This window comes from Pristiophorus japonicus, chromosome 1 (assembly GCF_044704955.1).
Source record: "Pristiophorus japonicus isolate sPriJap1 chromosome 1, sPriJap1.hap1, whole genome shotgun sequence".
In the NCBI taxonomy this organism is placed as follows: Eukaryota; Metazoa; Chordata; class Chondrichthyes; family Pristiophoridae; genus Pristiophorus; species Pristiophorus japonicus.
The window spans coordinates 21,783,589-21,927,767 of NC_091977.1; the positions used below are offsets into that span (position 1 = coordinate 21,783,589).

Genomic DNA, 144,179 nt, shown 5'->3' on the forward strand with positions numbered 1-144,179 from the left:
CCCAGCCAGCTCCTGCCGAGTAGCGTGGGATCATCGCCCGATACCACTCAGAGTGGTAGCTTGTGCACCGCTCCATCGTAGGAGAGTTTGACGGCAACATTGCCGATTACAGGAATCAGTTCTTTCGTGTAAGTTCTTAGTTTCGTGCGAACTGGAGTTAAGAATTGCCTTGAGGCCTTGTTGCACCACAACCTTTTGAAAGTCTTTTTGCCCATGATGAAACGTAGAACCATAGAAACATAGAAAATAGGTGCAGGAGTAGGACTTTCGGTCCTTCGAGCCTGCACCATCATTCACTAAGATCATGGCTGATCATTCCCTCAGTACCCCTTTCCTGCTTTCTCTCCATACCCCTTGATCCCTTTAGCCGTAAGGGCCATATCTAACACCCTCTTGAATATATCCAATAAACTGGCATCAACAACTCTCTGCGGTAGGGAACTCCACATGTTAACAGCTCTCTGAGTGAAGAAGTTTCTCCTCATCTCAGTCCTAAATGGCCTACCCCTTATCCTAAGACTGTGTCCCCTGGTTCTGAATTTTCCCAACATCGGGAACATTCTTCCTGCATCTAACCTGTCGAGTCCCGTCAGAATCTTATACGTTTCTATGAGATCCCCTCTCATCCTTCTAAACTCGAGTGTATAAAGGCAGAGTTGATCCAGTCTCTCCTCATATGCTAGTCCAGCCATCCCGGGAATCTGTCTGGTGAACCTTTGCTGCACTCCCTCATATTAGGAGACCAAAACTGAACACAATATTCCAGGTGAGGCATCACCAAGGCCCTGTGCAACTGCAGCAAGACCTCCCTGCTCCTATACTCAAATCCCCTAGCTGTGCAGGCCAACATACCATTTGCCTTCTTCACCGCCTGCTGTACCAGCTTGCCAACTTTCAATGACTGATGAACCATCAGACCCAGGTCTCGTTGCACCTCCCCTTTTCCTAATTTGCCGCCATTCAGATAATATTCTGTACTGTATCTGCCATGCATTTGCCCACTCACCTAACCTGTCCAAGTCATCCTGTAGCCTTTTAGCGTCCTCCTCACAGCTCACACCACCACGCAGTTTCATGTCATCTGCAAACTTGGAGATATTACACTCAATACCTTCATCTAAATCATTAATATATATTGTAAAGAGCTGGGGTCCCAGCATTGAGCCCTGTGGCACCACACTATTCACTACCTGCCATTCTGAAAAGGACATGTTTATCCCAACTCTCTGCTTCCTGTCTGCCAACCAGTTCTCTATCCACGTCAGTACATTATCCCCAATACCATGTGCTTTGATTTTGCACACCAATCTCTTGTGTGGGACCTTGTCAAAAGCCTTTTGAAAGTCCAAATATACCACATCCACTTGTCCACTCTACTAGTTACATACTTAAAAAATTCCAGAAGATTTGTCAAGCATGATTTCCCTTTCATGAATCCATGTTGACTTGACCGATCCTGTCACTGCTTTCCAAATGCGCTGCTATTTCATCTTTAATAATTGATTCCAACATTTTCCCCACTACTGATGTCAGGCTAACCGGTCTATAATTCCCCATTTTCTCTCTCCCTCCTTTTTTAAAAAGTGATGTTATATTAGCTACCCTCCAGTCCATAGGAACTGATCCAGAGTCGATAGACTGTTGGAAAATGATCAACAATGCATCCACTATTTCTATGGCCACTTGCTTAAGTACCCTGGGATGCAGACTACCAGGTCCCGGGGATTTATCGGCCTTCAATCCCATCAATTTCCCCAACACAATTTCCCGCCTAATAAGGATATCCTTCAGTTCCTCCTTCTCACTAGACCCTCGGTCCCCTAGTATTTCTGGAAGGTTATTTGTGTCTTCCTTTGTGAAAACAGAACCAACATATTTGTTCAATTGGTCTGCCATTTCGTTGTTCCCCATTATAAATTCACCTGAATCTGACTGCAAGGGACCTATGTTTGTCTTCACTAATCTTTTTCTCTTCACATATCTATAGAAGCTTTTGCAGTCAGTTTTTATGTTACCGGCAAGCTTCCTCTCATACTCTATTTCCCCCCTCCTAATTAAACCCTTTGTCCTCCTCTGCTGAATTCTAAATTTCTGCCAGTCCTCAGGTTTGCTGCTTTTTCTGGACAATTTATATGCCTGTTGCTTGGATTTAACACTATCCTTAATTTTCCTTGTTAGCCATGGTTGAGCCACCTTCCCCGTTTTATTTTTACTCCAGACAGGGATGTACAATTGTTAAAGTTCATCCATGTGATCTTTAAAAGTTTGCCATTGCCTATCCACCATCAACCCTTTAAGTATCACTCGCCAGTCTATTCTAGCTAATTCATGCATCATACCGTCGAAGTTACCTTTCTTTAAGTTCAGGACCCTAGTCTCTGAATTAACTGTATCACTCTTCATCTTAAGAAAGAATTGTACCATATTATGGTCACTCTTCCCCAAGGGGCTTCACACAACAAGATTGCTAATTAGTCCTTTCTCATTACACATCACCCAGTCTCGGATGGCCAGCTCTCTAGTTGGTTCCTCGACACATTGGTCTAGAAAACCATCCCGAATACACTCCAGGAAATCCTCCTCCACCGCATTGCTACCAGTTTGGTTAGCCCAATCAATATGTAGATTAAAGTCACCCATGATAACTGCTGTACCTTTATTGCATGCATCCCTAATTTCTTGTTTGATGCTGTCCCCAACCTCACTGCTACTATTTGGTGGTCTGTACACAACTTCCACTAGTGTTTTCTTCCCTTTGGTATTCCGCAGCTCCACCCATACAGATTCCACATCATCCAAGCTAATGTCCTTCCTTGCTATTGCATTAATTTCCTCTTTAACCAGCAATGCCACCCTAGCTCCTTTTCCTTTCTGTCTATCCTTCCTAAATGTTGAATACCCCTGGATGTTGAATTCCCAGCCTTGGTCACCCTGGAGCCATGTCTCCGTGATGCCAATGACATCATACCTGTTAACTGCTATCTGCGCAGTTAATTCATCCATCTTATTCCAAATATTCCTCGCATTGAGGCACAGAGCCTTCAGGCTTGTCTTTTTAACACACTTTGCCTCTTTAGAATTTTGCTGTAATGTGGCACATTTTGCTTTTTGCCTTAGGTTTCTCTGCCCTTTTACTTTTACTTTTCTTCTTTCTATCTTTTGCTTTTGCTCCCATTCTACTTCCCTCTCTCTCCCTGCATAGGTTCCCAGCCCCCTGTCATATTAGTTTAACCCCTCCCCAACAGCACTTGCAAACAGTCCCCCCAGAACATTGGTTCCGGTCCTGCCCAGATGCAGACCGTTCGGTTAGTACTGGTCCCACCTCCCCCAGAACCGGTTCCAATTTCCCAGGAATTTGAATCCCTCCCTTCTTCGCCATTCCTCAAGCCACGTATTCAGCTGAGCTATTCTGCGATTCCTACTCTGACAAGAACGTGGCACCGGTAGCAATCCTGAGATTATTACTTTTGAGGTCCTAGCTTTTAATTTAGCTTCTAGCTCCCTAAATTCGTCTTGTAGGACCTCATCCTGTTTTTTACCTATATCGTTCGTATCTCTATGCACCACCACAACTGGCTGTTCACCCTCCCTTTTCAAAATTTCTTGCACTCGCTCCGAGACATCCTTGACCCTTGCACCAGGGAGGCAACATACCATCCTGGAGTCTCGATTGCGGCCGCAGAATCGCCTAGCTATTCCCCTTACAATCGAATCACCTATCACTATAGCTCTCCCACTCTTTTTCCTGCCCTCCTGTACAGCAGAGCCACCCACGGTGCCATGAACTTGGCTGCTGCTGCTCTCCCCTGATGAGTTATCCCCCTCAACAGTACCCAAAGCGGTGTATCTGTTTTGCAGGGGAATGACCGCAGGGGACCCTTGTACTATCTTCCTTGCACTGCTCTTCCTGTTGGTCACCCATCCCCTATCTGGCTGTGTACCCTTTACCTGCGGTGAGGCCAACTTACTAAACGTGCTATTCAAGACATCCTCAGCATCGTGTATGCTCCAGAGTGCATCCACCCACAGCTCCAGTGCCGCAACATGGTCTGTCAGGTGCTGCAGGCGGATACACTTCCTGCACATTTAGTCGTCAGGGACATTGGAAGCTTCCCTGACTTCCGACATTGCACAGGAGGAGCATAACACGTGTCCGAGCTCTCCTGCCATGACTTAACTCTTAGATGAACTTAATTTGGCAACAACAATGATGGACTGGCTCACGCCCACGTCCAGCTCTATTGACACTGGGAGTGCATTTGGTTCAACATTCAGCATTATCGGGGGACAATTCGTGATGAATGTGTGCACCCCATGTACCTCTGCCTCCTCTATCTGAGGCTCTGGTTCGTCGTGATCCTTTGTGGATCTGTCCTCCTCTGCAATATGGTGGTTTACAAGTTAACAGGCTTTGCAGCTCGCCTGCACACTCATTGGAGATGCCCCATTGTTCCACAACCCTTGTAAACGTACTCTTTGAATTGGCATGAATGGAAACGATGATCACCCCCGCAGCACCAACAAGATGTTAATGGCCTTGCATTCATCACCCTTGATGGTGGACTCTGAGACATCTGTGGACGTGCAGCTGCAGGTATGTGTGACCTGCCCTGTACGTTACGATTCAAAAACAACATCGCTTTGTTCACAGTACTTGTAGCAGCACTTGTGTGCTGAGAGATTTGCTTAGTATTGTCACTGGTGGCAATGAACGCCTGGGTTATCGCTATGGCCTTACTCAAGGTTGGGGTCTCTACAGTCAAAGGTTTGCAAAGTATGGTTTTGTGGCGAATGCCAAGTACGAAAAAGTCTCTGAGCATGTGCTCCAAATGTCCTTTAAATTCGCAATGTCCTGCAAGGCATCTTAGCTCGGCGACATATCTCGCCACTTCCTGGCCTTCAGACCTTTTGTAGGTGTAGAACCGATACCTCGCCATCAGAACGCTTTCCTTCGGGTTCAAATGCTCTCGGACCAGTGTGCACAAATCATCGTACGATTTCTCCGTGGGTTTTGCTGGAGTGAGCAGATTCTTCATGAGGCCATACGTTGGTGCTCCACAGATGGTGAGGAGGATCGCTCTTCGTTTGGCAGCGCTCTCTTCCCCATCTAGCTCGTGGGCCACGAAGTATTGGTCGAGTCGCTCCACAAAAGTTTCCCAATCATCTCCCTCAGAGAATTTCTCCAGGATGCCCACTGTTCTCTGCATCTGTATATCGTCGCCAGTTGTTGTGTATGGAGAAAGAGTCAGACTGAACATTGTGAGCTCAAAGTAAAGTGTGACCTTAGTCTTTTATTGCAGGTCTCCAGAGTGCCTCTCCAACCTGTGAAGCCTTCTTAAATACCTGTGCTCCCGAGGGATTATGGGATCCCTTGGGACTCCAGGGGATGAGCCCTCTGGTGGCTGTACAGAGTAAATACAAGTTTACATATATAACAGTTTCCTTTCTGGTTGTTTATCTCTCCCATAGTTGTGAGCAGGGACTGCGCTGCACCAGGTTTGCACCATTTAACAAACCATTAGTATCGATCGGCTTGATTGGTTGGGTGCTACTCAGACTACTAATGCCCCAATATGGCAGGCAGGAAACGTGCGCACATTTCCGCCTGACCCCCGGTCTCCCCCACTCCCTTGACCCTGACCTCTCCCCCTCAGTCTCCCCCACTCCCTTGACCCCCGACCCCGGTCTCCCCCACTCCCCTGACCTGACCACCTGATCTCCCGCACTCCCCTGACCCCCGACCCCCGGCCTCGCCCACTCCTTTGACATCCGACCCCCTGTCTTCCCCACTCCTTTGACCCCCCAATCCCCGGTCTCCCTCACTCCCCTGACCCTGACCCCTGATCTCCCCCACTCCTTTGACACTGACCCCTGATCTCCCCCACTCCCCTGACCCATGGTCTCCACCACTCTCGTGATCCTGACCCCTGATCTCCCCCCTCCCCGGCCCTGATTTCTTCTCCACTCACCTGACTCCCACTCCCCTGGCCCTGACCCCCACCCCCTTGACCCCCAATCTCCTCCACTCTCCCCCACTTCCCTGACACCGACCCCTGATCTCCCCCACTTCCCTGAGGCCGACCCCTGATCTCCGCTACTCCCCTGACCCCTACTCCCCTTACTCCCGACCCCCAATCTCCCCCACTCCCCTGACCCTGACCTCCGATCTCCACCATCCCCTGACCCCTACTCCCCTTACTCCCGACCCCCGATCTCCCCCACTCCCCTGACCCCGACCTCCTGATCTCCCGCACTCCCCTGACCCCGACCTCCTGATCTCCCGCACTCCCCTGACCCCGACCCCCGATCTCCCACACTCCCCTGACCCCGACTCCTGATCTCTCCCACTCCCCTGACCCCGACCCCTGATCTCCCCCAGTCCCATGCCCCCGATCTCTCTCCCCTCGTCCCCCCTGTTTCTATGATTACATCCTATGATTCTAAGATAATTATGCTGGAGGATTTTTGAAAAGTTAGGATTCAGCATTTCACTGTCTGATTTTGTAGACTGATGTTCCGGGGTTGGAGATTATTTGATTTGTGGTGACATTGGACGTACCTGGCAGAATTCCCTGCCATAGTAGTTTCCCTCACCTCCGACGCAGAAGGGACATAATTTGCCGTCCTTCCTCTGGTTGCAAGCACACCAGTGTTGCATAATTCATGGTGCTTTTGTCAATAGCAAAGAGGAGCGAGTGAGTTAGTAAGGCTGGGTTGTTTAGGCCAATGACACTCAGACTCACAGCATAGATTTATTTCACCAATCGTCAGTGCGTCAGAGCGATTATGCCAGCTTTCTGCCCACTCCTTGGATTTTTTATGCGTCCATCAATCATTCCTTCTCCCAGTCAAACGGCAGAAAGCTGAACTTCACGTTATCTCGATAGACAAAGTAGGCGGTTGGGTGGAAAGTATTTATGTCAGACAGGCAAACACACTGGTTCACCCTTCGGTGTGTGAGTTATGGTACACAGTTAGTCTTTCGCACTTTCAGCTGATCAATCAGCTCATAAATAAAACCTGGAGACACAAACAGCTCCAAACCTAAATCCCTGGAACTAAATGAGTCAGCATCAGAAAAGCGGAAAAGAAAGAATGAAGTGTATTTATGGAGCACCTTTCACAACTTCAGGCTGTCCCAATGCGTTTTACAGCCAATGAATTAATTCTAAATGTAGTCATTGTTTCTAATGCAGGAAACGCAGCTGCCAATCTGTGCACAGCAAGATCCCACAAACAGCAAACTTGCGACACAGCTTAGCAAGGCCATAAAAAAGGCAAACCAAGCACTATGGTTTATTTCTAGAGGTATAGAATTGAAAAGTAGGGAAGTTATGCTAAACCTGTATCGAACCTTGGTTAGACCACACTTGGCGTACTGCGTACAATTCAGGTCACCATATTATACAAAGGATATAGAGAAACTGTACAGGATGCAGAGAAGATTTACAAGGATGATACCAGAAATGCGAGGGTTTACATATCAGGAAAGGATGAACAGGCTGGGTCTCTTTGCTCTTAGAAAATAAAAGGCTGAGGGAGTGACCTAATAGATGTCTTTAAAATGATGAAAGGCTTTGATAGAGTGGATACAGAGAGAATGTTCCCACTTGTGGGGAAGAGCATAACTAAAGGCCATCAATATAAGATCAAACCAAGAAATCCAATAGGGAATTCAGAAGAAAATTCTTTACCCAGAGAGTGGTGAGAATGTGGAACTTGCGACCACAGGGAATGGTTGAAGTGAATAGTATCGATGCATTTAAGGGGAGATTAGACAAGCTAATGAGGGAGAAGGGAATAGAGGGTTATGCGGCATGGACTGGTTAGGCTGAATGGCCTGTTTTTGTGACGTATGTAATCCTATGTAAAGCAAGGAGGTAATGAACAAATATTCTGTTTTTTTTTTAGTGATATTGGACCAGGGTTATATATATATATATTGGCCAGGACACTAGGGAAAACTCCTCTGCTCTTCTTCCAAATAGTGCCATGAGATCTTTTACATCCACTTGAGAGAGCAGACGGAGCATCGGTTTAACGTCTCATCCAAAAGACGGCACCTCCGACAGTGCAGCACTCCCTCAGTGAAGTGCCAGCCTAGATTATGTGCTCAAGTCGCTGGAGTGGGACTTGAGCCCACAACCTTTCGGCAAGAGTGCTACCAACAGAGGAACAACTAACACCTTTACATCATGTTGAACTGCCTCGAGGATTTCATTTGCACTCTGGGCTACTTTAATGAAGTCGTTAACCCATTTAAATTAAATACACAAAGAGGCAAATAAACCCATCAATATTTTGTAAATCTTTAGTGGACTAACAAGTGTCTTCAGATAAATTATATTATTTGCCAGGGAAGGATAGTGATCACACTCACCACAGGTGGGTGTGACACAGTCTCAGACTCTCACCACTTTTTAATCACAAAATGAATATGGATGAGGAAGGCCTTTTTTAGCTCATTCATCCAGATAAACCTCTACCCTAAAGTATGCTCCAAAGTGTTAATCACTTCTCACATGAAGAAAGTCTTTCCATCATCACTCCTCAATTTGCCTTTCACCACTTTGAAATTATGCCCTATTGTCATGCCGAGTTTTACACTCAGCTGGTGCTCTAGATTCTGGTATGCTAACTCGCACCAATTCCCGCTCGCCCATCACCCCTGTGCACGCCGACCTACGTTCGCTACCTATCCGACAACGTCTTGATTCGTAAAATTCTCATCCTCGTATTCAAATCCCACCATGGCCTCACCCCCTCCCTATCACTGTACCCTGCTCTGGCCCGACTACCCTGCGAGATCCCTGCACTCCTTCAATTCTGGCCTCTTTGGACTAGGTACTGGAAAGGCTGGAAATGCTTAGAGTGGATAAGTCGCCTGGTCCGGATGGCTTGCATCCCAGGTTTCTAAGGGAAGTGGTGGAGATAGAGGAAGGGCTTACCATAATTTTCTAACCGTCCCTGGATGCGGGGGAGATGCCAGAGGATTGTGACACCCCTTGTTCAAGAAAGGATGTAAGGACAATCCTAGTAACTACAGGCCAGTCAGTTTAACATCAGTGGTGGGTAATGTTTTAGAAACAAAAATCAGGGAAAAAATTAACAGACACTTGGAGAAGTTTAAGTTAATTAAGAAGAGCCAGCACAGATTTGTAAAAGGCAGATCGTGTTTGACTAATCCAATTGAATTTTTTGATGAAGTAACAGAGAAGGTCAATGAAGGGAATGCAATGGATGTTGTCTATATGGATTTTAAGAAAACGTTTGACAACGTATCACATAAAATGCTGGTTAACAAAATTAAGGCTCATGGAATAGGAGGGTCAGTGTCAACTTGGATAAGAAATTGGCTTCAGGACAAATAACAACGAGTCGTGGTGAATGACTGTTTTTCAGTCTAGAGAACGATGGACAGTGATGTTTCCCAAGGGTCGGTGCTAGGACCACTGCTTTTTTTGATATATATAAATGACTTGGATATTGGAATACGGAATAAAATTTCAAAATTTGCCGATGGTAACAAACTTGGAGGTGTGGCAAACAGTGAGGATGGTACCAATCAACTGCAACAGGAGATAGATAGGCCAACAGAATGGGCAGAAAAGTGGCATATGAAATTTAATTCAGAGAAGTATGAGGTGATGCCTTTTGGCAGAAGGGATAGAGAGAGGCAATCATCATGTCATCATCATAAGCAGTCCCTCAGAGTCGAGGATGACTTGCTTCCACACTAAAAATGAGTTTTCAGGTGACTGAAGAGTCCAATGTGGGACCTACAGTCTCTGTCACAAGTGGGGCAGACGGTGGTTGAAGGAACAGGTGAGTGGGGGGTCTGGGTTGTCGTGCGTTCTTTCCGCTGTCGATGCTTGGCTTCAGCTTGCTCTCGGCGAAGAGCCTCAAATGTTCCCGCATGCTTTTCTTCTACCTTGGGCGGTCTTGGGCCAGGGATTCCCAGGTGTCAGTGGAGATGTTACATTTTTTCAAGGAGGCGTTGAGAGTGTCCTTGAAGCGTTTCCTCTGCCCACCTGGGGCTCGCTTGCCGTGTTGGAGCTCTGAGTAGAGCGGCTTGTTTTGGGAGTCTCGTGTCAGGCATGCGGGCGATGTGGCCCGTCCATCGGAGCTGATCGAGCGTGGTCAATTCTTCGATGCTGGGGATATTGTCCTGAACGAAGACACTGATGTTGGTGCGCCTATCTTGCCAATGGATTTGCAGGATCTTGCGGAGGCAGCGTTGGTGGTATTTCTCCAGTGTTTTGAGGTGCCTGCTGTACATAGTCCATGTCTCTGAGCCATATAGAAGGGCAGGTATCACCGCTGCTCTGTAGACCATTAGCTTGGTGACAGGTTTGAGGTCCTGGTCCTCAAACACTCTCGTCCTTAGGCGACCGAAGGCTGCACTGGCACACTGAAGGCGGTGTTGGACCTTGTCGTTGATGTCTGCCCTCGTTGACAGTAGGCTCCCGAGGTCTGAAAAATGGTCCACGTTGTCCAAGGCCTTGTCATGGATTTTGATAATCGGGGGGCTGTGCTGTGTGGCGGGGGCAGGTTGGTAGAGGACCTTTGTCTTATGGATGTTTAGTGTAAGGACCATGCTCTCGTATGCCTCGGTGAAGGGGCTGACAATGGCTTGGCGTTCGACCTCCAAGTGTGCGCAGACGCAAGCGTCGTCAACATACTGTAGCTCGATGACGGAGGATGGGTCGACTTTGGATCCGGCCTGGAAGTGGCGGAGGTTGAACAGATTCCCGTTTGTCCTGTAATTTAGCTCCACTCCAGCGGAGAGCTTGCTGAGGGTGAGATGGAGCATTGCAGCAAGAAAGATTGAGAAGAGCATTTGTGCTATGACACAGCCTTGCTTGACCCCGGTCCTAACGTGGACTGGGTCTGTGGTGGATCCGTTGGTCAGGATCATGGCTTGCTTGTCATTGTAGAGCAGGCGGAGAATGGTGACAAAACTTTTGAGGGCAACCGAATCTGAGAAGGACTCTCCATAATCCCTCACGGTTGACAGTTCGAAGCCTTTTGTGAGGTCGAAGAAGGCCATGTACAGGGGTTGGTGCTGTTCCCTGCATTTCTCTTGCATCTGCTGCGCAGTGAAGATCATGTCCATTGTGCCCCTTTGTGTGCGGAATCCACATTGCGACTCTGAGAGGAGTTCTTCAGCCACAAGAAGAAGGCGATTCAGGAGGATTTTTGCGATGACTTTTCCGGTGGTCGACAGCAAGGAGATGCCTTTGTAGTTACCGCAGTCGGACATGTAACCTCGCTTGAAGATGGTCACGATTACAGCGTCTCTGAGATCTTAACACTAAAAAACAGATGGTGGGTGGGGAAAGCGCAAGAAATCCAACAGCTAGCCGACAACTATGAGGTCCTTACTGCTAGGGGGATCAAGGGGTATGGCGAGAAAGCAGGAATGGGGTACTGAAGTTGAATGTTCAGCCATGAACTCATTGAATGGCGGTGCAGGCTAGAAGGGCCGAATGGCCTACTCCTGCACCTATTTTCTATGTTTCTATGTTTCTCCCGGCATGATCTCCTTCTTCCAGATAAGAGAGATGAGGTCATGGATCCGCGCCAGTAGTGCTTCTCCACCATGCTTTAGTGCTTCAGCGGGGATTCCATCTGCTCCTGAGGCCTTATTCTTCAGTTGTCGGATGGCCTTTTCAACCTCGTGCCGGGCTGTGTTTGTGCTGAGATGGTGGCGGGTGGCATGCTGTGGGATGGAGTCGAGGACACTCACGTCGAAGACAGAGTCTCGGTTGAGGAGATCCTCGAAGTGCTCCTTCCAGTGGGCACTGACTGCCTCTCTGTCCTTGATGAGAACCTCTCCATTCTTGGCCAGTAGTGGGGTAGGGCCTTGGGTGCTTGGGCCGTAGGTCATGTTGATTGCGCTGAAGAATCCTCGCACATCGTAGTTGTCGGCTAGCTGTTGGATTTCTTGCGCTTTCCCCACCCACCATCTGTTTTTTAGTGTTAAGTCCTGACTCTAATGTACTGACTTACACGAGACACATACTGAAGTCAAGGTCACTCAGGACCTGCACCTTTAATTCCAGCTCTCAAGTGCTGCACTTGCCTGAGACCTCCCTTTGTATACCTCAGTGGGACAGGTATGGAGTGTCTCCTGCAAGTGCACCCCTGGTGGTAAGGTATGCTTATTGTTACAGGTCATATCCAGTTACAGTCATGTATAGCATGGTAAGATACAGTTATATACAGTAATGTGAGATACATGACATCACCCTCCCCCAAGGTCTTATTGCCTTTATGGATTCAGTCTCTCAGGTGGTCTGCGCTCTCGTGTGGAGCGTCTTAGTTGTGATTCAGTTGTTTGCCTTGGTGCCTGTTTTTCATTCGGTGTGATTGCTGGTATCTTGCCTGGGCTGTCTGTTTCATTCGGTGTGATTGCTGGTATATCGCCTGAGCTGTCTGTTGAGACTGCTCTTTCCTCAGGTTGTTCCCTCTGTCTGTCCACCAGGTGTGGTATGAGTTCCACATTGTAGTCTGCCTCTGGTTCTTCAGTGTTATCAGTGAATCTACTTTTTACTTGGTCTACATGCCTCCGGCAGGTTTGGCCAGTGTCCATTTGTACAACCAGTAGCCTATTTCCCTCTTTGTCTGTTACTGTCTCTGCAAGCCATTTGGGACCCCGGCCATAGTTTAGCACAAACACTTTGTCCCCTATCTCATTCCACCTCCACCTCGAATTTCGGTCATGGTACTCAGTTAGCTTCCGGCGCTTTGCCTCAACAATTTCATGCATATCTGGGAGGATTAACGAGAGCCTGGTCTTTAAGGTTCGTTTCATCAATAGTTGCGTGGTGGGAACCCCAGTCAACGAATGCAGACGAGATCTGTATGCCAGCAGCAGTCGCGACAGGCGGCTCTGCAGTGTGAAACCTTGGATTCTGAGCTTGTTTAATGATCTGCACTGCTCGCCCCGCTTTGCCATTGGAGGCCGGCTTGAAAGGTGCCGTCTTAACATGATTTATACCGTGGTCAACTATAAAATCATGAAATTCTGCGCTGGTGAAACACGGACCATTATCACTGACCAATATGTCAGGAATGCCGTGCGTTGCAAACATGGTTCTAAGGCTCTCCACAGTGGTGGAGGTGGTGCTCGAGTTTAAAATGGTGCACTCGATCCATTTTGAAAATGCATCAACGACTACGAGGAACATTTTGCCCATGAATGGGCCCGCATAATCTACATGCATCCGCGATCACGGTTTGGTAGGCCAGGGCCAGGGGCTTAGGAGGACTCTCTGGGGGCTTTACTGAGTTGGGCACAAATGGTGCACCGACGGAAAAGAGCTCCAGGTCCGCGTCAATGCTAGGCCACCAGACATGAGATCTGGATATGGCCTTCATAAGGACGATCCCCGGGTGCTCGCGATGGAGCTCCCGGACAAATGCCTCCCTGCCTCGTAAGGGCATAACTACTCGGCTGCCCCACATCAGGCAGTCTGCCTGTAGTGAGAGTTCATGCATGCGCCTATGGAAGGGTTTGACCTCCTCGGGGCAGGCATCACGAGCCACTGCCCAGTCACCGGTTAAACACATCTTTTAACTAGAGATAACGTGGGGTCGCTGGTTGTCCAGGCTCTGATTTGGCGAGCCGTCATGGGCGAACCTGTGGATTCAAAGGCATTGATTGCCATGACCATCTCACAGTCCTGTTCGTTAGACCCTTCTGTGGCTGCCAGGGGTAGCCTGCTAAGCGCATCGGCACAGTTGTCTGTGCCTGGTGTAGTCGTAAGCCGCCAGCATGAGTGCCCACCGCTGAATGCGCGCCTAGGCGTTGGCGTTGATTGCCTTGCACTCGGATAGTAGGAGCGTGAGGGGTTTGTGGTCGGTTTCTAATGCAAACTTGGCCCTGAAAAGGTATTGGTGCATCTTTTTGACACCGTACAGTCACACGAGCGCCTCCTTCTCAACCATACCGTACCCGCGCTCCGCCCGCGAAAGTGACCTGGAGGCATAAGCAACGGGCTGCAATTTACCCGCATCATTCATGTGCTGAAAAACGCACCCCACCCCGTACGCTGACGCATCACACGTAAGGACTAACTTTTTACCTGGGTCAAAAAAGGCCAAAACACTCTTGGAACATAGAAGGTTGCGTGCCTTATTGAAGGCGTGTTCTTGGGCGTCCCCCCAAAACCAATCGCACCCCTTTCTGAGTAGCACGTGGAGAGGCTCCAGCAGCATGCTCAAGTTCTGTATAAAGTTCCCAAAGTAATTGAGTAGCCCGAGAAAGGCGCGCATTTCCGAGACATTCCAGGCGAATCGCTTTGATTTTGGATTCGGTTGGGCGGATTCCATCAGCGGCAATCCTTCTGCTCAAAAATTCAACCTCAGGCGCGAGAAACAGACACTTGGATTTCTTAACTCTTAGGCCTACCTGATCCAATCGACTTAGTACTTCCTCAAGATTGCGGAGATGAGAGTTGGTGTCCCTGCCCGTGATGAGTATGTCATTTTGAAACACAACCATCCCCGGGATGGACTTGAGCAGACTCTCTATGTTGCGCTGGAATATAGCAGCTGCCGACCTGAGGCCGAATGGGCATCGATTGTACACAAAAAGGCCTCGATGTGTGTTGATGGTGGTGAGTGGCTTAGACTCTTCGGTCAGTTCTTGCGTCATATACGCAGATGTGAGGTCAAGTTTCGAGAAAAGTTTTCCTCCAGCCAATGTGACAAATAGGTCTTCCGCTCTGGGCAGTGGGTATTGGTCCTGTAGGGAGACTCTGTTTATGGTAGACTTGTAATCCCCACAGATTCGTACGGATCCATCAGGCTTCATGACGGGGACGATGGGACTTGCCCAGTCGCTGAATTCCACGGGAGAAATTATGCCTTCCCACAGAAGCCGGTCCAGTTCATGTTCAATCTTTTCCCTCATCACATAAGGCACAGCTCTAGCCTTGTGATGGACTGGTCTGGCATTCTGAGTGATGTAGATTCTAACTTTAGTCCCTTTGAAGGTGCCCACACCTGGCTGAAAGAGATGTTCAAAACGGCTTAGAACTGTTGAGCAGGAGGTCCGTTCCTCTGATGACATGGCGTGAACATCATCCCATTTCCAATTAAGTTCTGCTAGACAGCTTCTCCCCAACAGTGCTGGGAGATCCCCGGGGACAATCCACAGGGAGAGTCGGTTCACCATCCCTTTGTGTGTGACTGAGAGCATGGCGCTGCCAAGGACTGGGACGATTTCTTTAGTATAGATCCTTAGTTTGGTATCGATTTTTGTGAGTTTTGGTCTGTTGCTTTTGTGCGGCCACAACTGTTCAAATTGTTGAACGCTCATGAGGGATTGACTGGCCCCCGTGTCTAGTTCCATGTTGACGGGTATCCTGTTGAGTAGAACCCACATCATAATTGGTGTAAGAACAGTGGATATTGATCGTGTTAACCCGCTGTACCTCGGCGTCCCTGCACTGTTCCAACCGTCTTCTGGTCCGCTTTCCGACCCTTCCGATTCGTATACCAGCCGAGCTGTTGTTTTTCTGCACTTGCGAGCCAGATGCCCTGTGTAGTTGCAGTTTCTGCAAACAGCATATTGAAATTGACACCCCCTTGTTGAGTGCCTTCCCCCACATCTCCAACACAGACCGTTTCCATTGTTTCTGAAGGATGAGCTGCGTCTGGCTGATCTCGCTTGAGCTTCTCTCAATCTGTTGTTGATTGCTCGCATTGTGGGTTGATGAGGTGTGATCAGCCGTTCATGTGGCCCTTGATTTTGATGGCTTCATGCACCACTGTCTGCTGTTGAAGGCCTGCTCTCCTGCCTTTGTCTGTGTGTGGGGGTAGCGGTTTGTTTCACAATGTGAACCCCTTGTTCCGATGCCTCGTTGGTTGTCATACCCGAAGTATAGATCAGCCTCGTTTCTTCTTCGCCTGCCAAGAACATCTGTGCGACCAGTGCTGCTGCCTCTAGAGTCAAGTTCTCAGTCTCTATAAGCTTTCAGAATATGCCTGCGTGGCCTATTTCTTCAATAAAAAAGTCTCTCAGTACTTCTCTCCTTAGTTCATCTTGGAACTCACATGAACTAGCCAGCCTCCGAAGTTCCGCCACGAAGTCGGGTATACTTTGGCCCACACAGCGTCTGTAGTTGTAGAACCTGTGTCTGGCCATGTAAAGGCTGCTTGCTGGCTTCAGGTGGTCTCTCACCAGTGTGCTCAACTCCTCAAACGACTTGCTTGCTGGTTTCTCGGGTGCCAGCAGGTCTTTCATTAAAGCGTATGTTTTCGAGCCACAGCTGGTCAAGAGATGGGCTCTTCTCTTGTCTGCCTTATCGTTGCCCAGCCAGTCTTTGGTCACAAAGCTTTGCTGGAGCCTTTCTATAAAGTCATCCCAATTGTCTCCAACATTGTATTTCTCATCTGAGCTGTTGGTAGCCATTCTGTGGATTCTGTGATCCTGTAACTCGTCGCCACTGTTAAGTCCTGACCCTAATGTACTGACTTACATGAGACACATGCTGAAGTCAAGGTCACTCAGGACCTGCACCTTTAATTCCAGCTCTCCAGTGCTGCACTTGCCTGAGACCTCTCTTTATATACCACAGTGGGACAGGTATGGAGTGTCTCCTGCAAGTGCACCCCTGGTGGTAAGGTGTGCTTATTGTTACAGGTCATATCCAGTTACAGTCATGTATAGCATGGTAAGATACAGTTATATACAGTAATGTGAGATACATGACATTTAGGTCACGGGTTTTCTGTTGGACCTCAGCCTTCAGAGGTCTGTAGAGCTGCTTTCTTGCACTCGAGTTGTGTTGCTGCTTCCAGTCTAAGAATGCCTTGCGCTTGCGGCATATTAGCTCCTGGATCTCCTGGTCATTCTCGTCGAACCAGTCCAGGTGTTTCCTGGTCGAGTGACTGAGCGTCTCTTTGTCGGTGCTGATTACAGAAGCCTTGAGGGTTGAACAGACACTGTGGACACTCTGCATCTCTGACAGAGAAGTAATATAGACTTAATGGCACAGTTCTAAAGAGTTTGCGGGGACAGAGGGATCTGAGGGGACATGTGCATTGATCTTTGAAGGTGGCAGGACATATTAAGAGAGTAGTTAGCAACGCACATGGGATCTTGGGCTTCATAAATAGAGATATTGAGTATAAAAGCAGGGAAGTTATGCTGAACCTTTATAAAATTCTGGTTAGACCAGAACTAGAGTATTGCGTCCAGTTCTGGTCACCACACTTTCGGAAGGATGTGAAGGTCCTTGAGAGGTTGCAGAGGAGATTTACCAGAATGGATCCAGGAATGAGGGATTTGAGCTATGGTTAGGTTGGAGAAGCTGGAGTTGTTCTCCTTGGAGCAAAGGAGACTGAGAGGAGATTTGATAGAGGTGTACAAGATTATGACAGGTTTCGATAAGATAGACATGTTCCCATTAGCTGATGGTACAAGGACTAGGAGACACAGATTAAAGGTTTTGGGCAAGAGATACAGAGAGGATGTGAGGAAGAACTTTTTCACGCAGCGAGAGGTAATGACCTGGAACTCACTGCCGACAAGGGTGGTGGAGGTGGAGACGATCAATGATTTCAAAAGGAAATTGGATTGGCACTTGAGGGAAATAAACTTGCAGGGCTACGGGGATGGAGCGGGAGAATGGGACTAACTGGATTGCTTGACAGAGAGACAGCACGGACTCGATGGACTGAATGGTCTCTTTCTGCGCCGGGATGACTCTATGACTCTTGCGCATCTTCACTCCACCATTGGTGGCCGTGGCTTCAACTGCCGAGGCCCTAAGCTCTGGAATTCCTTCCCTCTGAAAGAAGAAATTCCTCCTCATCTCAGTCTTAAATGGGCGGCCCCTTATTCTAAGACTAAGTCCCCTGGTTTTAGTTTCCCCTATGAGTGGAAATATCCTCTCTGCATCCACCTTGTCGAGCTCCCTCATTATCTTATATGTTTCAATAAGATCACTTCTCATTCTTCTGAACTCCAATGTGTATAGGCCCAAACTACTCAACCTATCCTCATAAGTCTATTCCGCATTTCTGGAATCAACCTAGTGAACCTTCTCTGAACAGCCTCCAATGCAAGTATATCCTTCCTTAAAGATAGAGACCAAAACTGTACGCAGTACTCCAGATGTGACCTCACCAATACCCTGTACAGTTGTAGCAGGACTTCTCTGCTATTAGACTCCATTCCCCTTGCAATAACGGCCAACATTCCATTTGCCTTCCTGATTACTTGCTGCACCTGCATACTAACTTTTTGTGTTCGGGACGTTCTGGGGGGCGACTACGCGCGGGTCCTGGGGGAAAGTCTGGCGACCGGGGAGATGCCCCTCTCTTGGCGCAGGGCAGTCATCGTCCTGCTGCCTAAGAAGGGCGATCTCCGCCTCCTTAAGAACTGGCGCCCGGTCTCCCTCCTCAGCACGGACTACAAAATTTTCGCCAGGGCGATGTCTGCTCGCCTTGGTGCCGTGCTGGACCACATGATCCACCCCGACCAGTCCTACACGGTCCCGGGCCGGACAATCCACGATAACATCCATCTGGTCCGGGACCTCATCCATTGTTCCCAGGAGGCTGGTCTGTCGGTCGCCTTCCTATCCCTCGACCAAGAGAAGGCGTTCAACAGGGTGGATCACGACTATCTGCTCGGAACTCTGCGCGCTTTCGGGTTCGGGACGCATTTCGTCGCCCGGATCCGACTTTTGTACGCCGCCGCGGAGTGTCTGATTAAGGTTAACGGGTCCTTGACGGCGCCCCTTCACTTTAGGAGAGGGGTGCGCCAGGGATGCCCCATGTCCGGCCAGTTATACGCCGTTTGCGTGGAGCCTTTCCTGCGCCTCTTGCGGACGAGGTTGACGGGACTGGCTCTGCAAGGGCCGGGCGTGGAGGTCGTCCTCTCGGCTTACGCCGATGACGTGCTCCTCGCGGTAGAGGATCCCGCTGACCTGCGGAGGATGCGTGAGTGCCAGGAGATTTAATCGGCCGCGTCCTCCGCCAGGATCAACTGGGAGAAATGTTCCGGACTCCTGGTGGGTCAGTGGCGGGTGGACTCCCTGCCGGAGAAGCTCAGGCCTTTTGCCTGGAGCACGACCCATCTCCTCTATCTGGGAGTCTACCTTAGCCCCGACGAGGGAGCCTGGCCGGCGAACTGGCAGGAGCTGGAGGCCAAGGTCGCCGCTCGCCTAGGGCGCTGGACAGGACTGCTCCGAGTGCTGTCCTACAGGGGTCGAGCGCTAGTCATAAACCAGCTGGTGGCCGCAATGTTGTGGTACCGACTGGTCACTTTGACCCCTCCCCCTGCGTTTGTTGCCAAGATACAGAAGAAGCTGGTGGACTTCTTCTGGAACAACAGGAAGCACTGGGTCTCTGCCGCGGTCTTGAGTCTCCCGCTTGAGGAGGGCAGTCAGTCGTTGGTGTGCGTCAGCGCCCAGCTCGTGACTTTCCGTCTTCAGACCCTGCAGAGATACCTTTACGTCGAGCCCCCTCCTAGGTGGTGTGCTCTGGCGAGGTATTTCTTCCGCCAGCAGCGCGACCTCAATTATGACACGCAGCTCCTGTTTGTGAACTTGGGGGGTGCCAGGACCGCCCTCCGGGAGCTGCCTGTCTTTTACAGGGAACTCATCAGGGTCTGGAACAAAGTCTCCACCAAGCGCAGCTCTCCGCCGGCTGGAGTGGCGGCCGTCCTGCAGGAGCCGCTGCTCGGGAATCCGTACCTCCACGACCGAGGTTTTATGTGGCGGTCGGAAGAGAGGGCTGTGGCTGGTGAGGTGACCAGGGTCAGGGACCTGCTCGATGGCGGAGGAGCGGGCTGGATGGCGCCAGAAACGCTGGCGCGGCGCCTAAATTCTGCCAACGTCCGCCACGCGGCCGATGCCATCGAGTCGCTAAAAACAGCTCTGGGCCCTGACTCCGTTAGGTGCATCGAGGAGGCTCAAGCACGTGGGGAGATCCCGTCCGAACTGACCCCCGTCCGGACGGAATTCCTCATCGGCGCCAAACCCCGGAACCTCCCTCGGGGGCCGGCGCCTCACAACTTGAGCCGCCTCGGGGAAATCCCCTCCGTGCCTTTCAGTTCCGCGCGGAGGGGTTTCATGTACGGGCTGCTCCTGCACACTCTCAACTTTGCCATCCTCGCCGGCCGTCCGGACACGCCATGGCGTACCATCTTGCCGTCCGGAGGAGGCGGGGGTCCCCGATGGAGGGCACTCTACGCAGGGGTCCTCCCATTATTCGTCGGGGACTTGGCCTGGAGGGTGGTGCACGGAGCAGTTCCGTGCAACAAATTTTTAAGCCGGTTCACGGACTCCCAGGCCGCCTGCAATTTCTGCGGTCTGGAGGAGTCCGTGTTCCATGTTTTTATTGAGTGCACGAGGTTGCAGCCCCTGTTCCATTATTTGAAGGGGCTGCTCCTGAAATTCTGGCTGCACTTCAGTCCCACTCTCCTGATCTTTGGGCACCATGTGCGGAGGGGAGCGGGTAGGTCCGAAGGCCTCCTCGTAGGACTGCTCCTGGGCACGGCCAAGGGTGCCATCAGCCGGTCCAGGCAGCGGGCGGTCGAGGGGGTCGTTCAACCTGACTGCTTGCCTCTCTTCCGCTCTTACATCCGGTCCAAGGTGTCCTTGGAGATGGAGCACGCGGTGTCCACCGGGCCGCACCGGAGGGACTGGAGTGCATCATCACGCCCGGCAACCAAATTTTAATTTGATTTTACGTTTTAAAGTTTAATTTGTTTTAATTGCCGGTGTTTTTAGTGTCCCCTTCCCTTTTATAGGGGGCACTGGGGAAAAATTGTGATTTTAGTGCCCAAAAAAAAACCAAAAAAAGAAGAGAAAAAAAACCCCCCAAAAAAAACCAAAAAAAAAAAAACCAAAAAAAAAAAGGGCCTTGTAAATGTCTGGTGTGTCACCCAGGTCGGGTGGCATGGTTTAATGTGTTTTGTTTTGCAGATAAACTCCAAAAAGAGTTTCATGCACAAGGACCCCCAGGTCCCTCTGTACTGCAGCATTTTCCAATTTGACACCGATCAAAGAGACTAAAGCGGGACTGTTGCTTGCCATGGGTCTCCAACTCCACTTGCCACTTCCCAATTACATGTTCTGTGCAGGTAACTCCTTACTGGTAATGGATGGTGCAGCAGTGGCTGTGATCATTGTTGATTGTGGCTCGTGGCAGTATTCCGATGAGGAGCAGGGGAGTTCTCCCCGGTGTCCTGGCCAATACCTATCCCTCAATCAAAATCACAAAAAAACCCCCAGAATATTTGGTCATTTATCTTATTACTGTTTGTGGGACCTTGCTGTTGTAATATAATTGAGGTCTTAGGACCTTGATTGGCATGTTGAACAGGGGCTTAGTGCCTTAACCAGGCGGGCACTTTAAGTGCCCAGTATCAGGTCCCTTTCAAACTCTAACCGGCCTCTTCATCGGTGATAACCGTGTGGTAAGGCTACCGCGCCCTTTTGAAGTCCCATTAACGGCAGACAATAGACGTGATAGTTAACGCCACTTGGTCGTAAAATTGATACCAATGGCTCTTTAGTTACAGCGACCCCGAAACATGCACGGCCCCTCTGGAGGAATCCCACCATACGTCCGGCAGAGTCTGGCAGGGGTGCGGGGGATGGGGGGGGGGGGGGACGCAGCTACAAACTCGGCTGGGAGCCGGACACACCGGGTTCTGGCCCTTGCGCCGATGTTTTCGCGCACGCTCTTGTAGGAGGGATGTGGGGACTTCCCAAGTTTGGAGTTCCCGCTCCCCCTCCTTCTGTTAAGACCTTGTGTGCGCGATCGGCGTACGCACGCCTGTCCAATCCTGTCGGAACTGGGGCCCACCTGAGTGTCCAGGACGGAGTCAGGGCCCGCAGCCCCCGAAGATCAAGCAGCGAAATGATTTTGGGAAGGGGGGCTTTGAACCAGGCCCCCTTTGTAAATGGGCTACTGGGAGCACCAACTGGGGAAGTGAATCTTCACACGTATGGCATACACCCCAAAACTGAAGCAGTGCCAGAGAAGCTTTACCTCTCATAGGACAACTGAATGTGCAGACCCTGGATCATAATATCTATTGCCAGAATCCGAAAAATATTTTTTTTTATTGGCAAACTGCCACAATTCCTCACTGGAAGATTGAAACATTCCCTTTGCATATCCTTACTTATGTTTCTGAGGTCCAAGCTTTTCATTGGTCTCTTTTTCACATGAATATAACATTTGCTAGACGAAAAAGAGCGAGGTCCACCTAGATCACCGTAGAACCATAGAATGATTATAGCACTGAGGGAGGCCATTCGGCCCATCGAGCCCGTGCCGGCTCTCTGCAAGAGCACTTCAGCTAGTCCCATCCACCCCCTCCCCCCAACCCCCTGCTCTTTCCCCGCAGCCGTGCAAATATTTTTCTTTCCGGTACTTATCCAACTCCCTTTTGAAAGCCGTGATTGAGTCTGCCTCCACCATCCTTTCAGGTAGTGCATTCCAGATCCTAACCACTTGCTGCGTAAAAAAAACTTGCATTTTATGTCGCTTTCGGTGCTTCTGCCAGTCACCTTAAATCTGTGTCCTCTGGTTTGCGACCCTTCCGCCAATGGGAACAGATATCTACTCTATCTAGACCAGTCATGACTTTGACCATCCTGACAGTCGCATGATGCAACGCTAATGGAGTTGTGGGCTACTCACAGCCATCGATCTCAATCAATGAGTCTACGACAGACCCAGACACGAGGCGAGGAAAGCCCCCAGTGGTGGGAGAGCTCCGGGAACCTTCGGGCCAAATTTATCTGTTCCTCCCAAGCACGGTACACTCACCACACGTCATGTCTCATGTTATTCATATACTGCATCCCTAAATGTTATTTTCTGAAAGTAATCGATCTGATTTGCCTTTGAATGAATCAATACTAACTGTTTCCACCACCTCCCTGGGGGGGCCAGTTCCATCGATTCACCACTTGTTTCCGCAGATTCGTTTTATCAACAATCACTAATGAGATCACCCATTCCATTAGTCCATCTGTGTTCTTTATAATCTCTACTTGCTCCATTCGATCAAACTCCATTTTAAATGTTTTTTTGCTGCAATATGAATAAAGTTTGTTTTCTCTAAAGGAGCATTTCAGAATTAGCTTAATCCTCATATAATATTCACCTTGAAGTAGATCCTTGCACTCCTGTATAAGTCTTCAAACCCTGCGTCACCTTACTTCCTGAATACCCTTGTCCCAAGATTGACTTGCTCACAAACACGCCGACCTAAAGTTGCCTGAATGCCAAAATAAATGACCACTGGTATTTGGCATACTTGTCGGTGTTGTTGGTACGGGACCATCCCTTCACAGGCACGTCTGCCAATGTGTATTGTGGCATTTTTTTCTGAGCCGACCGCAGTTTAGGTCTAAGCTGTAAAATTGCTTGGATATGATATTCACTTGTGCTTTTGCAACAATTTTAAATGGTAGCACCAATGTCTTCCATAGGCTTGAGTCAGGGACTGTGCATCCGCATAGAATTGCCTCAGTGATATTCCTTCTCTGTGTACTCTATTTTAATCTTCTGTGCTTTGCAACAGTTTGCACAGTGCTTACTTTTGCCACCTTCATTCACATAGGAACAGGAATGGGCCATTCAGCACCTCGAGCCTGTTCCGCCATTCAATGAGATCATGGCTGGTCTGCGATCTACTTCATCTACCCTCCTTTGGCCCATATCCCTCAATACCTTTGGTTAACAGAAAGCTATCAATCTCCGATTTAAAATTAACAATTGACCTAGCATCAATTGCCGTTTGCGGAAGGGAGTTCCAAACTTCTTCCACCCTTTATGTGTAGAAGTGTTTCCTAATTTCATTCCTTTCAGGTCTGGCTCTAATTTTTAAACTATGCCCCCTAGTCCTAGAATCCCCAACCAGCGTGTCATGTATGTGCATTCTGTTTGTAGCCACCAGGTGGCGCCATTGTTGGAGGCCACTGAGCAGCAAGCACATGGTGCTGCTCAGGTATAAAAGGCCAGCCATTTTGAGAGTCAGGCATTTTGGGCCTAAATAAAGCAGAGCCATGGTTGTACCTTGCTTAGTTAAACAGTACTCAGTTTGAACCTTTATTGCATACATAACATTTGGCGACGAGAATAAAAGAACTTTTGTTTGCAAAATGAGCACGATTGGATTTTTAGAGCGATTCTGGAGGGAGAAGATTGGGCAGACCTTGTGAGCCGTTTGAACCAGTACTTCGTGGCCAACAAAATGAAGGGGGTCGATGATGCAGATTGGCGCTGGGCCGTGTTCCTCACTGTGTGCAGTTCACAGATTTACGGTCTGATAAAGAATCTACTCATGCCTCGTGATCCAACAGAGAAAACGTACGAGAAGTTGTGTACATTGGTACGGGAGCACCTCAAGCCAGACGATGGCATCATCATCTCGAGATACAGGTTTTATACACACGTTCAATCAGAGGGCCGGAGCGCGGCGGAATTCATTGCCGACCTGAGACGTCTAGCGGGACCGTGCAAGTTCGGGACGGTGTTGGCAAACATGCTGCAGGACTTCTTTGTTATCGGTATCAACCACGAGGTGATCCTGTGCAAACTTCTGGCGGTGGAGGAGTTGGATTTAAAAAATGCCATCCAGATTGCTCAATGTGCAAGCGAGCTGCGACACACCACGTGGAGGATGAGAGTCAGACTAGCGCGGATCCGGATACGCAATCCGAGATGCCAGAGGAGGAAGTGTATGGACTGTACTCCTTCATAACCAAGAGTAAACCAATTTTGATTAATGTGAAGTTTAACGGGATACCGGTATCGATGGAACTGGACACAGGGACGAGTCAATCGATCATGAATGAGAGGGCATTTTATAAGCTGTGGGATATTAAGGCTGAGTTCTGTTAACACCAAGCTGCGCATGTGCATCAAAGAACTGATAACGGTGATTGGCAGTACACAAATTAATGTGTCATATAACGGTGCGGTTAACGAGTTACCGCTGTGGATTGTTCCAAGTAATGGCCCAACGCTGCTCGGCAGGAGCTGGTTGGAGAAAATCAGATGTGACTGGAATGACATAAAGGAGTTGTCATCGGAGGAAGATACATGTGCCCAAGTATTGAGCAAGTTCCCCTCGCTGTTCGAATCAGGTATCGGCAACTTCACGGGAGCCAAGGTGCAGATCCATGTGGACTCAGATGCAAGACCCGTCCATCATAAAGCTCAGGCAGTGCCGAATATGATGAGGGAGAAGGTCGAAATTGAACTGGACAGACTCCAGCGTGAAGGGATCATATCACCGGTCGAATTTAATGAATGGGCCAGCCCCATTGTTCCTGTGCTGAAAAGTGACAGCACAGTCGGAATGTGTGGAGACTACAAGGCTACACTCAACAGGGTTTTGAAACAAGATCAGTTACCGAAGGCTGATGACTTGTTTGCAACGCTAGCCGGAGGGAAGTCATTCACAAAACTGGACTTGACGTCGGCCTATATGACACAGGGGTTGGTTGAGATGTCGAAGAGACTTACGTGCATTAACACGCACAGAGGACTGTTTATTTACCACAGGTGCCCTTTCGGAATTCGCTCGGTTGCAGTTATATTCCAGAGGATCATGGAGAGTCTACTGATGTCCGTTCCCAGAACCGTCGTGTTCCAAAATGACATCCTGATCACCAGCCGTGACTCCAAGGAACATCTGAACAACTTGGAAGAGGTTCTACTGCGTTTGGATAGAGTGGGACTCAGACTGAAACGTTCGAAGTGCGTCTTCATGGCACCAGAGGTGGAATTCCTTGGGAGGAAAATCGCCGCTGATGGCATCAGACCTACTGACGTGAAAACCAAGGCCATCAAGAATGCACCCAAGCCGCAGAATATGACAGAGCTGCATTCGTTCCTGGGTCTACTCAACTACTTTGGTAACTTCCTACCTAAATTGAGCACCTTATTAGAACCACTGCACATGCTATTGAGAAAAGGCGACAACTGGGTGTGGGGCACATTGCAAGACAGAGCTTTCGAGAAAGCCACCAATCTGCTTTGCTCGAACAAGCTGCTGGTACATTATGACCCATGTAAACGTTTAGTTTTGACCTGTGACACATCGTCATATGGAATTCGTTGCGTACTCGAACAAGCCAATGAGTCGGGGAAATTTCAGTCTGTCGTGTATGCATCCAAAAGTTTGTCTAAAGCAGAAAGAGCCTACAGCATGGTAGTAAAAGAAGCTTTAGCATGTGTATACGGTGTTAAGAAGATGCATCAATACCTGTTTGGTCTGAGGTTCGAATAAGAGATTGATCACAAGCCGCTCATTTCATTGTTTTCCGAGAGCAAAGGTATCAATACCAATGCTTCATCCCACATCCAAGGGTGGGCGCTGACATTACCTGCCTATGATAATGTCATTCGGCACAGACCTGGCACAGAGAATTGTGCCGATGCTTTGAGCCGGTTGCCGTTGCCCACACCGGAGGTGGAAGCGCCACAACCGACTGATCATGGATGCTTTTCAGAGTGAAGGAACCCCTGTCATGGCTCAGCAAGTTAAGACCTGGACCAGCCAGGACCCGATTTTATCGGTGGTAAAGGGTTCCATCCTCAAAGGGGATTGGTCTGCCATACCTAAGCAAAACCGTACATTTGCCGCAAAGACGAACTGTCTATTCAAGCAGATTGCATATTGTGGGGCAATCGTGTTGTAATGCCCAAGAAAGGGAGAGAGAAGTTCATGCGTGAGTTACACAGCATACATCTGGATATAGTAATGATGAAGGCCATTGCCAGGTCCCATGTATGGTGACTAGGAATTGATTCTGAGCTGGAAGCATGCATGCATCAGTGCAACACTTGCATGCAGCTCAGCAAAGCACCAGCAGAATCGCCGCTGAGTCTGTGGTCATGGCCATCCAAACCTTGGTCCAGGATCCATGTAGATTTTGCATGTCCCTTCCTGGGCAAGATGTTTTTAGTAGTGGTGGACGCTTATTCGAAGTGGATAGAATGCATAATCATATCATCCAGCACATCCTCGGCAACCATAGAGAATCTCAATGTCATATTCATGTCATGTGGGCTGCCTGACATAGTGGTGAGCGACAATGGGTCGTGCTTCACCAGTCAGGAGTTTGTGAAACTTAATGGTATAAAACATGTAAAGTTAGCACCATTCAAGCCTGCGTCCAACGGGCAAGCTGAACGTACAGTACAAATAATCAAGCAAAGCATGAGGAGAGGTCACTGCAAACCCACTTGTCCTGCATACTGCTGAGTTACATTTCAAGACCCCACACACTCACAGGGGTCTCGGCTGCTGAACTCATGATGAAAAGAGGTCTTAAGACCAAGCTATCTCTGGTACACCCGGACTTAAATAATCATGTTGAATACAGAAGACAAAGTCAACAAGGGTACCACGATCGCACAACTGTGTCACGCGAGATATCTATTAATGATCCTGTATATGTGTTGAACTATGGTCAGGGTCCCAAATGGATCGCTGGTACGGTCATGGCCAAGGAGAGCAACAGGATATTCGTTATTAAGCTCAAGAATGGGCAAACTTGCAGGAAACACATGGATCAGAAAAAGCTGAGGCATACAAACAAGCCAGAACAGTCAGATGAAGAAACCATCGATGACCAACCAACCTACCAGCAGTCTTCAGAGGACTCAAGGGTCATCAGTGAACCCGGAATTTCCATCACGGACCTGTTCAATAAAAATGGACTTGCAATTCCTGACATGGCCACTGCCACCCCCAACAAGTCAGTCATCCAGCCATCAGCTACAACAGACCCCGCACACTCACCAAAGGCTGGAATCGAACTGAGACGGTCAACCCGGGAGCGCAAAGCACCAGACCATCTCAACCTGTGAAAGGCTGTGATAAGATCTCAAAGAGGGGTATTGTCATGTATGTACATTCTGTTTGTAGCCACCAGATGGCGTCATTGTTGGAGGCCACTGAGCAGATGCACATGGTGCTGCTCTGGTATAAAAGGCCAGCCATTTTGAGAGTCAGGCACTTTGGGACTAAATAAAGCAGAGCCTTATTGTACCTTGCTTAGTTAAATAGTATTCAGTTTGAACCTTTATTGCATACATAACACAGCGGAAATAGTTTTTCTCTATTTACCCTATCGGTTGCCCTTAACATCCTGAAAACTTCGATTGGATCACCCCTTAACCTTCTAAATTGTAAGTAATACAACCCTAATTTGTGTAATCTCTCCTCGTAACTTAACCCTTGAAGTCCGGATAATGTTCTGATGGTTCATATGGTTTCTGAGGCAACTTTTGGTCTAATATGACTTGCACGCTAACAATATGATTTTCTATCTCGATTCTTGGAGGATTATTCTACCTGTTTCTCAGTTGATTCTTTCCGATCAAATTAATCTTTCCACATATTTACAATATACACTATGAATAAATTTAGAACTTATTTAAATTTAAAGAATTTATTAAATCTGTCTTTCTGATGAGACGTTAAACCGAGGCCCTGTCTGCTCCCTCCGGTGGACGTAAAAGATCCCATGGCAGTACTTCGACATAGAGCAGGGGAGTTATCCCCGGTGCCTTGGCCAATATTTATCCCTCAGCCACCATCACGAAAACAGATGATCTGGTCATTGTCACATCGCTATTTGTGGGCGCTTGCTGAGTGTGAATTGATTGCCGCGGTTACCTACAGTGCGACAGTGACTGCACCTCAAAAAGTACTTCATTGGCTGCAAGGTGCTTTGTGACATCATGAAGTCGTGAAAGGAGGTATATAAATGCAAGATGGCACCTCCCACAGTGCAGCACTCCCTCAGCACTGCACTGGAGTGTCAACCTAGATTTTATATGCTCAAATCCCTGGAGTGGGACTTAAACCTACCACCTTCTGATTCATGTGGTGAAAGTTCTCCCACAGTGCTTTTAGGTAAGGAGTCCCTGGATTTTGACCCAGTGACGCTGGAGGCACGCCGATTGCATGTCCAAGTCGGGAGAGTGTGAGACTTGGAGGGGAAGTTGGAAGTGGTGGTGTTCCTATACACCTTCTGCCCATGTACTTCTAGGTGGTGGAGGTCACAGGTTTGGGAAATGTGACCAATGATGCCTTGATGAGTTGTTGCAGTGCCAAGCATCTATATCTGATCATGCAATTACAAAATTGGTTGAGGCGCTTCTGGGTTAGGGAAGGGGACTCCTGATTGGCTGTCCGGCAGCCCATACTGGAAGTGCATGCATGTGCAAGTTGAGTGAGGACTGGATCAGGTTTGGCTGTTAATGTCCTTCACAGTTGGATAGCCTGCTGGCATTTATTGTCAGCACTCATTCATAAATAATGGCCACTTGGGTGAGGTACCAGCGAGTGCCTGCTGACCACGGAACAGTATCCCAGCTGGACATCAACATCTTCACGACAGGATGGGAGGGGAAAGGAAGAAATTGGAGGGATAAACAGAAATGTAAAGAAAAGAGAGAAAGAACTTACATTTATCATCATCATTATCATCATCATAGACAGTCCTCTCTTAACATGAGTTCTTAGGTGGCTGTACAGTCCAATACGAGAAACACAGTCTCTGTCACAGGTGGGACAGATAGTTGTTGAGGGAAGGGGTGGGTGGGATTGGTTTGCCGCACGCTCTTTCCGCTGCCTGCGCTTGATTTCTGCACGCTCTCGGAGATGAGACTCGAGGCGCTCAACGCCCTCCCGGATGCACTTCCTCCACTTAGGGCGGTCTTTGGCCAGGGACTCCCAGGTGTCAGTTGAGATGTTGCACTTTGTCAGGGAGGCTTTGAGGGTGTCCTTGTAATGTTTCCTCTGCCCACCTTTGGCTCGTTTGCTGTGAAGGAGTTCTGAGTAGAGCGCTTGCTTTGGGAGTCTCGTGCCTGACATAATATAGCACCTTTCACGACCTCAGGATGACCCAAAGCGCTTCACAGCCAATGAAGTACTTTTTGAAATGTAGTCACTGCCATAATGTAGGAAAATCGGCAGCCAATTTTTCACCAGCAAGCTCCCATAAACAGCAGTGTCATAATGACCAAGTAATCTGCTTTTTGTAGCTTTATTTGAGGGATAAATGTTGTCCAGGAACTGATTTTTAATTTACAGGAGATTAACTTTGGATTGGGAAGTGTTATGTATGTAAACATTACCAATGTGTAAGACCTGCCACCAGGGAGCGCACCTGTGGGAGACCCAAGGGTCACCTGCACACCCTGGGCAAGCAGATATAAAAGGCAGTCTACCATGCTGTTTCCTCACTCTGGGGTTACAGTAAAGAGATCAAGGTCACAACAGTTTGAGCTTAAGATAGACAGTCTTGTGGAGTTATTCTGAACATAACAATTGGCGATGAGTAACAGATCACGAACTTTCACGCGGTTATGGCTGCCGTTGATATTGTTGAGAGATTTGTTGAGGGTGATGATTGGGAAGCTTTCAGCATCTTGACCAGTACTTCGTGGCCAATGAGCCGAAAAAGGAAGAAACCGTGGTTAAGCGCAGAGCGATTCTCTTCACTGTTTGCGGGTCCACGATATATGGCCTCATAAAAAATCTGCTAGCACTGAAGAAACCAATGAAGAAGACATATTAAGAGTTGTGCACGCTGGTTCGGGAACACCTCAAGCCGAAGGAGAGCATCTTGATGGCCAGATATCACTTTTATATGCATCACCACTCCGAGGGCCAAGATGTGGCGAGCTATGTTGCCGACCTAAGACGCCTTGCAGGACCGTGCGTATTTACTGAATTTTTGGGGCAAGTTTTACGGGAATCGGCCACGAGGTCATTCTTCGCAAACTGCTGTCTGCCGAATCCCTAGATCTGAGCAAGGCCATCACGATAGCCCAGGCTTTTATGTCCATGGACGATAACACTAAACAGATATCATTGCAGCATCGAAACTCACCGGCAAGTACTGTGAATAAAATAACACCTTCAGCAGGCAGAACTGTACATGGCAGGGCCTACATGCCCACAGAGGCCAGTCCTAGGATGACTCAGAGTCCGCCGTGGGGCGTGAATGCGAATCCATTAACACCATGTTGGCGCTGCAGGGGTCATCGAGCCCATCAATGTAGATTCAAGCACTACGTGTGCAAGGGCTGTGGAACAATGGGACACCTCCAGCGAATGTGCAGACATGCTGCGACTCACCATGTGGCAGAGTCGGCAGAAGATGACCAATCCAGCGCGGATTATGCTGAACGAGTGAGAGAGGCAACTCAAGCCGAGGCTAAAGAGGAAGAGCATGGGTTACACAACTTCACCATCAAAAGCCCTCCGATAATGTTAAAAGTCAAATTAAATGGCATTCCAGTTTCCATGGAAATGGAAACGGGGGCAAGTCAGTCAATTATGAGCCAGAAGGCTTTTGAGAAACTGTGGGGCAACAAGGCACAAAGGCCAAAACTAAGCCCGATCCACACCAAGCTGCACAATTATTCCATTGACTCTGGATCAGTTCCTATCGAGTGGAGGGTGGCCAATGTAACCCCACTTTTTAAAAAAGGAGGGAGAGAGAAAGCAGGGAATTATAGACCGGTCAGCCTGACCTCAGTAGTGGGTAAAATGATGGAATCAATTATTAAGGATGTCATAGAAGCGCATTTGGAAAGAGGTGACATGATAGGTCCAAGTCAGCATGGATTTATGAAAGGGAAATCATGTTTGACAAATCTTCTGGAATTTTTTGAGGATGTTTCCAGTAGAGTGGCCAAGGGAGAACCAGTTGATGTGGTATATTTGGACTTTCAGAAGGCTTTCGACAAGGTCCCACACAAGAGATTAAAGCACATGGGATTGGGAACTGGTTGTCAGACAGGAAGCAAAGAGTAGGAGTAAATGGATACTTTTCAGAATGGCAGGCAATAACTAGTGGGGTACCGCAAGGTTCTGTGCTGGGGCCCCAGCTGTTTACATTGTACATTAATGATTTAGACGAGGGGATTAAATGTAGTATCTCCAAATTTGCGGATGACACTAAGTTGGGTGGCAGTGTGAGCTGCGAGGAGGATGCTATGAGGCTGCAGAGTGACTTGGATAGGTTAGGTGAGTGGGCAAATGCATGGCAGATGAAGTATAATGTGGATAAATGTGAGGTTATCCACTTTGGTGGTAAAAACAGAGAGACAGACTATTATCTGAATGGTGACAGATTAGGAAAATGGGAGGTGCAAAGAGACCTGGGTGTCATGGTACATCAGTCATTGAAGGTTGGCATGCAGGTACAGCAGGCGGTTAAGAAAGCAAATAGCATGTTGGCCTTCATAGCGAGGGAATTTGAGTACAGGGGCAGGGAGGTGTTGCTACAGTTGTACAGGGCCTTGGTGAGGCCACACCTGGAGTATTGTGTACAGTTTTGGTCTCCTAACTTGAGGAAGGACATTCTTGCTATTGAGGGAGTGCAGCGAAGGTTCACCAGACTGATTCCCGGGATGGCGGGACTGACCTATCAAGAAAGACTGGATCAACTGGGCTTGTATTCACTGGATTTCAGAAGAATGAGAGGGGACCTCATAGAAACGTTTAAAATTCTGATGGGTTCAGACAGATTAGATGCAGGAAGAATGTTCCCAATGTTGGGGAAGTCCAGAACCAGGGGTCACAGTCCAAGGATAAGGGGTAAGCCATTTAGGACCGAGATGAGGAGAAACTTCTTCACCCAGGGAGTGGTGAACCTGTGGAATTCTCTACCACAGAAATTTGTTGAGGCCAATTCACTAAATATATTCAAGAAGGAGTTAGATGAAGTCCTTACTACTAGGGGGATCAAGGGGTATGGCGAGAAAGCAGGAATGCAGTACTGAAGTTGCATGTTCAGCCATGAACTCATTGAATGGCGGTGCAGGCTAGAAGGGCTGAATGGCCTACTCCTGCACCTATTTTCTATGTTTCTATGTTTCTATGTTTCAAAGAGCTCATACCAGTCATTGGCAGTGCAGCAGTGCATAATTTACCACTATGGATTGTACCAGGCGATGGCCCAGTGCTGTTCGGCAGAAGCTGGCTAGGAAAGATCCGATGGAACTGGGACGACATCAAAGCACTGTCTTCAGTGGATGATGCCTCATGCGCCCAAGTACTAAAGAAATTCCCATTGTTATTCGAGCCAGGCATCGACAACTTCACAGGCGCCAAAGTACAGATCTATCTAGTCCCTGATGCACGGCCTATTCATCACAAGGCCCGAGCGGTTCTATACATGATGCGAGAGGAAGTCGTGATCAAGCTGGACAGACTTCAACGAGAGGGAATCATATCGGCAGTTGAGTTCAACGAGTGGGCCAGTCCAATTGTTCCGGTGTTGAAAAATGACAGGACGGTCAGAATCTGCGGGAACTACAAGGTAACGATCAACCGAGTCTCGTTACAGGACCAGTACCCACTACCCAAAGCGGATGACCTGTTTGCAACGCTGGCAGGGGGGAAGTCGTTCACCAAGCTGGATCTAACCTGTGCTTATATAATACATGAGCTGGTTGAACCTTCGAAAAAATTGACGTGCATCAACACGCACAAAGGACTGTTTATATACCAAGATGCCCCTTTGGGATTCGCTCGGCTGCGGCCATCTTCCAGAGGAACATGGAGAGTCTGCTGAAATCAGTTCTGAGCAAAGTGGTGTTTCAAGACGAGGATTTTGATCACTATCTGCAACACCAACGAACACTTGCACAACCTGGAAGAGGTTCTAAATCGACTGGACAGAGTGGGACTCAGGCTGAAACACGCCAAGTGTGTTTTCCTCGCGCCAGAGGTCAAATTTCTGGGGAGAAAGATTGCGGCGGACGGCATCAGACCCACGGATTCCAAGACGGAGGCCATCAAGAATGCACCCAGACCACAGAGTGTGACGGAGCTGCGTTCGTTCCTGGGACCCCTCAACTATTTTGGTAACTTTCTACCGGGGTTGAGCACTTTACTGGAACAATTGCATTTATTGCTACGCAAGGGTGACGACTGGGTTTGGGGTAAATCTCAAGAGACAGCCTTTAACAAGGCCAGAAACCTGCTATGTTCTAACAAGTTACTTGTATTGTATGACCCGTGTAAACGTTTGGTACTAGCTTGTGATGCATCTTCATACAAGGTTGGTTGTGTGTTACAGCAAGCCAATGGATCAGGCAAACTGCAACCGGTTGCATACGCGTCCAGAAGCTTATCAAAGGCTGAAAGAGTCTACAGTATGGTTGAGAAAAAAGCATTAGCATGCGGATATGGGGTTAAGAAAATGCACCAATACTTATTTGGACTCCGGTTCGAGCTTGAAACTGACCACAAGCCGCTCATTTCGTTGTTCTCAGAAAGCAAAGGTATTAACACCAATGCTTCGTCCAGCATCCAAAGATGGGCACTAACGTTATCTGCGTATGATTATGTAATCCGCCACAGACCAAGCACGGGGAACTGTGTGGATGCCTTCAGTTGGCTACCATTGTCCACCACCGGGATGGAAATGGCGCAACCCGCAGACTTGCTTCTTGTAATGGATGCTTTTGAGAGCGAGGGGTCACCTGTCATGGCTCGCCAGATCAGGACCTGAACTAGCCAGGACCCTGTGCTATCACTGCATCCTTGATAGGAGCTGGTTGGCGGTTCCTAGGGAAATGCAAGACGAAATTAAGCCGTTCCACCGACGCAAGGATGAAATGTCCATCCATTCGGACTGTCTCCTATGGGGGAATCATGTAATCTTGCCAAAGAAAGGCAGGGAAACGTTTATACGCGACCTTCACAGTACCCACCCAGGCATAGTCATGATGAAGGCTGTCGCCAGGTCACACGGTTGGTGGCCTGGCATTGAAACATAGAAACATAGAAAATAGGTGCAGGAGTAGACCATTCGAGCCTGCACCAGCATTCAATAAGATCATGGCTGATCATCCATCTCAGTACCCTTTTCCTGCTTTCTCTCCATACCCCTTGATCCCTTTAGCCGTAAGCGCTATATCTAACTCCCTCTTTAATATATCCAATGAACTGGCATCAACAACTCTCTGCGGTAACGAATTCCACAGGTTAACAGCTCTCTAAGTGAAGAAGTTTCTCCTCATCTCAGTCCTAAATGGCTTACCCCTTATCCTTAGACTGTGTCCCCTGGTTCTGGACTTTCCCAACATCGGGAACATTCTTCCTGCATCTAACCTGTCCAGTCCCATCAGAATTTTATATGTTTCTATGAGATCCCCACTCATCCTTCTAAACTAGTCGGTCCTGTCTCTCCTCATATATCAGTCCTGCCATTCCGGGAATCAGTCTGGTGAACCTTCGCTGCAATCCCTCAAAAAGCAAGAACATCCTTGCTCAGATTAGGAGACCAAAACTGAACACAATATTCCAGGTGAGGCCTCACCAAGGCCCTGTACGACTGCAGTAAGACCTCCCGGCTCCTATACTCGAATCCCCTAACTATGAAGGCCAACATACCATTTGCCTCCTTCACTGCCTGCTGTACCTGCATGCCAACTTTCAATGACTGATGTACCATGACACCCAGGTCTCGTTGCACCTCCCCTTTTCCTAATCTTCCACCATTCAGATAATATTCTGCCTTCGTGTTTTTGCCACCAAAGTGGATAACCTCACATTTATCCACATTATACTGCCATGCGTTTGCCCACTCACCTAACCTATCCAAGTCACCCTGCAACCTCTTAGTGTCCTCCTCACAGCTCACACCACCACCTAGCTTAGTGTCATCTGCAAACTTGGAGATATTACACTCAGTTCCCTCATCCAAATCATTAATGTATATTGTAAATAGCTAGGGTCCCAGCACTGAGCCCTGTGGCACCCCACTAGTCACTGCCTGCCATTCTGAAAAAGACCCGTTTATCCCGACTCTCTGCTTCCTGTCTGTCAACCAGTTTCTCTATCTACGTCAGTACATTACACCCAATACCATGTGCTTTAATTTTGCACACCAATCTCTTGTGTGGGACCTTGTCAAAAGCCTTTTGAAAGTCCAAATACACCACATCCACTGGTTCTCCCTTGTCCACTCTATCAGTTACATCCTCAAAAAATTCCAGAAGATTTGTCAAGCAGGATTTTCCTTGGACTGATCCCGTCACTGCTTTCCAAATGTGCTGCTATTTCATCTTTAATAATTGATTCCAACATTTTTCCCACTACTGATGTCAGGCTAACCGGTCTATAATTACCCATTTTCTCTCTCCCTCCTTTCTTAAAAAGTGGTGTTACATTAGCTACCTTCAGTCCATAGGAACCGATCCAGAGTCGATAGACTGTTGGAAAATGATCAACAATGCATCCACTAGTTCTATGGCCACTTGCTTAAGTACCCTGGAATGCAGACTATCAGGCCCCGGGGATTTATCGGCCTTCAATCCCATCAATTTCCCTAACACAATTTCCCGCCTAATAAGGTTATCCTTCAGTTCCTCCTTCTCACTGGACCCTCGGTCTCCTAGTATTTCTGGAAGGTTATTTGTGTCTTCCTTCGTGAAGACAGAACCAAAGTATTTGTTTAACTGATCCGCCATTTCTTTGTTCCTCATTATAAATTCACCTGACTCTGACTGCAAGGGACTCTTTACATATCGATAGAAGTTTTTGCAGTCAGTTTTTATGTTCCCAGCAAGCTTCCTCTCAAACTCTATTTTTCCCCTCCTAATTAAAACCTTTGTCTTCCTCTGCTGTATTATAAAATTCTCCCACTCCTCAGGTTTGCTGCTTTTTCTGGCCAATTTATATGCCTCTTCCTTGGATTTAACATTATCCTTAATTTCCCTTGTTAGCCACGGTTGAGCCACCTTCCCCATTTTATTTTTACTCCAGACAGGGATGTACAATTGTTGAAGTTCGTCCATGTGATATTTAAATGTTTGCCATTGCCTATCCACCGTCAACCCTTTAAGTATCACTCGCCAGTCTATTCTAGCCAATTCACATCTCATACCATCGAAGTTACCTTTCCTTGACATTGGTGTACGCATAACTCGGAATTGGAGTCATGCGTACACCAGTATAGCACTTGCTCACAGTTGAGACCCTACTGAGTCTGTGGTCATGGCCCTCGAAATCATCTTCCAGGATCCATGTAGATTTCTCTGGCCCCTTTCTAGGAAAGATGTTCCTGTTGGACGCTTACTCTAAATGGATTGAATGTAAAATAATGTCATGTACGTCCACTGCTACCATTGAAATCCTCCGGGCCATGTTCGCCACCCATGGTTTCTCCGATGTCCTTGTTAGTGACAATGGACCATGTTTCACCAGCTTGGAATTCAACGAGTTCATGACCTGCAATGGCATCAAGCATGTCAGGTCTGCGCCATTTAAGCTCGCATCCAATGGGCAGTCCAAACCATCAAGCAGAGCTTGAAACGTGTGACGGACGGTTCTCTGCAGTCCCGGTTATCTCGGATTCTGCTCAGCTACCGCATGCGACCCCACTCGCTTACCGGGGTTCCCCTGCAGAATTGCGAATGAAGAGAGCACTCAAAACCAGGCTCTCCTTAGTCCACCTGGATCTCAATGATCATGTAGAAACCCAGCGTCACCGGCATAACATGTACCACGATCGCGCGGCTGTATCACGCGACATTGAGGTTAATGACCCTGTGTTTGTTCTTAATTACGGTCATGGTCCCAAATGGGTTGCTGGCACTGTCTTGGCCAAGGAGGGGTATAGACTGCAGAAAGCACTTGGATCAGACCAAACTGCGGTTCACTGACAACCAAGATCAGTTTGAAGTGCAGAAAGCACTTGGATCAGACCAAACTGCGGTTCACTGACAACCAAGATCAGTTTGAAGTGCAGAAAGCACTTGGATCAGACCAAACTGCGGTTCACTGACAACCAAGATCAGTTTGAAGAGGACATTACCATCATTGATCTACCCACACACACCCAACCAGCAATCGACCTCGCGGTCAACCACGAGGATGAACCCACCATGCCCGACAGTCCGATCAGACCAGCCACACCGCAGCGCAGCAATGATCTGACCGACTCACCCATGCCAGGCGATCAACTCTGGAACGCAGAGCCCCGGATCGCCTCAACTTGTAAATAACTTGTACATAAGACTTTGGGGGGGGGGGGGGGAAATTATGTTATGTATGTAAACTTTAACAATGTGTAAGACTTGCCACCAGGGAACACACCTGTGGGAGACACAAGGGTCACCTGCACACCCTGGGCAAGCAGGTATAAAAGGCAGTCTACCATGCTGCTTCCTCACTCTGGAGTTACAATAAAGAGACCAAGGTCACAACAATTTGAGCTTAAGAAATACAGTCTTGTGGAGTTATTCTAAACGTAACAGGAAGCATGTAGAGTGCCTTTTGTTAGGTGGGTGGATAGGCACCCTATACATCACAATGAAATGGGGATAGAAATATAGAAACAGAGACATTTACAGCATAGGATATGAAGGATTAAATTATAATACAACTTATATTTATATAGTGCCTTTAACATTGTGAAACGTCCCAAGGTGCTTCATAGGAGTGTTATAATACAAAACATTTGATACCGAGCCACATAAGGTAAAATTAGAGCAGGTGACCAAAATCAGAAGCACCTTGAAGGAAAGAGAGGTAGGGAGGCGGAGAGGTTTAGGGAGGGAGTTCCAGAATTTAGGGCCCAGGCAACAGAAGGTACGGTCACCAATGGTTGAGCGATTATAATCAGGGATGCTCAAGAGGGCAGAATTAGAGGAGCACAGCTATCTCGGGGGGTGGGGGGGGGGGGGGGGGGTTGAGAGGCTGGAGGAGATTACAGAAAAAGGGAGGGGCGAGGCCATGGAGGGATTTGAAAATAAGGATGAGAACATTGAAATCGGGGTGTTGCTTAACTGGCGGTAAGTAAAATCGGGCGGGGTTATACAATGGGCGCCCAACCCATTCCCGCCCATTTACTGATCGGTTGACTTACCGTCCCATTAATGCCAACGCATTGGTGGCCGCCTTTTTGAAAGGGGCCTCTCGCTTCTGGGGTCCTTTGACATAGTTAGGACCCGATTTCAATTTTAAGGGACACATTGGAGGAGCTCCACGCATGCTCAACCCATGGATTGCGGCATTGAGTGACTGAAGCAGCAGTCTTCAACGCGACCGCTGCAAAAAAGGGCCCCACATACCTTTTCCACCTCATTTTTGTGTGGAGTCAGATTGAGCTGGTGTGCATCTACCATCTTGTCCTCACCCCCTTCATATTTCATCTGGTTCCCCCACCCACTACCCATCCGCCACCTTCCAAGACCAGTCTCCAGCCCCACATCAACGTGGTTGATGCTTAGCTGCCCTCTGAAGTGGCCCAGCAAGCCGATCAGTTGTATCAAACCACCTCTAAGAAGTTATAGAATCAAAGAATCGCAGAAATTTACAGCACGGAAGGAGGCCATTTCTGCCCATCGTGTCTGCGCCGGCCGACCAAGAGCTAGCCAGCCTAATCCCACTTTCCAGATTTTTGGACCGTAGCCTGAAGGTTACGGCACATTAAGTGCACATCCACATATTTTTAAATGTGGTGAGGGTTCCTGCCTCTAGCACCCTTTCAGGCAGTGAGTTCCAGACTCCCACCACCCTCTGGGTGGAGACATTTCCCCTCAAATCTCCTCTAAACTTCCCTCCAATTACTTTAAATCTATGCCCCCTGCTTGTTGATCCCTCTGCCAAGGGAAACAGGTCCTTCCTGTCCACTCAATCCATGCACCTCATAATTTTATACACCTCAATCAGGTCTCCCCTCAGCCTCCTCTGTTCCAAAGAAAACAGACCTAGCATCTCCAATCTTTCCTCATAGCCAAAATTCTCCAGTCCAGGCAACATTCTTGTAAATCTCCTCTGTACCCTTTCCATTGCAGGCACATCTTTCCTGTAACGTGATGACCAGAACTGCACACAGTACTCCAGCTGCGGCCTAACCAGTGTTTTATACCGTTCAAGCAGAACCTCCTTGCTCTTGTATTCCATGCCTCAACTTCTCGGGGCAACTAAGGATGGACGATAAATGCCGGCCTTGCCAGCGATGCCCACGATCCCGAGAATGAACATTAAAATCTTCAGCTGCTCAAACGATCGCTCTCTTGGTATTCCAGTCTTTGCGAGTGTGGCAATGTTTACATTGAGCAACCCTCGGGAGCGAGTCAAACACAGGCGAGATCCCATTGGATGGAATAAATCTTTTTCAAGGTCTTGTTCCAGGTCATTTACTTCTTAAATATTAATATTTTACAATTATAACATTTTGTATACCCCTTCAAATTTTCAAACTATATAGATGATTACACCAGCAACGAAAGGCTCTAATCACTAAAACATAAATGCGATTTGAAAACTAAGTTCTCAGCAATCATGCCATTGAAAAACCAGATGGCAATGCAGCCAGGTCAATAGTTGCTCCTTGACATGATGTTTTACACAAAGCAAACAATTGCTTCTCTCTGACAGAAAAAGACAAGGAAACATCACTTTGAAACGTGAATTACTGTGTAGCTAAAAGCATTGAAGGGCTATATAAAACGTTGTGATTATACAATATTATTTAAGAAATAAATGACCAGGAACAAGAACTTGAAAAAGACTTATTACACCCATCAGTAACATATGGGAGGAATGCTCCATGGTTTAAACATGAATTGTTTGGAGTCTGGAGATTCCTTTACTGGAATGATTCCGGGGATGAGGGATTACAGTTACGTGGATAGACTGGAGAAGCTAGGCTTGTTCTCCTTGGAGCAGAGAAGGCGAAGAGGAGGTTTGATGGAGGTGTTCAAAATCATGAGGGGTTTAGATAGAGTAAATAAAGAGAAACTGTTCCCACTGGCTGAACCAGAGGGCACAGATTGAAGGTGATTGGCAAAAGAACCAGAGGCAACATGAAGGAAAAACTATTTTACGCAGCGAGTGGTTAGGATTTGCAATGCACTGCCTGATAGGGTGCTGGAAACAGATTTGATAGTAGCTTTCAAAAGGGAATTGGATAAACAGTTGAAGGAAAAAAAATTGAAGGGATATGGGGACAGAGCGGGGGAGTGGGACTAACTGGATTTGAAAGAGCCGGCGCAGATTCGATGGGCCGAATGGCCTTCTCCTGTGCCATACTGTTCTATGATTCCATGATACTATGAAAGGAAGGTATTGGATTATTGGATTACTGGTCCTAGTTTAGGTCACATGAGATTGTAATAATGAGCTACATAGTAGGGTAACATGCTACTGGACTAGTAATCCAGTAGGGCTTTACTAATGCAACATAAGTTCAAATTCCATCACGGCAGCTGGGGGAATTTAAATTCAGTTAATGAAATAAACTAGTGTCAGTAATGGTGACCATGAAACGATCAGATTGGCATAAAAACCCATCTGGTTCACTGATGTCCTTTAGAGAAGGAAATCTGCCGTCCTTACCCGGTCTGGCCTATATATGTGACTCCAGACCCACAGCAATGTGGTTGTCTCTTAACTGCCCTCTGGAATAGTCTAGCAAGCTGCTCAGTTGTATACAACTGCTACAAAGAGGTAGTTCAAGAAGGCAGCTCACCACCACTTTCTCAAGGGAAATTAGGGACGGCCAATTAATGCTGGGCCTTGCCAGCCATGCCCACATCCCTTGAACGAAAAAAAAATAAGATACGTCTCCAATAAAAATGGCTCCGAGTAATTCTTTCATTTCTCTTATAATCCATGTCATTTCTGGTAGTTCTGTCCTTGATGTGTTTGACTATCAATGGCACATTGGAGCAATCAATAAACATTGTGTGCTCCTTTTCTCGATGGGCTATGTACTGTCCTCCAGTGAGATACTGGATCCTGATGAAGAGGGAGATTAAGTGCTTTCAGTTCATTATTTACTGGAAATGTACAATGTGCTGCTTTGTTTTGTCTAACTAAATACTCGGGCATTCATCTCAATTATAGTACGGGTGGTACAAGACATTCTCTTTGGAGAATACAGTGGCCCCGATTGTCACCCCACCTCACCCTGTGAGAACGGTGCGTGGGAAGGGCGAACATTAGGCCCAAACATCTTACAGGCCTAATGGCAACATCGTATCTTCACTTTGAATTCGGCCAAGGTTAGAATGCTGCAGCTCAGAAGGAGCAGCCCCATTCAGCCCATCGTGTCTGTGCTGGCTGTTTGAAGGAGCTAAGTTGGATCCTGTGACCTTTTGATCCAGAGATAAAAGAGTACCCGATTCAGCTGGAGACAACTTTGGTAAAGATGAATGTCATGCAGGGCTGTTTCCCGTGCTTGCTGGTGTGATAGCCTAAATAGTTTTGAAAATTTGAAGGGGTATACAAAACGTTATCAGGTTTGGCAGATGGAATACAATGTCAGAAAGTGTGAGGTCATCCACCTTGGGACAAAAAACAGTAAAAGGGAATATTATTTGAATGGGGAGAAATTACAACATGCTGAGATGCAGAGGGACCTGGGGGTCCTTGTGCATGAATCCCAAAAAGTTAGTTTGCAGGTGCAGCAGGTAATCAGGAAGGCGAATGGAATGTTGGCCTTCATTGCGAGAGGGATGGAGTACAAAAGCAGGGAGGTCCTGCTGCAACTGTACAGGGTATTGGTAAGGCCGCACCTGGAGTACTGCGTGCAGTTTTGGTCACCTTACTTAAGGAAGGATATACTGGCTTTGGAGGGGGTACAGAGACGATTCACTAGGCTGATTCCGGAGATGAGGGGGTTACCTTATGATGATAGATTGAGTAAACTGGGTCTTTACTCGTTGGAGTTCAGAAGGATGAGAGGTGATCTTATAGAAACATTTAAAATCATGAAAGGGATAGACAAGATAGAGGCAGAGAGGTTGTTTCCACTGGTAGGAGAGGCTAGAACTAGGGGGCACAGCCTCAAAATATGGGGGAGCCAATTTAAAACTGAGTTGAGAAGGAATTTCTTCTCCCAGAGGGTTGTGAATCTGTGGAATTCTCTGCCCAAGAAAGCAGTTGAGGCTAGCTCATTGAATGTATTCAAGTCACAGATAGATAGATTTTTAACCAATTCGGGAATTAAGGGTTATGGGGAGAGGGCGGGTAAGTGGAGCTGAGTCCACGGCCAGATCAGCCATGATCTTGTTGAATGGCGGAGCAGGCTCGAGGGGCTAGATGGCCTACTCCTGTTCCTAATTCTTATGTTCTTATGTTCTTATGTTCAGTTTACAATATAATATGAGAAATAAATGGCCGGGAAAAAGAACTTGGAAAAGACTTATTCAACCCAATGGGATCTCACCTGTGTTCGACTCGTGCATGATGCTCCTTCCCAATCTTTACCAACACACTTGGGTATGTGCTGTCCTTCCCTTGATACGGAACATCTGGGCTTCACAGTTCCATAGAATGGTAGGAAGCACGTTCTTGGCTGCAGGTTATTTAAAAAAGGGGAGAGGAAAGTAAACTGACTCACAAGCATACACGTAAATCAGAAATGAATATCACATAGGAGGGGCCTGGATAGAGTGGATAAGAAGGATCTATTTTCCTTAGCAGAGGGGTCAACAACCAAGGGGTATATATTTAAAGTAATTGGTCTGAGGTTTAGAGGGCAGATGAGAAAACATTTCTTCCCCCAGAGGGTGGTGGGGGTCTGGAACTCACTGCCTGAAAGGGTAGTAGAGGCAGAAAGCATGATCACATTTAAAAGGTACTTGGATGTGCACTTGAAGTGCCGTAACCTGCAGGGCTACGGACTAAGAGCTGGATGGTGGGATTAGGCTCTGTCATGTATGTAACACCACTTCAATACTGTATATACTTAAGCAATGCACACCTTGACCACAAGGGTTGAACTTGTGGGAGACACTCCTTACCTGGTCATCCAGGTATATAAAGGGAGGTCCCACGCAGGGTCATCACTTCTTGGTCTTGTGAATAAAGGTTCAGGTCATAGAGTGACCTTGTCCATAGAATGTGCCTCGAGTGGGTTTTGTGCCATTGAGTAAGGACTTTATAGGCTGGATAGCTCTTTGTCGGCCGGCGCGGACATGATGGGCCGAATGGCCTTCTTCGTAATTTTCTATGATTTGTGATTCAATGATTCAACTAAGAATACAATGGCCTAGAAATTCAGATGCACCTATTTCTCGGCGCGGGGGGTGTGCAGGGGTGGTGGGGGGATGGGGAGGGCGGGATTTCAGGCCTCATTTACATCGAGTCGGCGAGCAGTTGTCTAACGGGCAGCTCGCTGACAAAGGGGGAGTGAAGGCATGGGCCGCTGCAACGTCACCAGCTGCTCTCGGGTAAGTGAGGAAGAGGGTGTGGGAGAGAGACCAGAAAGGGTGGGGATGGGGCAGGGGAGAGGGGGTGATCACATCAGGAAGGGGGCGATTGGGTCGGGAGGTAGCGACGGATGGGAGGGAGGCAGCATTGACGATCAGTGCACTCCGGCTCCACATTCGGGTATGTGGTGTATAAAATGATACAATGAATTCCGTACTATGAGCCAGTGACTGGGTGTAACCTGGTCGGTCTTTAATGGCTTCCAGAAGTGAAGATACAAAGGTGAAGTTCAGGTTATATACCGGGCCCAGCACGAGTGTACCTATGATCCTAGTGTTACGTATTTAATCCTTGGCAACCTGTATCACACCACCTACCTGTTGGAGTCCCAAACGATCCCAGCGTCCCTTGGGAGCACTGTATATAAGCAGGTCTCCCACGCTGTACCTGCACTCTGGAGCCTAATTAAAGGAGCGAAGGTCACACTTGCTCATTGCATACAGTACTCAGTTTCATCCTTTATTATGAGCATAATACCTAGGAACTCCGACGGTAGTGCCCCCTGTTGGTGGGCAGACCTTATGTACATACATTACAGGGTAAGTATAATATAACACCTTACTTTGTCAGTTCGGCCTGCAACGGTCCCTTTAAGGACCGCACGTTAGGCTGCATGGAGACCTCAGAGCAAACCAAAATTGCCTCAAACAGGCGTTAGGCCTCTTATTTGACATGCAAAAGTGTTAACACTTTTTTCAGGTTCAGGTACTTTTGATCTTTACCAGTATGGCGGGCAGCAACAACAACAACAACAACAGCAACTTGTATTTATAGAGCAGGGAGGTTATGCTTGAACTGTATAAAACACTGGTTAGGCCACAGCTGGAGTACTGTGTGCACTTCTGGACACCGCATTACAGGAAGGACATAATTGCACTGGAGAGGGTACAGAGGAGATTTGTGAGCATGTTGCCGGGAGTGGAGAATCTAAGCTATGAGGACAGATTGGATAGGCTGGGTTTGTTTTCCTTGGAACAGAGAAGGCTGAGGGGAGACCTCATTGAGCTGTATAAAATTTTGAGGGGCCTAGATATTGTGGATAGAAAAGGCCTATTTCCCTTAGCAGAGGGTCAACAACCAGGGGGCATAAATTTAAAGTAAATGGTAGAATGTTTAGAGGGGATTTGGGGGGAAATTTCTTCATGCAGAGGGTTGTGGGGATCTGAAACTCATTGCTTGAAAGGGTGGTGGAGGCAGAAACCCTTGCCACATTTAAAAAGTACTTGGATGTGCACCTGAAGTGCTGTAACCTGGACCTAGAGCTGAACGTGGGATTAGGCTGGATAGTCTCTTGTTGTCCGGCGCGGACACGATGGGTCGAAACGGCCTCCTTCCGTGCTGTAAACTTCTGTGATTCTAAGATGATAAGAAGCTATTAGGACAGGTTATGAATAGCTTGGTCAAAGAAGTCGGTTTTAAGGAGCTTCTTACAGGAGGAAAGAGAGGGAGAGAGGCGGAGAGGTTTAGGGAGGGAATTCCAAGGTTAGGGCATTGGCAGCTGAAGGCATGGCCACCAATGGTGGAGCGATTAAAATCAGGGATGCTCAAAAGGCCATGATTGGAGGTATTTTAGTGGGTGGGGGGGGGGGGGTTGTGAGCTGGAGGAGATTACAGAGATAGGGAGGGGTGAGGAGGCCATGGAGCGATTTGAAAGCAAGGATGAGAATTTTGAAATCGAGGTGTTGCTTAACCGGGAGCCAGTGTAAGTCAGCGAGTACAGGGGCGCTGGCCAATGTTCCCTCTAATTTTTGTTTCATGCATGGTCCCTTTAAATTTGCCGCCCGGCCATGAACGGGCGCTATCTTTACCAATGGCGAGCGGTCTGCGCCGGGCCTCCCGAGCGATGCGCAGCTGCACGTCCACTTGCCTCACGGGGAACCTGAGGTTGGTGGTGGATGAACGAGTTGTAGGGCATGGGCAGCAGAGTTTTGGATGAGCTCAGGTTTATGGAGTGTAGAATGTGGGAGGGCAGGCCGGAGCGCAGCCCACTTCCTCCTCGTGACGAGCGAGCATTTCCTGCTCACCATATTCTGTGTAGGCTGGTTACGGCCAAAGGACGGGCTCCACGCAGGGCGAATTTCACGGCCATGATTTCTATTTAAAATAAATCTGCTCAAGCCAGTAGTAATCGGAACACGTATTCTAAGCCATGCACAACGGATAAAATGTTTTTCAGAATCAACTCTCCCTTTTCAAATTTCCAGTGGTTGTAAGTGTTTTGGTGCTCATTCCAAAAGATGTCCATATAAAGGAGCAATTTAGCCACAGTCTAGACATTTTTGATTTGTTTTGACTGAACTCAGGCAAAATCCATTGAATGCATTGCCACAAATGAACTGCTGCTATCCCAACTGTCGGTATGGCAACCAACGACCAATGAGAGAAGTACACGTTTGCCAAGTCCCGTGGTCTGCAGCAGCCCTTTTGCTTAAACAAAGGGGCTTATTGTGGAGCTCGGCTGCCCTTTATCCCACATGCACAGCACTGCGACTGCCGTCTCGCAACTTACACTGGCCTCTGGCACCCACTGAGTGAGTGAGTGGTGCTGGAGAGGAGGAGAGGTTTTCGCAAAAGGAGTCTTTGAGAAGGTCACTGTCATCTTCCTTTACTACCACAAGAGATTGATGCCTAACCCACACCGGAATGTGGACACTAGCAAAGCGAGGAGAGATCATAGAATCATAGAATGGTTACAGCACAGAAGAAGGCCATTCGGCCTATCGAACCCATGCTGACTCTCAGCCAGTCCCACTCCCCCACCCTTTCCCCGTAGCCCTGCAAATTTTTTTTCCTTCAGATTCTTATCATTTTGAATCTGCCTCTATCACCCTTTCAGGCAGTGCATTCCAGATCTTAACCACCCGCTGTGTAAAAAAGTTGTTTCCTAAGTCGTCTTTGGTTCTTCTGCCAATCACCTTAAAGCTATGTCCTCTGGTTCTCGACCCTTCCGCCAATGGGAACAGTTTCTCTCTGTCTACTCCGTCCAGACCCCTCATGATTTTGAACACATCTATCAAATCTCCTCTCAACCTTCTCTGCTCCAAGGAGAACAACCCCGGCTTCTCCAGTCTATCCACGTAACTGAAGTCCTTCATCTCTGGAATCATTCTTGTAAATCTTTTCTGCACCCTCTCTAAGGCCTTCACATCCTTCCGTAAGTGTGGTGCCCAGTGTTGTGTTCATATTCTACTTGTTTGTTGCAGGACACTAGACAGGCATTAGGACCCTGCAGGAGCTACTCACACACTGCTGTAAACATGCTGGTTCATGCTGGTTTGGGGGACACCATTTTGGGAGTTGCTATAAAGGACACAGTTAAGTTACTTTACACCTGGTTCAGTTAATCTGTTTATTTATGTACACAACATCATTTGGTGAAGAGGATGAATCAAGTTAACCTCCCTGTCCATGCCCTCCCCAGCCCCACCACCCACATTTCCTCTCCTCACCCAGGGACCCTCCAATTCCATGACTGAAATGGCTAAAACATTTTTCTACATACATCATGGGGAGTGGGTTAGACGGCGACAATGTAACACCAGATCACCACTGTGCAATACTCATCCACTGCCTCGGCAGCGAAGGCCAACGCATCTTTGGCCACATTGAAGACACGGAGTCCTACGACAAAGTGGTAAGCGCCCTAGAGCAATATTTTGGGCCAAAGACAAGTATCACGATGGAAAGATATAAATTTCATCAAAGGGGGTAAGGGAACGGTGAACCAATCAAACATTAACTGAACTGGTCGCTAGATGTAACTTTGGAGCACTCACAGAGGAAATGATCAGGGATCAAATTATTGAGAAAACAACGATCCCTCACATTCGGGAATGCTTGCTAATGGAGGATGACAAATTGTCATTGGATAAATCAACTCATTTGACCATCCAAATCGAATCAGCGCTTTCTGATTCAAAAGCGATCAGCTCCCCTGTTCCCCCTGTGCAGCAACCTGCAGCTACAGTCCATGTGCAAGGCTTTTGTCCAAAGTGGAAATCACAACAGAGACCCCGGGCTAGTAATAAGCCAGCCAATAAGGATCGTGGGCCTAACTTCCACTGCTTTAACTGTGGCGGCAAATCACATTCAGCAAAGAGTCCTAACTGCCCGACACGTGGGAAGAAATGCTGTGCATGTGGTAAAATGAACCATTTTGCTAGTGTTTGTCGCTCATTGCAGCATATTCGACATGTGTACAATCCCGACAGTGATGAACCCAGTATGGTTTACACCGTTGATGTCATTTCGCACATCGGTTCGAGTAAATTCAAGGTCTGTGAGGAAAACATTGACGGCACACCCATCTGCCTCCTCATTGACCTTGGAGCCAAAGTCTCTATATTGAGCGAGGCTGTGTATAAAACCCACTTCACGCACTGTCAACTGCAGCCCGCAACTTCCGCTCTACATGTGTACTCCGACTCCAAAATTGAGGTACTTAGGGTCATATCGGTCCCAATATACTACAAGGACATAACATTGGAGAACTTTTCCTTTCATGTCACGAAGGGACGAAGGCTCATGGGTGTTGATCTTTTTGACCAGCTTGGGTTCAAAGTTTATGACCCAATGGGCACACCTGTGTACATGGTGGACTTTGACAAGCAGTATCCCTCAATTTTCACAGGGTTTGGAGTGACAACAAAATTCTGCCATCGTTCCTGCATTGACCCTTCCGTCAAACCGATTACGCAGTGACTTCGCCGTCTCCCATTCGTGGTTCGCGACCAAGTATCTGCAGAATTAACACGACTCGAATCTCAGGGAATCATTGAGAGCATCGACTCCTCACCCTGGATCTTGAACTTAGTCATTGCTTAGGGTAAAAATGGGGAGATCCACCTATGCATCTAATATGTCCTTACTATACAGTATAAATGCACACGAGGCCCATACTTGAGAGAAGGTCACTCTGTGACCAGTTACCTTTATTACCAAGACCTCAAGAGACTGAAGGTGGGTGGAGCTTCCCCTTTTATACCAGGTTAGGAGTGTCTCGCACAAGTTCACCACCTTGTGGTCAATGTTCTCAAGGTGTACAACTTAGGTCAGCTTATACAATGATAGTTGAATACATGACATCACCTCCCCCCCAAAGTCTTATTGGGATCACAGGTTAAGTCTCTCTGGTGGTTTACGCTCCCTTGTAGAGCGCCTGAGTTGGGGTTCCGGTTGTTGGGCGCTGGCCTGATTGTCTGCTGTTTGCGGTGCCTCAGGCCTGTCCGGACTGCCCACAGTGACTGGGCTCTCCTCCACTTGGTTCCGGTGTTCGGTCACCTGTGGTGGAGTAAACTCTACGTCGTGTTCTTCCTCTGCTTCTTTTATGGGGTTGCTGAACCTCCTTTTGATTTGATCCACGTGTTTGCGGCAGATTTGTCCATTGGTAAGTTTAACTACCAAAACCCTTTTCCCCTCTTTGGCAAGCCATTTGGGCCATGCAGCGTAATTAAGGACAAAAACAGGGTCATTGACATCAATACATCGCGCCCTCACATTCCTATCATGGTAGTCACATTGTGACTGACGCCTGCTCTCAACAATTTCTTTCATAGTAGGGTGTATAAGGGATAACCTATGAGCATCCTTTTCATTAGCAGCTCTGCGGGTGGAACCCCTGTGAGTGAGTGTGGTCGGGATCTATTGGCCAACAGGAAGCATGATAAGCGGCTGTTTGATTATCTGCACTGCTCGTTCTGCCTGGCCATTTGAGGCCGGCTTGAACGGTGCCGTTCTAACATGGTTGATTCCATTGCCTGCCATGAAGTCCTGGAATTCAGTGCTTGTGAAGCACGGGCCGTTGTCGCTGACCAAGACATCCGGTAGACCATGGGCGGCAAACATTGACCGTAGACTTTCTACTGTGGCAGAGGATGTGCTTGAATTTAAAATGTCACACTCAATCCATTTGGAGTCGGCGTCTACTACAAGCAAAAACATTTTTCCCATGAAAGGACCTGCGTAGTCCACATGGATGCATGACCATGGCTTGGCGGGCCAGGACCAGGGGCTAAGGGAGGCTTCCCTGGGTGCGTTGCCCAGCTGAGCACACGTGTTGCACCTGCAAACACAAAGTTCCAGGTCTACATCTATTCCTGGCCACCAAACGTGTGACATGGCAATTGCCTTCATCATGACAATGCCCAGGTGCTCATTGTGAAGTTCTCTGATAAACATCTCTCTGCCCTTCTGGGGCATGACTACTTGGTTTCCCCACAGTAGGCAATCGGCCTGAATCGAGAGTTCATCCTTGCGCATATGAAACGGTTTAAATTCCTCAGGGCATTCCCCGTACGTGGCTGCCCAGTCCCCATTCAGGACACATTTCTTAACTAAAGACAGTAGCGGGTCTTTATTTGCCCAGATTTTAATCTGACGGGCTGTCACAGGTGAGCCTTCGCTTTCGAAAGCTTCAACAGCCATGACCATCTCAGCATCATGCTCAGTTGCCCCCTCAGTGGTGGCTAGTGGGAGCCTGCTGAGTGCATCGGCACAGTTTTCAGTGCGCGGTCTGTGCTGAATTGTGTAGTCATAGGCGGCTAACGTAAGTGCTCACCTCTGTATGCGGGCTGATGCATTCGCATTTATGGCCTTGTTGTCGGCCAAAAGGGACGTCAGGGGTTTGTGATCTGTCTCCAGCTCAAATTTCCTGCCAAACAGGTACTGGTGCATTTTTTTTTACTGCATATACTCATGCTAGTGCTTCCTTTTCTACCATCCCGTAGCCCCTTTTTGCCTGGGACAGACTTCTGGAAGCATAAGCTACCGGCTGTAACTGACCCTTGGCATTCACATGCTGCAACACACACTCGACACCATAGGACGACGCATTGCACATTAAAACTAGTTTCTTACACGGGTTATATAACGTTAACAGTTTGTTGGAGCATAACAAATTGCCTGCTCTATCAAAAGCCCTTTCCTGGCTGACCCCCCAGACCCAATCGTGACCTTTGCGTAGGAGCGGCTCTAACAGCGTGCTCAATTTGGGAAGAAAGTTACCAAAATAGATCAGGAGCCCCAGGAACGAACGCAGTTCCGTCGTGTTACGGGGTCTGGGTGCTCTCTGGATCGCTTCCGTCTTGGATGCTGTAGGACTGATCCCGTCTGCTGCTACCCTCCTCCCCAGGAATTCTACCTCTGGAGCTAAGAAGACGCACTTCGCCTTTTTCAGTCGCAGCCCTACCCGGTCCAGTCTGCGTAGCACCTCCTCCAGGTTGTGGAGGTGTTCTTCAGTATCGCGACCTGTGATGAGGATGTCGTCTTGAAAAACCACCGTCCTTGGAATCGACTTGAGGAGGCTTTCCATATTTCGCTGAAAGATCGCGGCGGCCGAACGAATCCCGAACGGACATCTGTTATACTCAAACAACCCCTTGTGTGTCGTGATGGTGGTCAGCTTCTTCGACTCACTCGCCAGCTCCTGGGTCATGTAAGCTGAGGTCAGGTCCAATTTTGAAAAAAGTTTGCCACCGGATAGCGTCGCAAAGAGGTCCTCCGCTCTCGGTAGCGGGTACTAGTCTTGGAGTGACACCCGATTGATGATGGCCTTGTAATCGCCACATATCCTGACCGACCCATCCGCCTCGAGCACCGGCACAATCGGGCTCGCCCAGTCACTGATTTCGACTGGCGAGATGATGCCTTCCCTCAGCAGGCGGTCCAATTCGCCTTCTATCTTTTCCTGCATCACGTACGGCACCGCTCTGGCCTTGTGGTGTACTGGCCTGGCTTCCGGGTTTATGTGAATCACTACCTTGGTCCCCATGAAAGTGCCGATACCGGGTTGAAATAATGAATCAAATTTGTCCAGGGCCTGTGAGCATGATACTCGTTCCACAAAAGAAATTGCATTGACATCGCCCCATTTCCAGTTCATGACAGCAAGCCAAACTCCTCCCCAGTAGTGCGGGACCATCCTCGGGACAATCCAGAGCGGAAACTGTTCTCTAAATCTTTGTGGGTCACGACTACCGTGGCGCTGCCTAGCACCGGAATGATCTCCTTTGTATATGTCCGTAGCAATGCATCAATCGGCAATAATTTTGGCCTCCTGGCCTACGACACCACGACCTTTAGAACTGTTTGATACTCATCAGGGACTGGCTGACCCCCGTGTCTAGCTCCATTAATACTGGGATGCCATTGAGGAGCACTTTCATCATTATCGGTGGCGTTCTGGTATATAAATTGTATATGTGCTCCACATGAACTCGCTGAACTTCAGCTTCCAGTGATTTTCCCAGTATTCATTTGGCCTCATAGGGCTTACATCGGGCCCGTCCTCCTCGTACATTAACCTGGCTGCAGGCTTCCTGCACATATGCGCCAAGTGACCGCTGATGTTGCAGTTTCTGCAGGTATATTGCTGATACCTGCAAGCTCTAGCTGGGTGTTTGCTTCCACACCTCCAGCATGAGCTGGAGGCCCCATTGTTGGAAACAAAAGGTCCATTACCAGTCGACCATCTCTGACTGTCTCTATAACTGTCCTTAAGCGCACCATTAACAGGTGTTGATGGCGCCATTACTGGCCGCATTGTCCATTGCGATGGCATGAATCGGTGTTCAGCTAGCCATTGTCTCTGTTGAATTCCCCCTTTGGGTTCGACTGCATGCTGGGGCATGTCCGATTGCCCTTGTCTGCCTAGAGAACTGAGTGCCGCGTTAACAATGTTGACTCCCTGGTCGTTTGCCGCATTTGAGCCAAGATTTTTGCCATAAATCATTCTGGTCTCTTCCTCCCCTGAGATAAATGTCTGGGCTATCAGAGCCGCCGCTTCCAAGGTCAAGTCTTTGGTCTCAATCAGTTTCCTGGAAACCCCAGCATACCCGATGCCCTCAATAAAAAAGTCTCGCAGCATCTCCGCTCTGCATGCATCTGGGAACTTACATAGGCTCACCAGTCGCCGGAGATCTGCCACGAAGTCTGGAATGCTTTGCCCTTCTCGCCGCTGGTGCGTGTAAAACCGATGTCTCGCCACGTGCATGCTGCTCGCCGGTTTAAGGTGTTCCCAGATCAACTTACTGAGCTCTTCGAACGTCTTGTCCGCCGGCTTCTCTGGCGCTAGAAGGTCCTTCATCAGGGTGTACGTTCTGGATCCACAAACCGTCAGGAGATGAGCCCTGCGTTTGTCGGCCGAATCCTATCCCAACCATTCCTTCGTGACGAAATTTTGCTGTAGTCTCTCAATAAAGTCGTTCCAATTATCATCAACACAGTACCTCTCTTCTGTGCTGCTAGTGGCCGTGCTCGCGTGGTTTAAATCCCAGTTTCTCGTCGCCAATAATATGTCCTTACTATACAGTATAAATGCACACGAGGCCCATACTTGAGAGAAGGTCACTCTGTGACCAGTTACCTTTATTATCAAGACCTCAAGAGACTGAAGGTGGGAATAGCTTCCCCTTTTATACCGGAAAGTCCAGGTTAGGAGTGTCTCCCACAAGTTCGCCCCCTGTGGTCAATGTTCTCAAGGTGTACAACTTAGGTCAGCTTATACATGGGTTACAATGATAGTTGAATACATGACAGCATCGACCTGAAAGAGGTCAACAAGGCCATCATCCCCAACAAGTACCCTCTTCCTACCATCAACGAACTGTCTTCAGAATTCCATGGCTAATTAGTTTTTACGAAACTCGACATGCACCGCAGTGACCTGCAAATACCCCTAGCAGTGGACAGCAAACGCTCATTGCATTCACGAGGCATGATGGGCTGTATCAGTATCGATGCTTGCCCTACCGAACATCTTCTGCACCAAGTGCATTTTCGAAGATTGTCACTACTATGCTAGCAGGCGGAGAGGGAGCCCTCAATCTGCTTGACGGTCTCATCGTCCATGGACGTGACAATGGAAGAACATGACCAGCGACTTCACGCAGTTATGGCTCGACTTGTTACACATAACATTACACTTAATGACGATAAGTGCACATTCGCTGCTGGAGAAATAAACTTTCTGGGCTACTGAGTCACAGCACAAGGCGACGCTTGACAACATTGACCCAATCCAGTGAATGCAGGAGGCTATCAATGTCAAAGAACTTTCATCATTCCTTGGCACCTGCAACTTCTATCTGAAGTTCGTCCCGCACTTCACTCGCGTTGCCAAACCACTTCACAAGTTGATGCGCAAGGACGTACCTTGGAAATGGACAGATTCCCAGGATCAGGCATTCACCAGACTTAAGGAGAAAAATCACATCCCCTCCTATCCTCGTGCACTTTAATCTGAATGCCATTACGTACGTCACCACGGATGTATCAGGCACCGCCGTGGGTGCTGTGCTCTCGCAATGAATTGACGGCTGGAACGCCCAGTCGCCTTCGCCTCTCGCACGCTCTCGTCTGCAGAACGTAAATACTCTACGGGGGAACGCAAAGCACTCGCTTGCATCTACGCATGTGAACGCTGGCACATCTACCTGTATGGCAGGAAATTTACCCTCTATACCTATCACCAAGCCCTAACTACACTACTCACTACAACTGGATCTGGGCACAGACCAATACGAATCAGCCGATGGTCAGATTGCCTTCATCAGTATAACTTTGAGGTACAGTTGGCAGTCGCAGGCAGTCGCAACCATGTAGCTGACCTGCTCAGCCACTCAACACCTGCTTCGGACTCTGGTGCTGACTTGTTCACAGATGACGGCACATATGTCACGTCGACCATCACTCAGTCCATCAGAAACGTTGTCTCCTGCGACGAACTCAAAACCGAATCACAGCACGATGCTACGCTCCAGCACGTGTGTCATTTCCTCCAGACTGATTGGCCTAAGCAAATTCCGGAAGAGTTGAAAACCTTCCACAGACTTCGCGATAAATTTTCTGTTTGGAACGATGACTACCTAGCTCGTGGTGATAGAGCAGTAATTTCCAAGTCGCTTCACACGATGGACACCCTGGCATTGGCCGCATGAAGCAGAGATGTCGCGATTCAGTATGGTGGCCTGGGATTGACACTCACATCGGGGAGTTTGTCTCACACTGCGAAGCATGCAGTCTGAGCGAAAAGGCCACAAACATCCGACCAGCGCCAATGAAGCCCATTCCATGGCCACAAAGACCATGGCAGCAACTTCAGTTGAATATCTTCGAGCCAGTTGAAGCAGCTCCACAGCACCAGCGTTTCCTTGTTGTAGTACAGGACCTGCATTCCAAATTGCCAGAAATCATAACAAGAAGTTCAGTGACCTCATCAACGATCGTCACTATTCTGCAGCATATGTTCACGAAATGGGACCTCCCAGAGGTTATAATCACTTACAATGGACCACAGTTTGTGTCCGACCAGTTCACGGATTTCCTCACTAGTCATGCTATCGAGCATCGCCTTACTGCTCAGTACAATCCTCAAAGCAACAGAGGTGTTGAGCGATTTAACTGCGTTATCAAAGAGGGTTTGAAAGCCAACCTCACAGCAGGCCAAACATTTGACGAAGTGGTTCAAACCATTCTCCGCACATACCGTTTGACAAAGCACTCGCTAACGGGGAACACACCCGCTGAGTTCATGATTGGGTGGAATCTTCGCTGGCTACTGGACATTCTCAAACCCCCAGCCAAACCTAGTGCGAAGATAACCACACTCTCATCCCAGATTTCGGAACGGCAACAAAAAGCAAAGTCATACACTGACACAAAACAACATGCTCAAAAGCCCCAACTAAAGAATGGAGATTGGGTCAGAGTTAAGCGACCAAACCGTAGTCATAAGCTCGTATCTTCACTTTCGCCTCCAAAACAGATCGGGCGAAAGTTCAGCCCTCATGCCTACGAGCTCAATGATGGAACTCGATGGAACACTCGCAGACTGATCCCAACTCACAGCCAACAGAGCAGCAGGATGGAACAGAGGCACCCGTTCTGTTTTCCAACTGATAACCTCAATTAAAAACATGCCGGTCTCAGCGTATCAGAACACAGCCTGGCCATCTCAAGGACTTTGTCTGTTCATAGACTGTGTTTTCAGAAGGGGAGAAATATGTTGTGTTTATACGCTATTTGTTTGTTACACAGCAGCGTGAATGACAGGTCTCGCTCTGCAAGAAATACAACCGTGTGTCCTTCTGCAAGATGGTGTCCGGTGATTGACAGGTATGGCAGGTCACGTACTCCTTGATGTATCTCCTGAACATGTTTTCCATTTGCTTTTGCTGAAATCTTCCTTTGATTACAAGCTGGTTGTTGCCATCAATGGATCCGCTTGTACCCAACTCAGGCATTAGGACCCTGCGGGAACTATTCACACACTGCTGTAAACATGCTGGTTCATGCTGTTTTTAGGACACCATTTTAGGTTGTTGCTATAAACTACACAGTTAAGTTACCTTACACCTGGTTCAGTTAATCTGTTTATTTACGTACACAACACCCAGAATTGGATACAATACTCAAGTTGGAGCCCAACCAGTGTTTTATACAGGTTCATCATAATTCCTACACTTTTGTACTCTCTACCTTTATTTCTGAAGCCCAAGATCCCATAAGCCTTTAACCTGCTTTCTCAACCTACCATACCACCTTCAACGATGTGTGCACAAGTACCCCCAGGTCTCTTTGTTCATGCACCATTCAGTTTATATGTCCTCTCCTCATTCTTTCCACCAAAATGTATCACTGCGCACTTCTCTGCATTAAATTTCATTTGCCACGTGTCCGTCCATTTCACCAGCCTGTCTAGGTCTTCCTGAAGTCTATCCCTCCCCTCCTCACTGTTCACTATACTTCCGAGTTTTGTGTCATCTGTAAGTTTTGAAATTGTGTCCTGTACACTCATGTCTAAGTTATTAATATATATCAAGAAAAGTAGTGGTCCTAGTACCGACCCTGGGGAACACCACTGTATACCTTCCTCCAGTCCGAAAAACAACCGTTCACCACTACTCTCTGTTTCCTGTCACTTAATCAATTTTGTATCCATGCTGCCACTGTCCCTTTTATTCCATGGGCTTCAACTTTGCTGGCAGGCCTGTTATGTGGCACTTTGTCGAGCGCCTTTTGGAAATCTATATACATCACATCAACTGGATTGCCCTCATCAACCCTCTCTGTTACCTCATCAAAAAACTCGATCAAGTTGGTTAAACATGATTTGCCTTTAAAAAAATGCATGTTGGATTTCCTTAATTAATCCGAACTTGTCCAAGTGACTGTTAATTTTGTCCCTGATTACTGTTTCGAAAAGCTTCCCCACTGCCGAGGTTAAACTGACTGGCCTATAGTTGCTGGATTTATCTTTACACCCTTTCTTGAACAAGGGTGTAACATTTGCAATTCTCCAGTCCTCTGGCACCACGCCCGTATCTAAGGAGGATTGGAATATTGTGGCCAGTACCTCCGCAGTTTCCTTCCTCAATTCCCTTAGCATCCGCTCCTGGTGATTTATCTATTTTAAGTATAGCCAGCCTTTCTAATACCTGCTCTATCAATTTTTATCCCATCCAGTATCTCCACTGCCTCTTCCTTCACTATGTCTATGGCAGTATCCTCTTTCTCGGTGAAGACAGATGCAAAGTACGGGCCGCGAGACTGCCGCGGGCGAATGTCAACGCCAGCTTCGCGGGCCGCGAGTCTGGAGGACATCCGCCGCCAAGGCGCCCCTTAAAGGGGAGGACTTTAACGGCTCAGGCGGCCATTTTTATTTGTCCGCCGGCTTTTCCGGCAATGGCGGCCCTCGCATTGCCCAGGCCGTCACCGCGTAGCCTGGCGCTCCGTTATGGGTGCCGGGCCGCTGGTCCCGCTTGATCGCTACCAAAGGGTCTGCAGTGTGCGCAGCGGCCCATCTCATCAATTTCAGGGGAGGGGCGTTATAGCGCGCGTAACTCTCCGGGGAGCATCCGCATAGCGCTAACCTCCTCCGCTGGAGCACCCCGGAGACGTCACTCTGCTTCCTTTTGAGGGGTGCACGGCCCAAATCCAAGTTGGCAGTGTCGGGGGGGGGGGGGGGGGGATCTTCCGGGTTGGGCGCAGGAAGCCCCGCCCTCGGAAGTTACCCACCACCAATCGGGGCGAAGGCGATTTCAGGGCCTAAGTTTAACATCACCTCATCACAATTCCCAGAATGGCTTGGCCTTCCCATTCTTTTTTTTAAACTCTTTTCAAACTGTGATCTGTCCAGGGTTGCCAACCCCCGGTGGGACATGTTCCTGGAGGTTGCGTCACATGCCCTCCCATCTCACCCCTCCCCACTCTCCCACCATTGATCCATCCTCCAGGCGCACTGCCTGCCCACGGCCAATTGGAGCGGGAACAGACACCATGTGACCAAATTGGATTAACCTTGACTGTTCGTCAAACAGCCTTCTCCCCCTCGCCACCACCCCTGCCCATTTCCAATAATTTAACAAATAATAATTTAAAGCGTTTAAAGAATATGAAAAATAAACCACACACAATTTGTTTTTAATTGCCCCTGCTGATATTTCTCCCGGGGTTTTGCTCACAGGCAGTATCCGGGAGATGAATCTTCAACTCCTGGAGGCTGCAGGCTGATGCTGCAGGTTTGGCAAATCTCGATCTGGCCTGGGAAGGCCTCGGGCCTTCGCTCCGATTCCTCGACTAGAAAAACAAACCCCTTCAAACACCCTCAGCATCCCTTGCCACATTTTGTCCTGTTGAGCTCACGCTAGGCACAGTTTGGTAATCCACACTGTAGCTCATTGTTATAAGATATACATTTTTGAGAGCTTTGCCAATGTTGCTGGCTCATACTTTATGTAACACCTTCAGCCCACAATGTACATCCTGTACCTAAGCTACGTCAATCTTCCACGATTGTTTGCCTGAACAAAATTTGTTCTGCAATATTGTTCCTTTCACACCTATCACAAAACGCAGCACAGCTAGGGAATTGTGATGTGTGGAAAAAGACAAGAGAGTGCCACCTAATGAAAGAGCATACATCCAAATCCTTTTCAGCAGAACTCATTGAAGGTTTGCACTGTGGAGAGGCTTAAACTGCCTGGGGAACAGACTTCTCTTGACAAGGGTAATGATCATGGAGTGAAACCTGTAAATTGCGGGCACCACAGGGACTTGCATCAGCCGTCTTTGCCTCGCAGGTGTCCTTATTTTCAAAATGGTCCCTGCATGAACTATAAAAAGGTTCCATGTGTAAAATCACGAAAGGATTTAAACAGAGTAACTAAAGAGAAAGGAGCTGAAATTCACCCCTACCGTTTTTCCTGCGTTTTCGCCACCGTGGTGGATGCGGTGGCCTCTTGCGCAAAATTCAGCTCTTTGCCTTTTTTTATTCGAGCAGGGAGGGAGTCGGTCATAATGGGGGCGGAAGTAGGGGAGGGAGCGGAGTGTCTGTCATAAGAGGGGCGGAAAAACCACCAAGGAGAATTTCGCGAGCGGCGGCCATTCGACAAAAAAATCGGCGGCCATTCGACTTTCTGATGGTAACTGGCCTTATTGGAAGGCTGAATTTCAGCCCCAAACTGTTTCCAATGGCTGAAGGGTGGAAAGCCAGAGGGCACAGATTTAAGGTGATTGGCAAAAGAACCAGAGGCGACGTGAGGATAAACATAATTAGGCAATGTGTGGTTAGGATTTAGAACGCACTGCCTGATAGGGTGGTGGATACAGATTCAATAGGAGCCTTGAAAAGGGAATTGGATAAATACTTGAAGTAGAAAATATTGCAAGGATTTGGGGAAAGAGCAGCGGGAGTGAGACTAAATGGATCGCTCTTCGAAAGAGCCAGCACAGATTCGATGGGCCGAATGGCCTCCTTCTGTGCCGTACTGTTCGATGATTCTTTACCCATGTAAGCATCGGATGCCCAAGGATTGTTGGGATATTTTCATTAAAACCCTGCGAGCAGTAGTATTGTGAGGTAGCAGCATGCGGTGGCCCGGCCTGGAAATCGGCGCGGTCCCGGCCTGCGAGACCATCAGCAGGCCGGGGCCATTGGAGGGAGCAGTGTGCGATGGCATACCACTGGAGGGAGCAGCGCGTGCTGCTGCAGGAGGGCGACGGCTATGAAGCCAGGTCGCTGATTGCAGTGCGGGCAGGTGCAGCAGGAGGGACGAAGGAGCGGCAAGAGTCCGTAGAGCGAAGTGACCGGGGCCCAGGAGAAGTGTGAATCTGTGGCCCAGGAGAGGCGAGGGCCCCGGGGCAGCACGGGTCAGCAAACACTGCGATATATGTGCACGCTCGGTCTGTGCGGCAGAGCTGGTCTCCAATTAGTCTTGGGTAACCCTTGCCACCGGACCGAGACCTAGCTCTGTCAAGCCCGTGTGGTGGCTGGTGTGCAACGGCCACCCCACGTTAAAAAAATCCAAGCACAGGCATCTTCCACCCTTCACGATGTAATTTGGATCTGGAATATTAGGTCCTTCATTGAAACACCTGTGATCTCACACCTTTTTGGCGTGGAAGCAGGTCATCCTTGCTTCAAAGGACCGCCTATGATGATGATATCTGGACATTGCATATTTCTCACTGCAGAAAAAGCTGGAAACCTGTTGTGGGAGGGACCCAGTTACTTTTCCATGTTGTACTCCACATCTGATAGGCAGGGGTGGTCTGGGAAGTTACAATGACCAGGAGAAGGCAACTCATCACAGGTAATGGGCCTGATGGAGGGTCCATTGTTAAGCAATGTGAACTGGTCAGAGATAGATCAGATGTAAGCTGGTCAGTGACCAAGCCATTATCTGGATGACATAACCCCGAGAGGCGGGAAACCAGAACAAAAGGAAGCCATTAATCCCCAGACTGTTGAAAGCGAAACCCCAACACTGGATTACCCCACATGGGCCACTCAGACAGAAGCCTCGAAACAAGGAAAAACTTTATTCGGCCAGAAAAGGCAAACAGACTTGGCACATAAAAAGGTGGCTGCATGGCCATAGCTCTCTCTCTTTGCTCTCGCTCGCTTCACCTCTACAAGGACCGCGCACTCCATCTGGGACGGAGAGAAGAAACCATAGACAGTACGGAACCAGAAGAGACAGGTTTTCACCAGGAGAAGCAGCGAGTAAGCCAACGAATCAGTGAGCATCATCCCTGCCCACGCATCGTTAAGATCACAGCCACTGTGTGAGGAGTTGTCGTGTGTTCTCCCAACCAAGCCTTAGGAGGGTTTTAGTGGGGAGTTTTTGCTGCAAGGACCATGGGGGTACGCCCAGCCAGTCGGTACAGATTCGGGGGTACACTGTGGATCCGAGCAGAGGGTTTAGACTTTGGGTGCTTCGCGATAGGAGCGGTTTAGACACGGCAGGATATTGGATTGTACTACATCATCACTGTATAAACTTGTAGTTTTGCTGTGTTGAGGTAGCTTTAATAAAGCATTGACGGTTGAGACCAAGGTATTTGTCCGTGACTCATTCATTTGTTCAGTACAGTAAAACTATTGTAACATGGGGAGGTGTCGAAAATACTTAAGGAAAACTACTTATACCCAGCAACCATAGTGGCAGAGAAACCGCTCTATCCTCAGGATTTTTATGAGACAAAAAATATGACACCAAGTCACATAAAGAGAAATTAGTGCAGGTGACCAAAAACTTGGTCTAAGAGATAGGTTTTAAGAAGCGTCTTGAAGGAGAAAAGAGAGGTAGAGAGGCAGAGCGGTTTAGGCAGGGAATTCCAGAGCTTGGGGCCCAGGCAACAGAAGGCATGGCCACCAATGGTTGAGCGATTTATAATCATGGAAGCTCAAGAGGGCAGAATTAGAGGAGCACAGACATCTCAGGGGGTTGTGGGGCTGGAGGGGATTACAGAGATAGGGAGCGGCGAGGCCATGGAAGGATTTGAAAACAAGGATGAGAATTTTGAAGTTGAGGTGTTGCTTAACCGGGAGCCAATGTAGGTCAGCGAGCACAGGGGTGATGGGTGAACGGGACTTGGTGCGAGTTAGGACATGGGCAGCCGGATTTTGGATCACCTCTAGTTTACAAAGTTGGAGTTGGGTGGGGGGGAACTTTCAATTGCAAACCGTCCATTTCTTGCCTAAAAAGCGGCGATCAGCAGTTGAAAATCTGGTAAGGACTTTGTTCACTCATTTGTCCGTCTGAATCGAAAATGGGCGGCCAACACTCCCGCCCAACAGGCAGGAGGCGGGATCTCACACCCGTTGTAGAGCCCTGACTGCAACTTTCAAAGAGAAATGGGCGGAGCTTGGGCAGCCTTATTTCCCTAGGCGTGGAGAAGCCTAACCAGCCCTCTGTAAAGGGCCTGCTGCAAGCTCCTCCAATCAACATCTGGCCTGCTGTCGGCCTGGTCTCACTCACCACACACGCATTACCAGCATCTGCTGCCCCCTCCCCTCGACCCCTATCTCTCCCAACAATGGGGCTTAAAGGAAGAAAGACGTGGGGCTAGATTTTCCACTTTTGTGAAGATCGCCCAAAAATGGGCGGTAAATATGGGTTTTCAGATCGCCAGATTATCACCCATTTTCAAATTCCACAGTGTCCATTTTTAAAAATGGGCGTTTCCGCGAGCGATCTGAAATGGGCGTTAGCGTTAAATCTCTCCGACCTTCTGCCGTAAAGTGTCACCGTCCTTAGCAACGGCATGGCAATGCTCGTTTCCTGCGGTTCAGAAGGTCAGGGGTCATGATTACACACGTAGAAGAGGAGACAGAGAGAGAGGGAGCAGAGATGGACTGAAAGTGTGTGTGGGTGTGGTGTGTGCTTGTTTGGCTGTTGTGGGAGGCAGGAGGGAGATTCACCAGCAGCAAAAAGCCTACTAAGCACCAAGAACATAGTTGGCACCAAGTTTTTGTCCAACAAATAATATGTAACATGGAAGGGATGGAGGAGGCCCTGCAGCTGTTAGCCAGGAACACTGGTGGCAGAGGTTCTCAGTGGTCCCAGAGGGCGGGACCTCTGCACCCCAAGGTGCCGCACCCCCATTGTCAATGATACATGAGAGCCAGGAGGAAGATCTTGCTTCTGGCTCGGAGCACGTTCCCACCTCGGGACCGTCCTCTCCCGTATCCGTCCAAGCAGTGGGTCTGCCATCATTCCCCCCCCCCAATGAAGCATCGCCTGAGGAGCTCCTTGGCCAGGCGGCTTGGAGTCAGGAGGGGAAGGGGAAGAGGTAGAGGTGGGGAGGAGAAGTGGGGGGGGAAGGAAAGTGAGGTGCATGGCTGAAGATGTTGTCTGGGGCATATTTTTAGGTTGCTGGTGCTATTTTGGTGGGAGGGTTGGGGCAAGGGCCGAGGGGGCTACCTTGTTGGTTTCCATTTGTTTTCTGTTTTTCAGGAAATGGGGACCATTGTAATGATGTAAATGTGATAAATTTGTTGTGGAGTGGGGCGGAGGTGGGGTGGGATGGTCTTTACAGTTATACTTATGATTTCAGACAAATGATTGGGTTAAATGTTTTTAATTTAACATAACCTTGTTGCTCATTGTCTCAGATAGCTGCACCGTTACACACTGGTGATTCCTTAACATGAAATGGTATAATTAAACTTAACTTGAATCAACTTAAACTTTAACTGTCACCAAGGTGATGCACACCATTGATGTGTGAGCTGCACTCCCAGGAGTGTGTCAGCTTTGTAAATACTACCAATGTTCTTTCAAGCAAAGCGCTCATTTATGAGCTGCTGACGTAAGAGTCTTGCAGCTGTGTAGCCACCAAGGGCCCTTTCCTGCGGCCGAGAGGGGGGCAGGGGCATGGTTTCAGCATCAGCCTGATTGTCTAGCCTGAGGTCAGCGTCCACCTCCTCGTCCTCCTCTTCCTCTCCCGCCTGAGGTGGACCGGCAGACCCTTCTGGCAATCTTGCGCCCTCCTGATAGCCAATTTGTGCAGCATGGAGCACACCACCACGAATTGAGTTACTTGCTCAAGGTGGTATTGGAGCTCGCCTCCTGAGTGGTCCAAGGCATGTAAAGTGCTGCTCAAGCATCCCAATGGTTGTCTCGACGATATTGTGAGTTGCTCTGTGGCTCTCATTGTATCGCCTCTCGGCTTCGGTGTGGGTGTCACGTAGGGAGGTCATCAGCCAGGTGGCGAGGCCATATCCTTTGTCACCAAGCATCCAGCATTGACCTTGTGGCTGATTGGTAAACAAGTCAGATACAGCGCTCTCACGCAGGATGTTTGCATCATGAATGCTGCCTGGAAATTTAGCATTCACTGCCATTATAATTTGCTGGTGGTTGACAACGAGTTGCACATTCAGGGAGTGGAATCCCTTGCGGTTCCTGAAAACCTCTGCATCCTGAAAAGGTGCCCGCATCGCGATGTGCGTACAGTCTATTGCTCCCTGCACCTTGGAGAAGTTATCAATTTGGTAGAATCCTAAAGCCCTCTCAGTCTGAGCCTCCCTGGTCATCGGGAAGCTGATAAAGTCCCTCCTGCATGCGTACAGGGCTTCAGTGACCTGTCTAATGCAGCAATGTGTGGCATGCTGAGATATAGCGCAAATGTCGCCAGCTGAGGCCTGAAAAGAACCAGACGCGTAGAACGAAAGTGCCACGGTGACCTTGACCTCGACGGACAGTGCAGTCCTGATGGTGCTGGCAGGCTGCAGATCTCCCCTGATGAACTGGCATACTCACTGATAACCTCTCTGTGGAAGCGCAGTCTCCGAAGGCAGGTGGTGTCGGACAAGTTGAGGTAAGACTGCCTCTCCCTGTAAGTGCATGGAGTGTAACGTCTGGTCCTCCTCATCAGTCTGGCACGTCTTACATTGGGCACATAATGCTGTCGAATGTACCTTCTGCCATCTCGAGTCTGCAGTATGTGCGTGGTCATCAAGACAAGCCTCATTCCAACAGCTATCTGTATTACACCGATTATTCACAAACAATGAATGTTCCCATTAAGACACCTAAAGTAAATTCCAATCGTCCACAGTATGATAAGATGTTTGTTCAGATGTTCACATCACCTCAAACTCCCCCCGAAGTTGAAGCAGAGCAGCCTTTTAAATGATGCGACTGGAGAACATGGCGTCCATACCGCTGTAAGTAGTTCTGGTCAGTTCAACTTTTTCACAGCCTTTTTTTGGGCGAGCGACATTGTCGGCGAGATGTGTGCCGAAAGTATTGCTGGGCGATATACTGGGCGTTAGTTTCGGCAAATGTGATCTTTACGACAAAAAACATTGGCCGGGCGGTATTATTAAATCTTGGCGTTAATTATGTGCCAAAAGTAACGCTGGCCGATATTATTGGCGTTGGTGTCACCCATTCTGATCTTTCCGCCCCCAAAAAATGGGCAAGCTGTATTTTTTTTATCGCCGTTACCGACATGCTGAAAGTCACGCTCGGCGATTAGTGACCGAGAAATGGGCGTTACTTTCAATTTTGTGGCTAAATGGACGATATATGGGCATCACACCTCATTTCAGAATTAAAATGGACGTTAAGTGGGTGGTATGCATGCAAAAATAATGGAGATCTAACCCGTGGACTTATATAGCGCCTTTCATGACCACCGAATGTCTCAAAGTGTTTTACAGCCAATTAAGTACTTTTGGAGTGTGGTCACTGTTGTAATTTGGGTAACACGGTGGCCAATTTGCACACAAGCAAGTTCCCACAAACAGATAATGACCAGATAATCTGTTTTTTTTTTTACGTCGATTGAGGGATAAATATTGGCCAGGATACCGGGAATAACTCTTCTTCGAAATAGTGCCACGCATCTTTTATGTCCACTTGAGAGAGCAGACATGGTCTCGGTTTAATGTTGCATCCAAAAGGTGGGACCTCCGACAGTGCAGCACTCCCTCAGCACTGCAGTGCTAGCCTAGATGTTTTTGTGCTCAAGTCCCTGGATTGTGGAACCCACAACATTCTGACTCAGAGGCGAGAGTGCTACCCACTGAGCCACAGCAGACCCAGCAGGGAGCGGATAATTAGCCGGTTGATTTTCCGTCTGGTGCCCGTCCGATGACCATCTGGTGACGAGGCCTGAACCTGTTGGTTTTCGAGTCATGTCGCGCCCACGCCCCGCAACACAGAGTGCCTCTTGTATGTTCCTTGTCCCAAGTGTCCGTGCGGTCAGTTTTCAGTCTCAGCTCAGGGACCAGGAGGTGCTTTGCAAAGTAGCAGTGAGACCCTCCCACTGGAGTGAGTACCAAATGGGATTCCAATCTCGAAAGAGCCGGGATTTGGCGAAACCGTGAGTTTACAATCTCATCAGACAAATCCGGGCGGGGGGGCGGGGGTGGGAGACGGGCCGGTCAAACCCGTCTCGGCCACGTCAGCGTGAAAAGTTTGCTGGCGAATCAGCAGCCAGTTTTACATTCTTTTGTTCTTATTAGTTCCTGGGATGTGGGCATCTTTGGCAAGGCCAGCATTTATTGCCCATCCCTAATTGACCTTGAGAATGTGGTGGTGAGCCGTCTTCTTGAACCGTTATTCTTTGATACAACTGAGTTTCTCGCCGGACCATTTCAGAGGGGCAGTTAAGACTCAACCACGTTGTTGTGGGTCTGGAGTCACATGTAGGCCAGACTTTCTTCCCTAAAGGACAATAGTGAACCAGGTGGGTTTTTACAGCAATCCGGTAGTTACATGGTCACCATTACAGACACTCGATTTTTATTCTATATTTATTTAATTAACAATTTAAATTCCCCAGCTGCTGTGGTGGGATTTGAACCCATGTTGCCAGATCATTGTTCCGGGCGTCTGGATTACTAGTCCAGTAGCATAAATACTATGGCACCATACCCCACTTCGATATTCTTTTTGATCGAAGTCAGTGGTGAAGAATATTGGGCGGAGTGTAAAATGGACGATTCGCTAGTGCCCATTTTGCACCGCTGATCAAACCTGAATTTGCCCCCCAAACCGTGGCAGCATTACAATATCCCCTCACTCGGCTATGACAAGAAAGTCACGCGATTGTCCTCCTCATCTCCACCTCACCACAAGCGCTCTTCTCCTCGTACAGTAGCATAGCGATTATGTTACATAAGAACAGAAGAATATAAGAAATAGGAGCAGGAGTAGGCCATTCGGCCCCTCGAGCCTGCTCCGCCATTCAATAAGATCATGGCTGATCTGATCATGGGCTCACTTCCACTTCCCTGCCCGCTCCCCATAACCCTTTACTCCCTTATCGCTCAAAGATCTGTCTATCTCCACCTTAAATACATTCAATGACCCAGCTTCCACAGCTCTCTGGGGTAGAGAATTCCACAGATTTACAACCCTCTGCGAGAAGAAATTGCTCCTCATCTCAGTTTTAAATGGGTGGCCCCTTATTCTAAGACTATGGGCTCAATTTTCTCCAGTGATTTGAGCCATTTTTTGGAGCAGGCTGCTTTTTTTGGCCTAAGTTAAAAATCCACAGTTTCCCCAATCAGTTTGCACCAGCGTAACTCAGTCAGTTATGATTTTTTTAGGTACGTTTTTTTTCAGCCAAAGGGTGCGTAGCCAGCCACCTACGCCAATTCTGGCCATTTGGGGAACTTTGGCCAGCTGATAGTTACTCCATTTCTGCTTTGGCCAGCGTATGTGGCCTCTCCAGAAAACCCTTACGGAGAGTTAATGAAATCGGTGCAGGTAAGTAAATCGGGAGCCCATTCGGCCTGGGCTAGGGGCAGAGAGCGGACGGGTGGTCACTCGGGGCCAGGGTCGGCGGGGGAGCGAATCGACAAGCCCTTTGAGTTGGCAACTGTTGCTTCTTTACTGCTTAACAAGCAAGCCAATCAATTTTGTTGCTCTGCTGGACATCAGCAAGCTGGCTGATGTAACAGGCCCCCAGCACAAAGCAAGAAGAATTAGTTTTATCAAACAGCACAAAGTGATCCGAATGCAATGAAAATGAGTGGTGATAGCTATTTATGGAGGCGTAACATCGTTTCCTGATCTCTTTGTGCTTTGGAATAAACTGCGTTTACAATGGTGCCTCTCCAACACAATATACGCTCACTACAGAATTGACACTATTTTCCTGCTGGGGAAACTGTGCTATCTGCTGAGATTGATGCCACTTTGCGAGTAACTAGTCAGAGATCTCCAGAGCTTGTGGCACCAATAAAAAACCTTCAATGCGTTGGCCAGCAGTAGCCTCGCTGATCTCCCTCACTGTTGTCAGAGCAATCTTTAAAAATGGCCGATTGCCAAATCCCAGCTGTACTGAGCATGCACGTCCATTGCAGCGACGTTTTTTCCCCCCGCACACCCGGGGAAGGCCTGGCTTCGGTTTTCGGTGCAGACAGCAGACTCCATCCCCCAAGGTGCCTGGACATGCTGCGCGGTTCTGGATTCCAGTTACAGATCGGGGAATGTTTGTACAGTTATTTATGGCACATTTCTGGGCCTAAAAACCCAGCGTAACTCTGGCAATACGTCAGAAAACGGGCTTCGGCAAAATTGAGCCCAATGTCCCCTAGTTTTAGTTTCCCCTATGAGTGGAAATATCATCTCTGCATCCACCTTGTCGAGCCCCCTCATTATCTTATAAGTTTCAATAAGATCACCTCTCATTCTTCTGAACTCCAATGTGTATAGTCCCAACCTGCTCAACCTATCTTAATAAGTCAACCCCCTCATCTCCAGAATCAACCTAGTGAACCTTCTCTGAACAGCCTCCAATGCAAGTATATCCTTCCTTAAATACGGAGACCAAAACTGTGCGCAGTACTCCAGGTGTGGTCTCACCAATACCCGGTACAGTTGTAACAGGACGTCTCTGCTTTTATACTCTATCCCCCTTGCAATAAAGAGCAACATTAGTTAGAAGGAGTTAGATGGAGTTAGATCAAGTCCTTACTACTCGGGGGATCAAGGGGTATGGCGAGAAAACAGGAATGGGGTACTGAAGTTGCATGTTCAGCCATGAACTCATTGAATGGCGGTGCAGGCTAGAAGGGCCAAATGGCCTACTCCTGCACCTATTTTCTATGTTTCTATGTGACATTAAATACGGACGAGTAATTCAGAGGCCTGGACTAATAATCCAGAGACGTGAGTTCAAATCCCACCAGGGCAGCTGGGGGAATTTAAATTCAGTTAATTAAATGAAAATTTGGAATTTAAAAGCTAGCATCAGTAACGGTGACCAGGAAAATACCGGATTGTCGGAAAAACCCAACTGGTTCACTAATGTCCGTTAGTGAAGGAAATCTGCCGTCCTTACCCGGTCTGGCCTATATGTGACTCCAGACCCATAGCAATGTGGTTGACTCTTAGCTGCCCCTCTGAAATGGTCTAGCAAGTCACTCAGTTGTACCAAACCTGCTACGACAAAGTCAGCACTGTGGGAGCACCTTCACCACAAGGACTGCAGCGGTTCAAGAAGACGGCTCACCACCACCTTCTCAAGGGCAATTAGGGATGGGCAATAAATGCCGACCTTGTCAGTGACGCCCACATCCCATGAACGAATCAATAAAAAAAACTCCCACACACCCCCACCCATCTCAACCAAAAGGAAGCTTACACACACTTTCTTTTACTTCTACGAGCAACTACATCGTCCTAATATTCTGCGAATGCCAGAATTGAACCCAAATCAGATGATGTACTTCAGATTCAGGTCAGCCTGCTCCTTCTGAATAAGGAACATGGGCAGAGGCAGCAGTCTTTACAACAGCATGTCATAATTGTTCCTACTGGAACAGGAGGTTGTGGAGAGTTGGCTGCAGCTGTCAGTGGTACTATTCTAAGGGAATTATTTTGAGATGTTATTTTTAAAACAAAGACCGACACTGTTATTAGCCACAAGTTTGTTTTCTTCTCCTTCATGCTTTCTGCCTCCCCCAGGATTCTGCGTTCCCACAACAGTTGGTTCAAACTGTCTAGTGACAGCACGAATGTCGATGTGAACATAAGAACATAAGAACATAAGAATTAGGAACAGGAGTAGGTCATCTAGCCCCTCGATCCTGCTCCGCCATTCAACAAGATCATGGCTGATCTGGCCGTGGACTCAGCTCCACTTACCCGCCCGCTCTCCGTAACCCTTAATTCCCTTATTGGTTAAAAATCTATCTATCTGTGATTTGAATACATTCAATGAGCTAGCCTCAACTGCTTCCTTGGGCAGAGAATTCCACAGATTCACAACCCTCTGGGAGAAGAAATTCCTTCTCAACTCGGTTTTAAATTGGCTCCCCCGTATTTTGAGGCTGTGCCCCCTAGTTCTAGTCTCCTTGACCAGTGGAAACAACCTCTCTGCCTCTATCTTGTCTATCCCTTTCATTATTTTAAATGTTTCTATAATATCACCCCTCATCCTTCTGAACTCCAACGAGTAAAGACCCAGTCTACTCAATCTATCATCATAAGGTAACCCCCTCATCTCCGGAATCAGCCTAGTGAATCGTCTCTGTACCCCCTCCAAAGCTAGTATCCTTCCTTAAGTAAGGTGACCAAAACTGCACATAGTACTCCAGGTGCGGCCTCACCAATACCCTGTACAGTTGCAGAAGGACCTCCCTGCTTTTGTACTCCATCCCTCTCGCAATGAAGGCCAACATTCCATTCGCCTTCCTGATTACCTGCTGCACCTGCAAACTAACTTTTTGGGATTCATGCACAAGGACCCCTAGGTCCCTCTGCACCGCAGCATGTTGTAATTTCTCCCCATTCAAATAATATTCCCTTTTACTGTTTTTTTTTCCAAGGTGGATGACCTCACACTTTCCGACATTGTATTCTATCTGCCAAACCTTAGCCCATTCGCTTAATCTATCTAAATCTCTTTGCAGCTTCTCTGTGTCCTCTACACAACCCGCTTTCCCACTAATCTTTGTGTCATCTGCAAATTTTGTTACACTACACTCTGGCCCCTCTTCCAGGTCATCTATGTATATTGTAAACAGTTGTGGTCCCAGCACCGATCCCTGTGGCACACCACTAACCACCGATTTCCAACCCGAAAAGGACCCATTTATCCCGACTCTCTGCTTTCTGTTCGCCAGGCAATTCACTATCCATGCTAATACATTTCCTCTGACTCCGCATACCTTTATCTTCTGCAATAACCTTTTGTGTGGCACCTTATCGAATGCCTTTTGGAAATCTAAATACACCGCATCCATCGGTACACCTCTATCCACCATGCTCGTTATATCCTCAAAGAATTCCAGTAAATTAGTTAAACATGATTTCCCCTTCATGAATCCATGTTGCGTCTGCTTGATTGCACTATTCCTATCTAGATGTCCCGCTATTTCTTCCTTAATGATAGTTTCAAGCATTTTCCCCACTACAGATGTTAAACTAACCAGCCTGCTTTTTGTCTGTCCCCTTTTTTAAACAGAGGCGTTATATTAGCTGCTTTCCAATCCGCTGGTACCTCCCCAGAATCCAGAGAATTTTGGTAGATTATAACGAATGCATCTGCTATAACTTCCACCATCTCTTTTAAAACCCTGGGATGCATTTCATCTGGACCAGAGGACTTGTCTACCTTGAGTCCAATTAGCCTGTCCAGCACTACCCCCCTAGTGATAGTGATGTGCCGAATAAAAAAGGAGTTCCTGGAAATGTGAAGCAGCTGAACAGCCCACAGGCAACGCGGGAACAAACGCTCGGCGGGTCAGTCAGCGTCGGTGGAGGGAACTGGGGAGGTCATAGTTCAAAGATGACTCTTCGTCAGATTCATCGTCAAAGGAAAATTACAGACAGACAGCATTTTAAAAAGATCAGTGCAATGGCAGAGGGAAAAACATTCACACACACACACACACACACATATAGTCACACAGACACACAGGCACACACACACACAGACACACACACACATAGACACACACACCGACACAAACACACACACACACACATATAGTCACACAGACACACAGGCACACACACACACACAGACGCACACACACAGACACACACATAGACACACACACCGACACAAACACACACACACACATACACACAGACACACACACAAACACAGGCACAGACATACACACATAGATACACATACCGACACACACACATAGACACAGACACACACACATAGACACACATACAGACAGACACACAGACACACACATATAGTCACACAGACACACACACATAGACACGCACACAGACACACACACACACATAGACACGCACACGCAGACACAGACACACACACACCTATTTACACACAGACACACACAAACAGACACAAACACAGACACATTCACACACAGACACGCACACACACACACACAGACACATACACACATAGACACGCACACACAGACACAGACAGACACACACACACACACACACACATACTGGATGTTTCCAGTACAGTGGACAAGGGAGAACCAGTTGATATGGTGTATTTGGACTTTCAGAAGGCTTTCGACAAGGTCCCACACAAGAGATTAATGTGTAAAGTTAAAGCACATGGGATTGGGGGTAGTGTGCTGACGTGGATTGAGAACTGGTTGACAGACAGGAAGCAAAGAGTAGGAGTAAATGGATACTTTTCAGAATGGCAGGCAGTGACTAGTGGGGTACCGCAAGGTTCTGTGCTGGGGCCCCAGCTGTTTACACTGTACATTAATGATTTGGACGAGGGGATTAAATGTAGTATCTCCAAATTTGCGGATGACACTAAGTTGGGTGGCAGTGTGAGCTGCGAGGAGGATGCTATGAGGCTGCAGAGTGACTTGGATAGGTTAATGCATGGCAGATGAAGTATAATGTGGATAAATGTGAGGTTATCGACTTTGGTGGTAAAAACAGAGAGACAGACTATTATCTGAATGGTGACAGATTAGGAAAAGGGGAGGTGCAAAGAGACCTGGGTGTCATGGTACATCAGTCATTGAAGGTTGGCATGCAGGTACAGCAGGCGGTTAAGAAAACAAATGGCATGTTGGCCTTCATAGCGAGGGAATTTGAGTACAGGGGCAGGGAGGTGTTACGACAGTTATACAGGGCCTTGGTGAGGCCACACCTGGAGTATTGTATACAGTTTTGGTCTCCTAACTTGAGGAAGGATGTTCTTGCTATTGAGGGATTTCAGCGAAGGCTCACCAGACTGATTCCCGGGATGGCGGGACTGACATATCAAGAAAGACTGGATCAACTTGGCTTGTATTCACTGGAGTTCAGAAGAATGAGAGGGGATCTCATAGAAACGTTTAGAATTCTGACGGGGTTAGACAGGTTAGATGCAGGAAGAATTCCCAATGTTGGGGAAGTCCAGAACCAGGGGTCACAAGGATAAGGGGTAAGCCATTTAGGACCGAGATGAGGAGAACTTCTTCACCCAGAGTGGTGAACCTGTGGAATTCTCTACCACAGAAAGTTGTTGAGGCCAATTCACTAAATATATTCAAAAAGGAGTTAGATGTCGTCCTTACTACTAGGGGGATTAAGGGGTATGGCGAGAAAGCAGGAATGGCGTACTGAAGTTGCATGTTCAGCCATGAACTCGTTGAATGGCGGTGCAGGCTCGAAAGGCCGAATGGCCTACTCCTGCACCTATTTTCTATGTTTCACACACCTATTTACACACAGACACACACAAACAGACACACACACAGACACACTCACACACAGACACGCACACACAGACACAGACACACACACACACAGACACATTCACACCGACACACTCACACAGACACACTCACACACAGACCACGCACACACAGACACAGACACACTCACACAGACACACTCACACAGACACGCACACACAGACACAGACACACACAAACAGACGCACACACACAGACACACACACACACACGGACACACACATGTCTACATACACACAGGCACAGACATGCATATACACACACAGATAAACATCCACACAAACACTCACACACATGCAGATATACATACACATGCACACGTAGACAAAACATCTACATACACAGATACACACCAGCATACACGCACAGACACACACACATATGACCTTCAGGCTTGGTCTGATAAGTGGCAAGGAGCATTCGCGCCACGCAAATGCCAGGCAATGACTATCTCCAACCAGGGAGAGTCTAACCACCGTTCCATGATATTCAATGGTGTTACCATCGCCGAATCCCCCACCATCAACATCCTGGGGGTCATCATTGATCAGAAATTTAACTGAACCAGCCACAAAAATGCTGTGGCCACAAGAGTGGGTCAGAGGCTGGGTATTCTACGGCGAGTGTCTCACCTCCTGACTCCCCAAAGCCTTTTCACCATCTGCAAAGCACAAGTCAGGAGTGTGATGGAATACTCTCCACTTGCCTGGATGAGTGTAGCTCCAACAACATCCAGGACAGAGCAGTCCACTTGATTGGCATCTCATCCACCACCTTAAACATTCACTCCCTCCATCATCGTCGTACCGTGGCTGCATTCACAGATGCACTGCAGCAATGCGCCAAGGCTTCTTCGGCAGTACCTCCCAAACCCTCTACCACCTAGAAGGACAAGGGCAGCAGGCGCATGGGAACACCATCACCTGCAAGTTCCCCTCCAAGTCACACACCATCCTACTTGGAAATATATCGGCTGTTCCTTCATCATCGCTGGGTCGAAATCCTGGAATTCCCTCCCTAACAGCACTGTGGGACTGCAGCGGTTCAAGAAGGCAGCTCACCATCTCCTTCTCAAGGGGATTTAGGGATGGGCAATAAATGCTGGCCTTGCTGGCGACGCCCATATCCCAGAGCGAATAAAAAAAGCAGACACACATATACATCATCATCATCATAGGCAGTCCCTCAAAATTGAGGAAGACTTGCTTCCACTCTAAAAGTAAGTTCTTAGGTGACTGAACAGTCCACTACAGGAATTACAGTCTCTGTCACAGGTGGGACAGACAGTCAGTGAAGGAAAGGGTGGGTGGCGAGTCTGGTTTGCCGCAAGCTCCTTCAGCTGTTCTGTGCTTGTTTTCTGCATGCTCTCGGCGACGAGACTCGAGGTGCTCAGTGCCCTCCCAGATGCTCTTCCTGCATTTAGAGTGGTCTTGGGCCAGGGACTCGCAGGTGTCGGTGGGGATGTTACATTTTATCAAGAAAGCTTTGAGGGTGTTTTTGAAACGTTTCCTGGGGCTCGCTTACCATGTAGGAGTTCCGAGTAGAGCGATTGCTTTGGTAGTCATGCGAACAATGTGGCCTGCCCAACAGAGCTGGTCGAGTGTGGTCAGTGCGTTGATTCTGGGGATGTTGGCCTGATCGAGAACACTAACGTTGGTGCGTCTATCCTCCCAGGGGATTTGCAGGATCTTGCGGAGACGTCGTTGGTGGTATTTCTCCAGTGATTTAAGATGTCTACTGTATATGGTCCATGTCTCTGAGCCATACAGGAGGGCGGGTATCACTACAGCCCTGTAGAGCATACACACACATACAGTTACTCACGGACACACACATCTACATACACAGACACACATCATTAACACAATAGTCACTAGATTATACCCCAGTGAAGAATGTGAAATAAAAATTGCATGCGTTGGTTCTACGAGTCCGCATCTTGTGCAGGCCTGGGTGTCAACTGTTCGTGCTGGATGCTACAGTCAATGATGTTTTCAACCCTGAATGTTGCGTGTTTCGATGCAACTGAAACCTCGCATGAAATGCCTGAACAATTCTGTAATCCCAGCAGGGCAGGGGAAGGTGTCCAGTTACAGAACATCGCCGAGCTTGCACCCTCGCCCAGGGATCGCTCGACTCACTCCGCGCTCCCATGTTTACAAAACCCTCAGGGAGGAGCAGTCTGACGTCTCGGGAGGGACCTGTCCGCCTTCTCACTGCCACCAGAAGTGCATCTCCCGATCGGGCGCGGGGCTGTCGATGCGCAATCGAGGCAAAGAACGTGAAGGATTAGCTCGGCGTACGGAGGCCAAAAGCGAGAGCTTTGGGTCTGCTTGAGCCGAGCAGCGCGATGCCAGGGGGCAAACATCAGGTGATGGCTGGTGCAGCGTGAGAGGAATCCTCGAAACGTATGAAAACGAAAATAAATCGTGGAATCATACAGCACCGAAGTAGACCATTTGGCCCCTCATGCCTGCGCCGGTTCTCTGAAAGCGATCTAATCAGTCCCGCTCCCCCTGCTCTTTCCTCGTAGCCCTGCATATTTTCCTTTTTCAAGTATTTATCCAATTCCCTCTTGAAAGTCACTGTTGAATCTGCTTCCACCGCCCTTTCAGGCAACGCGTTCCAGATCACAACTCACTGCGTAAAATAAATTCTCCTCACCTCGCCTCTGGTTCTTCTCCCAATTATCTTAAATCTGTATCCTCTGGTTACCGACCCTTCTACCAGTGGAAACAGTTTCTCCTGAACGACTCTCCTAATTTTGAGCACCTCTATTAAATCTCCCCTTAACCTTCTCTGCTCTAAGGAGAACAACCCCAGATGCTCCCCAATCTCTCTACATAGCTGAAATCCCTCACCGATCCCTCGCACCCTTCTGGTAAATCTCATGATAAATCCGGCCCTCTTGAGCACCCCTGATTAAAATCGCTCAACCGTCGGTGGTCGTGCCTTCAGCCGTCGAAGCCCCCCAGCTCAGTAACCATCTGAGATTTCTGTCTACCTCCAACTCTGGCCGCGAGAGCATTCCCCGCACTTCCTTTGCTCCACCAATGGCGGCCGTGCCTTCAGCCGCCTGGGCCCCAAGCTCTGGACTTCCCTCCCTAAAACTCTCCGCCTCTCTTTCCTCCTTAAAGACGCTCCTTAAAACCTACCTCTTTGACCGAGCTTTTGGTCACCTGCCATAATTTCTTCTTTTGCAGCTCGGTGTCACATTTTCTGTCTTATAACCCTCCTGTGAAGTGCCTTGGGACGTTTTACTACGTTAAAGGCGCTATATAAATACAAGCTGTTGTTGTTGTAAATCTCCTCTGCACCCACTCCAAGGCCTGAACATCCTTCCTAAAGTGTGGTGCACCAGAATCTGCTCAGAATAACCTCCCGATTGAAACTCTGGGTTATTTTTAATCTATGTTGAATAAATACTGTCGAGCTTTGTTTTATCTGTTGCCATGGATTTGTCTGCTGTTCGTGACGGGAAAACCAAAACAGAACTGCAGGGGATGCAACAGCCTGCTGAGGGACAACATTATCTTAATTCAGGAGACAAACTCCCAAATCTCTGGCTTGTGGAACGGGGTGTTTTTTTTCCCAATGTTTTATTTCCCTATAAGGACAGAAATAGTTTGCTTCTAATCCTTCCCTCACGTTAGGGAAAGCCGAAGGAGGTGAAGATTTTCCACTTCAGGTCAGGTTTAAAGCAGGAGTCGCCAACGCTGGTTGGGCGCATTGCTGGAGGTTTCGTCACCTGACTGCCCGCCTCTAACGGTCCCGCCCCCATCCTCACACGCTCCCGCCATTGGTCGCCCACCACGTCCTGTCCTCACAGCGCCCTGCCTTCCGGTTGGGCCCATCGGAAAGCGAGCAGACTCTTCGTTGCCCGATTGGACGATTCCCAACTCTCGGTCAATCACCCGGGTCGTCGGGTCTTCAACTGTGAAAAATATCCGGCTCGCCAGCGGAGGCGCTCTGCGGTAGAGGGGCGTAAGCGGGACGAGGATGCGCCGTGTCGCGCTGACGCATCACAACGTCCCCGCCCTCGACCGGACCTACAACCCGCCACCCAATAAAACGGAGCGCCAGACTGCAGGACGACAGTAGTCAGCCGACAGAAAAATATGGCGCCCCCCCCCCCGCGGCGCAAACGACCTCCCTTTCAAGGGAAGGTCCGGCGGCGGATGTCCGGGAAGCTGGAGCTGACGTCGGCTGATGCTACCCTCGCCGCCTGCGGGACAATTTCCCCCTTGGGGGGGGCAAAGGGGTTGGCGCATGGCGATGACTTAATCGCCGGGGGCGCAAAACGCGGGGGTGTGGCGCTAATGGAATGATGCCCCCCCCCCCCCCAAACCTCCAGGGCAAGTTCCCCTGAGGCCCTATCGACCCCTTCCCCCTGGGCGATAACCCCGTCGCACCCCATTAGCAACCCCCCCCCCCCCCGGGAGGTGCTAATGGGGCTATAAAAAAGGGCAATTTCACCCCCACAATTTTTAATGTCCTTACTCTCCCGGGCGTTACCCGGGGCAGGGCCCTGGAGAGTATTCTTTAATTAACGGGAGCTCCCCAGCAGCATGTGATCCCTCTGAAACGCACAATCGCACACAACAAAGGGTTTGAGGAGCCAGCTGAACCGGCAATGGAAGTTAAACAAAGATTGCTCCGGCGGTCTGTTCCAGAGAGCGTTGCTCCGTGTTCGAAAGTGCCGCACAGCGACACCAGCATCACAAACAACACATTGTGCCTAGACTGGCCAACCATGGGCTGCTGTGTGTGGGTGTAGATACCTACTGAGGTTAGGCACAGTGGAGCAGGAGGAGGCCATTCAGCCCCTAAATATATTCAAAAAGGAGTTAGATGTAGTCCTTACTACTAGGGGGAAATCAAGGGGTATGGCGAGAAAGCAGGAATGGGGTACTGAAGTTGCATGTTCAGCCATGAGCTCATTGAATGGCGGTGTAGGCTCGAAGGGCCGAATGGCCTACTCCTGCACCTATTTTCTATGTTTCTATGTTTCAATGAGATCATGGCTGATCTGCACAGCGACTGTTATTTTCCCGCCTACGCTCCATAGCCCTTGCTATCCTTACCTGGCAAAAATCTATTGACCTCAGCCTCGAAAAGCTTCAGTTGACCCCCTCCCCCCACCCAGCGTCCATCTTCTTTTGGGGGGAAGAGATCTCCAAATTTCTACCGCCCTTTGTGTGAAAAAAACCTTCCTGATTTCGCTCCTGAATGGCCTAGCTCAACTTTAAGATTAAAACATAAGAAACAGGAGTGGGCCATACGGCCCCTTGAGCCTGCTCCTCCATTTAATACGATCATGGCTGATCCGATCATGGACTCAGGTCCCATTTCCCTGCCTGCTCCCCATAATCCCTTATTCCCTGATTCCCTAATTCTGAAGATTAGGCCCCCTTGTTCCCGATCCTGAAAATAGTTTTTCCGCAGCCAACCTGTCAGAATCCTTTTAACAATTTAAACATCTCAATCTTCTAAATTCAGTGGAGTACAAGCCGTCAATGCAACCTATCCACGTAATTTAACCCCCTGAGCCCCGGTATCATGCTGATGAATCTACACTCTGCTCCCTGCAGGGCCGATATATCCTGCCTGCGGTGCAATGCCCAGAATGGAACCCAGTACTGCAGATGGGGTCTGGCCAAGACTCCGTACAGCTGAAACATAACATCTTTTCCTTTGTATTCCAGCCCCCTTAAAACACCAGAATAGTTTGTAAAAGCAAAATATTACGGATGCTGAAAATCTCAGACAAAATGCTGGAAACACTCAGCAGGGCAGGCAACATCTAGACACATAAAAACATAGAAATTTACAGCTCAGAAGGAGGCCATTTCGGCCCATCGTGTCCGCGCCGGCCGACAAAGAGCCGCACGGCCCTCGGTCAGCAACCCTAAAGGTTACATATAAACCCATGAACAATGACGGAAAGGCAAAGAGCACCCAGCCCAACCAGTCCGCCCCACACAACTGCAACACCCCTTATACTGAAACATTCTACACTCCACCCCAACCGGAGCCATGTGATCTCCTGGGAGAGGCAAAAACCAGATCAAAACCCAAGCCAATTTAGGAAGAAAAAATCTGGGAAAATTCTTCTCCGACCCATCCAGGCGATCGAAACTAGTCCAGGAGATCTGTGGAGAGAGAAACATAGTTAACGTTTCAGGTCGATGATCTATTGTCAGAACCGGAGAAAGTTAGAAATGCAACAGGATTTAAGCAAGTGTCATCATCACCATCATCATCATAGGCAGTCCCTCGGAATCGAGGAGGACTTGCTTCCACTCCCAAAGTGAGTTCTTTGATGGCTGAACAGTCCGATATGAGAGCCACAGACCTTGTTACAGGTGGGACAGGCATTCGTCGAGGGAAGGGGTGAGTGGGGCTGGTTTGCCGCGCGCTCCTTCCGCTGCCTGCGCTTGGCCTCTTCACGCTCTTTGCGTTGAGACTCGAAGAGCTCAACGCCCTCCCGGATGGACTTTCTCCACCTCGGGCGGTCTTCGGCCAGGGTCTCCCAGGTTTCAGTGGTGGTGTCGCACTTTACCAGGGAGCCTTTGAGGGTGTCCTTTTAACGTTTCCGCTGTCCTCCTTTGGCTGGTTTACCATGAAGGAGCTCCGCATAAAGCATTTGCTTAGGGAGTCTCGTATCTGGCATGCGAACTATGTGGCCTGCCCAACGAAGCTGATCGAGTGTGGTCAGTGCTTCAATACTGGAGATGTTAGCCTGGGCGAGGACATTGATGTCGGTGCCCCTGTCCTCCCAGGAGATTTGCAGGATCTTGCGGAGACATCGTTGGTGATATATCTCCAGCGACTTGAGGTGCCTTCTGTACATCGTCCATGCCTCAGACCCATACAGGAGGGCGGGTATTACTACAGCCCTGTAGACCATGAGCTTGGTGTTAGATTTGAGGGCCTGGTCTTTAAACATTCTTTTCCTCAGACGGCCGAAGGCTGCGCTGGCGCACTGGAGGCGATGCTGAATCTCCGCATCAATGTCTGCCTTTGTTGATAAGAGGATCCCGAGATATGGGAAATGGTCCACGTTGTCCAGGGCCGCGCCGTGGATCTTGATGATTAGAGGGCAGTGCTGTGCGACGGTGATAGGCTGGTGGAGGACCTTTGTCTTCTGGCTGTTAAGTGTAAGGCCCATGCTTTCATATGCCTCAGTGAATACATTGACTATATCCTGGAGTTCAGCCTCTGAATGTGCACAGACGCAGGCGTCGTCCGCATACTGCAGCTCAACGACAGAGGTTGGGGTGATCTTAGACCTGGCCTGGAGGCGGCGTAGGTTAAACAGCTTCCCACTGGTTCTGTAGTTTAGTTCCACTCCAGCGGGGAGCTTGTTGATTATGAGGTGGAGCAAGGTGGCGAGGAAGATTGAGAAGAGGGTTGGGGCGATGACGCAGCCCTGTTTGACCCCGGTCCGGGCGTAGATTGGGTCTGTAATGGATCTATCGGTAAGGATCACAGCCTGCATGTCATCGTGAAGCAGACGAAGGATATGGACAAACTTTTAGGGGCATCCGAAACGGAGGAGGACGCTCCATAGACCCTCACGGTTGACTGTGTCAAAGGCCTTTGTAAGATCGAAAAAGGCCATGTATAAGGGCTGGAGCTGCTCCCTGCATTTTTCCTGTAATTGTCGCGCTGCAAAGATCATGTCCGTTGTGCCCCATAGGGGACGAAATCCGCACTGTGATTCCGGGAGGAGCTCCTCGGCTACAGGGAGAAGACGATTGAGGAGAACTCGAGCGACAACTTTCCCAGTGGCTGAAAGCAGGGAGATTCCCCCGTAGTTGCCGAAGTCGGACTTGTCCCCCTTTTTAAAAATGGTCACAATCACTGCATCTCTGAGATCTCCCAGCATGCTCTCCTCCCTCCAGATGAGAGAGATGAGGTCATGTATCCGCGCCAACTGCGCCTCTCCACCATATTTTAGCGCCTCAGCAGGGATTCCATCTGCACCCGTAGCCTTGTTATTCTTAAGCTGTTTTATGGCTTTGCAACATTGGAGTTTTACTGAGTTGATGGCGGGTCGCATGCTGCGGGATGGAATCGAGAACACTCGAGTCAAAGACAGAGTCTCGATTGAGGAGATCTTCAAAGTGCTCCTTCCATCGGGCCCTGACAGTCTCGGTGTCCTTGATGTGTGTTTCCCCATTCTTGGCCAGGAGTTGGGTAGGGCCTTGGGAGTTTGGACCGTAGGTGGCCTTGACTGCAGCGAAGAATCCTCGCATATCGTGGCTGCCGACCAGTTGTTGTATATCCTGTGCTTTCTCCATCCACCACCTGTTCTTTAGGTCCCAAGTTTTTTGTTGGACCTGAGCCTTGAGCCGTCTGTAATGTTGTTTTGCAGCCTCCGAGTTGGGCTATTGCTTGAGGGTCAGAAATGCTTTGCTCTTGCGATCTATTAGTTCTTCGATCTCCTGATTATTTTCATCAAACCAGTCCTGGTGTTTTCTGGTTGAGTGACCAAGTGTTTCTTCATAGGCACTGGTTATAGACGCCTGGAGGTCAGACCAGACGCTATGGGGATTCAGCATCTCAGGGTCATCAAGGCACGCCAGATTGGCTGTGAGGCACTGGCTGTATAGGGCTCTCTTAGCTGGGTCTCTAAGTGCCCCGGCATTAACTTTTTTGCGGAACTGCTTTTGCTGTCCCCTCTGCTTTGGGGCAATGTTAATGTTGATGATGGATCGTATTAGGCAGTGGTCTGTCCAGCAGTCGTCAGCTCCTGTCATGGCGCAGGTGATGCGCACATCCTTGCGATCCCTGGCTCGGACGATGATGTAGTCGAGCAGGTGCCAGTGTTTGGAGCGACGGTGGAGCAGGGTGTTGGTGATGAGGAGTTCATGTTCTAGACATTTTGTCAGGAGTAGGGTACCGCTGGAGTTGGCATTCCCTACCCCTCCCTGCCAATCACGCCTCCCCAGAGGGCTGTGTCTTTGCCGACCCTGGCATTAAAATCACCCAGGAGGATCAATTTGTCGCCCGTGGGGTCGCGGGACAAGGATGTCTCGAGGTTGGAATAAAATCCCTCTTTAGCCTGATCCGTTGCATCGAGTGTAGGGGCGTACGCACTGATGACTGTGGAGCATTGGTTCTGAGATAGGGTGATACAGAGAGTCATGAGGCGTTCGTTAACCCCACAGGGGGAGTCTTTGAAGTGGTTGACTGGCTCATTCTTGACGGAAAGCCGACTCCATGAAGGCGGCGTTCTGCCTCTGGTTTCCCTTTCCAGAAGAAGGTGTAACCTCCACCATGTTCCTTCAACTGGCCTTCCCCTGCCCGCCAGGTCTTGCTTAGGGCGGAGATGTCAATGTCGAAACGTCTGAGTTCCCGGGCAACTATGGCGGTGCGGCGTTCCGGCCTGTTGCTGTTGGGATTGTCCATAAGGGTCCTGATGTTCCAGGTCCCGAACTTCATACTGACGGAGTGGAAGATGCCTGTGCGTGAGTTCTTTTAACGTGGGGTGGCCGCTGCACACCGGCACCACACGGGCTTAGCTGAGCTCGGTCTTGGTCCAGTGGCAAGGGGGTCCAAGACAACTGGAGACCAGGCACAGCTCTATAAGTCTAATTCCTACGGCGAAGTGTTGGCCACAAGCTCGGCGCTGGGTAGTGCCATTGATGGTAGTTGGCCGAAAGGACTCTGCACGGTCTGGGCCAAAAGGACCCTGCACCGGATTTGGGGGATGTCTCACCGGCCGAAAGGACTCCGGGATGACCTGCCAAGGGGACCCGAGGACGTGGAACTGGCTGAAGGGACCGAGGTGTGGCGTCGTCTTACATAGAAACATAGAAACATAGAAAATAGGTGCAGGAGTAGGCCATTCGGCCCTTCTAGCCTGCACCGCCATTCAATGAGTTCATGGCTGAACATGCAACTTCAGTACCCCATTCCTGCTTTCTCACCATACCCCTTGATCCCCCTAGTAGTAAGGACTTCATCTAACTCCTTTTTGAATATATTTAGTGAATTGGCCTCAACTACTTTCTGTGGTAGAGAATTCCACAGGTTCACCACTCTCTGGGTGAAGAAATTCCTCCTCATCTCGGTCCTAAATGGCTTCCCCCTTATCCTTAGACTGTGTCCCCTGGTTCTGGACTTCCCCAACATTGGGAACATTCTTCCTGCATCTAACCTGTCTAACCCCGTCAGAATTTTAAACGTTTCTATGAGGTCCCCTCTCATTCTTCTGAACTCCAGTGAATACAAGCCCAGTTGATCCAGTCTTTCTTGATAGGTCAGTCCCGCCATCCCGGGAATCAGTCTGGTGAATCTTCGCTGCACGCCCTCAATAGCAAGAATGTCCTTCCTCAGGTTAGGAGACCAAAACTGTACACAGTACTCCAGGTGTGGCCTCACCAAGGCCCCCAACCAACTTTTAATTAATTTTTAAACTTTTAACCAACTTTTAAACTTATTAAACAATTTGGGAGAACTTTTAAAACTTACAGTTCAGACTCTCAATCAAAATACTTTTAAATATCTATTATTAATCTACATTTTTGACTTTTAACAACTTTTAGAAACTTTTTAAATGGGGAAACTTTTATAATCTAATATTGATTCACATCTCAGACTTTTAACAACTCTTAGAAACATCATCATCATCATCATAGGCAGTCCCTCGAAATCGAGGAAGAATTGCTTCCACTTTAAAAGTGAGTTCTCAGGTGGCTCAACAGTCCAATACGGTCTCTGTCACAGGTGGGACAGACAGTGGTTGAAGGAAAGGGTGGGTGGGGAGTCTGGTTTGCCGCACGCTCCTTCCGCTGCCTGCGCTTGTTTTCTGCACGCTCTCCGGCGGCGAGATTCGAGGTGCTCAGCGCCCTCCCGGATGCTCTTCCTCCACTTAGGGTGGTCTTGGGCCAGGGACTCCCAGGTGCTGGTGGGAATGTTGCAATTTATCAAGGAGGCTTTGAGGGGTGTCTTCTCGACCAGGCCAACATCCCCAGCATCGAAGCACTGACCACACTCGACCGTTTTCGTTGGGCGGGCCACATCGTCCACATGCCCGACACTAGACTCCCAAAGCAAGCGCTCTACTCGGAACCCCTACACGGCATGCGTGCTCCAGGTGGGCAGAGGAGGCAAGTGTAGGGGGCAGGGAAAGGGGGGAGGGTGAGGAAAGAACAAATGGGAACGGTCTGTGATAGGGTGGAAGGCGAGAGAGAATAAAGGACTGCAATATATTCTTACGACATCACTGCACAAGCTGGCTGCAATACAGAAACCTGTCATCATGTGACTTTGCCTCATGACCCTTTTATTGTATTTACATCAGTAGTTGCATTACATCGGTTCTCCACTAAATGGAGCAGTGCTTCACTAAGATGGGGGGGGGGCAGGAGGGCGCCTCTATTACAATGACCAAAGGGATGATGGTGCAAGGCAAAAGGAGATGGAAGATATGTGAATGGGAATGGCAGAATCATCAACAGCTGCCATCCGAAAACATAGGGGCAGAGGTCCTGGCCTGAAATTGTTGAACTCGATCTTGAGTCCGTCCGGTAAGGCTGTAAAGTGCCCAATCGGAACAAGAGTTGATGGCATTTTGCAAATGAAAACGCGAGCGGAACCTGCAAAGGTTAGGCTGTGGGTGTGGGGCAGGGAGAGAGAGAGAGGCCTGGCACATAAAGGCAACAAACTGTGGCTTGGCGCAGAGATGAAGCAGGTGCAACGGACAGTAGGCCACAGGCCTGGGAGAGAGAGAAGGAAGCAGTCCCGGAGAGCAGGCAGGCACTGGGTGAGGCCAAGTAGAATGTTAGGGAATTTAAAATTAAACTTTTACAGTATGTAAAATTGAAGTTAAAATTAAAGTTTCAAAATAAAAATTGCCTGCAGCACAGCCTAGACGTGGGAGATGGACATGGGAAGAGGGGTCACCTAATGTTGGGAGGCCTAAAAGGCAAGTAATGTACAAACCTTCGCGTTTCATTGAAAGGGCGTTCTAACCACTATACCCAGTTGTGACACAGTAAGTGGGACAGAGAATGTTTACTCTTTGGGGCAAGACAATAATATATTACTAGCAGATGTTCTGTGGCATTGCTCCTGGTTGGCCATAAAATTCACTGCTTCCTAGGAATCGGGGAATTATCGACAAAGTGTGAGGATAACGTGTTACAGAAAGTGTGACATCAACAAGAGCTGCAAATTGAGCATTCAGCATGTTATAGGTAGATATATAAATGGATTTCCGAGGTGTCATGATGGTTTGGGGGATCTCGCCATGGCTCAGTGGGTAGCGCTCTTGCCTTTGAGTCTTAAGGTTGTGGGTTCAATTCCCACTCCAGTGACTTGAGCACTAAGCTGACACTCCAGTACAGTGCTGAGGGGATGCTGCACCATTGGAGATGCCGTCTGTCAGATGAGACAGCCCTATCTGCCCTCTCAGGTGCATGCAAAAGATCCCATGGCACTATTTCGAAGAAGAGCAGGGGAGTTATCCCCGGTGTCCTGACCATCTATTATTCAATCAACATCACAAAAATTGATTATCTGGTCATTATCACATTGCTGTTTGTGGAAGATGCTGTGCGCAAATTGACTGCTGCATTTCCTACATTACAACAGTGACTACACTCCAAAAATACTTCATTAGTGGTAACGCGCTTTGAAACCTCATGAGATTGTGAAAGCCACTATATAAATACAAGTCTTTCTTTCTTTCTCCAATGGTTGTCCAGAAAGAGCGAAATCAATGGCCTTGCCCCTGATCAAGATTTTTGCAGTGACTTTGCACATCAAGTTCTGTATTTATTATATAGGGTGCCAGGAATGGGATACCAACTCCAGTGGTGGAAACAGATTCAATGGTAACCTTCAAAAGGGAATTGAATAAATACTTGAAGAAACATAGAAACATAGAAAATAGGTGTAGGAGTAGGCCATTTGGCCCTTCAAGCCTGCACCGCCATGCAATGAGTTCATGGCTGAACATGCAACTTCAGTACCCCATTCCTGCTTTCTCGCCATACCCCTTGATCCTCCTAGTAGTAAGGACTACATCTAACTCCTTTTTGAATATATTTAGTGATTTGGCCTCAACAACTTTCTGTAGTAGAGAATTCCACAGGTTCACCACTCTCTGGGTGAAGAAGTTTCTCCACAAGAGTGTAATATATATATATATATATATAGCTCCACTCAGTGGACTACTGTGGCATTGCAGCCAGTGCTGTTTACAAGAATAAACAGTTCAGGGCACCTGACAGGCTTCCTGACATTATCAGCCATCTTACAGCCTGTGTGTTTGTGATGTCGTACTGAAAACATAACATTGGCGATGAAGGATAGGATCATCGGATAACCTAGCTGAAATTTTTGTTGGTGGATGATTCAGCCATCTGACAGAGAGACTTTGAGATCTTCTCTGTATTGATTAACAGCTAAAAAAATCCAAGGTAAATTACAAACAGCACTGACTGCAATGCCACAGTAGTAAGGAGAAAAGAATTGCAGCGATAATGGGGAAAGAGTGGGGTATGGGACTAACTGGATTGCTCTTCAAAAGAGCCGGCACAGGCACGATGGACCGACTAGCCTCCTGCTGTGCTGTCCTATTCCAAGATTCATTGGAGTTGAAATTCAGTGCGGCCAGAAAGCTGGTGGTGTTGAGACCTTTTTCCACGATTAGCGCGGAATAGCTTGCGTGGCCATTGGATCCAAGTTAGATTTTTGATCACCAAAAAGTGCTCCAGTCTTATTAACCCTTCAAATCTGATGTGCAAAGTCTTAATTGGGGCGTTATTCCCACGGGAACTTCACCCTTCGGGCGATGTGGCAGCTGCCATTGCAGCACAGGCGTGAGGGAACGAGCGTATCGGTGCTGCTTTGGAGAGGATGGCCGCGACTCTGCAAGAGTCGACGGAGCGTCTAAGTTCTGTCTTATCTGGTGGCTTTCAGACTGTGGCTGCCCGCGTGCAGTCTCAGCTGAATGCCACCCCCCACCCCCCCACCCCCGAGATATCAGTGTTGCTTTCACGGCTGGGTCCACCACGGGTCATGGGGGGCCTTCCAGTGTGGAGCCACAGCACCGACCTGAGCTCCCTCAGATTGGTGGTGATGCTGTTGTGCTGCCCATGGCCATGATAAGGATGATGCGCTCCCTCTGGCTCGCAGCATTCCTGGCCCCAGACCTGTCACTCCGCTAGTGCCTCCACGCATGTCCTCGCCCGAGCCAAGTCAGACCGAACCCTCCCAGGAGGGTGTTGACCAGTCTCCAGCCGGCTCTTCCAGGCCCAAAGCTGCTCGAGGGTGTCCTAGGACACCTGCATCTTCCACACAGGGAACACAGCAGCCTTCCCAGACACATGAGGCAGCAAAAGGGGAACATTGAGGTGAAGCCGCAGGTTAGGCATGCGTAAGATCATCACAGGCAGTCTCTCGAAGTTGAGGATGACTTGCTTCCTCTCTGAGTTTTCAGGTGGCTGTACAGTCCAATGCGGGACCTACAGTCTCTGTCACAGGTGGGGCAGAAAGTGGTTGAAGGGTGGGTGGGGTGTCTGGTTTGCCGCACGCTCCTTCCGCTGTCTGCACTTGATTTCTGCATGCTCTCGGCGACGAGACTCGAGGTGCTCAGCGTCCTCCCGGATGCACTTCCTCCACTTAGGGCGGTCTTGGGCCGGTGGGGATGTTGCACTTTATCAGGGAGGCTTTGAGGGTGTCCTTGTAACGTTTCCTCTGCCCACCTGGTGCTTGCTTGCAGTGTCGAGGCTCCAAGAAGAGTGCTTGCTTTGGGAGCCTCGTGTCTGGCATGCGGATGATGTGGCCCACCCAGCGGAGCTGATCGAGCGTGGTCAGTGCTTCAATGCTGGGGGATGTTGGCCGAGCGAGAACACTGACGTTGGTGCGTCTGGCCTCCCAGGGGATTTGCAGGATCTTGCGGAGGCAGCACTGGTGGTATTTCTCCAGTGTTTTGAGGTGACTACTGCATATGGTCTACGTCTCTGAGCGATATAGGAGGGTGGGTATCACTACTGCCCCGTAGACCATAAGCTTGGTGCCAGATTTGAGGTCCTGGTCTTCAAACACTCTCTTCCTCAGGTTACTGAAGGCTGCACTGGCACACTGAAGGCAGTGTTGGACATCGTCATCGATGTTTTCCCTTGCTGACAGTAAGCTCCCGAGGTATGGAGAATGGTCCATGTTGTCTCTCACCCTTGCTCTTTTTCTTTCCCTCTCCCTCCCTCTCTCCCTCACCCTCACTCTTTCTCTTTCCCTCTCCCTCGCTCTCTCTCACCTGCTCTCTTTCCCTTTCCCTCTCTCTCTCACCCTCGCTCTTTCTCTTTCCCACTCCCTCCCCCTCTCTCTCTCTCTCTCTCTCCCTTCCTCTCTCACCCTCGCTCTTTCTCTTTCCCTCTCCCTGAAAACAGTGCCGGGACCTCTGCACATGCGCGCTACAGTGGGCATGCAAGTGCAGTATCTCCAGGCGCCCGAAACCGTGTGGGAGGGTCCCGAAGCACGCAGCCCCTAGCCCTGGCCGAATGGCCTCACTGGGGCTGCGTGAATAAGGCTCCTCCCACGGTCAACTCCTGCTTCCCCCCCCAACCAGACCCGACACCCGCTCCCCCCCCATCACCCCCCCCCCCCGCCCCTGCCTCTGGACCCGACCCCCCCCCCGACTGGACTCGACCTGACCCCCCCCCGACTGGACCCGACCTGACCCGACCCGACCCCCCCCCCCCCCCCCGACTGGACCCGACCCGACCCGTGCTCCTGCTCCTGCTCCCCCGCCCCCCCCGACTGGACCCGACCCGACCCGCGCTTCCGCCCCCCGACCCGCGCTCCCGCCCCCCGACCCGACCCGCGCTCCTGCTCCCGCTCCCCCCCCCCCGACTGGACCCGACCCGCGCTCCTGCTCCCACTCCCCCCCCCCGACTGGACCCGACCCGACCCGTGCTCCTGCTCCCGCTCCCCCCCCCCGACTGGACCCGACCCGCGCTCCTGCTCCCGCTCCCCCCCCCCCCCGACTGGACCCGACCCGACCCGCGCTCCCGCCCCCCGACCCGACTCGCGCTCCTGCTCCCCCCCACTCCCCGACTGGATCCGACCTGACCTCCCCCTCCCCGACCTGACCTCCCCCTCCCTCCCTCTCCCCCCCTCCCCCTCTCTCCTCCCCTCCCCCCTCCCTCTCCCCCTCTCTCTCCCCCTCCCTCCCGACCCGACCCGACCCGAACCTCCCTGACCCGACGCCACGTACATGTAAATCTGGTGCTGGGGACGGGCCCTGCCCGAAGTCTCGGGCCGGCCCGTTCAGCCTTCGGTCCCGAAAGGCCTGCCTGAAGCACTTTCACACAGGTAGGAACATGGTTTATTTAATCTTTTCTTTGCTTATAAATGTTTATTCAGGTTGGATTTATTTGTATAATATTTGTATAAGTATAAATAAGGATTTATTATAGAATTTAATGACTTCCCTTCCCCCCCCTCCCCCCCCCCCCACCTCGTTCTGGAAGCCTAATTTGTAACCTGCACCTGATTTTTTAATGTGTAGAACAGGTTTTTTCAGTTCTACAAAAATCTTCACTTGCTCCATTCTAAGTTAGTTTGGAGTACGTTTTCACTGTGGAAACTTTCAAATCAGGCGTCAGTGGCCGGACACGCCCCCTTTTGAAGAAAAAATTCTGTTCCAAAGTGGAACTGTTCTACCTGACTAGAACTGCAGAAAAGAAAATGTGGAGAATTGCGATTTCTAAGATAGTCTGTTCTCCACCAGTTGCTCCTAAAAAATCAGGCGCAAATCATGTGGAAACTTGGGCCCAAAATTCCATTTGCCATGTTCTTGCCCACTCACTTAGCCTGTCCATATATCCTTGAAGCCTCTTTGCATCCTCCTCACAACTTACATTCTCACCTAGCTTTGTATCATCAGCAAACTTGGATATATTATATTTGGTCCTCTCATCCAAATTATTGATGGAGGCTGTGAATAGCTGAGGCCCAAGCACTGATCCTTGCGGTACCCGTCTGCCAAACTGAAAATTATCCGTTTATTCCTACTCTCTCTTTTCCGTCCGTTAACCGATCCTCAATCTATGCTAGTATATTACCCCCAGTCCCATGGGCCCTAATTTTGTTTAATAACCTCTTGTGCGGCAACTTATCGAATGCCTTCTGAAAATCCAAATATACCACATCCACTGGTTCCCCCTTATCTATTCTGCTAGTTATAACCTCAAAAATCTCTAACAGATTTGTCAAACACGAATTCCCTTTCATAAATCCGTGTTGACTCTGCCCAATCCTATTATTATTTTCTAAGTGTCCTGTCACCACGTCCTTACTAATAAATTCCAGCATTTTCTCTACAACTGATGTCAGGCTAACTGTTTCTGTAGCTCGCTGTTTTCTCTCTCCCTCCTTTCTTAGATAGCAGGGTTACATTTGCTACCTTCCATTCCGTGGGAATTGTTCTAGAGTCTATGGAATTTTGGAAGATGACAACCAATGCATCCACTACTTCTATAGCCACCTCTTTCAACACCTTAGGATGTAGGCCAACGGGTCCAGAGGATTTGTCAGCTTTCAGTCTCATTAATTACTTCAGTACTATTTTTTTACTCATACTAATTTCTTTCAGTTCCTCACTTTCGTTGACTGTTGGTTCTCCAATATTCCTGGGAGGTTTTTTGCGTCTTCTTCCGTGAACACAGGCACAAAGTATTTGTTTAATTTCTCTGCCATTTCCTTATTCCTCATTATAATTTCTCCTGTCTCAGCCTGTAAGGAACCCACATTTACTTTTGCTAATCTTTTCTTTTTTACATACCTATAGAAGCTTTTACAATCTGTTTTTATGTCTCTTGTTAGTTTAATCTCATATTCTGTTTTCCCTTTCTTTATCAATTTCTTGGTCCTCCTGTGCTGAATTCTAATCCTCAGGCTAACTGCTCTTTTTGGCAACATTATAAATCTCTTCCTTTGATCTAATTCTATCTTTAATTTGTCTTGATGGCCATGGTTGGACCACTTTACCTGTGGGGTTTTTGTGCCTTAAAGAAATGTATATTTGTTGTAAATGATGTATTAATTCTTTAAATGCTAGCCATTGCTTGTCTACCATCATACCTTTTAATGTAGTTTCCCAATCTACCTTAGCCAACTCGCCTCTCATATCTCCATCCTTTGCTTTATTTAGATTAAAGACTCTAGTTTCAGATTTAACTAAATCACTTTCAAACTTAATATAAAATTCTATCATATTATGGTCACTCTTCCCGAAGGGCCCCTTTACGACATAGTTACCAAGGAAGTGGCATGCAAATTGGCCAGAAATAGCAGCGAACCTGGGGACTGGGAGAAATTTAGAACTCAGCAGAGGAGGACAAAGGGTTTGATTAGGGCAGGGAAAATGGAGTATGAGAAGAAGCTTGCAGGGAACATTAAGACGGATTGCAAAAGTTTCTATAGATATGTAAAGAGAAAAAGGTTAGTAAAGACAAACGTAGGTCCCCTGCAGTCAGAATCAGGGGAAGTCATAACGGGGAACAAAGAAATGGCGGACTAATTGAACAAGTACTTTGGTTCGGTATTCACGAAGGAGGACACGAACAACCTTCCGGTTATAAAAGGGGTCGGGGGGTCTAGTAAGGAGGAGGAACTGAGGGAAATCCTTATTAGCCGGGAAATTGTGTTGGGGAAATTGATGGGATTGAAGGCCGATAAATCCCCAGGGCCTGATGGACTGCATCCCAGAGTACTTAAGGAGGTGGCCTTGGAAATAGTGGATGCATTGACAGTCATTTTCCAACATTCCATTGACTCTGGATCAGTTCCTATGGAGTGGAGGGTAGCCAATGTAACCCCACTTTTTAAAAAAGGAGGGAGAGAGAAAACAGGGAATTATAGACCGGTCAGCCTGACATCGGTAGTGGGTAAAATGATGGAATCAATTATTAAGGATGTCATAGCAGTGCATTTGGAAAGAGGTGACATGATAGGTCCAAGTCAGCATGGATTTGTGAAAGGGAAATCATGCTTGACAAATCTTCTGGAATTTTTTGAGGATGTTTCCAGTAGAGTGGATAAGGGAGAACCAGTTGATGTGGTATATTTGGACTTTCAGAAGGCGTTCGACAAGGTCCCACACAAGAGATTGATGTGCAAAGTTAGAGCACATGGGATTGGGGGTAGTGTACTGACATGGATTGAGAACTGGTTGTCAGACAGGAAGCAAAGAGTAGGAGTAAATGGGTACTTTTCAGAATGGCAGGCAGTGACTAGTGGGGTACGCAAGGTTCTGTGCTGGGGCCCCAGCTGTTTACACTGTACATTAATGATTTAGATGAGGGGATTAAATGTAGTATCTCCAAATTTGCGGATGACACTAAGTTGGGTGGCAGTGTGAGCTGCGAGGAGGATGCTGTGAGGCTGCAGAGCGACTTGGATAGGTTAGGTGAGTGGGCAAATGCATGGCAGATGAAGTATAATGTGGATAAATGTGAGGTTATCCACTTTGGTGGTAAAAACAGAGAGACAGACTATTATCTGAATGGTGACAGATTAGGAAAAGGGGAGGTGCAAAGAGACCTGGGTGTCATGGTACATCAGTCATTGAAGGTTGGCATGCAGGTGCAGCAGGCGGTTAAGAAAGCAAATGGCATGTTGGCCTTCATAGCAAGGGGATTTGAGTACAGGGGCAGGGAGGTGTTGCTACAGTTGTACAGGGCATTGGTGAGGCCACACCTGGAGTATTGTGTACAGTTTTGGTCTCCTAACCTGAGGAAGGACATTCTTGCTATTGAGGGAGTGCAGCGAAGGTTCACCAGACTGATTCCCGGGATGGCGGGACTGACCTATCAAGAAAGACTGGATCAACTGGGCTTGTATTCACTGGAGTTCAGAAGAATGAGAGGGGACCTCATAGAAACATATAAAATTCTGACGGGGTTAGACAGGTTAGATGCAGGAAGAATGTTCCCAATGTTGGGGAAGTCCAGAACTAGGGGTCACAGTCTAAGGATAAGGGGTAAGCCATTTAGGACCGAGATGCGGAGGAACTTCTTCACCCAGAGAGTGGTGAACCTGTGGAATTCTCTACCACAGAAAGTTGTTGAGGCCAATTCACTAAATATATTCAAAAAGGAGTTAGATGAGGTCCTTACTGCTAGGGGGATCAAGGGGTATGGCGAGAAAGCAGGAATGGGGTACTGAAGTTGAATGTTCAGCCATGAACTCATTGAATGGCGGTGCAGGCTAGAAGGGCCGAATGGCCTACTCCTGCACCTATTTTCTATGTTTCTATGTTTCTATGTAACCCTTCTGTAAGATATCGCCTATTGACAGACATTAGAAGTTAGAATTAAGAAGCTTATTTTACATGTTTTTAATTAATGATTAACCTTTATGTTTGTAACTTCCTTTATGTGCATTGATTGTATGTAAAACTCACTTAGAAATGATAGAAAATGGGTTTTAAAATGGAGGGAGGCTAAGAAGCAAAGCTTGATGGTAAATGAACCATCCTAAGTAACCAAAGCAATGTGTTGAACTTTAGTACAGAATAACAAAGAACATCAGCTTCTGCTTAGTTCGACATACCTTATCAGTAGAAAGGTGGCATATCTTGAGAATGTTTAGGCTGGTGGGAGGTACGGAGATTAACGGAGATTTGGAAAGCAGTGACAGGATCGGTCCAAGTCAGCATAGATTTATGAAAGGGAAATCATGCTTGACAAATCATCTAGAATTTTTTGAGGATGTAACTCGTAGAGTGGACAAGGGAGAACCAGTGGATGTGGTGTATTTGGACTTTCAAAAGGCTTTTGACAAGGTCCCACACAAGAGATTAGTGTGCAAAATTAAAGCACCTAGTATTGGGGGTAATGTATTGACATGGATAGGGAACTGGTTGGCTGACAGGAAGCAAAGGGTAGGAATAAATGGGTCCTTTTCAGAATGGCAGGCAGTGACTAGTGGGGTACCGCAAGGTTCAGTGCTGGGACCCCAGCTATTTACAATATACATTAATGATCTAGATGAAGGAATTCAATGTAATATCTCCAAGTTTGCAGATGACATTAAGCTAGGTGGCAGTGCAAGCTGTGAGGAGGATGCTAAGAGGCTGCAGGGTGATTTGGACAGGTTAGGTGAGTGGGCAAATGCATGGCAGATGCAGTATAATACAGATAAATGTGTGGTTATCCAATTTGGTGGCAAAAACAGGAAGGCAGAATATTATCTGAATGGTGACAGATTAGGAAAAGAGGAGGTGCAATGAGACCTGGTTGTCATGGTACATCAGTCATTCAAAGTTGGCATGCAGGTACAGCAGGCAGTGAAGAAGGCAAATGGCATATTGGCCTTCATAGCTAGAGGATTTGAGTATCGGAGCAGGGAAGTCTTACTGCAGTTGTATAGGGCCTTGGTGAGGCCACACCTTGAATATTGTGTACAGTTTTAGTCTCCTAAACTGAGGAAGGACATTCTTGCTATTGAGTCAGTGCAGCGAAGGTTTACCAGACTGATTCCCGGGTTGGCAGGACTGACATATGAAAAAAGACTGGATCGACTAGGCTTATATTCACTGGAATTTAGAAGAATGCGAGGGGATCTCATAGAAACGTATACAATTCTGACAGGATTGGACAGGTTAGATGCAGGAAGAATGTTCCCGATGTTGGGGAACTCCAGAACCAGTGGTCACAATTTAAGGATAAGGGGTAAGCCACTTAGGACCAAGATGAGGGGAAACCTCTTCACTCAGAAAATTGTGAACCTGTGGAATTCTCTACCACAGAAAGTTGTTGACGCCAGTTCATTAGATATATTCAAAAGGGAGTTAAATATGGCCCTTACAGCTAAAGGGATCAAGGGGTATGGAGAGAAAGCAGGAATGGGGTACTGAAGTTGTATGATCAGCCATGATCATATTGAATGGTGGTGCAGACTCGAAGGGCCGAATGGCCTACTCCTGCACCTGTTTTCTATGTTGCTATGTTTCTATGCCTAGGAGATGGAACGTACCCTTTTCAAGGTTTCAAAGCTCGGACATTGAAAACATGAGATACACCAGGACTCATTTTGCTAGTTTGCCACGTTGGCACAAGAAGGGTATAAAGAAAGAAACTCTTCTACTCAGAGGACATTGCAAATCAAGACAACAGGAAGAAAGAATCTTCAGAAGGAAAAGAGGAAGACTCAGCACTGCGGTTGCTCGAGAGGATGCGATTGAGAATCAGGCTGTGACTATCATTGGTTAAGTATTACTTTTTGTAACAGAACGTAATTTACTTAATAAATCTCTGTTGTTTTTACTGAATATACCTGTATTAAAAGCATTTGTTATATTCTGACCAAGAGTCTGCTAGTTTGAATTAAAATAAGCCCTGAGAGTAGTTGAATTGCTATAATTAGCAAAGTGGCAAAAAGCTGCTAAGTAGTTAAACACTATACTTCCTCATTTCACAGTACTAGATCTAAAATAGCCTGCTCCCTAGCTGATTTCTCAACAAACTGATCTAGAAAACTATCTGGTATATATTCCATGAATTCGTCCTATTTACTGCATATTTGGTTTGTCCAGTCTATATGTAGATTAAGGTCCCCCACGATTACTGTATTACACATGCGCCTCTAATTTCCTGATTATACTGTGCCCTACATTATCACTACTGTTTGGGGGCCTATAAACAACTCCGACCAATGTTTTCTGCCCCTTGCTGTTTCTTAACTCCACCCAAACTGATTCTACTTCTTGATTTTCCGAGCTAAGATCCTTTCGCTCTCCTGTCTTTATGCCATCCTTTGTTATCAGGGCTACCCCTTGTCCTGTTCCATTTTGCCTATCTCTTCTAAAAGTTAACTACCCTGGAATATTTAGTTCCAAACCTCGGCCACTTTGCGATCACGTCTCCCGAATGGCTATTAGATCAAAAAAGGCTGCTCTTGCCTACAATCAGGGCAAGTGGTTTATGGTGGTAGAATAAGTCAAATTCCGCTTTTTTCTTATTCCAGGCTATTTACCGGTGTTTCAGGAATCACATACTGCAATAACCTGCATTTTTCAGTGAAAACTGAAAACCAGTGCTCCTAGCTGTCAGTCATTAGTTGCTGCAGAATGGTGACTCACTAGCTCAAAAAAAACCTGTTAAATTATTTATGAGCAAGACCAACGATTTCATTAAAGGACGGGAGAGATCACACGTGGCAAATGAGCTTATGGAAGGATGAATTTCCTTCCTTGGACCTAAGGCTGGCCAGCACCTAACTGTATGCCTGTGTTGGCATGCACAGGAGAATTTTCCTATTGACTGCACGCAAGGGAGTACCTGAGTCAACTATTTTAATGTATGGTTGTAATCAGATGGAGGCCCTTTCGTTCTGTCAATAGCTCACAAACATCTATGCCAAGTGAAAGGGGGAGGGGGAAAAAAATGATTCTGTTTTTTTTTTACTTGTTTCATCAAATATCCTTGCATCTAAATCCCTGCTTCAATCATAGAATCATAGAAAAATTACGACCATTCGGCCCATTGTATCCTTGCCGGTTGAAAAAGAGCTATCCAGCCTAATCCCACCTTCCAACACTAGGTCCGTAGCCCTTCAGATTACGGCTCTTTAAGTGCACATCCAAGTATTGTGTTAAAGACTGTGTTGTTCAGAGTTCCCATTTCCACAAAGGGGCGGTGATAATTTGTATTCATATAGTGCCTTTAACAAAGTTAAATGTCCCCCAAGGCGCTTCACAGGAGCGAGCACCAAATAAAAAATGGACATCGAGCCAGACAAGGAGATATTAGGACAGGGCACTTGGTAAAGAGGTAGGTTTTAAGGAGCGTCTTGAAGGAGGAAAGAGAGGCAGAGAGGTGGAGAGGTTTAGGGTGGGAATTCCAGAACTTGGGGCCTAAGAAACTGAAGGCAGAGCCACCAATGGTGGAGCGAAGGAAGTGGGGCAATGCACAAGAGGCCAAAGTTGGAGGAGCGCAGAATTCTTGGAGGGTTGCTGGGCAGGAGGAGGTTACAGAGATGGGGAGGGGCAGGGGGAGGCTGTGGAGGGATTTGAAGACAAGAATGAGAATTTTAAAATCAAGGCTTTGCTGGCTACGATGGGAGAGTCAGTGTACCAGAGGGCTGGGCTTTGATAGGCTGAATGGCCCTTTCTCAACCCCTGACTTTTCCGATGGTCAAGGATTTTCATCTAATTCGGAATATGAAACCACCATTGACTCTATTTCATAAATAATTGAAGTTAGGAAGAAAGAAAAGCAGGAAAGCCCCAAAACCGGCCAGGCTGCTCATCCGGATATAAATGTTGAATATTCCTTCAATTCTATAATTGCTCCGCATTTAGCAACTGGCAGTATACCGCTTAATTAGGTCAGCCGGCAGTCAGATGGTGCAAAGCCGGAAAGGCAGCCACTAATTATAAAGGTTATGTCGTGTTTGTTGGCCTCCTGATGTTCTGCTGATTTAAGTACCTGATTCAACCAGGAGTCGGTCGTCACAAATAAATAACTGGCTTTCTTGTGGTTAACTCTTACACTTCTGAGTTCCAGTCATCCAGCTGAAGATGGTTTCATTTTTAGGGGAGAAATGGCTTTGTGCCCGGGTGCGGCGCTGACATTGACTCCCGCCATATTGGGCGGGAGTTTACCGGCGGCACTACGGCATTGCGCCCCGATCTCCCGCACCCGGAGATGGTGACGTCATCGCCGTGCATGTCGCCCCGTAGCGCCCTGGCCCCCGAAAACACCGGCAGCTGCAAGAGGCGCGGATCGGGCGACTGGACGCTTCGGGGGCGATAATTAAAGGCGAGGCGGACCGAGGTAAATTTTTAAAAAATGTACCTTTCTTGTTGCTGTTTTTTTCCCGTGGGTTCCTGCTCGTGGTCGTTCAGCCCGGCACTCTGCTTGAGTTACGGACTGATCTCGCGGGATCGCCGCTGCCTTGGTGGTCCAGGAAACTACCTTTTATATCGTAGTAGCTGCAGCGATGGCTCCCTTCCCTTTAAGGGGGGAGGGGGAGGAGCCTTTGAATTTGGCAACGTTGCACGGCCCAATGAGCGGCGCTGCTCATGTCTCCACTCCGCCCGCTGCCGTTCGTGCGATCGCTCCACTTCCTTCTCGGAGCGCAAATGGTAAATGTTTTTAAAGTTTGAAATCATTAGCGCCTGGAGCTAACTTTGCAAACTTTTAAAATTAGCGCCCCAAAAGGAGCGATGGTGAATTTTTCCCCCTAAAGACCCCGGGTTTAGACAGGTTAGATGCAGAAAGAATGTTCCCAATGTTGGGGAAGTCCAGAACCAGGGGTCACAGTCTGAGGATAAGGGGTAAGCCATTTAGGACCGAGATGAGGAGAAACTTCTTCACCCAGAGAGTGGTGAACCTGTGGAATTCTCTACCACAGGAAGTAGTTGAGGCCAATTCACTAAATATATTCAAAAGGGAGTTAGATGAAGTCCTTACTACTCGGGGGATCAAGGGTTATGGCGAGAAAGCAGGAAGGGGGTACTGAAGTTTCATGTTCAGCCATGAACTCATTGAATGGCGGTGCAGGCTAGAAGGGCTGAATGGCCTACTCCTGCACCTATTTTCTATGTTTCTATCTATGTTTCTATGTCACTATTTCGGAGAAGGGCAGGGGAGTTCTCCCCAGTGACCTGGCCAATATTTATCTCTCACTCAACATCACTAAAATTATCACACAAGATTATCCGGTCATTATCACATTGCTGCTTGTGGGAGCTTGCTGTGCGCAAATTGGCTGCCGCGTTTCCTACATTACAACAGTGACAGCACTTCATTGGCTGTAAAACGCTTTGGGATGTCCTAAGGATGTGAAAGGCTCTGTATAAAATTGCAATTCTTTCTTTTAGACAAACAACAACCATTGCGCACCATCAACGCTCCACGAACAGCAATGACCAGTTACCTGGTCTTGGCTGAAGCCAGGGTAGTGGCCAGGATACAGGGAGAACTCCCCGATCTTCTTCAGCTTGTGCCATGAGATCTTTACTATCCACCCGAACCACCAAAGCCGTCCGGCGGAACCTCAGCTTGGCCCCTCATTCAGAGGATGGCACCTGTGGCAATGCAGCACTCCCTCGGTACTGCGCTGGAGTGTCAACTAAGGCAATCGATGCCCGCCGACCTACAACCTTCTGACCGAGAGGCATGTCAAGCTGAGATAACAGAAATTGACTGGCTTGCTAACCTTTGCAGCTCTGTAACAGGTCTGCGCGGCTCGACTGAAGATAAATGAACAACATCCACGCCCAGCACAGAGTAAATAGTGTTTATTTCGAGACAAGGCTGAGTATCTTGCACTACACTTCAGCAGGCGGCTAGCTCTCAGTCACATCAGTACATGGACTGCGGTCAGCCTCTACACTCCATCTGGCATTAGCACAGCTATTCATGAGTCAGATAAAGATTAGCATGTCTGACAGGACGAATTACATTCATATCAAGTTGCATAGGCATTCGTTTAATTTTGTTTCCAGCAGGAATAACCTAAAGCAAGGCCGGCTTGCTATTGCTTCAACAAACAAGCTCGATGGTTTGTAACGTGAGCCAGAAGACCAGTGGAGGTTGGAGCTGCTCCAGTCAACATGACCCTGAGATGACACCATGGGATGATAGAGTACAAACATTGATCACCTTCCTCTGAAACGCCTCTCTCTGACAAGACAGCATTTTCTGATGAAGGACTTCATGCACGAGTGTTCCACACTGCTTTTGCCTGTCCCAGGAGATTGGGGGACAACTTTGACTTTGGGCGAGAGGGTAAAATGGGCATCTGATATCGGATCAGCCACCCGTTAGGCGTCTCTCCCTATTAAAACCAATAGAAGTGAATATCGGGGAGAGATGTAGAATGGGCATCTAATATCGCCCATTTTACACGGACGCCCAAAGCCAGAATCACCCTCACTGAGTGGTTCAGGGGTAAGTCAATGGTGTACGAGGTATGGCATTGTTTGGCTGGAACCGATGGTCTATTCCCCCGCCCTTGCTTTTCCTATGTTCATGCTTACATTTGTAATTTGAGGGCCCATGTGGGTACCAGCATCGTCAATCCTCCATTGACAATGTTTCCAGTGAGATGGAAACAAAGCCATCCGAGGGAACCTTCACAGTTGATGAGGTCACTACACGCAGCAACTATAACAACTCTCCACCCTGCCCCCAAAAGTCTTTACAAGGAGATATTTTGAAACAGATTAGTCTGTAATACTGTTGTTATCTGCTGGTGTTGGAACATCAGCCCCAAGGTAAAATAAACTCATTAACACGTAAAAAGATGTGGAATACGGGCGCTTAACCTAATTCCTATTTCCATTAGATTGTAGCTTTACACACGTAAAATCCGATAGGCTCGGCAAAATATTATTGAACGATTTCCCACGTGAATTGTATGCTTGTTTTATTAACTGGGGAAACACGCTAATAAAATAACGGATGTTTTAGCATGGATGTGTGGGGAAGCGTTAATGTTCGTAGCCCTCAAGAGGATTCCTAGAAAGCTGTGGCAGGACACTCTGAGGGAGACATGGTATTCTCGCTCACCTTCATTGGAAATGCACAGGACCGCATCTATAACACGTCATGGCAAACTTAATAAAATTACGCTCTCTTAGACAAAAGGTTTGTGAATTTCAAGGGTTCTATGGAAACAGGAGTGCGAGCCTCCATAGGCTGCTTTTATGGGGGTGATATCTGTGGCTATTAATGCTGTGCAAACATCGGCAAGGCATCTATAAAAAGACCTAGCCTGGTTTAAAGTTACAAAAGCAAAATACTGCGGATGCTGGAAATAAGAACATAAGGACATAAGAAATAGGAGCAGCCATTTGGCCCCTCGAGCCTGCTCCGTCATTTAATACGATCATGGCTGATCTGATCATAGACTCAGGTCCACTTCCCTGCCCGTTCCTCATAACCCCTTATCTGTTAAGAAAACAGAAAATGTTGGAAATCTCAGCGGATCAGGCAGCATCTGTGGAGAGAGGAACAGAGTTAACAGGGGCACTGAAAGGGGGGAGGGGAGGAATGAACAAAAGGGAAGGTCTGTGATAGGGTGGAAGACAGGAGAGATTAGAGAGACAAAAGGGATGATGGGCAACGAAAGGATGGTAATGGCACAAGTTAGGAAACAAAAGACGAGTCTAGATGGGATGGGAATCATCACCGGCTGCCGTGGGAAAGCGAAACAAAAGGAGGGGGTTTGTAAAAAAAAAGGGAGGAAAGGGAAAATAAATATGGGCAGAGATTATGGTCTGAAATTGTTGAATTCAATGTTGAGTCCAGAAGGCTGTAAAGAGCCCAAATGAAAGATGAGGTGCTGTTCCTCGAGCTTGCGTTGATCTTCATTGGAACAGTGTAGGTGGCCGAGGACGGAGAGGTCAGAGCGGGAAATTAAAGTGACAGGCGACCGGAATCTCAGGGGGTCACGCTTATGTATCTTCTGCAAAGCGGTCACCCAATCTGCGTTTGGTCTCCCCAATGTAGAGGAGACCGCATCGTGAGCAGCGAATACAAATGACTTCTTTCGATTGTATTCGCTGCTCACGATGTTGTCTCCTCTACATTGGGGAGTCCAAACGCAGATTCCATATCACAGCACCTTCCCTTTAAATCTTTCCTTCCCCTCCTCCTTTCACTGCCCCTACACTTCCTTAAGATTCTGATACATCTCAAACTTATCCAATTCTGACGTAGGGTCACAGACCCAAAAAGTTAACTCTGCTTCTCTCTCCATAGGTACTGCCTGACCTGCTGAGATTTCCAGTATTTTCTGGTTTAAAGTTAGTCCATTGCAGGAGGTTGAAGCCATCCGAGATGCTGTGCACAGATAGGTCGCGACCAAAACTTTATATAGAGCTATACACAATAACTTTAAAAAACTGACTGTGGAAGCTGAAGATTTTCAGCCTAGTATGCAAATAGGAACGAACATAGGAACAGGCGTAGGCCATTCAGCCCCTCGAGCCTGTTCCTATGCCCATTCAATTAGATCATGGCAGATCTGTATCTCAACTCCATCTACCTGCCTTGGTTCCGTAACCCTTAGTTTTGGAATTTTCGATTGACCCCTCCTATAATCGAAAGCTTTATGGAGGGGAAAGAGTTCAAGATTCCCACTACCCTTTGTGGGAAGAAGTGCTTCCTGACATCACCCTGAATGGTCTAAATTTAAGGGTATGCCCCTCCATGTTCTGGACTCCCCACCAAATAGCTCCGTTCCTGTGTACTGTAGACACGGTTCAAGTACCTGAGAGATATCCTATAATGGCACTGCATTTGCTTAGTTAGCGGAGTATGTTGTAATTTTGTTGCACAGCCCTGAGGAAAAGACACTTTAGTCGTGAAACCCGAAATTCAATGAGATCACTGGGTACGTACTGCGAGGTGGACCCCCCGGTGTGGAACCTTGCTAGAGGGGAGCATGGGATCAAAATGGGGCCATATCACTATAGATGTGATTCTGTAACCCGTACTCCCCACTGGGAGCAGAGCCTCGCAAAATTACCTCTTGTATTTTGTTATTGTGTGTGTGTGTTGCTCCCCAATTTTTTCCTCCTCAATTTTTTTCTGCCACAGGGCAGAAAGCTACAAATTGACCAAAGAAATTGCAAATTTGTGGTACAACAGACATTGTATTGCCGCAACATGAAAGCTGACAAAGTCATTTTTTTTTAAAGATTACAAGATGATTTTAGCAATGTTGGCGTTGTTTCATCAAACAATCCAATCTTTGCACAGTCCTCATAGGAGATCTTCTGTGACGTCGCTCACAGTGAGTCAGAAGTGCGTGACGGGGAAACGTGTTACAGAAAGTAAGAGGGACATCTGCAGGAAGTAGACAGAAAAGATTTCAATTTCTAGAGTGCTTTTCACAACCTCAGGACATCCCAAAACGCTTTATAGCCCTTGAAGGACTTTTTGTAGTCACTATTGTATTGTAGGAATTGCAGCAGCCACATTGTGCATGTGTGACACTGACAGGAAGAGCGAGACTTTTGTGCCTGCTTCTCCCACGGCGTTGAGAACACCACCGCAGGTCGGGGCTATAAATAGAGCTGTAGCGCTGGGCCCTGGAACATCATGGCAGAGGTGTGGCGAATGAGGGTATGGAGCCCAGAAGAGCCGAGGGCCCAGGGGCAGCACGGGCCAGCCCACAATGCGATATGTGCGCGCACTAGGTCCGTGCAGCAGAGCAGGTCTCCAGTCGTCCTGGTTAATCCTTGCCACTGGATAAAGGCCTAGCCCTGTCAAGCCCGTGTGGTGGCTGATGTGCAATGGTCACCCACACGTTAAAAAATTCACGCACAGGCATCTTCCACCCCCTCAACTGGAGTTCAGGACTGGAACATCGGGTCCTTCATTTAAACATCTGTGAACTCTCGTGGAAGCAAGTCATCCTCGTTCGAGGGACCGCCCATGATGATGGAGACATGGGCGGTGAAGAGGGTGTGCAAAAGTAATTCAGTCCCTGTTTCAAAAGTCATACAGTCTGTCCTTTTTAATTTTAAGATTTAGACAAAACTGTGGGGCAGCAATTTGGGAAAGTGTTGGAGGAGAGTTGCTTGCAGAACTGAGATTGCCCTACAGCACAGGAGTGAGGAGCTGGGAAAGACTAAACGGAGACATTACAGTGCCACCACTGGAGGAAGAGCGCAATTACAGCAGGACACATTTCCATAGGCAGTGGCCATTATCAGACATCATAATGGGAAAAATTGAAACAGAAATTGCACGCAGCCTGAAGATTCTGAATACATCATAGATAGATGGATGATGCTCAAAATAGTTACATTTTGTCTGATAACACTCCTTGGGACGTTTTACTACTTTAAAGGAGCTATATAAATACAAGTTGTTGTTGTTAAGATACCTAAATTGTAACGTACTCCCCTTCAGTTATTCCCCTCCTCCAGTCACTAACTCTTGCCAGGGCATGGTTTCATCAACTGTCCAAGAGGCTCTTAGACCTGGGGATGTGGTGGTACCACTGTCCAACCACACCCAACGTCTGCACTTGCACACTGTTCAGCCACCTTTAATTTTTCTCTCTGCCCATCCTGGGCGGTCTGAGGCCAAATAGATTAACGCTGGAGGTGGCCCAGCTAACTCGGCACAGGCTGAGGATTGAAGCTGGTCTCTACGACTCAGTTCAACACTATGGACGTGCAGAAATGAAGGGCAGGAAGAGAGCAGCTGGTCTGTGAAGCCAGCCCCACACCCATGATGGTTGGAGCACCATGACTAGATATTTCCTACCCACCTCTCTCCCGCCCCCCCCCCCCCCACCGCCACCCACCCACCACTGCAGCCATGTTATCTCCTAGTCAAGACTGGAACATCAGGTCCTTCATTGAAACATCTGTGAACTCATGTGGAAGCAAGTCATCCTCGTTCGAGGGACCACCGATGATGATGATGATGATGTCAGGCAAAAAAAGAGACAAACTATAAGGGGGGAGGGGGGGGGGGCGGGGGGTGGAGGAATCTCAGGTGATCGAAACTAGTCCAGATCATCACATGGCCCAGATCACATGGACCATATGTTTGTTATCGGTTAATCCACACTAGTTGCGTGCACTCACCTAGTGAACTATAATGAATCTTAACAACTTCAAGATTGGCTGCACTTCATAAACCACACGACACAGTAACCCACAGTTTCAATTCCTACATTAATCTTTCATCGCTGATCATGTGCTCCAAGACTCTGGCATTTCCTAATGGGATTAATACTAACAGTACATTTCCTGTTTGTACAATGGGAGCACAGAGGCACCGCAAAACCTGACCTTTCGTTAGTTACTTGTCCATTTAGGAACTCAGGAACAGGAGGAGGCCATCCAGCCCCTCGAGCCTGTTCCGCCCACTCAATTAGATCATGGCTTGATCTGTGTCTTAACGCCACCTATCCGCCTTGGCTCCATAGTCCTAATCCCCTTGCCTAAGAAAAGTCGATCAATCTCAGTTTCAACATTTTCAATGGACTCCCAGCCTCAACAGCTTTTTGAGGGAGAGAGCTCCAGGTTTCTACGAACTCTTTGTGTGAAGAAGTGTTTCCTGACATCACCCCTGAATGGTCTAGCCCTAACTTTAATTTTAGGCCCCTTGTTCTGGACTCCCCCCCCCCCCCCCCCCACCAGAGGAAATAGCTTCTCTCTATCTACCCTGATCATAGAAACATAGAAAATAGGTGCAGGTGTAGGCCATTCGGCCCTTCGAGCCTGCACCGCCATTCAATATGATCATGGCCGATCATGCACTTCAGTACCCCTTTCCTGCTTTCTCTCCATACCCCTTGATCCCTTTAGCCGTAAGAGCCACACCTAACTCCCTTTTGAATCCTTGAATCATCTTAAACACTTCAATTAGATCACCCCTTAACCTTCTATACTCAAGGGAATACAAACCTAGTCAAGGCAACCTGTCCTCATAATTTAACCCTTTTAGGCCCCCGGTATCATTCTGGTGAATCTGCGATGGACCCCCCTCTCCCAAGGCCAGTATCTCCTTCCTGAGGTGCGGCACTCAAAGCCTAACGCATTTAAGCAGCGTGTGTGTGTGAAGTTGATGTCCCTTTATACAAAAGCTCTTCCCAGTAATATTGGGCACCATTCCAGTTCCGAAACAGCACTCGCATTCATTAACCGCCGCAGAAAACAGACTACTTGTATCAGTGCGGTGGCAACGTGAGCTTTCCACTCGGCAAAAACAAGAGTGCTTGTAAATGAAACATCGGCGGTAGCTGTGAACCTTTTTGACGGAGCGCTCTGATTATCACCTCCCCCCCCCCACCACCCCCAACCCCCAATAATCTGTGCTGCACCGCACCCAAGTTTAGGAATCCAGCTAAAGGTAGCACTGTTTTCACCCGGGTGAGAAGTATGAGTTGCATGAATAGCTGAATAGAAATCTTTCAGTGTGTAGGAGTTGCAGGTAGGAATGCTGCCAAAATAGGCCGCTTTCATTTCAAGGGCACATTGACAGTTTTCAGCACAGTCTGCTCCTGTTCAGACACAGTCCTTCTTTACTGGCCAGAAAAAAAGGGAACCTTTTTCAATTACCCAGTAGTACGAATTAAGCAAATGGTAACACAGCAAAGGTGGTCTTTTCAATCTTGAATGGAATCCTTCATAAATGCAGCCATTTAATGTAGGGGAGAGTTCACTCTATTTATACATTCCTGAGTCAGAAGATTGTAGGTTCAAGCCCCACTCCTGAGACTTGAGCCTATAATCTAGGGCTGACACTCCCAGCGCAGTACTGAGGCAGTGCTGGTCCGTCGGAGAGAAGTTAAACCCAGATCCCGTCTTCCCTCCCGGGTGGGCGTAAAAGATCCCACGGCACTACTTTGAAGAAGAGCAGGGGAGTTAACCCCCGGGTATCCTGGGCCAATATTTATCCCTCAACCAACATCACCAAAGCAGATTATCTGTGTCCTTATCACACTGCTGTTTGTGGGAGCTTACTGTGCGCGATTTGGCTGCTATGTTTCCTACATTACGACAGTGACTACACTTCAAAAAGTACTTCATTGGCTGTAAAGGGCTTTGGTGTGCCCTGAAGTTGTGAAAGGTGCTATATAAATGCAAGTTCTTTCTCTTTCTTCCAGTCCATTTGTAGCGACCCTCCGCTTTAACTGGGCAGGTGGGTTAGACAGTGCGAGCTGTAAACCTCTCACTGCCCATTAGTAGTCCTGCTGCATTGCCAGTAAATAAGACTCCCCTCCCCTCCCCTCCCCTCCTGCCTTATATAACTCAATCTTTTCAATGAGCATTTAAGTTCATTTTATTAGTATATGTGTTTGGGGCAAGGTGTGTGGGGTGGGGTGGGGGGGGGGGGAGGGCTGGATAATGTGCCATTTACCCCAGTGAAGTGTAAGGAGTGATTCCAGGATCAGGCACTCCCAAGAAGTGTATTTTGGGAAGTTGCAAATAAGCAACCCACAATTTTCCACCGGGAAATGGCAGATCCCAGAATCATCCCTTCAGTGCGGGTGTTTTAAAAAAATATTTGTTCCAGGGACGTGGGCATCGCTGGCAAGGCCAGCATTTATTGCCCATCCCTAACTGCCCTCGAGAAGATGGTGGTGAGCCGTCTTCTTGAACTGCTGCAGCCCGAGGCTTACCATACCTCGGGAGTCTTTTGTCAACAAAGGCAGACATTGATGCAGAGATTCAACACCGCCTCCAGTGCGCCAGTGCAGCCTTTGGCCGCCTGAGGAAAAGAGTGTTCGAAGAACAGGCCCTCAAATCTACCACCAAGCTCATGGTCTACAGGGCTGTAGTAATACGTGTCCTCCTGTATGGCTCAGAGGCATGGACCATGTACAGAAGACACCTCAAGTCGCTGGAGACATATCACCAACGATGTCTCCGCAATATCCTGCAAATCCCCTGGGAGCCCAGGCTAACATCCCCAGCATTGAAGCACTGACCACACTCGATCAGCTTCGCTGGGCAGGCCACATAGTTCGCATGCCAGACATAAGGCTCCCTAAGCAATTGCTCTATGCGGAGCTCCTTCACGGCAAATGAGCCAAATGTGGGCAGCGGAAACATTACATGGACATCCTCAAAGCCTCCCTGATAAAGTACGACATCACCACTGACACCTGGGAGTCTCTGGTCGAAGACCGCCCTCAGTGGAGGAAGTGAATCTCAACGCCGCGAGCGTGAAGAGGTCAGGCGCAGGAAGCGGAAGGAACGTGTGACCAATCAATTCATCCCGTCTCCCGATGAAAGTCTGTACCACCTGTGCCAGGGTCATATTGGACTATTCAGCCACCAAAGAACTCACTTTAGGAGTGGAAGCAAGTCTTCCTCGATTCCGAGGGACTGCCTATGATGAAGGTACTCCCACAGTGCAGTTAGGGAGGGAGTTCCAGGATTTTGACCCAGCGATGATGAAGGAACGGAGGTATGTTTCCAAGTCAGGATGCGGTGTGGCTTGGAGGGGAACTTGCAGGTGTTCCCTTGCGCCTGCTGCCCTTGTCCTTCTAGGTGGCAGAGGTCGCGGGTTTTGGGGGATGCTGGAGTGCATCTCGTAGCTGGTACACACGGCAGCCACGGTGCGCCGGTGGTGGAGGGAGTGAATGTTGAAGGTGGTGGATGAGGTGCCAATCAAGCGGGCTGCTTTGTCCTGGTGTTACCAAAGCATATCTAGTTGGGAAGGAGCAATGACTTCAATACGCTCAGATCAAATTTCCCTGCCTGGTATTATAAAGCGTCAGCCAGTTTATCGTATAAACAGGCTAGGCCTTGATGAACATAGCAGACTGATGAGTTATCATAAGTAGGCATTCATTGCTAAGATTACACAGCATCATTTCAGAACATTCATCAGCCTAATGGTGACAACAAATTGGTAGCCTGTGCTGAAATAAAACCAGATAATACTTAGCAGGTCAGGCAGCATCTGTGGAGAGAGAAACAGAGTTAACGTTTTAGGTCGATGACCATTCGTCAGGACTGGACGATGTCAACGATGAACAGCTTTTAATCGAGCACAGAGCCAGGGGCAGGGGAAAACAAAAGGGGAAGATTTGGGATAGGGTGCAGGGCAGGAGGAGCTGGTAATGTGGCGGTGAGAGGTGGGTTGACCCCAAGGATGCGGACCACCCTGCTGGCCGTGTACCCACAGGAGATTCCCGACCCAAGCCCCAGCCCACACCTCCTCCCACTCCCAGTGGCTCTGGTGCAGCCGTCCTCCTGCTGTCTGAGAAAAATGGAGAGTTCACGCTGAGTTGGAGATGCTGCACTGTCGGAGGGGCAGTACTGAGGGAGCGCAGCACTGTCGGAGCGGCAGTACTGAGGGAGCGCAGCACTGTCGGAGGGGCAGTACTGAGGGAGTGTTGCACTGGTGGAGGGGTAGTACTGAGGAAGTGCCGCACTGTCGGAGCGGCAATACTGAGGGAGTGCCGCACTGTCGGAGGGGCAGTGCTGAGGGAATGTTGCACTGGTGGAGAGGCAATACTGAGGGAGTGCCGCACTGTCGGAGGGGCAGTGCTGAGGGAGTGCCGCACTGTCAGATTTGCAGTACTGAGGGAGCGCTGCACTGTCGGAGGGGCAGTATTTCGGATTAGACGTTAAAATGAGGGCCTGTCTGCTCTCTCGGGCGGACGTAAAATATCCTGTGGCTACTATTTCGAAGAAGAGCAGGGGAGTTATCCCCGGTGTCATGGGCCAATATTTATCCCTCAATTAACATCACAAAAACAGATTACCTGGTCATTACCTCATTGCTGCTTGTGGGTTTTTTGCTGTGCGCAAATTATCTGCCGCATTTACTTCGTTACAACAGTTCAAAAAGTATTTTATTGGCTGTAAAGCGCTTTGGGACATCTGGTGCTCATGAAAGGCCCTGTATAAGTGCATGTCTTTCTTTCTTTCAAATGTAGTCCAAACAAGACTGTTTCCTCATGATACGCAGCCTGTGCAGCAACGCTTGATGTGTCAGTAACGTTACGGTACAATGCTTTCAAAGACAGCTGGTGACTGAATCCCCCATTTGCACCTGCGAATACAGATTTGGTTTCCAGATCTCATCTGTTCAAATGCGAAATGAGGTGCTGTGTAAACATTAGGTTAGGTTACCCCAGCCTAGAGGGCAGAGTTCCAACCTTCAGCCCGGCCTATGTATTGCTTGCGAAACCCATTCCAAAATAACAAGGGAGTCAATCAGCCCAAGCCTAACCCTGGCGCTTCCCAAATCCCACAGTATAAAATGGCACGAGCCAAACACGCGATGGCATCATCGATATAGGCTCGATGGGCCGAATGGCCTACTCCTATGTCCCTAAATGGACAAGTGAGCCGGACCCTGATTTTTATGCCTTGAATTGTTTGACAGTAGAGACAAATGTTTGCAAAGGGCAATAGGTCTCATTGGAGAGACTCGCTTCCAGCACCAGCTCAGCTCAAGGTACCACTGGAGGAACTAAAGATTGATTGTGGCAATGTGCCCCTTTCAACAACGAGCACCAATCAAAACAAACGGCCCAACCTCCGAGGTTCAAGGTGTCGAGCGTCTATATCTCTATTGGCCCTGCAACAAGAGTGCTGTTGAATGATAGAATCTTACGGCACAGAAGGAGGCCATTCGGCCCATCGTGCCTGTGCCGGCTCTTTGAAAGAACTATCTAATTAGTCCCACTCCCTCCTGCTCTTTCCTCATAGCCCTGCAAATAAAAATCAACTTTTCAAGTATACATCCAAATCGGTGGGACCCTTCCCACCTCCGCTGGATAATGGGGTCTGGTGGATAATTGGGATTTATAACATACAGCAACAATGAAACAAAGCGGAGTTCAACACAAATGACATCAAATGATTTTAAACTTGGACTCGGCCGTTGATTAATTGTCAGAGGGGCTTGGGTTTGGCAGGTTGTTCAAACAGGCGTCTTAGATTCTGATGGAGATTCCAGCGTACGGATTTAATAGTTGTATTTTCAAAGCCCTCCGTGGCCTCGCCCTTCCTATCTCTGTAACCTCCTCCAGCCCCACAAACCTCAGAGATCTCTGTGCTCCTCTATTCTGTCTTATTTTGCATCCCCCGATTTTCATTGCTATACCACTGGTGGCCGTGCCTTCAGCGGCCTGGGACCCAAGCTCTGGAATTCCCTGCCTAAACCTCTCCGCCTCTCTTTCCTCCGTTAAGACACTCATTAAAAGCTACCCCTTTGACCAAGTTTTTGATCACCTGCCTCAATATAAGAATATAAGAACATAAGAAATAGGAGCAGGAGTAGGCCATAGGGCTCCTCGCGTCCACCATTTAATACGATCAATTCTGATCCGATCATGGACTCAGGTCCACTTCCCTGCCTGCTCCCCATAACCTCTTATTCCCTTATTGGTTAAGAAACTTATCTCTTTATGTGGCTTGGTGTCAAATTTAGTTTGAAAATGCTCCCGTGAAACGCATTGAGACGTTTTTACTACAGGAAAGGTGCTATATAAATGATAGTTGTTGTTGGCCTGACTTCCCAGTTGCTTGGCGTCACATAGAACCATATTTAAGGAAGGATATACTTGCATTGGAGGCTGTTCAGAGAAGGTTCACTTGGTTGATTCCGGAGATGAGGGGGTTGACTTATGAGGATAGGTTCAGTAGGTTGGGCCTATACACATTGTAATTCAGAAGAATGAGAGGTGATCTTATTGAAACTTATAAGAGAATGAGGGGGCTCGACAAGGTGGATGCAGAGAGGATATTTCCACATAGGGGAAACTAAAACTAGGCGGGGGGCATAGTCTCATAATAAGGGGCCGGCCATTTAAAACTGAGATGAGGAGAAATTTCTTCTCTCAGAGGGTTGTAAATCTATGGAATTCTCTGCCCCAGAGAGCTGTGGAGGCTGGGTCATTGAATATATTTAAGGCGGAGATAGACAGATTTTTGAGCGATAAGGGAATAAAGGGTTATGGAGAGCGGGCAGGGAAGTGGAGCTGTGTCAGATTCCCTAGCTTTAGTTTCCCCTATGTGGAAATATTCTCTCTGCATCCACCTTGTTGAGCTCCCTCATTCTCTTATAAATTTCAATAAGATCACCTCTCATTCTTCTGAATTGTGTATAGGCCCAATCTACTCATTAGTCAACCCCCTCATCTCCAAAATCAACCAAGTGAACCTTCTCTGAACAGCCTCCAATGCAAATATATCGGATCAGCCATGATCTCATTGAATGGCGGAGCAGGCTCGAGGGCCAAATGGCCTACTCCTGCTCCTAATTCTTATGTTCTTATATTCTTACATCAGATAAGAACATAAGAAATAGGAGCAGGAGTAGGCCTTGTGGCCCCTCGAGCCTGCTCCGCCGTTCAATGAGATCATGGCTGTTCTGAGATGAGATGGTGAGTGGTATAAAAGTCAGGTATGTTGACTATTTGTCCCCATCATCCCTGCGTTTCATAACCTCACTGAAGGACTTTGCACTCCAGTGTCTGCGGCAACTCTTAAGTAATAGGATCTTTAGCACTTCAATTAACAGTCAAGAGAGATTAGATTTTCCGACCAGAAATAGAAATTGCTGGAATGACACAACAGGTCTGTCATGATGTGAAAAGAGCAGAATGTTGTGTGCGAAGACCCTTGGTAAGGTTAGAGAGCTCCTTCAAACTTAAAAAAAATCTTGGGATGTGGGGATTGCTGGCAGGGTCAGAACTTATTGCCCATCCCTAGTTGCCTTGGAAACAACTGAGTAGTTTGTATTGGCCACTTCAGATGGGCAATGAAGAGTCATCCAGGTTGGTGTGGGGCTGGAGTCACATATAGGCCAGACTGGGCAAGGACGGCAGATTTCTTTCCCTGAATGACACGAGTGAATCCAGTTGGGGTTTTAAACCACAATCCGACAACTTCATGGTCACTTTTATCCACAATTATTTAAAAAAAAAATAAATTCAAATTCTCAAATTGTCGTGGTAGGATTTGAACTGTCATTCTCTGTCATTTTTGGTCCCAGCCTCCAGATTACGAACCCAGTATCATAACTGCTACCCCCACGATCCGACAGAGGAGGAAGGTAAGAACAGGATTTGGCTATTGTTCTGTTTTCCCATTGAATTGTCAGCTGTGGCTCAGCCTCTGAGTCAGAAGGGTGTGGGTTCAAGTCCCACTCCAGAGACCTGAGCATAAAAATCTAGGCTGACACTCCAGCGTAGTGCTGAGGGAGTGCTGCACTGTCAGAGGTGCCGTCTTTTGGATAAGACGTTGAACCGAGGCCCCGTCTTGTCCCCTCAGGTGGATGTACACGATCCCATGCTGCTGCTTCAAAGAGTTCGCAGGGGAGTTCTCCCCAGTGTTCTGGGCCAACATTTAGCTCTCAATGGACACTATTAAAAACAGATTATCTGGTCATTATCATAGTGCTGTTTGTGGGAGCTTGCTCTGTAAAAATTGACTGCTGCGTTTCCTACATTACAACAGTGACTACACTTCAAAAGTACGGTTTGGGGATGTCCTGAGGTGGTGAAAAGCGCTATATAAATGCAAGTCCTACTTTCTTTCGATAAAAGCCAAATCATCTTCCTTATTCTGAAGGAGGATCTCCACCCGAGACATTAATCTCTCTTTACTCTTCAGCAACGCTGCCGGATTTCTACTGAGCACCTGCAGCATTTTCTGGGTCCTATTCTTCTCCCCCCACCCCGTCCTCCCTTTTTTAAAATTATTGTGCGTGAATATTTACTATGTTTGGAAATTTGCACCAAAGAATACAGGATTTCTACCAGCCCATCTACTTTCCAGCAGAAAGCATATGTGTGACAACTAATGTTATATCTGACCAACCAAGAGTGGGGACATTGACCTAATATTGCCAAATAGTTCAATCAATAGTTACACAAAGTGGCATTTACCTGGAAAGGAAAAGAATATTAAATTGGAAGGTAACATTTGTCCCCCCCCCAAAAAAAATTTTAAAAATAGTTTTTCCAAACATGTCAACCACTTAGATGTGATGTCATTGATGACAGAGTAACCTAGTGCAAAAGAAGAAGAAATTTAAAAAAATTCATGCATTTTACATTTGCTTCTCTTCTGCAATGCTCTTCTTCCGCTAAGGCTTTATTGTTAAGACTGTGACCCCTCCCCACCCCCCGCCCCCCCCACCCGCCCCTCCCCCCTCACCTCAAGGGAAAAGTGCAGAACGCACAGAGTCCTGTGTCAGCTCAAACGTGGCTCTCATAAATAACTCGGGGGGTTTTCCCGATGGCTGCTGGCGCAGCGGAGGGGCTGTTTTCCACCAAGACTGCCGTGACGTGGTTGGCCTGGTCAGTCACGGTTGGCACAACCTCGCCGGCCTCCTCCGGGGCCGCCGGCCCGGCTTCAGAGTTCTTTTCGAGCTCCGTCGGCTCGGCCTCCGCCTCCTGGGCCTCCAGCTCCGGCTGGTGGCTGCCATTTTGCTGGCACTGACTCTCGAGGTTCTCCTCACTAGTCAAGGGGTGGACCGACACCTTAATTGCAATGTGCTGGGGCTGCTCGTGCAAAGACGACTCGTCTGAATCCCCCGCCGACGAATTACTGCGCTTCAAAGAATTTGGTATGGTGTACACTTCATCCTGGGCCTCCTGGCTCATTGGCCCAGCTCCGACATACATATGGCTTGGCTCCTCCAGGCCCACAACCTCCATGATTTCCTCCACAAACGTCTTGCAGGTCATGATGAGAGGGGGGAGAGGAACGCTGCGCGCAAGCTCCTCGATGTAACGGGCAAACTCCATCGTCTTAAACTGGGTGACTTTCGCCAGCTCCAGCGTTTTGGCCGAGGTGATGATCGGGATCCGCTTGGCAATCTCGAAGGCCTTTTGCAGCTTCTCCGCTCCCTCGGTCCGGAAGAACTCGTTGATGGCTTTCTCGGTCTTCTTGAGGTGGCTGCTCATCATGCACAGCCGGGTGATGTTCAGGATCATCACGATGGTGAAGGCGACAAGGCAAACAATCATGTAGTAAATGCCCATGTCCCCCGAGGTGAAGATCACCCTCAGCGTCACCGTGTAATTGACACTGCCGTGGGGGTTGGCGGCGACACAGGTGTACTTTCCTCGGTCGCCGAACGTTACCATGGTGATGTTTAACAGTCCACTGTCCGCAATCCAACATTTGTCTGGTGAAACAACAGAGAGAAACCTTTTAAATTAATCCAGCAGAAAAATGAATACCATTTTTTTTTTTTTAAAGTTACGCCTCTCATCATCCTGGTTTCTCAACCCTCCCCCCTCATCCCAAATTTCATAATTTGTTGCCATTACATCGGATATACGGCACAGAAACAGGCCATTTGGCTCAACCAGTCCATGTCGGTGTTTATGCTCCACTCGAGCCTCCTTCCATCTTTCCTCATCTAAATCTATCAGCATAACCCTTTATTCCATTCTCCCTCATTAGCTTGTCCAGCCTCCCCTTAAATGCATCTATACTATTCGCTTCAACCACTCCCTGTGGTAGCGAGTTCCATATTCTCACCACTCCCTGGGTAAAGAAATTTCTTCTGAATTCCCGATTGGGTTTCTTGGTGACTTATATTGATGGCCTCTAGTTATGCTCTTCCCCACAAGTGGAAACATTCTCTCTGTATCCACTCTATCAAAACCTTGCATAATTTTAATGACCTCTATTAGGTCACCCCTCAAGCCTGCTATGTTCAAGAGAAAAGAGAACCTTTCTTGATATGTATACCCTCGCATTTCTGGTATCATCCTTGTAAATCTTTTCTGCACCCTCAGTCTTCACCCTATGTTCTCCAAGTGTGATCTAACCAAGGTTTGAAACATTTTTAGCAGAACTTCCCTACGTTTCAATTCTATACCTCTAGAAATCATAACATAAGAAATAGGAGCAGGAGTAGGCCATTTGGCACCTTGAGCCTGCTCCGCCATTTAATATCAGTGCTTGGTTGGCTTTTTCATGGCCTTCTTAACCTGTGTCACAACTTTTAGTGATTTGTGCATTTGTACTCCGAGATCCCTTTGCTCCTCTACCCCATCAAGCAATATGTGACCTCCCGATTCTTCCTACCAAAATGTAGTTTTAGGCCTTATTATCTATGTGTAAAAAATCCCACAAAGATTATCCGTCCCATCAGTCCCACTCTACCCAGAGTCTATGTCTGATTATTCCAACATGAACTTCTTCCGCATCGCTCCCTGTTGATTCTCGATTTTAACAAACTCCACTTCCCTGAAAAAAAGTCAACCAGTACCATTAGTATCTCTGGAAACCACAATGTCCCAATCAATAGATAATCAATAAAGCTGCTTCCCAAAAGTCTCATCTCTGGGGGTCTGTTCCACATGCTCCCTATCCTGTGGAAAAAAATAAAGGCGACAAAATTTCCCTCCGACCAAAAGGGGGCGCACTCACCGATCGTGGAGATTATTCTCCGGGCCAATCCAAGGGGCGGAGAGTAGCGCGAAATTCAGCACTTTGATTTTTTTTTTCCGGTGGGGCGGTGTTTGGGGCGGCTGCAGTTAAAGGGGAGGGCCGCTGCAAACTCTGCAGTTAGTTTAGTTGGGCTCACTGGGCCAGCAGGAAGGGTTTCGGCCGGGCCGACGTCCCCGGTACCCAAGAGGGGGGGGGGGAGGTGTGCCGGGCTGCCTGGTGGAGGCCCGGGCCGAACCCGTGGGCGCCATCGTCGGGTCGACCTCGGAGTCGGCCGACAATTAAAATAAAATGGCAGCTGCAGCAAGAGCGCCCTGCCCTTTAAGGGCGGATGCGCTGCCCAGCCACACATAGCTTCTCGCAGGGGAAAAGCCGTCGGGGACAACGAGCGCCGGCCGATCAGCTCCCGCGGAACAATTTCCCACACGGGGCGGGAAGGGGTCACTGCCGGTTGGTGGGGGGGGGTCGGGGGGGTCGGAGCGTGTCCGATGGGGTGGCAACACGGGCGGTGCAGTGATGATCACCGCCGGATATAAAATGGAGGGCAATTTTATCAATGTTGATGAATCCGTGCCAACTAGGCGGTGAGTCCTTGCCGACCTATTGCCGTCTCTTTGAGGCGATCATGGCTCTTAAAGAAAGGGGCAATTTCGGCCCCAAAGACTTTTCTACTCCTAATACGTAAATTAACAATTCTTTGAATACTAATCCAGTGTCAGCTGTGGCTAAGTTGGGAGCACCCCCACCTCTGAGTCAGCAGGTTATGGGTCCATGTCTCACTCCAGAGACTTGAGCACTAAATCTAGGCTGACACTCCCAGTGCAGTACTGAGGGAGCGCTGCACTGTCTGAGGTGCCAGCTTTTGGATGAGACGTGAAACAGAGTCTGCTCTCTCAGGTGGATGCAAAAGATCCCATATTTCGAAGTTCTCCCAGGTGCCCTGGCCAATATTCATCCCGCAATCAACATAACTAAAACAGATTATCTGGTCATCACCACATTGCTGTCTGTGGGAGTCTGCGGTGCACCAATTGGCTTCCCACATTACAACAGTGACTGCATTTTTGGGAAGTCCGGTAGTCGTGAAAGGCGCTATATAAATGCAAGTCTTTCTTTTCAAACACAAAATTACTTAGAATTGACAGCACAGAAACAAGCTACTTGGCCCAAAGGGTCTATGCTGGTCATGCAAGCCTCCTCCCGCCTTATCACTCAAATAAGACGTAGAAGACTATTTGTGGGAAGAAAGCAAGCATGCACATTGTACCTCATCAGGTCTCAGAAATATCTCAAGCTGCTGCACATCAAATGGATCCCATTATAGAGGCAGCCATTTTGTGCACAGCAAGCTCCCACCAACAGCAGTGAAGTTCATCTATTTTTAGAGGTGCTGATTGGGGGACCAATGTTGGCCCGGCCACTAGGAGTACGGCCCACTAATCAAACAAAAATAAAATGAATTGTGAGTTAAACTAATTTTGGAGGTGTTAGAGGGAAGGATGTGGGATTACTCCCGGCTCTTTGAACGGTGCCATAGGACTTTTAATATCCACCTAATCAGGCAGGCACGGTCTAATTTTAACCCCTGGGCGAAGGCATGGCACCTCCAACACTTTTTTTCCCCCCAAAATATACTTTATTCACATAAAATTTTCACAATTCATTGGAAAATAGTTCAGTACCTTGCAGTCAGCAATTCCGTGCAATTGGTTTGGATGCTCACAGCAGTTCCATACACTGCACTAGCGTGCATTTCACTTCAAGCAACACGGAGGCACACCCTCAGTACTGCACTGGAGTAGTTGTAAATTGCAAGAGCTATAAGAATGACAATACCATCCCACACTACCACAAGTTAGTCATTCTGTCTACCAACAAAACAAATCATAGCAGCACCAGAGACATTAGAGCACAGAAGGAGACCATTTAGCCCATTGTGTTGGTGCTCGTTCTACAACTGGAACTGTCCCACTTCCCTGGCCTTTCCCTCTGTCCTTTAAGGGAGGATATACTTGCGTGGGAGGCAGTCCAGAGAAGGTTCACTAGGTTGATTCCGGGGATGAGGGGGTTGACTTATGAAGATAGGTTGAGTAGGTTGGGCCTCTACTCATTGGAGTTCAGAAGAATGAGAGGAAGATCTTATCGAAACTTATAAGATAATGAGGGGGCTCGACAAGGTGGATGCAGAGAGGATATTTCCACTCATAGGGGAAACTAAAACTAGGGGGCATAGTCTCAGAATAAGGAGCCGTCTGTTTAAAACTGAGATGAGGAGGAATTTCTTCTCTCAGAGGGTTGTAAATCTGTGGAATTCTCTGCCCCAGAGAGCTGTGGAGGCTGGGTCATTGAATATATTTAAGGCAGAGATAGACAGATTTTTGAGCGATAAGGGAGTAAAGGGTTATGAGGAGCAGGCAGGGAAGTGGAGCTGAGTCCATGATCAGATCAGCCATGATCTTATTGAATGGCGGAGCAGGCTCGAGGTGCCAAGTGGCCTACTCCTGCTCCTGTTTCTTATGTTCTTATGTTCTTTCAGACGTAGAGAAGATGTTTCTACTTGCAGCAGGGGCGGGGGGAGTCCAAAACTAGAGGCTATAAATAAAAGATAGTCAGCAATTAATCCAATTCAGGAGAAATGTCTTCAACGAGAGTGTAGTTAGAATGTGGAACTCGCTACCACGGGCTGGGGTTGAGGCAACTAGCATAGAGGCATTTAAGGGGAAGCTGGATAAAGACTTGAGGGAGAAAGGGATAGAAGGAAATACTGATAGGTTTAGATGAAGTAGGGTGGGAGGAGGCTCGTGTGGTGCATAAACGCTGTGTGAGAACATCAGGCGCAGGTCATAGAAACATAGAAACATAGAAAGTAGGCGTAGGTGTAGGCCATTCGGCCCTCCGAGCCTGCACCACCATTCAATAAGATCATGGCTGATCATGCATCTTCATTACCCCATTCCTGCTTTCTCTCCATACGCCTTGATCCCTTTAGCCGTAAGGGCCACATCTAACTCCCTTTTGAATATAGCTAACGCACTGGCCTCAACAACTTTCTGTGGTAGAGAATTCCACAAGTTCATAACTCTCTGAGTGAAGAAGTTTCTCCTCATCTTGGTCCTAAATGGCCTACCCCTTATCCTTAGACTGTGACTCCTGGTTCTGGACTTCCCCAACATCGGGAACATTCTTCCTGCATCTTACCTGTCCAATCCCGTCAGAATTTTATGTTTCTATGAGATCCCCTCTTATTCTTCGAAATTCCTGTGAATATAAGCCTAGTCAATCCAGTCTTTCTTCATATGTCAGTCCTGCCATCCCGGGAATCAGTCTGGTGAACCTTCGCTGCACTCCCTCCTCAGATTAGGAGACCAAAACTGTAAACTAGGTCGGGGCCATAAAAGAAGCGGCGAGCGACCCCTGGGCAGCGTGGAGGCATACTACTCCAGGAAGCAGCGCGAGCTGGTGCAGGAGGGCGACAGCAGCGAAGAGTAACGTCATCAAGGCCCAGGTCGGTGATAGGAGCGTGGGCAGATACAGCAGGAGCGGCGAGGTCGGGGCGAAGGAGCAGCGAGAGATTGCAGAGGGACGTGACCGGGGCACAGGGGAGGCGTGAGTTCGGGGCCAGGGGCAGCACGGGGCAGCCGCACTGCGATACGTGTGCGCACTAGGCCCGTGCGGCAGAGCTGGTCTCCAGTCGTCTTGGTTAACCTTTGCCACTGGACCAAGACCTAGCTCTGTCAAGCTCATGTGGTGGCTGGTGTGCAACGGCCACAACATGTTAAAAAAAATCCCGCAGAGGCAACTTCCACCCGTGAGGATGTAGTTCAGGTCCTTCATTGAAACACCTGTGAACTCATCCTTTTTTTGGCGTGGAAGCAAGCATTCCTCGTTTCGAGGGACTGCCTATGATGAAGAAACACTGGCATGCACCAGTTGGGCCGGATGATCGGTTTCTATGTAATTCTATGCATACATATTCTTCTTCAAATACCCAAATTCCCTTTTAATTGTGTTGCAGCCTCTGTTTCAATAGCCACTTGTAATGAATCATGCCAAATGCTAATGGCCCTCTGTGTGTCTTTCATCTGCCACCTGTCTGCCCAATTCACAAGTATATTCAAATCCTCCTGTAGTTTATCCTCATCAGCTTTGGCGTCAAACCCTTCACTTTCCCCTTTGTTCTTTCAATGATAATCCCCAGTCTCCTTACCCATTGGCCAACCAGTGGAAACAATTTTTCGCTACTTCCTCCCTCAAAAGCTTCGATAATTTTGAAAATCTCGGTTAGATTCTCCCTTAACTCGTGCTGCTCCGTTGCAAAGTGGCACGATTTTTTAAAGCTTTCTTTCAGAACAATAAGCTTCTGTGCTGGGTGTAATTCGAGTGAATCTCTGCTGCAATGGTTCTGATATCCTTCCTGTAGCAGAGTTGCAAGCAGAACTCCAACTGCGGCCTAACCAATACATTGTACAAAATCAATATCATTTCCTTGCTTTTGTGTTCAATGCCTCTGTCGGTTTGCAGGTACAGCAGGCAGTAAAGAAAACAAATGGCATGTTGGCCTTCATAGCGAGAGGATTTGAGTATAGGAGCAAGGAGGTCTTACTGCAGTTGTACAGGGCCTTGGTGAGACCACACCTTGAGTATTGTGTTCAGTTTTGGTCTCCTAATCTGAGGAAGGACATTCTTGCTATTGAGGGAGTGCAGCGAAGGTTCACCAGACTGATTTTCAGGATGGCAGGACTGATATATGAAAAAAGACTGGATCGACTAGGCTTATATTCATTGGAATTTAGAAGAATGCGAGGGGATCTCATATAAACATATAAAATTCTGAGGGGACTGGACAGGTTAGATGCAGGAAGAATGTTCCCGATGTTGGGGAATTCCAGAACCAGGACACAGTCACAATCTAAGGATAAGGGGTAAGCCATCTAGGACCGAGAGGAGGAGAAACTTTTTCACCCAGAGAATTCAGAACCTATGGAATTCTCTACCACAGAAAGTTGTTGAGTCCAGTTCATTGGACATATTCAAAAGGGAGTTAGATGTGGCCCTTACAGCTAAAGGGATCAGGGGGTATGGGGAGAAAGCAGGGGTGGGGTACTGAAGTTGCATGATCAGCCATGATCATATTGAATGGTGGTGCAGGCTCGAAGGGCTGAATGTCCTGCTCCTGCACCTATTTTCTATGTTTCTATATATAGAATACCCAGAGTTTGTCCTAAAATCTGGTGTCTGAACCCCTCGATCTTGCAGTTCCTCCACCTTATTAAGAATCAAATGGTTTAGGAGATGTACCCTTTTCAAAGTTTACCATGCCCCTGAATTTGATACCATCAACAATCAGGATAGGATCCCCAGATCGCTTTCATTTTCCATGCAAATTATTTTCTCTCCAAGTAATAGCATCTCTCGGATGAAATGTTAAACCGAGGCTCCATCTGCTCTCTCAAGTGGATGTAAAAGATCCCACGGCACTATTTCAAAGAAGAGCAGGGGAGTTATCCCCGGTGCCCTGGCCAATATTTATCCCTCAATCAACATCACTAAAACAGATTATCTGGTCATTATCACATTGCTGTATGTGGGAGCTTGCTGTGCGCAAATTGGCTGTCACGTTTCCCACATTACAACAGTGACTACACTCCAAAAGTACTTCATTGGCTGTAAAGGGCTTTGAGGCGTCGGTGGTCGTGAAAGGTGCTATATAAATCCAAGTCTTCCTTTCTTTAAACTTGTCACGGCACTGCAGGACATAGAACCTTGAAATCATTTTCAATGTTCTTTAAATGGTCACATATAATTCACTGTAACTTGCACCAGAATAGTGCTGAATTGCACCAAGATGTTTTCCATTCCAAACCATGGTGCCCTTTGTTTGAAGGGGACAGTAGATCAGTATTTATGGCACCAGACAAGCAACCCAGAGATTATAAGTTCAAATCTATCCCATGCCAAACTGTAAAATTAAATTTAATAAACCTGGTAATTTGACAATATAAACTACTGGGTTGTTGTAAAAACCACGAATGTCCTTGAGGAAGGGACCTGCCTACATATAAAAGAACAGAAAGTCTTCCAGTAGTACAGTGCCTTTTACGACTCCAGAATGCCTCAAAGTGCTTTACACCAAATAAAGGACTTTTTTTTTGAAGTGTAGTCACTGTTATAATGTAGGAAACACGGCAGCCAAATTGCGCACAGCAAGCTCCCACAGCAATGTGATGATGACCAGAACATCAGTTTTAATTTTGTTGGTTGAGGGATAAATATTGGTTAGGACACCTGTGCTCTTCTTCGAAATAGTGCCATGGGATCTTTTACGTCCACCCGAGAGGGCAGACAGAGCCTCGGTTTACGGTCTCATCCGAAAGACAGCACCTCTGACATTGAGGGAATGCTGCACTACCGCACTGGGAGTGTCAGCCTAAATTTTGTGCCTGTGTCTCTGGAGCGGGACTTGAACCCACAACCTCCTGACTCAGAAGGCAAGAGTGCTACCATTGAGCCAAGCTAACACCAAATGTAGATACACCTCTACATTGAAAACTCAAGACGCTATCGGAGCAACTCTGTAAGACAGGAAACACGTGGACAAGTCCCAACTTGTGAAGATTGTGAGGCTCAGTCACCTTTGGCTCCCCTTATCCTGCATGAAACATATTGGGATCATCATTCCCATTGGCAGAATTAACGCAACAAACAATCACCAGGCATCAATGCCCAACTGGATTGCTACTTTACAACGTCCTCGTCACTGACGGATGACAGTACCACATAACCCAAATCACAAGATGTCACAATGCACATGCAGACTTTCTTTATTAATAGCCTGAGAATGTTTTTGATGCACTTTAGCCATCTAAAAATACCAGTTAAAGTACCACAAGGGGACTCATGAGACGTGCTGAATTACATCACTGTTCTTTCAACCTTGACAAGGCAAACTGAATCCATCCCCGACAGCAAGGATTCTAAGTGAAGTGATACCTCCGTGTGACACTTATTATTCCTGAAATTTCTCCCCCGCCCCCTCACTCATCATCCAATCACCACCTCTCACGCCCAGCAATCAAGTTCAGTCCCAACATTCGTGAAATCGGAGTGCTACCCCATTCCAGCAGTGTGGTGTATAATTCGAGGTCAAGCTTTCTTATGGTCTTAGTTATTTCATTTTTTAATTAAATTCAGCATATGTTGCCCATCCCTAATTGTCCTTGAGCAGGTGGTGGTGAGCCGCCTTCTTGAACCGCTGCAGTCCGTGTGGTGAAGGTGCTCCCACAGTGCTGTTAGGGAGGGAGTTCCAGGATTTTGAACCAGTGATGATGAAGGAACGCCGATAGATTTCCAAGTCAGGATGGTATGTGATTTGAGGGGAACTTGCAGGTGATGGTGTTCCCATGCGCCTGCTGCCCTTGTCCTTCTAGGTGGTAGAGGTTGCGGCTTTGGGAGTTGCCAAGTGCATCTTGTAGATGGTACTCACTGCAGCCACGGTGCGCCGGTGGTGGAGGGAGTGAATGTTTGAGGTGGTGGGTGGGGTGCCGATCAAAGGTAGTTTAGATAAGTTCTGATAGAAGACAGACAGACTTGCATTTCTATAGCATCTTTCACAAACTCAGAACATCCCAAAGCACTCTGCAAACAATGAAGTACTTTTGACGTGTGGTCACTGTTGTAGGAAACGCGGCAGCCAATTTGCAAGGACCCACAAACGGCAATGTGATAATGACCAGATAATCTGTTTTTTAAAAATAATGTTTAATGGGGGATAAATATTGGCTAGGAACACCGGGGATAACTCCCCTGCTCTTCTTCAAAATAGTGCCCATGGGATCTTTTACGGCCACCCGAGAGGGCAGACTTGGGTTAACATCTCATCCAGATGGCACCTCTGTCAGTGTAGCACTCCCTCAGTACTGGGCTGGAGTATCAGACTGGAATTTGTGCTCAAGTCTCTGGAGTGGGCTCACAACCCTACCATACAACCTTCTGACTCAGAGGAGAGATCCTGTTTAACTCGCAACCCTGAATTATTCAAGGGAAGCAGAAATGAAACAATTGGTCCCATATTTGGATTTTTGATACACTCTGCCTCTTTAGTAAGCAGGTTTTCAATTTCATCTCTATGGTATTGTGTCAGAGGCCATGACCTTCGTAATAATAGCAGGCCCATCACCATCTGAAACGAGAAAACAGTTTCGGATGGAGGCACGTCATCTGTCTGAAATGTTAACCTATCATTCCTCTGGTCGGAAAATGGAAGACCGGTGGGAGTGCAGCAGCATTCATGGCTTGATTTCTGATTTCCAGTTTTTGTTCCTTTTTATTTAAAGTCATATCAACCGTGGCTCAGTGGGCAGCACTCTTGCCTTGGAGTCAGTAGGTTGTGGGTTCAATTCCCACTCCAGAGACTTGAACAGAAAAATGTAGTCTGACAGAGAGGAAGAGAGTCAGTAAGAATATGTGTGTGTGTGTGTGTGCGCTAGGCCCATGCAGCGGAGCCTGATCTCCAATTGTCTTGGATCCCCTTGCCACTGGACCAAGACCTTGCTCTGTCAAGCCCGTGTGGTGGCTGGTGTGCAACGGCCACCACACATTAAAAGAATTCACGCACACGCATCTTCCACCCTTTAAAATGATGTTTAGGACCTGGCCCGCATTGATCTCATCAGTCACCTTCGAACTAATTTTGATGTGGAAGCAAGTCATCCTGGGCTCGGGGGGGCGCCTGCCCAAGAAGGAAGAAGTACTGAGGGACTGCTGCACTGTTGGAGGCGTCGCCTTTCGGATGAGAAGTTAAAACGAGGCCACCTCTGCTCCCTCAGGTGGCTGGAAAAGATCCCATGTCCACTATTCTGAAGAAGGGCAGGGGAGTTATCCTCGGTGGCCTGGGCAATATTTACCCCTCAATCAACCATCGCGATATTAAAAAATTATCTGATTGTTGCAATAGTGTCGTTTGTGGTACCTTGCTGTGCACAAGTTGGCTGCCGCGTTGCCTACATTAAAGCAGTGAATTCACTTCAAAAAATACTTAACTGGCTCTAATGCACTCCGCGACGTTCCGAGGTCGTGAAAGGTGCTATATCAATGCAATTCTTTCAAGCCCCTTTTTTGGACCCATATCAGACCAGTGCAGAATGAAACCTCCACTCTACCTGTGACGCAGCGGGTCCACAGAGACAGATATTGCAGGGCTTGTAATTAACTGGCAATGGTGGAGTTCCTCCAGTAAAAGGATATCATGTAACCCGAGGAGAGACGTTCACGGCGAACTTTAAAAAAAAAAGAAATGTGCATTTCATTGAATTAAATCTTCAATTATGATTCCTTCCACTGGGACAAGAACATAAAATGTCAGGGGGTGGTCAGATTGATGCGCTGCATGAAGAAGCAGTAGGGGTGATCCAGAATTCCGCACACATCCAGCTCCTGATTGAAACTGGCCCACACTGAAAAGCTGCCCAGCAGAGCCGAGACACTTCCCAACAGGGAAGGAAGAAATTAGTTTACAATTTATATAGAACGCTGTTTCACGTGTCATCAGGACATCCCAAATATCTGGCAATCAACTGAAGTGTAGTCACTGTTGCTACGTTGCTAATTATACACAGCAGGGTGGGACAAACAACAAATGAGAAAGCCAACCAGTTGATCGGGTTTCTTTTTTAGTGGTGCTGATTGAGGAAGAACTATTACACAGGATTAAACAGGATATACGGCACAGAAAGAGGCCATTCGGCCCACCCAGTCTAGGCAGACGTTTATGCTCCACTCGAGCCTCCTCCCGTCTTTCCTCATCTAAATCTATCAGCATAACCCTCTATTCCCTTCTCCCTCATATGCTTGCTTATTTCATTCATTCATAGGCAGTCCCTCGAAGCGAGGATAACTTACTTCCACGCCAAAAAAGGATGGGTTCACAGGTGTTTCATTGAAGGACCTAATATTCCAGATCCTGAACTACATGTTGAAGGGTGGAAGATGCCTGTGCGTGGACTTTTTTTAAAGCCTTGGTGACTATCTTATATTGGCGGTCTTGACAGAGCTAGGTCTTGGTCCAGTGACAAGGATTAACCAAGACAACTGGAGACCTGCTCTGCTACACGGACCTAGTGCGCACACATATCGCAGTGTGGACTGGCCCGTGCTGCCCCAGGGCCCCGAACCCGCGCCTCTCCTGGGCCCCGATCACGTCCCTTTACAGTCTCTCGCCGCTCCTGCTGTACCTGCCCACGCTCCAATCACCGACGTGGACCTTAATGACGTCACTCTTCACTGCCGTCGCCCTCCTGCACCAGCTCGCGCTGCCCCCGGGCCGCTGGAGCTTTGCTCCTTTCATGGCCCAGACATGGCCCTGGTGTTCTCACGCAGGTCGGGGCCTCCACTTAAATGCATCGATACTATTTACTTCAACCACTCCCTGTTGTAACGAGTTCCACATTCTCACCACTCTTTGGATAATGGCATTTCTTCTGAATGCCATATTGATTTCTTGGTGACTATCTTATATTAATGGTCCCTAGTTTTGCTCTTCCCCATCAGTGGAAACACTCTCTCTGTATCCACTCTATCAAAACCTTTCATCATTTTAAAGACCTCTATTAGGTCACCCCTCAGCCTTCTTTTTTCCAAGCGAAGAGACCCAGCTTGTTCATCCTTTCCTGATATATATATGCTCACATTTCTGGTATCATCCTTGTAAATCTTCTCTGCACCCTCTCCAGTGCCTCTATAATCCTTTTCATAATATGGCGACCAGAATTGTACGCAGTACGCCAAGTGTGGTCTAACGAAGGTTCGATACAGGTTTAGCGTAACTTCACGACTTTTCAATTCTATCCCTCTAGAAATAAACCCTTGTGCTTGGTTTTTTTTTAAGAAGAAAAACAGCCTGCTATCCTGTGCCGCAAGTTTTTGCGATTTGTGTATTTGTACTCGAGATCCCTTTGTTCCTCTACACCACCCGGACTCACACCACCTATATAATAAGTGACCTCCTTATTCTTCTGACCAAAATGTAACAACTCAAATTTAACTGTGTTGAAATGCATTTGTCAATTAACTAGGATGGCTCTCCATTCTTTTTCAAATTGTACCATGGGATCATTTCTATCCACCTGAGCAAGCGGGCAGGGACTCAGTTTGCCAATCCCAGCTGAAAGATGACACCTCTAGCAATGCAGCATGTGTAAGCCTAGATTACATAGCTCAGGTTCTGGAGTGGAGCTCGAACCCATGCCCGTCCGACTGGCGAGGCAAGAGTGCTGCCGACTTCAGGCAAGCTGGCACATAACCCACGGTGAAATGAACTCGCATCTTTGCCACCGCTCAGTCACAGAGTGCTACCATCTCCAGCGTGAAAAGAGAGACCAGCCTCGCTCCTTAAAACTGGAATTCCTCACCTTCGTGCAGAGAAGGCAAAGAGGAGATTTAATAGAGATGTTCAAAATAATGAAGGGCTTTGGTAGAGTAAATAAGGAGGGTCGGTAACCAGAGGACACAGATTTAAGCCAATTGGCAAAAGAACCAGAGGCGAGATGATGAGGAATTTTAAAAAAATTGTTTTTTTTTAAAAAAAAAGCATCAGGTTGTCATGATCTGGAACGCGCTGCCTGAAAGGGCGGTGGAAGCAAATTCTACAGCAACTTTCAAAAGGGGAATAGGACGGTGGAAACAGTTACGGGGCTACGGTTAAGTAGCAGGGGGAGTGGGACTAAGTGGACATCTCTTTAAAAGAGCCGGCACAGGCATAACGGGCCAAATGGCCTCCTTCTGCGATGTATGATTCTACAATAAGAGAGGAACCTTGGCCCCTGCTCACCTTTTTCTGTGCAAGAGTGTTTCACTTCAGCGTTTTCTGCTGTCTGCATTTGGTCTCAAGTGCTGAATGACTAAGTGGGCTCTGCTACGAAGGTTTTGCCAACCGGCTATTTATAGAAATCCTGATTCGAGAATAATACATTTCCTGGCAAACGAGTCGTGTATTCGGCTTCAGCCAGAGCGGTTTCAGTGACATGGAGAAGGTGCGGCGCTGGTGTGTGGCATTATTTTGGAGCGTGGAGCCACAAATACACACTCATTTTATGAAATATTCCACATTGATCGCATTCCATTTTACTTGCTTCTCATTTTACATGGAATTTTTCAGCACAGAAACAGGCTATTCGGCCCCAACTTGTCTACGCCGGTGTTTATGCTCCACACGAGCCTCCTCCCACCCTACTTCATCTCACCCTATCCTTCTGTTCCTTTCAGAGTTATCCCCGGTATCATGGCCAATATTTATCCCTCAAATCAACACAACAAAAATAACAGATTACCTGGTCATGATCAGATCAGCCATGATCTTATTGAATGGTGGAGCAGGCTTGAGGGGCCAAATGGCCTACTCCTGCTCCTATTTCTTATGTTTTCACGTTATCACATTGCTGTTTGTGGGAGATTGCTGTGCGCAAATTGGCTGCTGCGTTTCCCACATTACAACGGTGACTACACTTCAAAGAGTACTTCATAGTGCTTTACAGACATTGGGCCGTCCGGTGATCGCGAAAGGCGCTATATAAATGCAAGTCTTATTTTTATTTATTTTACTCCCTCATGTTCTTATCTAGCTTCCCCTTAAATGCCTCTTTGTTAATCTCCGCAACTACTCCTTGTATTGGCACGTTTCATATTCTAACCACTCTCTGGGTAAAGAAATTTCTCCTGAATTCCCTATTGGACTTTTTAGTGACTATCTTTTATTTATGGCCTCTATTCTTGGGTTTTCCCACACGTGGAAACATCTTCTCTACATCTACCTCATCAAACCCTTTAATAATTTTAAAGGCCTCTATCAGGTCACCCCCTCAGCCTTCTCTTATCTAAGTGTTATGTATTGTCCAGGTACATTAAATGTATAAGTACAATGGTGCGCCACAGAGGGCGCTGTGGTGGGAGACCTGAAAGTACCTGCAAGGCAGCCCACCACACCTGAGAAGCACTCTGGAGTTACACAATAAAGGACTAAGGTCACAGCAGTTACTACAACACCAGACCGTGTGGAGTCAGTGATTTGAGTGCTACTTACATTACACTAAGCTTGTTCAACCTTTCCCACTAGCTGCATCCTCTCAGTTCTAGTAAGATCTTTTCTTTCATAATTTTGCTGGACACGAGACAAGCCACACTAGACACGCATTAAAAAAAAACGAATAATACAAATACTAAAATAATCCAGGAATGGCCGCAGCAAAGAAAGACCTGCATTTGAACAGCATAGAAGTCATGGTAAACCTTTATAAATAACTGGCAAGGCCCCAGCTGGAGTATTGTGATCAATTCCAGGCGCCACACTTTATCGAAAGAACATCGAGGCCTTGGAGATGGTGCAGAGGAGATTTACTAGAAAGATACCAGGGATACCTCACAGCAAACGAGCCAAAGGTGGGCAGAGGAAACGTTACAAGGACACCCTCAAAGCCTCCCTGATAAAGTGCAACATCACCACTGACACCTGGGAGTCCCTGGCCCAAGACCACCCTAAGTGGAGGAAGTGCATCCGAGAGGGCGCTGAGCACCTCAAGTCTCAACGACAAGAGCACGCAGAAATCAAGCGCAGGCAGCGGAAAGAGCGTGCGGCAAACCAGTCCCACCCTCCCCTTCCCTCAACGACTATCTGTCCCACCTGTGACAGAGTCTGTGGCTCTCGTATTGGACTGTTCAGCCACCAAAGAACTCACTTCAGGAGTGGAAGCAAGACTTCCTCGATTCCGAGGGACTGCCTATGATGATGATGATGATGTCCATCTACTCGGAACTCCGACACGGCAAGCGAGCCCCAAGTGGGCAGAGGAAACGTTTCAGCGACACCCTCAAAGCCTCCTTGATAAAATGCAACATCCCCACCGACACCTGGGAAATCCCTGGCCAAAGACCGCCCTAAGTGGAGGAAGAGCATCCAGGAGGGCACTGAGTACCTCGAGTCTCGTCGCTGAGAGCATGCAGAAAACAAGCGCAGGCAGTGGAAGGAGCGTGTGACAAACCAGACTCCCCACCCACCCTTTCCTTCAACCGCTGTCTGTCCCACCTGTGACAGAGACGGTAATTCCTGTATGGGACTGTTCAGTCACCTGAGAACTCACTTTTAGAATGGAAGCAAGTCTTCCTCAATTTCGAGGGACTGCCTATGATGATGATGACCAGGGATGAGGGACTTCAGTTATGTAGAGAGATGAGTAAAGCTGGGACTGTTCTCCTTGGAGCAGAGAAGGTTAAGGAAAGATTTGATAGAGGTATTCAAAATCATGAAGGGTTTTGATAGAGTCGAGGGAGGAACTGTTTCCACTGACAAAAGAGGCAGTAATCAGAGGGAACAGATTTAAAATAATTGACAAAAAAGCCTTGGGGAGGAGATGAGGAGCTTTTTTTTTTAAGTAGTGTGTTGTTATGACATGGAATGCACTGCCTCAAAGGGTGGTGAAAGCAGATTAAACAGTCACATCCAAAAGGAAATTGAATCTCTAATTAAAAAAGGAAAAATTTGTCTGGCCATGGCGAAGTAGCAGGGGAGTATTTGGATAGCTCTCCGAGAGCCGGCACGGGCATGATGGGCCGAATGGCTTCCTTCTCTGAATCTAAGGTCTCCCCACTTAAGGAAGGATACATGTGCCATAGAGGGAGTGCAATGAAGGTTCACCAGACTAATTCCTGCCTTGGGGGAGGGAGGGGGGGTGGGGATTGGCCTATAAGGAGCGATTGAGTAGACTAGGCCTACATTCAAGTTTAGAAGAATGAGAGGTGATCTCATTGAAACATACAAAATTCTTACAGGGATTGACAGGGTAGATGCAGGGAGGATATTTCCCCTGGCTGGGGAGTCGAGAACCAGGGGTCATGGTCTCACGATAAGGGGTCGGCCATTTAAGACTGAGATAAGGAGAAGTTTCTTCACTCAGTGTGGTGAATATTTGGAATTCTCTACCCTAGAGGTCTGTGTAGTTCAGTCTTTAAGTATATTCAAGACAGAGATCGATAGATTTTTGGATAATAAGGGAATCAAGTGATATGGGGAGTGGGCAGGAAAGTGGAGCTGAGTCCATGATCAGATCAGCCATCTGTTTGAATGGCGGAGCAGGCTCGAGGGGCCAAATGGCCTACTCCTGCTCCTATTTCTTATGATTTTATCACAACATTCAGAAATACTGCAAAGCACTTCATAGGCAATTAATTACTTTGAGGTGCAATATTATCATGTGGGTAGTGTTAATACTGCCTCCATCCCTGTAATCTGCATTGTTTTAATGAAAAAAAAAAATTTCCAAGTGTTTCTTCAGTCTTGTATCTCCTCATACCAGCAACATCCGTGATTCTCGGTTTCACCTTTTCTAAAGCCGCAATATGCGACCTACAATGTTGAGCCCAATACTGTCCTACAGTTTCCTAACTGAGGTTTTATTAACGGCGTTAGGTGGATTTAATAGAGGCGTGCAAAATCATGAAGGGCTTTGATCGAGGAGAAATTGTTTCCACTGGCCCGAGAGTCGGTAACCAGAGGATACAGACGTAAGGTGATTGGCAAAAGAGCCAGAGGTGAGAGGAGGAGATTTTTGTTTTTTATACACAGTGAGTTATGATGATCTGGAACGCACTGCCTGAATGGGTGGTGCAGCAGATTCAATAACAACTATCAAAAGGGAATTGGATAAGTACATGAAGGGGAGACAATTGCAGGGCTACGGAAAAAGGGCAGGGCAGAGCGACTAATTGCAGAGCTCCTTCAAAGAGCTGGCTGAGGCACGATGAGCCAATTGGCCGTCTTCTGTGCTTTAAGATTCTATGGCCTTGAAGATCTATGGCCTTAATGTTGTACCTTTGCTTAAAAAGGGAGAAAGGGACAGACCAAGTAATTACAGGTCAGTCAGCCTAACCTCAGTGGTGGGAAAATTATTGGAAAAAATCCTGAGGGACAGGATAAATCTTCATTTGGAAAGACATGGATTAATCAAGGACAGTCAGCATGGATTTGTTAAGGACGGTCATGTCTGACTAACTTGATTGAATTTTTTGAGGAGGTAACCAGGACGGTTGATGAGGGCAGTGCGTATGGTGTAGTGTATATGTATTTTAGCAAAGCTTTTGATAAGGTCCCACATGTCAGGCTGGTCACGAAAGTAAAAGCCCATGGGATCCAGGGCAAAGTGGCAAGTTGGATCCAAAATTGGCTCAGAGGCAGGAAGCAAAGGGTAATGGTTATGGGTGATTTTGTGACTGGAAGGCTGTATCCATTGGGGTTCCACAGGGCTCAGTGCTGGGTCCCTTGCTTTTTGTGGTATACATCAGTGATTTGGACTTGAATGTTGGGGGAATGATTAAGAAGTTTGCAGGAGCGTCGGTAGATCGGAGAGGCCAGCAGGGAGTTGGGAAGCGGAGCAGCAGTTCGTGAGGCCTACAAGAGGCCCAATAGGAGTGTCGGCAGATCAGAGAGGCTGCAGCTGGGAGGCAAAAAAGTAGTAGAAAGAAATCAACGGGTGACATCACAGCCAAGGGGGTAAGTGATTGGTGAGTAGTTTTTTCTTTTTCTTTATCAGTAAGCAACCTTTTAGCATTGTTGTTGCCAAATTAAGTTAATCTAAGGGTTAATTCATGGCAGGAGAGCTCGGACACGTGTTATGCTCCTCCTGTGCGATGTGGGAAGTCAGGAACGCTTCCAGTGTCCCTCACGACTATATGTGCGGGAAGTGCATCCGCCTGCAGCACCTGACAGACCGCATTGCAGCACTGGAGTTGCGGGTGATTTACTCTGGAGCAACCGTGATGCTGAGGATGTCGTGACTAGCACGTTTAGCGAGTTGGTCACACCGTAGGTAAAGGGAACACAGCCAAATAGGGGATGGGTAACCAACAGGAAGAGCAGTGGAAGGAAGGTAGTACAGGGATCCCCTGCGGTCATCCCCCTGCAAAACAGATACACTGCTTTGGTGTACTGTTGAGGGGGATGACTCTTCAGGGGAGAGCAGCAGCAGCCATGTTCATGGCACCGTGGGTGGCTCTGCTGCAGAGGAGGGCAGGAAAAAGAGTGGGAGAGCTATAGTGATAGGGGATTCGATTGTTAGGGGAATAGATAGGCGTTTCTGCGGCCGCAACCGAGGCTCCAGGATGGTATGTTGCCTCCCTGGTGCAAGGGTCAAGGATGTCTCGGAATGGGTGCAGGACATTTTGAAGAGGGAGGGTGAACAAACAGTTGTCGTGGTGCAAACAGGTATCAAAGATATAGGTACAAAACAGGATGAGATCCTACAAGACAATTTTAGGCAGCTAGGAGCTAAATTAAAAAGTAGGACCTCAAAAGTAGTAATCTCAGGATTGCTACGAGTGTCATGTGCTAGTCAGAGTAGGAATCGCAGGATAGCTCAGATGAATACATGGCTTGAGGAGTGGTGTAGAAAGGAGCGATTTAAATTCCAGGGACATTGGAACCGGTTCTGGGGGAGGTGGGACCAGTACAAACCGGACGGTCTGCACCTGGGCAGGACCAGAACCAATGTCCTAGGGGGAGTGTTTGCTAGTGCTGTTGGGGAGGAGTTAAACTAATATGGCAGGGGGGATGGGAACCTATGCAGGGAGACAGAGGGAAGTAGAATGGGGACAGAAGCAAAAGCTAGAAAGAAGAAAAGTAAAAGTGGAGGGCAGAGAAACCCAAGGCAAAAAGCAAAAAGGACCAAATTACAGCAAAATTCTAAAGGGGCAAAGTGTGTTAAAAAGACAAGCCTGAAGGCTCTGTGCCTCAATGCGAGGAGTATTTCGAATAAGGTGGATGAATTAACTGCGCAGATAGCAGTTAACGGATATGATGTAATTGACATCATGGAGACATGGTTCCAGGGTGACCAAGGCTGGGAACTCAACATCCAGGAAGGATAGACAGAAAGGAAAAGGAGATGGGGTGGCGTTGCTGGTTAAAGAGGAAATTAATGCAATAGTAAGGAAGGACATTAGCTTGGATGATGTGGAATCGGTATGGGTGGAGCTGCGGAATACCAAAGGGCAGAAAACGCTAGTGGGAGTTGTGTACAGACCACCAAACAGTAGTAGTGAGGTTGGGGACAGCATCAAACAAGAAATTAGGGATGTGTGCAATAAAGGTACAGCAGTTATCATGGGAGACTTTAATCTACATATTGATTTGGCTAACCAAACTGGTAGCAATGTGGTGGAGGAGGATTTCCTGGAGTGTATTAGGGATAGTTTTCCAGACCAATATGTCGAGGAACCAACTAGAGGGCTGGCCATCCTAGACTGGGTGATGTGTAATGAGAAAGGACAAATTAGCAATCTTATTGTGCGAGGCCCCTTGGGGAAGAGTGACCATAATATGGTAGAATTCTTTATTAAGATGGAGAGTGACACAGTTAATTCAGAGACTAGGGTCCTGAACTTAAGGAAAGGTAACTTCAATGATATGAGACGTGAATTTCCTAGAATAGACTGGCGAGTGATACTTAAAGGATTGTCGGTGGATAGGCAATGGCAACCATTTAAAGATACATGGATGAACTTCAACAATTGTACATCCCTGCCTGGAGTAAAAATAAAACGGGGAAGGTGGCTCAACCGTGGCTAACAAGGGAAATTAAGGATAGTGTTAAATCCAAGGAAGAGACATATAAATTGGCCAGAAAAAGCAGCAAACCTGAGGACTGGGAGAATTTTGTAATACAGCAGAGGAGGACAAAGGGTTTAATCAGGACGGGGAAAATAGAGTATGAGGGGAAGCTTGCTGGGAACATAAAAACTGACTGGAAAAGCTTCTATAGATATGTGAAGAGAAAAAGATTAGTGAAGACAAACGTAGGTCCCTTGCAGTCGGATTCAGGTGAATATATAATAGGGAACAAAGAAATGGCAGACCAATTGAACAAGTACTTTGGTTCTGTCTTCACAAAGGAAGACACAAATAACCTTCCGGAAATACTAGGGGACCGAGGGTCTAGTGAGAAGGAGGAACTGAAGAAAATCCTAATTAGGTGGGAAATTATGTTAGCGAAATTGATGGGATTGAAGGCCAATAAATCCCCGGGGCCTGATAGTCTGCATCCCAGAGTACTTAAGGAAGTAGCCCTAGAAATAGTGGATGCATTGGTGATCATTTTCCAACAGTCTATCGACTCTGGATCGGTTCCTATAAACTGGAGGGTAGCTAATGTAACCCCACTTTTTAAGAAAGGATGGAGAGAAAATGGGTAATTATAGACCAGTTAGCCTGACATCAGTAGTGGGGAAAATGTTGGAATCAATTATTAAAGATGAAATAGCAGCATATTTGGAAAGCAGTGATGGGATCGGCCCAAGTCAGCATGGATTTATGAAAGGGAAATCCTGCTTGACAAATCTTCGAGAATTTTTTGAGGATGTAACTAGTAGAGTGGACAAGGGAGAACCAGTGGATGTGGTGTATTTGGACTTTCAAAAGGCTTTTGACAAGATCCCACAGAAGAGATTGGTGTGCAAAATTAAAGCAAATGGTATTGGGGATAATGTACTGACGTGGATAGAGAACTGGTTGGCAGACAGGAAGCAGAGAGTCGGGATAAATGGGTCCTTTTCAGAATGGCAGGCAGTGACTAGTGGGGTACAGCAGGACTCAGTGCTGGGACCCCAGCTATTTACAATATACATTAATGATTTGGATGAGGGAATTGAGTGTTTATCTCCAAGTTTGCAGATGACACTAAGCTGGGTGGTGGTGTGAGCTGTGAGGAGGGCGCTAAAAGGCTGCAGGGTGACTTGGACAGATTAGGTGAGTGGACAAACGCGTGGCAGATGCAGGATAATGTGGATAAATGTGAGGTTATCCACTTTAGTGGCAAAAACACGAAGGCAGAATATTATCTGAATGGCGGCAGATTAGGAAAAGGGGAGGTGCAGCGAGACCTGGGTGTCATGGTACATCAGTTATTGAAATTTGGCATGCAGGTACAGCAGCCGGTGAAGGCGGCAAATGGTATGTTGGCCTTCATAGCTAGGGGATTAGAGTATAGGAACAGGGAGGTCTTACTGCAGTACAGGGCCTTAATGAGGCCTCACCTGGAATATTGTGTTCAGTTTTGATCTCCTAATCTGAGGAACGACATTCTTGCTGTTGAGGGAGTGCAGCAAAGGTTCACCAGGCTGATTCCCACAATGGCAGGACTGACATATGAGGAGAGACTGGATCAACTGGGCCTGTATTCACTGGAGTTTAGAAGGATGAGAGGGGATCTCATAGAAACATATAAAATTCTGACGGGACTGGACAGGTTAGATGCAAGTAGAATGTTCCCGATGTTGTGGAAGTCCAGAACCAGTGAACATAGTCTAAGGGTAAGGGGGTAAGCCATTTAGGACTGAGATGAGGAGAAACCTCTTCACTCAGAGTTGTTAACCTGTGGAATTCCCTACTGCAGAGAGTTGTTGATGCCAGTTCATTGAATATATTCAAGCAATCAAAGGGTATGGAGAGAAAGCAGGAAAGGGTTTACTGAGGTGAATGATCAGCCATGATCTTATTGAATGGTGGTGCAGGCTCGAAGGGCTGAATGGCCTACTCCTGCACCTATTTTCTATGTTTCTATGACACTAAAATAGGCTGTCTAGTTGATAATGAAGAAGAAAGCTGTGGTCTGCAGGACGATATCAATGTGGCCAGAACAGTGGCAAATGAAGTTGAATCTGGATAAGTGTGAGGTAATGCAAATGGGGAGTTCTAACAAGGCAAGGGAATGCACATTAAATAGCATGACACTGAAAAGTGTAGAAGAACAAAGAGATTTTGGAGTGCAGGTCCACAGATTCATGAAGGTAGCAGGAAAGGTAGATAAAGTGGTTAAAGACGGCATTTGGAATACTTGCCTTTATTAGTTGAAGCATGGAATATAAGAGCAAGGAGGTTATGCTTGAACTGTATAAAACACCGGTTAGGCCACAGCTGGAGTACTGTGTGCAGTTCTGGACATCACATTACAGGAAAGATGTGATTGCACTGGAAAGAGTGCAGAGGAGATTTACAAAAATGTTGCCTGGACTGGAGAATGTTGGCTGTGAGGAAAGATTGGAGATGCTGCATTTGTTTTCTTTGGAACAGAGGAGGCTGAGGGGAGACCTGATTGAGGTGTATAAAATTATGAGGGGTCAGGATAAAGTGGATAGGAAGGACCTGTTTCCCTCAGCAGAGGGGTCAACAACCAGGGGGCAAAGATAGAAAGTAATTGGGGGCGGGGGAGTGGGGGTGGGGGGGGAGAGGTTTAGAGGAGATATGAGGGGAAATTTCTTCACCCAGAGTGTGGTGTGAGTCTGGAACTCACTGCGTGAAAGGGTGGTAGAGGCAGAAACCCTTACCATTTAAAATAAATACTTAACAAACCTTAAAAGTTCTTTGAGAAGGTAAATTAAAGTGTCGTAACCCACAGGGCTATGGACCAGGAGCTGGAAAGAGGGATTAGGCTGGATAGCTCTTGGTCGGCCGGCGCAGACACGATGGGCCAAAACGGCCTCCTTCCTTGCTGTAAATTTCTATGGCCCTGAAATTCTCGTCGGAGGCTTCTTTTGGATGAACGCCTCCGACCGGCGAATTTTTATGACTTTACCTGGTGGTCCCGGAGGAGCGTGGGATTCAGGTGGGGAGGCCTTCTCTTCCCGCGCTGCGAAACACGCTCCCGTTCTCCAGGTTCCCACGTAGAAGGTGCAGTCACATGTGACTGCTCAACCAATCAGGTACAGCATTCCACAGCTTTCTCATTAATAGCAATGGGAACTCCGTATCTACCAGTTTTCATTGCTATTCATGAGGGAAAAAAAACAAACACCACACTAAACACCATAATAAAAAAATTTAAAACACACCTTAGAAAAAAACATATATTTTTCCAATTAAAAAAAAAGTTTTTTAAATTATGGTTTAAAATAGATTTACCTTAGTGGACAGGGTTTTTAAACAATAAAACGTGTTTTTAAAATTTTATTTTACAATGTTTTTGTGTTTTAAAACTCTCACGCCTGTAAAAGTAGGCTATGTGCCTGCTTTTACCAGGCGCAAGCGTTTTCAAGACATTTGCTGGCCAAGAGATGGGTAAATATCGCACTCTTGCCCGTGCCTATGTCCTGGCTGCTGAGATATGGAGGATCTATCAAGCTGGAGCTTGACAGATCGGAAAAGCCAGTTTTCAGCGCATGCGCGCACTGAAAACTGGCTTTTCCGATGCTTCCCCAGATCCGTACACACCAGGCGTAAGAATCTCACAGGAATTCGCTGGGCAGAAGTTGGGCAAATAGCCTAACTCTCTGCCTGTGGAGGTCCTTTTTCCGTGGATGCATGTGATCAGTCAAGAAGATTTTTGACAGATTGCAAGTTCCCGTTTTTTTTGTGCATGCGCTTCATGCGTGAGAACCCGGAGCTTGCGGGACCACTACGGCTGATTGCTCAGTTCGTACTCACCCGTAGGGGCCGCAAATTACGTGTTATACAGCCTCATCATTACCTCAGCTTTTATATTCCTCGAGTGATAAAACGCAGAAAAACATTAGTTTTTTTCTTATGGCCTTATCAACTCAAAGTGCTGCCTTTAATGTCCTGTGAACCCATAATCCCTCTGCTCTTTCACAGTGCTAAGCCTACTTCCATTCAGAGTATAATCACTTCTGTTTTTTTTAACCAAAATGCATCACGTCGCATTTACTGACACCGAATTCCATCTGCCACTTTAATCCCATTCCCCATGTTATAAATCTCCCTTTGCAGCTTACTTTGGTCTCAAAGAATTTACTATCCCTCCCATGTTTGTATCGTCTGCCAATTCAGACACCACTCACTCGAGATCTATATGTAAATCAGTGATATACACAGTGAACAGAAGTAGGTGCAGAACTGAACCCCCTGGGACAACCCTACCTACTTCCTGTGTCAGCTATGGCTCAGGGGGTAGCACTCTCGCCTCCGAGTCGGAAGGTTGGGGTACAGATCCCACTCTTAGGGACTCGAGCACAAAAATCTAGGCTGATGCTCCCAGTGCAGTGCTGAGGGAGTGCTGCACTGTCGGAGGCGCCGTCTTTCGGATCAGGTGGGAGTAAAAGATCCCGTGGCACTATTTTGAAGAGGAGCAGGGGAGTTATCCCCGGTGTCCTGGTCAATATTTATCCCTCAAATCAACATAACAAAAACAGATTATCTGGTCATTTTCACGTTGCTGTTTGTGGGAGCTTGTTGTGCGCATATTGGCTGCCGTGTTTCCTCCATTACAACAGTGACTACACTCCAAAAGTAAGTCATTGACTGTAAAGCGCTTTGAGACATCCATTGGTCGTGCAAGGCGCTATATAAATTCCAAGTATTTCTTTCTTTCCAACCACATTGGAAACACTATTAAAACACTTAATTCGTATTCTGTTTTCTTCCTGCTAAACAATTTTTAATGCAGTTTGCTATCATAGAAACATAGAAACATAGAAAATAGGTGCAGGAGTAGGCCATTCAGCCCTTTGAGCCTGCACCACCATTCAATAAAATCATGGCTGATCATTCAACCTCAGTACCCCTTTCCTGCTTTCTCTCCATACCCCTTGATCCCCTTGGCCGTAAGGGCCACATCTAACTCCCTTTTGAATATATCTAACGAATTGGCCTCAACAACTATCCTCCCCCTAATTCCACATCCCTTGATCTTATCCAATAACCTCCTGTGCGATACCTTGTCAAAGGCTTTCCCAAGGTCCATGTTGACTACATCCACCGTATCTACAATGCCTGTTACCTCCTCAAAGAATTCTAAGATTTGTTAAGTACGATTATGGATTTTGAAATCCAGAAGCAAAATACTGCGGATGCTGGAAATCTGACAGCTACCTGGACAACACTTCCTCCCACCCCGTTCCCTGTAAGGACTCTATCCCATTCTCCCAGTTTCTCTGTCTCCGTTGCATCTGTTCTGACGACGCCACCTTCCATACTCGTGCTTCCGATGCATCTTTTTTCCTCAACCGAGGATTCCCCTCTACCGTGGTTAACATGGCCCTCGACCGTGTCCGTTCCATTTCCCGCACTTCTGCTCTCACCCCTCCTCCTCCTTCCCAGAGCCACAATAGGGATCCCCTTGTCCTCACCTTTCACCCCACCAGCCTCCACATTCAACAGATCATCCTCTGCCACCTCCAGCGTGATCCAACCACCAAACACATCTTACCCTCCCACCTCCCTCAGCATTCCGAAGGGACCAATTTCTCTGGGACACCCTGGTCCATTCCACAGTCATCCCAAGCACCCTCTCCCCCTCCGACGGCACCCTCATGTGCAAGCGCAGGAGATGCAACACCTGCCCTTTTACCTCCTCCCTTCCCACTGTCCAGAGCCCCAAACACTCCTTCCAGGTAAAACAGTGATTTACTTGTACTTCTTGCAATTTAGTATACTGTATTCACTGCTCACGATGTGGTCTCCTCTACATTGGGGAAACCAAGCGCAGATTGGGCGATTGCTTTGGAGAACACCCCAGTTCAGTCTGTAAGCGTGACCCCGGTCACCTGTCACTTTAATTCTCCGTTCCACTCCCACTCTGACCTCTCTGTCCTTGGCCTCCTCCAAGGACTTGAGCACATAAATCTAGACTGACACTCCAGTGCAGTGCTGAGGGAGTGCTGCACTGTCGGAGGTGCCGTCTTTCAGATGAGATGTTTATCCGAGGCCCCATCTGCTCTCTCAGGTGGACGTAAAAGATCCCATGGCACTATTTCGAAGAAGAGCAGGGGAGTTATCCCCGGCGTCCTGGCCAATACTTATTTGTCAATCAACATAACCAGAACAGATTATCTGGTCATCACATTTCTGTATGTGGGAGCTTGCTGTGCACAAATTGGCTGCTGTGTTTCCCTCATTACAACAGTGACTACACTTCAAAAGTGCTTCATTGGCTGTCAAATGCTTGGAGACGTCTGCTGGTCATAAAAGGCACTATATAAATACAAGTCTTTCTTTCTTTCTTTCTCCTACACTGTTCCAACGAAGCTCAACGCAAGCTTGAGGAACAGCATCTCATCATTTGATCAGGCACTTTACAGCCTTCTGGACTCAACATCAAGTTCAACAATTTCAAACCACAGCCCCTGCCCCTATTTTTCCAGATGACAGCAGTTGGTGATTCTGCCATTCTCATTACACTTCCTCTACACCCATCTTTTGTCTCTTTATTTGTCCCATTACCATCTCCTTTTGCTTTGTACTATCATACCTTTTTACATTTAATCTCTGCTGACTTCCATCTTATCATCGTCCTTCCCTTTTGCTCTTTCCTCCCCTCCCCCGCACTTGCTTAAAACCCTGTTACATTTCTAACTTTTTCCAGTTCTGACGAAGGGTCATGGACCTGAAATATTAACTCTGTTTCTTTCTCCACAGATGCTGCCTGACCCGCTGGACTAGTTCCAGCTTTTGAAATCCACGTTGGCCACTTTTTTCTCTTTATCTAAATGCGCGGTCATTTCGTCCTTAATTAGAGATTCTAAAATTTGCCGACCACAGATGTTAAACTAACTGGTCTGTAATTACCCAAATTAGCACCGACTCTTTTTTTTTAAAAAGGGATATTACAATGGGCATCCATCCACACCCAATAAAGTCCTGAATTACTAGGGCCTCAGCAATTTACTACTTCAGGACTCTAAGATACATCTCAAAGTCCTGGTACTTTGTTTTCCTTTAGACTCAAACTTATTTAAAATTTTCCTTTTGTCCATCATAATCGCCTCGCTCATAACCCCTTCAGAATTCACCTTCTCTCAGATAGCCTTCTCTTTAAATATGATGGGTCACGCACTTCATAAATGAAAGGAATTCTTCTCCACGGTCTCTAAATTTTCAGACCGCTTGTCCAACATCCAGGTCTGGATGAGCAGAAATGTTCTCCAATTGAATATTGGGAAGTCCGAAGCCATTGTTTTTCGGTCCCCGCCACAAACTCCGTTCCCTAGCCACTGACTCCATCCCTCTCATCAACTTCTGTCTGAGGCTGAATCAGACTGTTCGTAACATCGGTGTCACATTTGACCCTGAAATGAGCTTTCGACCACATATCCGCAGCTTAACTAAGACCGCCTATTTCCACCTCCGTAACACCGCTCGTCCCTGCCCTTGCCTCAACTCATCCGCTGCTGAAACCCTCATCCATGCCTTTGTTACCTCTAGACTTGACTATTCCAACACACTCCTAGCTGGCCTCCCACATTCTACCCGATAGAAACTAGAAGTGATCCAAAACTCGGCTAACTTGCACCAAGTCCCGCTCACCCATCACCCCTGTGTTCGCTGACCTGCATTGTCTCCTGGTTGAGCAATGCCTCGATTTCAAAATTCTTATTCTTATTGTCAAATCCCTCAATGAACTCACCCCTCCCTATCTCTAATCTCCTCCAGCCTCACAACCCCCTGAGATATCTGCGCTCCTCTAATTCTGCCCTCTTGAGCATCCCTGATTATAATCGCTCAACCATGGCCGTACCTTCTGTTGCCTAGGCCCCAAACTCTGGAACTGCCTGCCTAAACCTGTTTGCCTCTCTTTCCTCCTTCAAGACACTCCTTAAATCCCACCTGCGCTAATTTCTACTTATGTGGCTCGGTGTCAAATTTTTATCTCATAATATTCTTGTGAAACGCCTTGGGACATTTCACTACGTTAAAGGCACTATATAAATATAAGTTGTTGTTATTGTTTCAGATGTTATGGAATTGCTGGGTATTTGCAGCTTTTTCTATGTTTCTTTTCCAGATTTCCATCATTTGCCAGTTTTTCTTCAACTGCACAAAGAACTTAACTACTTTTTGTTGAGTTTCCACATTTAATTTTGTAACTACTGGAGGTCATCCAAAGTTCAGCTGCCTGTATTCTAACTTGCACGAAGTCCCGCTGACCTACATTAGCTCCTGGCCCAACAACGCCTCAAAATATAAAATTCTCATCCTTGTTTATCAACTCCCTCCAGCGCCTCGGCCCTCCCCGTCTACGTGGCCTCCTCCAGCCCTACAACCCTCTGGGTTCTCTGCTCTCCTTCAATTCTGGCCTCTTGGGTATCTCTGATTTTCATCTAGAGGCCCTTCATTAAGTGTCAGCTTGGCTCAGTCACCTCTAATTCAGAAGGTTGCGGGTTCAAGCCCGGGACTTGGGCACATAATGTAGACTGGCACTTGAGTGCAGTACTCGCCTGAAAGACGGCACCTCCGACAGTGCGGCGCACCCTCAGCACTGCATTGGAGTGTCAGTCTAGATTTTTGTGCTCAAGTATCTGGAGTGGGATTTGAAGCAACAACCTTCTGACTGAGAGGCAAGTGTGCTACTTCTGAACCACGGCCGAAGTCGTAATATAAAAGTGTTACCATGGCGCCACCTTTAAAAAAAACCTGTTTGAGGTGATTAAGGTTGGAATTTCAAAGAAGTCACAGATGAGAAAATCCCAGGTTTAATTCCTGGCCCGTCCCAAGAAACAGTGTCAGTCGGGAAGCTGTAGCGGGAGCTCGGCGACCCCCTCACGATTGCTATCCAACGATCCGTGCTGTGAGGGTGTTGGATGAGGACAGGTTAGCCTGCTGAATA

At 47.9% G+C, this 144,179-nt stretch overlaps 1 protein-coding gene and 1 long non-coding RNA gene across 3 annotated transcripts in view; both read right to left on the minus strand.

Annotated features, from left to right (window-relative positions):
• Positions 1–16,660: 16,660 nt before the first annotated feature.
• LOC139262911 (uncharacterized) lies at positions 16,661–98,648 on the minus strand. The gene is made up of 3 exons (XR_011592997.1): positions 98,531–98,648; positions 43,212–43,340; positions 16,661–16,937 (listed from the first exon to the last, which is right to left on the minus strand). It is a non-coding gene; the product is annotated as an uncharacterized lncRNA (long non-coding RNA).
• A 1,318-nt stretch (positions 98,649–99,966) lies between these two features.
• mfap3l (microfibril associated protein 3 like) overlaps positions 99,967–144,179 on the minus strand; it is a 52,259-nt gene continuing 8,046 nt past the window's right edge. Inside the window, exons 3-4 of one of the 2 annotated variants that reach the window (XM_070878186.1) lie at positions 114,340–115,315; positions 99,967–101,681 (exon numbers count right to left, since the gene is read on the minus strand). In XM_070878186.1, coding sequence (XP_070734287.1) covers positions 114,381–115,315 — 935 coding nt within the window. In that variant the 3' untranslated portion in view covers positions 99,967–101,681; positions 114,340–114,380. Of the gene's footprint in view, positions 101,682–102,254; positions 103,535–114,339; positions 115,316–144,179 lie in introns of those variants that run through there. The other variant, XM_070878179.1, reaches the window with a different exon arrangement.